The 121,896-nt window shown below is 39.1% G+C and overlaps 1 protein-coding gene across 1 annotated transcript; it reads right to left on the bottom strand.

The window, feature by feature from the left end:
- Positions 1-7,115: 7,115 nt before the first annotated feature.
- drp2 (dystrophin related protein 2) lies at positions 7,116-91,579 on the bottom strand. Its single transcript, XM_072395439.1, has 23 exons — positions 91,448-91,579; positions 66,540-66,696; positions 55,200-55,320; positions 54,547-54,658; positions 52,704-52,860; positions 49,552-49,698; positions 43,188-43,266; positions 40,710-40,770; positions 38,273-38,334; positions 37,685-37,759; positions 36,114-36,315; positions 32,749-32,834; positions 30,911-31,068; positions 28,154-28,320; positions 27,255-27,366; positions 26,343-26,479; positions 24,778-24,843; positions 16,980-17,045; positions 13,049-13,195; positions 10,489-10,741; positions 9,360-9,477; positions 9,137-9,223; positions 7,116-8,704 (listed from the first exon to the last, which is right to left on the bottom strand). The coding sequence occupies exons 1-23, from the start codon at positions 91,492-91,494 to the stop codon at positions 8,685-8,687; spliced, it is 2,637 nt and encodes an 878-aa protein (XP_072251540.1). The 5' UTR covers positions 91,495-91,579; the 3' UTR covers positions 7,116-8,684.
- Between the last annotated feature and the right edge of the window lie 30,317 nt (positions 91,580-121,896).

The raw sequence follows: 121,896 nt of genomic DNA, 5'->3' as shown, positions 1-121,896 counted from the left end.
TGTGTGGGAGGACATGGGGTTGACATTACTCAGGGTTTTACAGCTGGAGCAGCCCTGGGAATTGTACTGTCATACCCATGGCTACTCACACGATCCTTGAAGAGCCTCACACGCTGGCACAGCCTCTACTTCAGAGCCTCATGAATTATGCCCCTCACCCTGAGACAAAATCCACTGAGGCAGTCTTCTACACTCTATTCCTCAGCCTGGACTTTCGGTTTTACAGTATATTTGTCTGATTGTGTGTTTTTATGTGTACTCCCATCACTCTTTGTATGGTGATAAATCTGTTTAGACAATAACATTGAGGGGATTAAAAGGCAGTCCCTGTAGGAATTTGTCACACTTCAGAATCAATACTTGTTTTTAGGGTTCAGATTAAAGTAAGGCTCATGCAATTTATGATTGCAAAATGATTATAAGCCTCCAGAAGAATAAAAACATGTCAATGTAAGGTCATCTAAGGCAATGAAAACATGAATATCAGTGTAAAAAGAAATATGTTAATTGTTAATGAGCATGAAAAGGTTTCTGAGCTCTTCAGGTCCAATTTAAGCAGATGACAAAAGTTTGCAGCCCTCTTCTTAATGTGTAAAAGAATCTTCCTTCCTACGCAAGCGTTGTTACACCCTCTACTCCTTTTTCAGTGTCTTTAGAACCCCCTTCCTAGTCTTTTTCTAGCTATACCATTAATTTTGTTTGTTTTCCAACTTTTATCAGTATCTCATCTCCTCTTTACATGCATTCTTCTTGTTGTCCATCCTGTCTTCAGTGGCATGTTCAGTGGCTGCTGCTGTTTCATCCCTCCAACACAGCTGTTCTTTGAAAAGGCAGCTCGCTGCAGTGTCTCTTCTTTTGCCAGAGGCAAGAAAGAAATCTGTTTAACTGTTAACTGAATGGAAATATAGCACAGACAGAAATTAAATGCTGAGGAACAGAAAACCATTTGTGGGCATCGAGAATAAAGACAAAAAGAGGCACTGCAGTGTATGTGAGCAAAGTGTTTCCACATGTGTGCATGCCCACTCATTTTCCATTTTGGGAAGTTGAATTATTCACTGTTAGATGATAGATGAAGATAGCTATGACTTTCATGCCTGATAAATTTGAGGCAAAAGCTGCATATTATCTTAGTTTAACACTTGGTAACAAATTCTACCAACACGTCTAAAGCTACTAATGAGAACAATATGTTTAGTTTCTTTAGTTCACACAAAAAGTCCAAATGTAAAACAACAATACATTTTTCAACAGGGTTTTCTGGGGAGAACTGTTGTTTGACAGAGACAAAAACCTCTTTTTCTTTTAATAAACAATTGCTAATTAGGGAGCTATAAAAGTTAATTTCATTAACATTTAGCTGAGCTAGGGTAGTTTTTTCCCCCTTATGTTTCTCATTTTTATGTGAAGCTAAGATAAATTCAAATATAACAAGACATAAGTGATATAAATACTTGCGCATTAATGTATACTGCAAACTCTCTGCTTTACAAAGGTATGAATTTGCAGAATGTGTACAACACACTGCTGATGAGAAATACATGTCATTAAGGGTCAAACTGGGTCATTGCTATACATGGCTCAGCCCCAACACAGGTACTCTTCATCTTGATCATTTTCAAGCCTGTTCTTGTTAATAATGGTTAATTATCATCCATACCCTCTTGTCTTTTTGTGGTTTTCAAGCATTGCAGAGCAGAGGGTCAGTACCGATCAGACCTTGGTGTAATTCATGCTATCAATCAGTTTCTTAATATTCTATTTGTCCGATGACATCTAGTCTTTTGGCTTTTGTGAGTAGACATTTTTCCCAACCTTAATGACTTACCTCAGTTTCCACAGATAGAACAGATTTATTGTTAAGACATACATGTACAGAAACTAAGAACTAAAAATTAAGTAAGGATTTTTGTTGGTTTACTTGTGTGTCTGTTTCTCAGACTGTGTGAAAGGGTATTACAAGAGGGCCAAAGCTCACGCTGCTGTGTGGGATGAAAAGGAGGCCCGGAGAGACTTCAACATGGTGGCCCAGCTGGACATCACTCTGGCATCGCTTGTCCAACGAGAGCTGAAGGCCCTATCGGAGCGCATGAAGAAGAAGTACTGGGAGGAGAAGGAGCTGTACTGGAACAAGCTTGAAAAAATGGAGGAAAAAAATGAAGAGCAGGAGGAAGAAGCAGAGCATGAAGAGGAGGAGGAGGAGGAGGAGGAGGAGGAGGAGGAGAAAGTGAAAGGCAAACAAGAAGACCTTGAAAGTGCAAAGACTGATACTAGAGATGATGTGGGAGAAGAAAATGGCTCATCTCCACTTAAGTGTGCTGAAGTTCAAAAAGTGGAACTTGAAGAAAAGAGGGTTGCAACATCTGAGGGAATCACGGACGAGGCAAGCTGTGCTACAATCAATCTAAACACTTGTGATAAAACAGAGGGAAAGGACTGGCAACAGATGTTACGATTGGTGATGCTGCAGCAGAATGAAGGCAACTTCCTCATTAAAGAACACCAATTTCAGGAAGCTTCCATCAAGTTTGAGGAGGCTTTGGAATATGTGGACTTACTACAAAACAAGGTACGTTTAAGGGCTTGGAAAGTACCTCAGTAATCATGTAAATAAAGCTTCTTGTGATGCAGATGTCCAGATGAACACCAGGACAGATTCTTACACCAACAACATTTAGTCCATTTACTAAGGAATAGCCAAACATGCCGAAAAGTAATTTACAAAAGGACTATGGCTTGTGAATAATAATCGTGTTATTATCTCATTTGATTTTGCTGAAGAGAAGCTGTGGCATTGTAGGTATGCTAACAAAGAGAGAAGCAGAGAAAGGGGGCTAAAAATAATATCTATCCCCAGAGATATCACTGTCACAACCCTCACTTGTTCTTCTTTAACTCCCTCCTCTGCCACACCTCACTGTCTAACTCTCCAGTGCAGATGACTCTCCTCTTCTTGTCAACCAATCTCCGTTCATTATTTTCTCCTCTGCTCTACATCAGCTCTTCTGCATCATTCCCCCCAACCTTTTATAACGTTGTCTTACCCAATTTTATGTTTGTTTGATCTTTTCAACATTTCTTCTGTCATCTCAACCCTCCTTATTCACTCTGTTTTCTCATCAGGTGGATCAACAGGGAGAGGACTGGGAGTCACTGGAGAAAGTGCGTCTTCCGCTCACTCTTAACCTCAGCCAGTGCATGCTGGAGCTGAAACAATACCAGCAAGTGGTGGAGCTCAACACCAAGCTTCTGAAGAGCCATAAAGGTAGTATTTGTTGGTGTGAAAACAATGTTTGTGGCAGTTGGGAAGAAATACTAAACAAAAATCTAATTCTGAATCAGAAACTGGAACTAAAGGATTTTTTTTTCCTCCATATGCCATACACCAATTTGCCAGCTTAAAGAATATCCAAGTTGGATGCCTGGTCCTCAGCAAACACCTGCCTTCACTGTGACAATACTTTATTCCTCTGTTTACCAGGAAAATACGAAAGCAAACACTCACTACTCCTTTCTTTTTTCATTCCCCTGGCACCCACCCATGGACATCACCGTTAAAAATTAGATGTTTTCTTTTTCTCTCTTACCATGAATTATTCATAGTTGAGGCTTATTTGAAATAGCTGTTCTTCTTCTTTCCTTTTCCCATCATTTACTCCTCTCTAGCTTTTGCACTCGACTTTTACTCTCTCTTCCATCTTGCCTCTGCTATTCAATTTATCTACTTCGTCCTTGCTCTAGAAATAATTTCATAGCTTTCCAGTTTCATTCTTGCCGACCTACCAATCCTTCTTGACCTTCTGTTTCTTCCTATTGACTTTATGTGTCAATTTTTTGTATCCTCTTGTTTCTCATCCTCCACAGATAACTTTAAGGCAGTGTACCAGAGGGCACGAGCTCACTCTGCACTGTGCAATGAGGATGAAGCTCAGAGAGACTTTGCTTTGGTGGAGAAATTGGACCCAAAGTTCAAACTCTTTGTACGCCAGGAGCTGAAAAAGCTGAGTGAAAACATGCGTGCTATGCACACCCGCCAGAGCAAGACTTACTGGGATACAACGATGGAGAAGTGGGGACATGGTGGAAGCAAGACCAGGAGTGCAGCAAGAAAGAGGAATGTCAAATGTACAGCAGGAGAACAAACAGGAGTGTTTGAGAAAACTGAAGGCAGTAAGGTTCAAGAGAGGGAAGACTCAAAGGAACACCACCCTGCTGAGAAAGAAGGGGATGACGCAGTAACCGAGAAAAATCCTGAAGTGAAAGCAGAGCAGAGCATAAAAGGGCCAGAGTGTGGGCGGGCAAGTGGAGAGAAGTTAGAAAGTGAAAATACAGAGAGGGTCGTGGCTCCTGAAGCCGGGCCAGGTGGGCCAGATAACAGTCCAGCAGATAAAAATAGCGGTCCTGTGGCGACCAGCTCAGGCAAAGATAATGTAGTGAGCAAGAGATCAGCGCGCGATAAGGGCAAAAAGAAGGTCAAATGCCAATCAAGTGGTGCACCGAACCCAAGCAGAACAAGCAGGGGGAACAAGGCCTCTTGTGGTAAGACGGGCAAAAGTGGCTCCTTCAAAACAGACCAATGAGTTGACATTGTGTTGTGTCAAAAGTCACAATTAAAGAGTAGTCAACAAGATGAGGATAGTAATATAGCTGGAAGCAGAAAGAAGTAGCAGGTACAAATCCAAATGTAAGCAGAAAAAATAATACAAACAACAAGTATTTGGCCCCATTCTGAGTTAAATTCTATCTTTCAATTCTCAAAGGGATCACTACAGTTGCATCAAAAGCAAAGTCAGACAAAGAGTTTGGCAAATACAAAGTTTTATTTCTGTACACAAAGAGTAGAAAGCAGCCAGTAACCCACTTGTTTTTATTACAGTAAAAAGCCTTTCTTCAGAAAACTTATTATACAGATTAAAAACTTCAGAGAAAAGACAGTGAGAGAAGTTGGAGCTCCGGACAAAAACAGATAAATCAAAACTTTACAACAAACAAACATTTAAGTGATTAATGAGGTATATTAATGGTGAGTTTAAAAAAAGATAAACTTCAGTTAACCAGTAAGGTGTGAGAGTGACTATATATGTCTATATGTGTGTGATCAACATCTTGTTTAAGGTTAGGTGATTCATCGCCCTGTTATATATTGGGGGACATAAACTAGTCCTTCTTACACGATCAGATGCATTGTGATGAATACAGTGGACACAATGATAGGGGTTGTTAGTGTGTTGGCCAACTACATGCAGTAACAGCAGTCTGAATAATGAAAGCCATGTTCTTTAGAGTCACTCTTGCCCCTGCGGAGAGCCTTTATCTTCAATCACACAGCTTCAGTAATGCCACTGTGTTAGTGTGAGTGTGAAGGGGGGTAACATAGGGCGCCTACAGCAGAATAGAAGTTTGTTCATGGATCAGACGTCAGATGATCAAAGAGTTGAGACTCATTGTGTGTCTGAATCATCAGTGCAGGGATGCGGGGAATGGTAACGTAACTATCATATAGCCAGTTCTTGTATACATATTGATCAACCATCTTTATATGATCTTGTAATAAGCATGAAAGAAGTTGACATATTAGGAACATCTCCCCTTCTCTTTCACAAGCTGTCACTGCTACATAATTTTGCAGGAATATGGAGACACTGTGCGTAACGGGTAATCATCATTGTGTAATGGGAAGTGTAAATACCCATAGATAAATGACTATGAATAAACACTGCTTGTCATGGCTTTATATTTATTTTCTTTAGTCTCCCATGAGCTGAGCTGTTTGTTTTTGTTCTGACTTGTGAGTGCTCAGACAAAATAAATTCTCAAGCGATGCTGATGCACAGATAGAATCCATTATCAATAGTGACTACCTTCAGCAGCAAAATGGTGACAGGCGTCAGTGGAGGTGAAAGTGGAAAAACTGAAGCTTTTTTTTTGGGGAACAAGGCACCCTCTCTTGCTTCCCTTAAGGCTATTAGCATTTGTAATATGAACGGCACATCAACCATCTATCTCACAAACCGGTGCAACTGCGTCCTTGGAATTAGTTCCCTTAGCAACAGTGTTAACACTAACAGGCAGCAAGTGCTGAGGAGGATGGTGTCAAACGTGAGTGTTGTGTGCCTGGAGCAGGAGTCCATAATGAGTACAGCACATGGGTTTCAAACTCATATATATATATATGAGGTCAGACATCCTTTTTTTCCAGTTAAGGGTGAATTCTTTGAGCGTATCTCTCTGTTGTTTCTGTTAGAATTAGGTGGTTTGAGTACAGAGGAATAATCAAAGCCAGAGCTTCATTGTTTTGGGCAAATTCTAGCCCTGCTTCATGAAATTTCACTGTGGCAGGCACATCGAAGTGGATCTCTCCAGCCTTCAAGCAATAAACGCATTTTTTTTTTGTTTGATTATTTTTTATTTTTGTTTTCCTACACGTCTTTCAAATCTTTACTCCCCCCAAGCATGGCCAGCATCATGGGTCCGCTCAGCGTCCTATTTTACTCGTTTCAACTCATGGATGTTCCGGAACTTTCTACTCGTTCCGTCACCTCCGATCAACCACAGGCCTGTCAAGGTACTCACAAACACCGAGACAGAGACACAAACATCTGATGGTACCTCCTTCCCTGAATGTAAAAGTTGATGAAAAAAGAAAGTTCAGAAAAACGTACTTTTGTCCTATATGTATTCAGTTTGATTTTAAGGCATTGATGGACTGTGCTATGTTTCGAACAAAAGTCACTGTATGACCCTTATAAGGTGAGGCCAAACCCACAACACATCCGTTGCTAAGACTCAGGGGTGCAACTACCTACTTTCTGAGGGGTATGCAGACATGACTGGCGCCCCCCATTTATAACAATTCAATAATAAGTTCACAATATAAGATTACTGTAATAAGGTTACAGTAATCAGATTACAGTAATGAGGTTAGAGTAATCAAATTACTGTAATAATGTCACAGTAATCAGATTACAGTAAAAAAGTTACTGTAATTAGATTACAGTAATCAGATTACTGTAGTCAGATTACTGTAATCAAAGTACTCATATTACAGTAATCAGATTACTCAGATAACTGTAATCAGGTTACTGTAATCAGGTTACTGTAATCAGGTTACAATAATCAGATTACAGTAATAATGTTATAGTAATCAGATTACAGTAATAAGGTTACAATGACTTTCGATTATGTAGTCGTGTAGCGCGAGTGTTTTGTGTGATGAGGGGGTGTGAAGGGGGAGGGGGTGCCTCTGTTATTGATCATATCATTTACACATATAGAAAAGCTGTTAAAAAAACAAAATGGCTACTCAAAATTATTTTCCTTCTAGTGCAGTGCCCCTATGCGCCGCATATAGTACTTTTTGCGCCACTGCGAAGGCTGAAAGCAATTACGTAAGCATTAGCAAGGGAAATGACACATGCTGAGCCAATAGCTATCGTTCCTTTAAAATCATCATGGAATGAAGGTATTATTATGGATGATGACGGTAAGGGATTGTGTTATGTTTGTGAGCTTTATTCACCCCCTGGAGAGTCTGGAATTGGCCTAGCAGAGAGCAGGAGGGCTTCAGCCTGGAGCTCCTTCTGTCTATTGCTTTGCACACAGCAGGAGAACAATAAGATCCCAGGGTGGAGGCATGCATGCTGATATTTATCGGCATCCATTTCTTCAACAAAACACAATTCCAGTGACAATACAAACAGGCTTGAAAGTGGGAACTTGTCTCATTCCTTCTAGAGATCAACTGAATTTTCATTTTTACCAAAGTGTGAGGAGTGCGTGCCTCTGTGATGCAGCACAATCTGTTATTGATCAGACAAGGGGAGATTTGGGTATTTGTGCATAATTCACAAAGAATGGGCTGTAAATAGAAAGTATGTATAGCAGCATACGTGTGTGTTTGTGCATGTGAAGGGTTCACTCAGGAGAGGCGAGCATAAGTACGACAAGCAGTTTGAGAAGATTAACGGAACACGATGTGTGCATACAGAGATGCTGTGCTAGCGGGCACTTTGGCTGTCTTAAATAAATCATGGATTTAACTGATGATGCATCATTCTCACAAAATAAATAAACTCTTGTGGGTGCTGTCAACTCCAATTTGCACCAAGTAGCCACATGAAATCTGTCATCCAAGCCTTGATCCAAAGACTCAAAACTAAAAAATAACAACCATGATAAAACATTCAAGGAGAGGGAAAACACAAACACCGAAGACACCAGCATTTTGACACAACAAGGGAAAACCCTTCCTTTTTATGCTGCATTTTTGTAAAGTTCTTCTTATGGAAGGTCCAATTTGTGCTCTGGACTGATATAAAGCTTCACACCTCTGAAAGACTACACAGATACTGGTAAGCACAGTGTCTTGGCTGAGCTTTTTTTTCTCACTTTTGGCTCTCCCTGCTCTGCTGCTAACAATAGTTTCCTTTGGCTGGTTAACATGGTGTTACTGAAGTTATGAAGCACAGCCTGGCCAAAAGGACATCAACGCGAGCCTTCAGCAGTCTGCATGAAAAAGGCTTTTAGTGCACGGAGTTTGAGAGGAGGGTTAGCTCTGAGGATCATAGCTGCTGCAGTGGTCACAGGGCCCAGTGTGTGGTGGCCTGACCTCAGCCACCTGGAGTTCCTCCCCCTTTCAGGCATCCTTTCAGGCCTTCATTCTGCTCCTCTAGGCCCACTCAGGATTAGATGTGTGAGGTGGTGCCTGAAATTAGGAAATAGAAGAAATGGGGGAAAAAGGACAAGTGCTTTCAAATTTAGAAACACAAGCAAAAGACTAAGAACATTTGTTTGGCTACAACTAAGCAGACTATAATTATGATAATCCCTTTTTTTTGTTCAAGTTACAAGCTTTGGATTGCCAAGCAAATTACATTTTAAATGCAGTGGGACAGCTTATTGAGACTGTGACAATGATGCTCTCCGTCTTTCTGTGCTACAGTCCATGTGTCACTCTTATCTTCCTCCCTCTCTCTGCCATTTAATCTCCCTGTATCTCCCCCCAAATATTGATCTGTAGCAGTACATATTTGCTCTCCTCTCCATCTCTCACATTCCCGAGGGCCATCGAGGAGGAAAGTCTGTGAAGTGTGACGTGCTGGAGCAGCACCGAACCGTGCAGCCACAAAGAACTCACCCGGTTCTGAAGGGAAGACATTTCTCAGCTGCTCAATGACCTCCTGGAGTTGCAGCACCGTATCCTGCTCATGATCCAGATAATCTCCTGACACACACGCACAGAAGGTTTCACCCCATCATGAATGGTTAATACAAGGATGTGAAGAGGGGGTGTTTAGTTACACATTTAATATACATGCATGTGTCAAAACCACATCTACGCCTGGCTGCATGTCACTGACCTGCTGCTTCAGTGTCAGTAGTCTCCCTGCTGGCCGGCTCCCCGTGGTGACCCCCTCTAGACACAGGTGAGGACAGTGTTGACGGTTCTGATCCATTGGCCTCGGAATCATCTTTGGGCTGTTTTTAGAGAAGATTTATGATCATTCAGTTCCAATAACTGCCCGTATCCATCATGTTTCAGACGTTAGAGTCATTGAGCTTTTCGCGGGGTAATGAATATGATGTCTAATGGCAATCAGCCAGCACTCCTCAAATGGTACCTTTGAGCAGAACAATTAATAAAAGCAATTTTTTAATAAAGGCTGCAACAGATCTCTGTGATTTGTGTTTTAATATGCAGATGAAAAGAAAGGGAATCACACCGTGCACAGCAGCACTGCAGATAAACTCTGACAAAGATGGAAGAAGGCTTCAGATCACAATCAAAGATGCATAATGTAACATAGTATCTTCTATATTGTTTTTAGCAACACTGTAGAACTACTCTAGAGTCATTTCAGTGGCTGTAGTGAGTCAGAGGTGTCTGCAGAGACCGGTACAGATTCATACATTTCATAGAGATTCAAAAGATTTTATTTTCTGAGGAAAGGAAGCTGTGCTTTGTTCCAGCAAGGAAAGAACTCAAATAGCATTTTTTCTTTACACAAGAGTATAGTATGGACCACCACCCCCCCAACTCTCTGTTCTATTCAGTCTCAGTTTCCAAGTCACAGACTTAAAGACACAGCTGTCCTTCTTTCTCAGTCTCTTTGTCGTCTTCATCCCTTTGCTTTCTCCTCATTCGGTGACCTGAATGTGCAGTTTAGTTACTCCAGGTGTTAATAATTTACACCTTGTCATAAACATGGCTATATATGTCAGCTTTCACTCTCCTGGCCTTCTCTTTGTTTCACCTCTCTTTTATACTGCTGAACATCCTTTAAAGTGTGGTCCAGTGTGTTCCACTTAATCTTTCTATACAGTACTTCTTTGTGTTCCCGGGTGACTATACTTGTTGATAATAAAAGTATGCAAAAGTTCTCTCTGCAATCTAGTGGATTAGAAGCAGACACAAAAACAGAATCTGTAAAAAACATAGCGAAGTAAACCTCCTCATCACCTTGCCATTCTCAGTGTGCAGCACTCTACCTGTAGCAGAAGCTCTCTGAGCCTGCGCAGCTGGGACTCCAGCTGCTTGTTGTGGTCCTCCAGGATTTGCATGCGGGTCTCCAGGCGTGTCTTGTGTTGCCGGAGGACCCGGGCCTCGGCCAGGAGCTCTTCATCTTGCTGCCCTCCTGCTGTGGGTGACCCCAGGCAGCCCTCTCCAGCTTCAGTCAGCATGGGAACCGAAGTTGCTTCTTCATGTTTCCACTTGAGCCGTCTGTACTCGCCTTGAAGCACCCTGAAGACCCACAGTGGAGGATAGGTGGAAGGAATATTAAAGCCAACGTCGTAGGTGCAGAAAACAAAACACAGAAATGTAACTACACATCATTTATGTGGCCATGAATTATTCAATAAGAATAATTTAATTTCATCTGCAAATATCAACACATTACACAGTACACTGTACAGCAAGGTGCTAATGTGTTGTTGACAGATAACCTCATGAACAGTAATCACCTTCATATTTTAGAACAGCTATTATAATCAGCATCTCGCATCTCTTTTGTTAATTTGACATTATGCTGTGCTATGAGGAGATGCACTGGTTGATTTGGCTTCTGGAAAGTCACCACTCTGAGCATGCTTGTTCAAAGGTAGAAGTTGTTTTAAACTTCTGTCTACATCAAAGAAATGAATCGAAACCTCTTTGATGCTTTCTGGACGATGCATGATGACATTTTACAATTGCTTTATTTCACTGTGTTTGCTTCTTGCTAAAGTGTCTTTTACAGAAAACACCATCATTATTTTGTGTGTTTAATGTTTGAAAATAAACACACGAAAGCTTATATAGCATTGGACACCTATTCTTGAGAAAGTCTTTCTTATTTCATCAGGTAAATATCATACCACATTTTGCATGCATTCTAACCGGATTATTACAACCAGAGAGGCCCCAAACTGTTGGATATCTGAAATCCAATTTCATGCAATGACAAACCATTTTTTTCTTCAAAACTTCAACAATGTGTCTTCTGAGTATTCAAGCTGTTACAGAGTTGTTAAAAGAAGAGATGATGCAACACAGTGGTAAACATGGCCCTAACAGCTGAAACACTGAAAATGTGCATCATTTCTTTTTCTTCCAAAATGCAATATAACTATTCAGTTTCAACATTTGTCTTTATACTGGTTTCATTTGAATAAGATGATAAGCAATGGGTTGTATAGTTTAATTTACATGTGTCCCCACAGATATGGAGCTTTTTCTTCTTGTTGAACATGTTTTACAAATGGGGACTCTGGAAAAGAACTAACTCATCTGTCTCTGTAGAAGATTTGAAAACATCAGTTCAAAATTAAATCTGATTTTCACTGCACAATAATTGCATATCGTTACAATATCAATAGAAATTTAGAAAAAAAACAATATTGTGTTAGACTAATTGATCTTTGTTTCACGAGTTCTTTTTGCAATTGAATTATACTCAAAATTTGTATAAAAAGCAATAAGCATTCAATAATGTTGAGGTTTTTTGTTAGCAAGTATCAAATCATGATTTCATATGTGTATTATTGATATTGCATACTATTGATATTATGATATTGTCACAACAGCTGTATAAGAATATCTGTAGTTACAAAATGTCATAAAGCTTTGTTTTTAGATGCTTGCATTCATTTGTTGTTCAACAACAAGCCACAAGAACACCACAGAAAAAAAAGGACGCTAACAGCGGCCAAGATTGTCATTATTAGGGACAAAAGAGCAGATTATCAGGAGACATAGAAATAAAAAACTAGGTCAAGGTTTCAGACACCTTAAGGGCACAAATGTATGCGGCATGTAGCTGCATTTTGCCAAGGGTCCGGAAAGGTCACAGGCAAAGTGGAGATGAAAATTATTCATATGAATCATTCGCATTAAAAAAAGCCTGTGGTAACCAATTAAGTGGACAGGAGGCAACAAATTTCCTTCATTTATGGAAAATGTTTGAGCCTCGAGCAAATAACTTGAAATTCAAACATCTTATGTTTCAGACATACTTTGAACTTGTATTGAACCAACTATGATGAGTTCTTCATTTCTCCTCTGCAGGATATAGACTAACTGTCAAACATGAAACATGATTCACAAGCAGTTTCATGATATCACACTAGTTTACAGACTTAACTACCGGCTAAGCATTAAGAAAATGTTTCTTTTTTTCCCCCAGAAGACTGTTCAAACGGATTTAGAGGGTGAGCGTGTTTACTCTCAGCAGGAGGTTTTTCAAATGGCAGCAGGCATACTGAGAAGTGTGTAAAATCTCTAGATGAACACATACAAGATGCCATGCTTGTCTGCATCCCTCCCTAAATCAAACGTTGATGTACCTGCTGTGAGCTTTAGCTCGAATTTTGATCTACACCTCAATCAAATGTATAAGCAAACAAACTTCTGAATGCTTTTAGTTTTCGGATGTGATGGAGATAGTTTTTAATGTATGCAGTAGCAACATTGTTAACTGATGTTGCACAAAGATTTTTTTACATGAAAAAAAGTTACCAGATTCAATGGTTAATTTGTTACTTTTTCCCACTTTTTTTCCTGGCTACAGACCTGTTCTCGTTCTCCAGGCGGGCCAGGGTCCGTTGAAGCTGGTCCTTGTCCTGATGCTCCAGGTGAGCTAGCAGCATATGCTGCCCACAGGGTGAGTCATGGTCCAGGGCTGGGCTGGAGTGACGCAGGAGGTACTGATCTTCATCCCTGAGTCCCCCACACAGGAGACAGCACACTGAGCCACCAGCACACAGCCACCAGCAGCACAAAGCACAGCCACAGCATGGCAGAACAGAAAAGCCAACACAAGACGAGCAGGACGAGGACAGGTGTTACAGGATGAGACATATCGAAACAAGACAGGACACAGCAGGAATGGGATACGGTGACACTGCCAGGTTCACATTCCAAATACTAAATGCTGTGTAATAAACTTGGCTCACCAGACCATTAACCCACTTGTGATTATTGAATCTGGAGGGGGCATTTTCAGCTGTAACACAATACACTGCCAAAAATAATAAACACTTGTTTGACACTGGAATAAAAACGCTAATGTGGAGATGTATGATAGCAGACCGCAGGCTGTTTCAACATTAAATGGATTCTTGAATGTTTAGCAATTATTTTAATGGAAAGACACTTGTTTGTCCATTTCTCTGAGGCAATAATACCTTTGCCTACATAGAAAAAATATTTTATTGGTATAAAGTTAAAAGGATGTTATAGGCTTAGTATTTTAATGCCAAATTATATGTCACTGTGGTGATAATGAGCCTTGTTAAGATAAAATCCAACTTACATGAAGCATCCTTTCAGATACAATAAAATCAGTTATTAAAGAGGGCCCACTTCAGCAAGAATGCATTGACTAGTATTCTACAGTAAGTTTTTGAACATCTTATATTGTTGGCAAATAATTTTCTTCCTGTTCAAAAGATATTTGAGATCAATTTTAAACAGGGACTCAAACTATTTACTGCATATCTTATTCAAAGAGTCAGCGAGCTGCTTTTTCATTTTGAATATAATTAGAGAAACATGAAAAACTTTAGTCAATTTTCTTACAAGAGTGAAAGAAAAAAAATAATTAAAGAATTAAATTAAAGATGAAACAACCTTTTGCAAGATTTGTGTGTTTTTTTTACTTTGCATAATTTCAGAGTAAAATAAATTAAAGGAACACCATGAAAAAGCTTAGACACCCAATAGATTTGAGCTCTGACTACTTTCTACATTGTTAATTAAACATTTAGCTTGTTAAGGCTTTGGTTTATTCACATTCCCGAACACAGACTCTTGAAACCTTGTCCTTAAAATCAACTGCCATGGGCTCCATACACGTGCCTAGCACAATAATAAAATATTTGACATTCACAAAGCATGAAAAGGCTAAAGGAAGATAATGAAGCTTGTGTGGGTGTCTTCGGATTGTAATGTAATTAAGAAACAGCAGTTAACAAGCTGAGGTCTGAAAGAGCAAACAAAAACTCTTTTTTACTGTGAAGGAGTGTGAGTAATAACACAATATACAACCGCTTCCTTCAACAAGGAATCATCAGTAAAAAATCTTCCATGTGTTGTGGGCGTAAGATTCAGCATCATGAGTGTGCAAATAAAGATCCAAAAAAGTAATTTTGGGAACAATGGTGCTCTGCACTGCTAAAGCTAAAATACACATTTTAGGCCATATTGAGCAGAAACTAGACGGAAAAAGATGACAAATTACATTCTGTTAAGCTCAGTCAACAGATTGATATTTGCTCGTGCTGCCACCAGTGGAGCGAGGAATGTTTCACTTGCAGAAGAAAGATCACTTATCCTGCTAGATTGTCAGATCGCTAATGTCAGCACATTTTATAAGCATACATCACTACGTCAGTAAAAATGCAGAGTATAACAGAGCTTCAACGCACCTCAAAATCTACATTGGACGACCTCAGTGTGGCACTTGCTGAAGGTTTTGCTGTGGATCTTTAAGTTCTTCAAACTAAACTTCAAAAGTCTGTGGGTAGATCTCAAAAGAACCGTGCATGCAAGACAGCCCGAGAATCTCACGGAACAAGAAGTCTTTTGCAAGAGGAAGAATGAAAGTCCCCCAAACAAGAACTGAAAGACTGTTATCTGTCTGTAAAAAGTGTTTATAAGCTGTGATACTTGCTGAAGGGGAGTGTTTCTAAGATCTGAACATGCAGGGTTGCTGATCTTTTGCTTGAGGCCAGTTTCCTTTTCTGTTACTCTGTCAAGCTGTAAACTGGAAAAGGTGGGAATAAGAATGAACTTGCTTTAAAAACACAAAACAAAAATAGGTGTTTCATCTTTCAATTCTTGCCTTTTCAGCAAATGGGCCATCTAATTATGAAGGAATATCTGCAGTTTCCAACCAAATCAGCAGACAATATAGATAAAACCCCAAATCATAAAAAGATTAGGATGGTATGGAAAATGCATACATTTGAAAAAAGGAAGTGATTCTTGCATTTACTTCAACATTTACTCATTGTAGAATGTATCAACCTAAGCTGTTTAATCTCTTTTATCTCGTCCATTACGCTTCATTTGTTAATGGGTCAGCTTTAGCTCAGAAGGTTGAGTTGAACTGAACCCCCGGTTAATCGTGCAAATATTAGTTCTGAATGAACAGATACTGATACCACCAAAGAGATCTGCAGCTTAGTTTAAACTCACAACTCAATTTAAACTCAATTTTACTCAATCAATTTCAGCAAAAATTCCAAACATATTGTAAAGTCACAGCTGAAACAAAAACAGTTATGTTAATTCTTATATTATCATTATGTTATTTTTGACTGACAGCTCATTGACTTAAGGTTTAAATAATTTTCCTGTGGGCTACTTGACAATAAGTATAGTGAACTCTGAGCAACATATACAGGTGGAGGGTGAAGGCTGTGCACACAGACCGCATGGTTCAGAACAGAAAACAGTATGATGCCAAGCAAAACACCAGCTGGAGGCACAGATAGCACAGCAGCATGTACAGTGCCATGCAGCTCAAGAAAAGGTGGGCATTCACAGACAGCGAAAAGGTTTGCAGAATAGGAGCAACTGGACACAGGAGCACAAGAGGACAAGAGCGGTGTCCAACACTGCTACTCATACAGGGTAGAGGTGGAATGTCATGCATACAAACACACCCAGAAGCAGAAGTATACACAGATATACATGCAAATACCAAAATACAAAATGCTATATACTCTGTGTAAATATATGGGTAGATACAAATATTTGTGATAAAGATCCATCCAAGCATCACTCAAGCAGCATGCACATGGCAACAAAGATTTTGAGAGCAGGCTTGGTAAGCACAGATGTCAGTGTCAAAAACTGTTGTGCTGTCACAAAGTATTATAATTTTATCTCAGCCTGAAAACTAGCTCTTTATGTGGTGTCAATCACAGCCTTCTCTCAGAGCACAAACACATTAAAACTCATCTGAAAAGAAATAATGGGCACGCTTCACAATGCACACACGGAGAAACACACCTGGAGAGCTAACAACATTTTGTTGACCAAATAACTGGACCATTTTGTGCTGTGCTGCTGGTTGTGTAGCCTCGACTTTAAAGTGCAACAAAAAAGGAAAACCATCTCACAGGATGGAATGTTTGACAGCTTCTTTCACATCAAAACATCCTAATTCCTGTCATTGCTGTACCTCCTCAGCCAGCTTCCACAGAGATAAACACACTTTGTATACTATCTCCTAACAGCCATAGACCTTAATCGCAGCAGGCATGTGGATGATGAAGGGGGAGTATATGCACGCTGCTCTCTGTGGGTCATTCTCATTATGTGGCTGATTATTTATGTGATTACCCAATCGTTTTTTAACACTCAAACATGCATGTACAAGCCTGAGCGCACACATAAACACAGAAACAGTCAATGTCTCAGGGGGAAAGAATACACACATAAAGCACTAGTTGTAGTCAGGGGGGTTGTTGTGTGGGGGTGGTAGCATACTCACAGGCTTTCATCAGGAGACAGGCTATCCGTGAAGAATGAACAATTCTGGCTCTCCATTTCTGCCAATCTGTACATTTACACATACATGCAAAGGACACCATGTCAAACATACACACACATTCCAGCATATATACAAACAGAGGAGAAACACAGGAGAGTAGGTGAGTCAAAACAAATGTAATAGAAAACCAAAAGTCATCAATAGCATCGCACACCTGGGAAATATGTTACCACAAAGCTTATTATACAGCAAACAATCCCAACAGTTCAGCTTTTAGGTAGCATGGATAAGACCTCCCAACTTCCAGTAACTGTAGCTGTCCAGAAACAAGACTGAAATTCTGATAGGCAGAAATTCTTCTTGGCTTAGAGTACAATCTATAAAATGCCCACAAGGAGAGAGGATAAAACTGTACTGTACACGGTCTGTCAGCACACAGGAAATAAAAAGCCTTTTAGAAATGTGCTGCTGTCGGACAGCAGCTGTAGTGAGAGCCTGCGAGGAGGCAAGGCGGCTGACTGGTTTCTCAGGACCAAGGACAGCGCTTCCAGCTGTGCAGAGTTGACTGACAGTGGGCAGCTGAGATCTGCTGTTGTAAGTGTGCTTCATTAGAAAAGTCCAGGTTTCTTAACTTCTGATGACGTAGATAAGAAAACTCAGATAAAGTCAGATCAATGTGGAAAAGTGACAACATTTTAGAAAGTTAAATTCTTTTTTTAAAAAATGCTGAGGAAATTCAGACATTTGTCTCAAAACTCCATTAACATATAATTATTACAAATGTGGAAAAAGACAGCAAACAAGGTATTTCTAAATTGTAGAGTTATCATTTATCATCCACATAGCAAAATACCCTCCTGGTATACCGCTTATATCATGGTGACACTTATTTAGGAGATGCCAGAAGTTCCAGATTGGACCTCTAACTGAAATTTTCCAAGAATAATGAGATGAACAAACGAAGGGCCAATTTAGTTGTACTGCTGATGTTAAAAAATTATGTGTATCTTAAAGCACTTGCATTTCTGGAGTTACCACTGTAGACTCTCCTCTCTGTTTTGAACTATGTTTCAACTATTATTTTACGGCTTTTGTAAAATTTTAAACTAAAAAAAGGGCAATTGAGTTGAGGCTCAGTGCCATAATTCATTAATCACATCAGCAGAGTTAGGATCCATACCATCATTTTTTCTTAAGAATCTCTTAGTTAAAGATACTGAGCTCCCGTTGATTGTTATGGCCACAGAGCTTGCATGGTACTTTGTTGCTGTTTGTGTCTATTTATTAGATTTTGTATCTTTTTGGGGATGTAATTTTGTTGTTACATGGCTAATGTACTAATTTATCAATTACGGTAAGTAGAATCTGCTGTCGTTACTGCCTGCTTTTCTAGTAATTTCCAATGATTATTTAATTTTTGTGCATTTGTGTGTGTAGCCATATTACAGTCATTACTACCAAGATCACAGGTTTTGGCTAATTCAAAGCAATGCATAAAACAACATAATAAATAGTAGATGCAATAGCTCCAAATGTAACTTCAAAAATGCAAAGAAAAAATACTTTCTTCATCTGTATCTGGATCTGGATCCTCTGCAAACATGAATAAACTCCACTTGGATGCGTATGGTCAAATTCTAAGCAGATGTACTCTTTAAATGGTTGCATGAAAGGGAAAGGGTTAGTCAGAAATTTTAATTAAATCACAGCAGCACATGATCAGAGTGTAGGTTTCTCCCTCAAGCATGTTAATTAACCATCATAGAGAACCAACCCACTGATGCAGATGTAAACACACATGTGCGACATGAAAGCAGTCTCAAGCCTTTGCAGCAGTATCCCTTGTACACAGCAACACACTCCATGCTGCATCATCTTTTGCAGAGTGTTATCAGCCAAAGGAGTGAGTGATGTATAGGCTGTTTGGAACGTCCATGCTACATCCCATTTCTTTCCATTTTCCAATAAGACCATAACACTGAGAAACTTGGGATTCATCCACGTCCTGTAACAGCAGCCCGGGCCTGTGAACCTAACTGCTCGTAATTCAATCTGTGACACTATTCATCAGAAAGACTCAGCAGACCTCGAGACTCAGTCAGGGACAGCAGCAAATGAGTAAGGAAAGGCCAGAAGTAATAGAAAATAGTAATCTGTGTGGGAGTGGGTGTGCACAGATGTGTGTTCAGCTCCTTGAATGAATGAATGTAAATGGATGTGAAAGGAAATAAGAAACAGGAAAGACAGAGGAAGAGGGTTAGGGGGAAAAAATCCTACCTGAGCTCAGAGAGATTTTTTATTATCTTCTTCTTATCTATCCTCTACGAAATGTCAAAGCAGTTGTGATGATGAAAGGAATGAAGTCCTCCATCGATGTAGATTAAGGGGGCAAAAGATACAGATGGAAAGGGCAAAAGACGCAGAGGCTGTCTGTGTTTGACATGACAAGTAATTCGACTTTTCCAACAGCGAACATCAAATAACCCATCTCCTTTGAGATGACTGAAGACTACTTAAAATTCCAAAACAAGCTTTCAGAATATTGCAATTTGAATGGTCTTATAGGAAAGTAGACCTCTGTATCTTCAAATTTAATCAAATCTAACTGCTGACAAAGGACTCAACCCATTCTTCCAACGTAATGTAGAAATGAGACCATATTGATGTTAAATATCTCAGTACACCTCTCTATGTCCATCATCACATTCACATGTTGCACATCCTGATACGTCACTCATCATGATGACAATATCAGAGATATTTTTTCTATTTTTGCAGTTTAGTATAAAAAAACATTGGAAAATTAAATTAAACGCTGCAGAGCAATAAAAAAAAAAACAAGGATGGCCAACATCAAAGCCATAAAGACATTGTAAAGTCTTTTGAATAAATTAAATTGAAATCTAGTAACTGCTATTTTCCACGTTTGTCCTGTAGGCATAACCTGCTAACTTCCATGTCTTGTTTATGTGCTTGAGACAAGCGGCTGTGTTGAATCCTGCCAACAGTTGAGCTTTCTGCTAACCTTAGACAAATGCTGTGGATGTGGTTCATTCAGTTCCATATAGGGTATGGTGCAAATACATATAACCACACTTGTGTGGTGGGCGGGGCTCAGGGTAACAAGATGAGAGAAGATGCTTGTGTTTTCAAATTCTACTGCAGCTTAAATCCAACAGATTATCAAATTCACTCCTAATTTACAGAAGGGCACCTTGACACACATGTACAGACACACATTCTCTAGTATTAATATGTCCACCCATGGGAAGAATTTGAAACACACTGAGCCGTCAGTGATGATAACTAGTATTTTGATATCAGCTTGACTTTCCATTAGTGTTCAAAGTGAGTGGTGAGTGAGTTATGACCAAGACTGAGAATGAATTCAAATAAGAAATGTGATACCATCCGTCTTTTCATCTGTTAGCTGACAGGCAAGAAAGAAAGAAAGAAAGAAAGAAAGAAAGAAAGAAAGAAAGAAAGAAAGAAAGAAAGAAAGAAAGAAAGAAAGAAAGAAAGAAAGAAAGAAAGAAAGAAAGAAAGAAAGAAAGAAAGAAAGAAAGAAAGAAAGAAAGAAAGAAAGAAAGAAAGAAAGAAAGAAAGAAAGAAAGAAAGAAAGAAAGAAAGAAAGAAAGAAAGAAAGAAAGGTGCTCTTCACACAGTCATAGAGCAGGTGGAATACCATATCACAGACTGTCTTTTTCAATTATGACGGTGCTTAGATCCCGTTAGTAAATGAGTGTGCTCACACGGTTTGCCTATTTTTGGTATGATTAAATGTGCAGCTGTTCACATCAATTTAGAACCACTGTAATTATTTTATAAACCAGATGAATGGATCTCCAGTCTTTGAACTAAACAATGATAATATTAAGAACAGTCCCATACAAATTTCTTCCAGTCACGTAAACACACATGAACAGTGTGGTATAAAGCATTTATTACATCTATTTATAATACAATACAATACAAAAGACAAAAACAGTTAATCAATTAAGTCTAATAAAGTAGAAGTGTGTATGAAGTGTGACAGCTTTCTGGGCCTAAGTGACATCAATAAGATGCACTGGTTGACATGTGGGTAGATGGGTGATGTAGTTTATTCAGACATAACGTCATGTATATAATCCTGCTGGCAGAAATACCTTCTACAAACCAAATCCAAAACTATATTTTCAAAGTCTGTTTTTGATAAGTTAAGGTGTCATTGAGAAATAACCCTTTTGCAGATAAACTGACAAAGTCAGCTGTCCAAACAGTGGTGGCCACTGATTGAAATTAAGATGAGATGAAGCACGTCAAGTCTGAACTTCATGGCTCCATGGATCAGAATTAGTGGGATCTATCTTGATGTCTATTGACAGTTAGTTTTTAGGTTTTCAAAGGAGTGTTCTGAATCAGTTATACGCACCCTTACCACGTTCATGTAATAATGATTGACAGTAAGTGCGACAAATTACAGTGCTCCATCACTGTCAAGACGTTGTATGGTTCCTCAGTTATGCAGTCAAATGAGAGATGTTACAGTGATATATGATAGATTTTGACAATCACTTTGCTCTTAGCAACCACTGATAAGATGGATGGGATCCTTGCATTTTCCTGACCTCTGCGCTCTCTAAGCTGTGAAGGAAAAGTGTAGTTTCAGAATGTCAGTGCAGTCTGCTTTCAGTGAAAGTTCTCTTCTGAAATGTCAGTCTGTCAGGTCAGTTTCATAACTTTAAGTTTTAGTGTGACTGATGTGGACATATTCATAAGCTTTACATAAGCAAATGTGCTAAAACAGCTCTAGTATATGCAGGAACGGCTGGTATACTTGGGCTAACAGGGCTCAGCCCTCCCTACATTATTCAATAAAAATGAGAATATAATATATAAATAATTCAATAAAAACTTTAAACAAATTGTTTTTTAATTTTTGATCAGAGGCGGAGCAAAATCTGAACTGAAACCCATGAAATCGGTGAAAACGGGCTAATTATCTACAGCCCAAGCAACTCAGTTACACTTGACTTTTCTTCAACATTTGAGTGACAGGTTGCAAGTAACGCCCCCTCCATTTGTGGTTTATTTGGGCTAAATCTGTACAGCCCAAAGCCAGAAGATTTGGGCCAATCACAGACGCCTCTACTTGATGGGAGTTGTGCACGCACGCTTGTGTGTGTGTGTGTGTGTGTGTGTAGGGCGAAACTTTGACAATGGCAGGCATCGGCGTTAACGAAGTGGATTATTTACTTTACTTCTTTAAGTTACTTTATTTACTTTATTATTTCCTTAGGAGAAAAAGTTCAGGTGAAAAAAGTAACGGCACATCATCCAAAGGATATCCAAATTACTCAGAAAGAAAAGCGCCAAAATCGTAGCTTTTGTGTAACTTGTTTTGAGAGAAAGGACTGGCTAACGGCAAGCCTAACTAAAAAGTCACAAGTCTGTTTCCCGTGCTTACTTTTCGGAGGAGACACAGCTTGGACCGAGCAAGAAGTTGTAGATCTGAAACATCTGTCTGAGAAAATCAGGAAACATGAATGCAGCACGACTCACATCAGGAATGGCGTAAAGCTGTCAATACTGGGTAAAGTGAACATCGCCTGTCAACTTGATGAGGGCCACCGCATAGGCTATAGTTGAAACCAATTTTTTAGCACAAGTCTGAGTTGACCTTTTTTTAAAACCTTGTATGGTGTGAAAGTATGTGTATTTACAGAGAGATGGGTAGATGGTATATTTTCCATCAGTGCATTCTTCTAAATAGTGTTTTGGTGGTTTGTTGAAAAGGCCCATGCTGTTGTGATAGTTTAAACTTACATTCTAACAGGACACATTTTATGTTGAAATACAACTACTTGGATTTTATAATACATTAACCCACCCATTCAATGTCACCACAAGCCGTCAAACCCCGAGTATATGGTAAAGGGGGTAAAGAAAATGGAGAATGTGCTGAACTGAAAGTATTTGAGATAAACATACCCATAACATTTTAATATTATATCCATGTCATTACATTCTGAATGGTTGCATAAAAAAGAAGATTTTTACTGTAAAAACTGATAGAGGTGGCATAATCGGCTGTATCCACGGTTGCAACTCATGATTATTTTCAGTAATTAGCTGATTATGTTTTGAACGTTTGCCTTGTAAATAAACTTGAAATAGTTTAAGAGTTCAGTGTGACCCAATCACAAACACTTAGATTTCATTTGTCTGCAGATTGAACATGGACTTTTTTAGGCTACAGATCTTTTTCTTTTAGACATAGTCTCATCGGGACTCATGTGTTTAACTGACAAAAGTAATCAAAACACACGCTACAAAAAGTTACAGACGCTGAATGGTTCATAAAAACATAAAGAACTCATCAAAGTTATTCCCTCACATATCAGCTCTATAAACTATAGAACTATAACAATATAAGTGTTGTTTATTTGACCAATGTTTGTTTTTGTCAGTAGTTCCTTGTACTGTACTGATGGCCAATTCAACAACAATTGGGAGATCAGAATTTTTAACTTCTAACTGGTAAATGAATCTTTAAAACAACAGCTAAATCAGATTACCTTGTCGGGTCATAAAACATTAAACAAAGAAATGGAGTTTATTTCTTCTGTTAAGTGAACTATATAGTTAATTATATAAAGATTTGATGTTTCTAGAAAAGCAAAAAGCAAGAGCAAAAGAGGTTTTAACGTCACACATCCAAGGTACAGCGAATGCAACATCATCTGAAGGTGAGGTCAATATTTTACATTTTGGAACACAACTTGGAAATTACAGCAAAAGATGTTTCATAGTATGCAAGACTGTTCCTGAGTGGCCACTTTATTTTTCTTTATACTTGTGTTTCTTTCCTCTACTTAACTGCAGCTAGAATAAATGTATTAAGGTTGAGATTTTCAAACTAGCATGACTCATGAAGTGTTTTTTTTGGGAGGAAACTGTAGCATAATGACCAACTTTTAGTGAATGTATGAGGATGTAACTGAAAATATATTGCGATCTGAGAATAAAAGGCTAGAATAGAGAGCAAGAAGCAAAATAAACGTGTAGAAGGGAGACAATAGAAGAGTGGCATCAAAAATAAAGAGAAAAGAAGGCAAACAGAGAACAGGTGAAAGGGGGGAAAAGGGTAAACAGGAGGGGTAAAAAGGACAATTGTGCTTCCTCTCTCATTTGTGTGTGTTGCTTTTGTTTTGGCAGGGTGTAAAGTGTGTAAGAGCCTCAGGGAGGCTAATACACAATGCCACATTTACCAGCACACGAGCACACACTCATTCGTGTACTGCAGGCTCATTGGAAAGGGATGTATGCATCCAGCTCTGCACTGTGGGCAGGGACGCCAGGCCTGTGCCCTGTTTATAACCTGTCAGACAGACACTAATCCACAGCGACAGCTCCCAGGTGACCAATGGGCTCACTGCCCTAGCAAGTGACAAGCCGCTAGGCACGATGAACCTCGCTAACCTCGATACACTAACATGCACACATGACCACAACTGCTATCCTTGTGTGTGCAGAGTGTGTTTGTGTGGGGAGTAAGAGTGAAGCAAACTGCTGGGCAGTGAAGCTTCTAGCCTGGCCAGAATATAGTGCACAATGCAGCCAAATCAATACCACAATCAGCACTTTGCAAAGACTAAAGGGTGAGGGAGCAGCAAAAGTAGGAGGGAGAAGAGGTAGAAGTGGCATGGAGGGAATATAAAAAAGAAGAGAGATCATTTAGTGAGGGGAAAGTGAAAGGGGAAGACTGTTGTTCAGTAATTATTTGATGTATTGCTCAGCCCTTTAAGGCACATACCTGCTGGCAAAATGTTCAATCCTGCTGTGCGTGTCTGCATGGGGGAGCCTGGGTGACGAGCACGGTCTGGGAAGAAAAGGAGCCAAAGTAAATACTTGACAGACGCTACAAAAAAAAAGAACAAAAACACAGATTTAAAATTTAAACTTTACTAACATGCCTCCTGAAACAGTTTAAAACTTTTATAATACAGTCATGGAGTGTTGGGTGTTAGTGGGTTAAAGTTTACAACGAGTGAGGTTTCAACCATAAGTTCTGGACAACCTTGAGACAACAGCCATCCGTGTCTCAAATGAAAATAACGCAGGCTGTCTTGGCACAAGCTGAAAATTTTCACATTCATGTCTTGGGTTGTTATAAAAAAAGGTGAAAAGAGCTATAAGAGTTCAAGTGACATTGCACTGTGCTAATGTGTTCGGCACATCCTGACTTCTCCTTGACTTGAGCTTCAGTTAACACTTCTGTCTGCTGAGCACGTAGCTCAAACCACTGTAAATTTAAAATTAATCTAAAAGCTAAGTAGTGTCGTCATAATAGCATAAGTAGAATGAATGTAGCATTTGTTGTGCTCAATTTTTGTAGCAACTGAGCAGCACAAACAGGTTCAGTTTCATCTGTATCACTTATTCTTATTGTAATTTGCTGTTCAATGTACAGTTTTGATTTGGGAATATTTGTAACTGTCCATTTCAAATGTCATTCTTGGCTTAAGGTTAAAGATACTTGAAGTATTCTGTCTCGTCTCTTATAAATAGAGCATGAGACTTGTCATATTAGCCATACGGTTGTGGGGCATTTGCTGACTGAATCTGGTTAAAGCTTCAAAAATAGTGATTACCTTTTTCTTTTTAAAAAGATGCTCAATACTGCCCCACCATAACAAAAAGCTTTTAATATAACCATATATAATATAATGTACTCTGGACCTCACTCAAGGGCCTGCTTTAGTTCCCTTTATTTTTTTGGATATTGGTTTGACCCTAATGTTGATGGAATGGAAGTCTTTATTAATGTATTTGAGGTTATAAAAGGTACCTATAACAGTGACGTAACCAGGCATAACTGATAAACACACTCATGTTAAATAATCCTGACTACTGTGGTTGCCTGAGGCTCTAACTCATGACAATCCAATAAAGTGTTTCTGCATCCACTTGCACACAAGTCCTGTGTCCATCTGTACCAGTCTGCGAGGTTACACTTGGTCCCTCAATGGCAGACCATGCCCATGCACGGGAGGCTTTGGCACTGCTAAACCAAATGAATAGGACCGTGTGCACGGTGAGTATCTGCAGAGTCCTGATCGGCTCGTGAAAACCCCAAACAGGACACTGGCCTCACTGCTCTTGTTTTTCCCTACAAGACTCGTCTGTTCAATGTGCCTGAGTCAGACTGAGGTCACAAGACTAAGGTTATGTCAACACTGAACACAGAACCATCCCTTTAAGTCAGCATGAGTCAGCATTATGATTAGCATACAACAGCAGGGGTATTAACAGGAGTAACTAAGAGACAGATGACAGAAGAGCACACACAAAAAGAAGCCTATGTGTTGTGGGACTCACGTCTCTGAGCTCTCAGCTTCCAGCACAGATTGCACTGGCAGGTAACCTCTCTGTGGATGCTTTGTGAAGTACTGCTTTGACCTGAACTTGTTCTTCAGAGTCTTGGCAAAGTCCCTCATCTTCTCCCCTGAGGTTGTCTGCAGTTACCGGGGTTGGTGGGTGGAGGAGGGGTGATGAGGAGAGGTTGGAGCACAGGGCATGAATGGATGGAAGATAAATTGCACAGCTTTAGAAATCTTGGAAATGTTGCTTACCCCAAGAATTAGCTCATGAAAAATGCATAAACTACATTGTATTTACTAACTTTTCCCTCTGTCTGTACTTGTTTCTATTCCTGTTACCCTCTTTTTCTAAAGTTACCCTTTCTGTTGTTAAAATCTTTCCTCCTCTCTGTATTTCTGGCCCAATATTTCGTGCTCTCTCACTCGGTAGAAATCTAATTGTGCTTGCCTCCCTAGATGCTGGGAAAAAATATACTTTGCCACTAAATATATATATAAATTATAGTAAAATAGTGCACACTGTACAGAATAATTGATAACTGTAACTGATTAAAGATTCTGGCACTATCTCAGAACACCATAGCTCTCCATTAGAAGAAAGTTAACTTTGTGAACTAGTTTAAGATTAAGGTTTTGTTGATGTTTTGTGCTCCAAACATCACTTTAAATGTACAATGATTGGGCCAAAAACAATATTACTGCTGATTGGTACTCATATGCATACTATAGAGCTGAATGAGATGATAGAGAATTTATAGTGGATTAGACCCCCAATCCACGTTTGGCAGCAGGAATCAAGAGTTCCGAGTATGTATTCCACTTTTCACTGCAGCCAAGATTTGTCTTTCCCTAGAGGCTTAAATTTGTATTCAGGTAAAGCGCCACATACACCACATAATGCTTTTCTTACTGGGGTGTAGTACTCCATGATGGGGTAATGCAGCTTCTTTCCCTTGGTGGTGCGGCCGGTTAGAAAACATGTCTGGCAGATGTCCACATTGAACTGCTTCAAGCTGCGATACCTGTCAAGATCAATACAACAGAGAGGCTCAAGTGATGTTTGCAAGAGATCTGGATTGAGTAGAGTGTGTTTGTTCGAAGCACTTGTCTTACTCGTGTTGCAGGGAAATAAATTGGTTTAAACACTGAAGGGACTTAACTTCCTTTGTAATTCAAGGAAAATTTAAGATTTAGGTAAAATGGTCCAATTTAGGTAAGAATGTCCAATAAAGTGCTTGAAACACACTTTTTTCCAAAGTATGCATGAATTCAATTCTGAACATATTATTTCTTAGGTATACTGGATATGTGTGTAAACAATGTACATGAGATCAGAAAAATCACAGAATAACTTGAGGATAATACATTAATGTTACTGCATACACTGAGGTATGCACACCTGCTCCTCTTATTATTATATGCTGTAAAGTAGAGCCAGCACTTCTCCAACAAGCATTTGTCTAGTGAACAGTGAGTTTTATAGTATATATCTAATAAAACCAGAAAACAGCAGATGTATTTGTTTCTATTGCCCACTTTTGAAATAATGTTCAAGTAATTACAGCACAAGTATGGCATATTTCTGACCACTTTTATGGAGCCATGGACAGTTTCTCATTAATTTGATGAAAGGAGTAAAACTGCAGTTTGGGAAAACATTGGAAACATCTTTAAAACTGGACAAATTATTTCCTCATTGCCATCAAGCAAGAATCAGTACCTGCTTGTGACTAGATTTCTGCACTAAGATCACTAAAGACTAAGTTCACCCCTGCATGCATTTTCACGCAGCCACACAAGTTTGGCTACCTGAATCCCTTGATAGGACATTGTTTGCAGACAGAGCATTTGGCCTGGTGCTTGGTCGACTCTGCAGCAGCCACACGGTGGAGGACAGGCAGCCAAACCATTGACTGAGGCTCAAGGCTCATCCATTCAAGGAAGTGAGACACCTCAATGGCAGGTTTCCCTGGGGCCTGGAGAACAAAGTTGGAGGAAAGAAGAGGGGACATAGGTCTGTAAACAACCCATATATAGATCAATAGCAGGCCAGTTACCTAAAGGAAGGAGAGGAAGGAGTGGTTCCTTTTCAAAGGTTGTTCCAGCTACTTACGAGGAAGAAGGAATCAAAGGGAATAAAGAAGATGAGTGGATAGAAGGTAAGACAAGATGTACAAAACTAAAGGATACTGATTTTATGCAAGTGGTTAAGTAGTTATATATTTCTGTGTGTTTGCATGTTGTCTGTTCTTCTTGGAGACAGCTTGTTCAGAATTCCGGAGAGTGGAATAAAAAAGGAAGTCAACCTTATCCAGGAATAACTTTCCAAGCGCAAAGAATCTGTGATGTGCTAAATTCTCATTAAGTCTGCATCAGAGATGCATTAAGAGGTTGATTTCCCCAGGCTCCCCCCACCACTCAAGCAGAGGGACATAATAAATGTGTATGTGTCTGTGCACACTGATCACAGACAGTGAGGTGCACAGAGGTGGGCAGTCTCCAGTGGATGAAGGAGCTCCTCTGTTAGTCGAGTAGCCAGCTTCACTCCCTGTGGGAGGTCAAACGACAGCTCCTTGCAAACTGAACACCTGGAGCAGGAACTGCATACGCGGAGCACATCACTCAATCTCAAAGCAGCACACACAGCAGATGTGGTGTTTTAAACATCACCGGGAAAAATATGTCTAACATGCATCAACCCATGAAAAATTTGTTTTTCTATACTATATTAAATAACAACATGTCTTTAGGAATCAAGATTTACACTGAAGTACAACGCTTATGAAAGAATATAGAAATATTCAATTAGAGTTTTCTCGAATTTGTCCAATCAACATCTGCACACACTGTAACACCTTCAGCAAAATCAGATCATTCAGCCTATTCTGTCTGGGATTAATTCAATCTGCTCTTTTGTCAGCAGAGTCACAGTCTCCTCTCTGCATTACAGGGATATTTCATCTATAAATAAATGCTCTGACATGAAGCTAATGGAGAAACAAACTTCTGATACAGCAAGTATGGACCAGAATACAGTGTAAACATTTAAAATCTGCCTTAAAATGAGGGAATTACCCTGTCGCTTACTCTTCAGCTCCTGATTATTATCCAGTAACACAAACTGAGTTTTAAACATTAGAGGTTTTTGAAACCTCAAAAGTTCATGCTCAAACACATTTAGAATCTGTCATGATCCTTGATTTTACTTGAAAACATCTTTCCCTGTCTGTCAGGATTAATCGTATTTCCTGTCTTTGTCTTTCCTGCTATCCTGGAGCATTTAAAGTTGATTCGTTCTGCGTTCATTTCTTTATTCATGTATTTGGTTTTCTGTTCTTTGTTTTTGACTTTGCTTGTTGATAGAATGTCATGTTCAGTGTCTAAAGCAAACCTAAACCAATCAGAGCAATACAGAGCTTCACATTTAGTGAGTAAGAAAAGTCATTGTTTAGTGCCATTACTCTGAAAAGACATCAGTGAGGCAGAAGCCAGTCTATGATGCTGACTGGTCTGAACTTTTATCTATTAATGGATAGCTTGAAGCCTGGAAAGATGGATCCTGAGTGTCATCTTATGAATACTGCATGAATATGCTGCCTCACAAGGTAACTTTAGTGTGTTTTACCTAAGAGTTTTGTTTGCCTGGAAAATAAGTTTTCATAAGCTTCTTCTTAAAGCATGCCTTTTGCTGGCTGCCCCGCATGTCCTCAGTCTTTTCATGTAGGTCCTTTCCTGAACTCTTCCCAAAACAGGATGAGAAAAGGACAGCTCTGCTCATTAACTGCAGTTCTGTGTGCTTCTAGATTCTGATCCTACTTCATATTCTCATACTTACTTCACTTACATATTTCAAAGGATTATATTCAATAAGACAATCCCCATAAATAACATTACACATTATCTAATGATGACTATTCATGCACATAAAATGCAATGTAATATTAATATCATGTGATGCTTAAGGAAATATTTTGAATGTGTTCGCTGCAGTTATAGCTTCTTACAGTAGTGGAGGATGATGAGCACTTCAATTTCCTGTAATTTTGAATTTCTTTTTCCTCTGTAGGAAGTCAGACTGTGCCAATCTCTGTAAAATACAACTTCATAAAGCTGGCAGCTTCCTTTTCATCTAATCCAGTTTCTACCTTTAAATTCCGTTTTAAAATAGTTTTACTGTTTTTGCCAAGAAAAGTTCTGCTCTGTTTCCGTTCACATTAATATAGATTTGGATAGTTTTGAGATACTCGAATAATTAGTAATTTGAAGATGACCTTCACATTTCTCACTGAGGCGACAAAGCCATTACCGAAACTATCACAGCTCTTAATAAAGCTGGCAGCTTCCTTCCTCAATAAGATGCTGGACCATTGATATCTGCAGAGATTCAAAGCTGCAGAAGTTTAAACCTGTGACAGTACTGTTTGATCAAATGTGGTAAGTTAATATCAAAACATATGTACAACGCATGATTTTTATCTGCTCTTAAGAGTTCCTAGCATGTGCATGGAACAGCACATCTGTTAATCTGTTTAGGTGTGAAATGCATGAATACAACCGTGTACTCACCACGCGGAAGCAGCTACGAACACTTGGCTCCACGTTGCTGCCGCCAAAAGCGGCTACTTCACCCAGCTGGCGGGGGATCTGGATGGCTTCATGAAGCAGCAGACTGAGGTGACGCTGGTCTGTCAAACCTCCAGTACCAGACACCTGACGGAATAAATCTGCAAAACATACATGCCATTTCCATCAATTATGCAGTAACTAATCTGATAACACAACATTAAGTCAGGCAACATAAATTATGCCGTGTTGGTGTTTGTTTAAAAAAAAAATATATATACAATTGGATTATCGTCACAGCTTTCTGTTTTTTCCCCTACACATCTGTTGATTGAGGGCATTTGTATTTATTGCTGAATATAGGCTTTTTGAAATGTAAATTAGGAATTTAATCCCAAAGGCAATAATGATTTTAGTAAATATGAAAAATATCAGTTTTTCATCCCTGTTCTGAGTAATGGGACTCAAATTTGTGTCAGCAAGGGCTATCTAACCACGTTTATGGACTAAAACTCACTTTAGTGACATATAGGAAGAGAAGAAATAAGTAACAGTGACCTAGCTGGTCCATTTGAAGATGAAAGGGTCGCATAAGTAGCCTTTACTAAGACAGCCGAAAGTTTGCCTGTCACTAAGGAGATGAATGTTGACAGACATGAGATTTGGCTGCATAATGCCAGTATAAGCATCCCATGTCTTCGTGTACTTATTCATCCCCACAGGGAGAACGCTTGGTTTTGACACCTGCATTTTAAGCAGCCTCCTCATAACCAGAGCTGAGGCATGTTTGACGTTTCCAAAAAAAGACAGTTTTATGAAGATACTTTCACAGTATATCAGTCCATCGCGTCTTAAATATGCAGCTTGCAATGTCTCAAACTCTGGGGTGAGGTAATTGTATTCATGGACTTGGAGACATGAGCCACAAATTATAATTGAGATATTCAAGTCTGTCAGAGATGTGGAAGAATTGTCAAAGACTGTAAGAGAAAGCAATAGAAATTTGATTCCCCACCTGCAGATCATATTCAGTAACTAATTTTGTTAAATTAATTTAAGAGAACATAAAAAAATTGATGTGGAAACTACAAAAAGAGGTCAGTGACAAAACACTAAGTAGTGCCAATCATGTTACACAAGACAAGCACTGATAATGATTGTTATAGAAGAAATAATAACCATTTGTTTCAGAAAAACAGGATGAGTAGGAGAAATGAAAACCTCTCAGGGGCTTTATGAACCCAGAAAAGATTGTGACTCACATAAGGGATCATTCATTTAAAGGCAGATCTGTTATCTTTCAGTCTTAGATCTTATACAGATGGTATGCCAAGCATGAAAAATCCTGGCATGGGGTTTTTGAGTGTTGTCTCAGATCTTGTAATAACTACAAGCTGTTCTAGGTCCAACTATAATCACTTAGAATGCTCCTTTTTCATTCAGCTTAATGTACAACACGACTCGTAAACTGGGATAACAAGAGAACAATAAAAACATATCTCAGACCAGAACATGACACAAATAAAACATTACAACATAATTTATATGTTGAAAAGGATGAGGGGAGGGCCTTAGCTCTTTGCTGGTTGACTTGTTAAAAAAAAACAAATGAGAGCCATAGAAGGACAATGTGCATAAATGGTATCTTTGGAAAGCAATCCTTTTAGGGCCTCTGGTGCACTTTGTACAAGTAAAGAAAGCTTTCTCCATTATGGCAGTGGAGCCATTTCCTCCATTACACTAAGTGGATGCCTTTATGTGATACTGGCAATTGGGCTTCTTTTGTTTTGAATCATGATTGCAGCTGAGAAGATGCATTCACCTCCATGAATCAGACTTACATTTGTACTTCTCTTGGACGTCTGCATTGCACAAGCTCACCAATCCCATCTTGAAGCTGAGAACTCGCATTTTGCCATTTCGAGCACTACAGGAAAGCAAGTGAAGGAAAAAAGTTCTAAGGTTATGATTTTAAAAAAGGTGAATAATCTCAAATTATAGCGTACTGGGTCATAACAATACATTTATACATTGCTTGAGCCCTGCTGGGAGGAATTACATGGGTCAAAACATCACACTAAAGGTCAGTGAAGTAGTGTGAAATCATATTAGAGTGCATTCACAGCAAGTAAAGGCACCACAGGGATTTGATAAAGTGTTACATCTGTGGGTTTATGCCCAGAAGAGCAATAACAAGTTCATATGTCACTTTCAAACACATGCATAAATACAGTATAAACACACTCAAACACCTCCCATACCATGAGTATGAGGTTCAAAAGTGCTCTCCCTGAAAGAATAAAGTCTGATCATCAACTGGTAGCAAGGCCAGCCAGAAGGACATCTTTTTCAGCTTGCTATTCTAAAAAAAAGGATTATGGGAAAACAACTGAGGAAAGATGAATCTGAGAAACAAACGATTCATCACTGATGCGAACGCATCCAGGATGAAGTGCCAAGCTATGCTTCATAGGCAGAAACCAGACTTACCAAATTAACACTTCAATCGCTAAGTGAGAAATCAAGAACATCACATTCATCAGACAACTTCTGATCAATGAGGCATGAAACTGAATAAAAGAGTGAGCTCAGTATCCAGAGCCGGCATTCAATGTGTTTGGGACACATAACTGTAATTTCCATTTTTGGTCAAAACACAAAAAATTAAGCAGATTAGGAAAAAGTCACATGAAAAGACATGAAGGACATCAATGTCATTCCCATTCCCAAATTATATTCAGGCTGAAGTAAGTCCAGACAAACTGGAGAGCACATGGAGGCGACTGGCTGTCAGCACCTTTCACATTACACTTCTGCTGCGTGCCACAACTTCAAAATGCACCCCAGTCCAGCTCCATGGAGGACACATCACTCCTGCACACCCTGCTAGTGTGACAACCCAACCCTATGTATGCACACACACATAATGCAATACAATGTCAAGTACATTCTTTGGCACAAACACATGTATAAATGTACTCACAAACACAGACATGTCTCTTTCACATTTCTGCCAGCCATTTATAGGGAAACAAAAAGCAATTACTGAAATTTATTCAGAGGTAAAGACTCTGATTGTGTTTCATAAGTAGTGAGTGATTAAGGACTGCAGACCAGTTTTAGAGGACTTGTTATAACATTCCTATTCTTTTGTCTCTGGGTTTTCTCCTGGACATAGCACAAAAGAGTCACCTGGGATCAAAGATAGGTGAAGAGTGTTAGTGGCGAAGACCATTTGTTTCTGTTGTGTCTCAGAGGGGATGACGTTGCCTGGACATTGTTACTGCAGCTGTACCTGGAACTGTTCTATTAGGACAATAGCTTTTATAGTGATAACCTCTGACATCACTTAAAGTGAGCTTGTCTTCAATAATATAATATGCTAATTAACCTAATACGATGTGATGGAGTTGGAAGCCGAGCAAGAAATACCCCTACTCTGCAAGATTTTTAGATTTGACTTGCAATGGGATGCGTTATAGTCATAGTTATGGCTGCTTAAATAGCAGTATTCAAATGTATCCAGTAGAATTGTAATGCCTATTAAGTGTTTCATCAGACATTAAGAAAAAATAAGTAGGAATTTACCAGAGGGAAAAAGTCCATGAATTCCATTAAACTTAGCAGCCAATGTAAAATCTAAATTTCTCCATCACTGACAGATAGAAGGTCTTCTCAGAAACATTGTGCTTTGAGCACCCAGTGGAGGCTACATGCCTCATTGTCAGGAAACAAATAATGCAATGTTGCATATTTTCCTGCTCAAAATCATATTCATTTGAAGAACTTATTAGATTTCAGATTGTTTAAGTGGTTTTAAGCCTGTGCTACGAGGGGCAAGTAATTAATACACAATATTACATAACCTAACAAGTTTCTTCATGCTGTCTACGGGGCCATGAAGTTTATGCAGGACAAAGCTCTTTCGCATGTAACCAAGTACTGCACCACTCGTCCACATAGCACAGGCCTCAAAGAGGAGAAAGAACTAAGGGTATGTACACCTAATCCAGGAATAAATCTTGATCTGTTCATGAATTGGTCAAAAACAATCTTTTCAAATGCCAAAAATCTGTAGTAAAATGGTAAATGGACAGTATTTTAATACTACTTTTGTAGACTTATTAACAACTTAAGGTGCTTGTACACCACAAGCCACATTTACACAACACCTATCAGTCTGTAGAGTTTTATTTTCTCTATTATACACATGCACGGATGAGTGCGACAGCAGAAACGTGGGGTTCAGTATTTTCCCCCCAACACTTCTTCGTGTGTACTGGGGAAGCCAGGGATTGAACCACTGACCTTCTAAATGGCAGACAACTGTTCAGCCTCATGACTGACTGCAAGGACTGTATTTGTTCAATGATAAAATCAATTCAGAGGAATATTATTGACCAAATAATTGTGGAGGCAGTGTTAAATCAAATTCAATGAGCAACATATGAAAAAAAAAATGGTGTCATTTTTTTAAACTCTGTGATGGACCTGTCCAGGGTGTACCCTGCCTGTCGCCCAATGACCGCTGGGATAGGCTCCAGCCCCTCCGCGGCCCGACCAACGGAATAAGCGGGTATAGAAAATTGATGGATGGATGGATTTTTTGCACTTCTCTGTTTATCATTCTTTCTTTCCAAAAACTGTCACCTACATTACCCACAAGGCAACTCAATTAAATCTAGACTGACAGTTTGCTTTGAGTTTCACTTGGGGTTCAGACATCGATGCTTCAAGCCAATAACTGTAAGCAGACATGAGGGGCAGGTCTGGTGAGCACTCTTCTAACCCCAAACTCCATTGACTATTTTCTTGTATTTCCTCAAGCTGTTAAATATTTTCCTTTTTTAAACTTTAAGCAGAGCTCCCAAAGACAGTAAACTGTTGAAGATTAGCACAGCTCTCTTGTAATTGGTCATCTGGGTCAGAACCAAAGAGTCAAAAGTATGACCGCTTTGGATGATTTTGTTTTTCCACTTTCCACACGGTCAACACCCTCTACTCATTTGAAACACAATGCACTTTAAAAGAAAGTCAATTTCTCTGGAGGTGAGATACTTGGTTGGTGAAAAGTTGTATTGAACAAAACATGTTGGCTGGATGAGGAGACACTAACTTGGTCGGTTTAAAGAACATTACCTAATGCAGGCTTTGAACGAATTCTTCACTTTTACTGAGATGGAAACAGTTCACCCAGCTTACCCACCTGTCATAAACGTTGAGCAGCCAGTTGAGACACATGTCAACACAAAGTGGAATGTTGACCAGGATGGACCGCTCCTCCTCCAACCTTTCATAGAGAGCTGTTAGGCCATGAATCACCTCCACCACATCCATCACATGCTCCGCCTGCTGCAGCTCCTGCTCCCGAAACACTTCCACAAGGCCGCTCAGTGCAACCAAATCCACTAAACAGAGTGCAGACGTACTTTAAGGAACACAAATATCTGACAATTTAAGCTGTTTGAACATTTTTTTGAGTTTTTTAAAACCTGTATTTTTAATTCTAACACTTTCCTTGTGAACATAAGACGAACCTTTCTAAAAAAGAAAGTTGTTTCATGTACACAAGATAACAGATATGCTGAAGTCTCTGCTCCTGTGTTAACTTTGTTTACACACACTAGTGCACATTCACCCCGGAACATACAAAGATGCATGGTAGGAACATCCTCATCCACTCAGCAAATGAGAACAGGGGCGACAGTAGTGCTTATTCTCTTTTTTTGGCCACTTAAGCTCTACCATATGTTTCAAGAGCAGTGGCACAAATTTGATTTTGTTCTCCTAAACTAATTTGATGGCCCATCCCTCGGAGTGGAGCTAAAAGGGTGTCCGTTGATGCCAGGTATAATTGGATAGCACGATAATGAGGTAGAACAGAAAGAGCAGATAAGAGGAGTATTCTCAGGGTTGGAAGGGAATCACCTAAAAATGTATTTCTGATGGGCTCTAACACAGCACTGCTCAATCATTCACAACGTGTGCAGAGAGAAAGAGTGAGAATACTGCAGTTATCAAGGCAGAGTGGCAATTAAATTCCATAACGATATCAACTCATAGACCAGAACAGGGTAAGATAAGAAGGCTAGCAAGAGGAAGAAAGTGGGAGAGTGATTGAAAGAGGGTTTTTGCGCATTTCTGCTATTTTACTACAGAAACTTTGAATGTGGCTGAGAGAGAAGGTTAGAGGAAGGTTGCAAGAGAAGGTAAAATAAAGGGGCTGCACATTAAGAAGCAAATGCTCAAAACTGGACAATTTTGGGGGACAAATATCAGCTGAATTAAGTTCATAGCACAGGGAGTTTGAGCACTACAGATATTGAAAAAATGGACAAGACAAAAGGTAGGGCCCTGATGAGACACACAATCAAGCTTCAGCCATGCGGCAAAAACTAATCGCCTTCAGTTTTCTAAGTCAAATGGACCAATTAATAGTTAATTACTAGGCATGCTAGGCATCCAGGCCATGATGAAAATGAGGAAGGATTCTGGGTGGTGGGTAATTCTAGCGGCTCTAGACAATTAGCAGCACTTTTGATTGCAACAGCAGAGGAGAATGCAGTGAATTTTTCCAACTATTTTCATTTGGGCAGAAAAGATCAATGATTCTTTTGACCGCCAAATAAAGAAACATGCCACAGCTAGTCGTTATATGTCATTCCCACAGAAAGCACGTCATAGTAATTTACTGATGGTGCAGGATAACAATGAGTCACTTAGCCAGCCATTCAGGGGCCGCAGACAGAGAATACATCAGTGAAGTACTGTACATACATCTCAGAGCCTTCTGAACTCGTCGCAGCTTCATAGCAGTCCTGTATGCTGAGAACTTGATATTGTTCAGATCCGCTAATGGAGGGAAAAAACGATAGAAAGAGATTAGAGAGATGAGAGAAAACTAATCCATCCAACACCTCTCTGCATCCTACTATCGAGGAATTAGATGTCCCTATCAGTTCCCCTGTTTATCACACCACTGCAGCAGTCATTAGTAGTTTATTGCATTACTAATATTATCTGTGCACATGCATGTCTAGCTGATGAGCATGTGACAGCGTCCATATGGCCCCTGCAAGCTCCCTGTGTCAGATGAGATTAATTGTATAACACATAAAGTCGTTTAATCACAATTAATTAGAGGTTAAGCGGGAAGCAATCACAGCACTGGTAAATTGAGCCTCGTAGGTTAATGACAGTAGAATTGCCGTCCCTAAGGTGGTCGAAATACAAGTCCCTTAATGAGCAGCATGACAAGGCCTTCAAAGCAGAAGCCCAGCAGCGCCACGCTACTGGTGTTGCTGTAGCTCAATGGGGGTTCTGGTCGACTGAGCAAGAGTGTGCTTTAATTGTCTCACTACTCACCCAGTGCTTGGTACAATTCTGTCATCTTTGGATGGTCCCAGCACGTTGTCTGGGCCTGATGGCTGAAAATATTAAACAAAGCGGAATATTTCATGAAGCAGGGAAGAATGGAGGTGTGCACATTTTTTTTCAGGCAAGAAAGATCAAGGTAAAAATGGAACACAAATGAGCAGAGACGAGCAGGTGAGGCAGACAGCAAAATGAGTCATATGAAATGGGAGCAAGTAAGACAGAAAGAGAAAAATGAAAGGGCAGAATAGGTTGACCGCTGTTTACCAGTTAAGCCAAGAGATTTTAGGTGTGTAGAGTGCACACAAGTGTCAAACATAAAAGGATTCATGTTCAGGCATTAAAGTCACACCACACTACTGGCTCTGCTTCACTCATAAATACAACATGAAATCCAACTCATACCTACACTGAAAAAGAAAACTCCAATGTTACTGCAGTATTTGAGGGACCATATAGAAAATGTGTGATATATCAAACAGATCAAATAAAAGGACAAGGAAAGTAGAATAAATGAGAAACCCCAGAGCAGGAAATCTGCCAGAACCCAGAACTAAGGGGGTCTTTCAGGACTGCACTCAGCATTTTACCTGCACAAGCGCTCATTGATTACTACCCAATGGAGTGCCACTCAGACACTGTGCACCTTCCACCCCCACTGGAATAACAATACACTCCCTAAAAAAGCAGTAGACTAAACAAAAAACCCACAAGGTTGTGTTGTATTTAAGTCTATAGAAGGCTAACTGCATATATGCACAAATAGATACCGTATAGCATTCTGTACAAACACATTTAAACCAGTTGACTGATAAAACCACTAACACTCTGAAAATAATTAGCAGGAATTTAGTTTTCAAGCAGATCATGATAGCTCAATATTTCATTTTGAAATAATTTGCGTTTATCCACCAACTAACAAAGGTTTTGAGTAATTTAAAGGAAATTTGTGATTACCCTGAATATGACAAAGATTCACTGTATTCTACAGCACTGTATTCGCTTGTGTAAGTGACACATGACGTCCAAAACAAGCACAAATTCCCTCTCCCTGTGACTGTCAGGATGAAGACTTTTACCCTATCCTATAAGAACTCAGAAATGTCTTTGTGGTCAGTAAAAGTAACATTTTAAAAAGAAGTAACATAATGAAAGAAACAGCTGTGTTGGATTTTGCAGTCAATGCATGTGTTTTTTTTTTTATTGTATTTGCTTTTAAAAGTATGGAGCAGGTTTTCATGCTGCTGGCGCCTCTGATTTCTGCAGCAAATCAAAGAAGCCTTGAGCTGCCCTCTCTGATGTCCTTGGAAAATTAGGACATTTTATTTATGTGCATCAGAACAGTTGTAGATGACAAGGGCATAGCAAATCTTTTCTGTGATTAACAAGATGAGTATTTAGGGATTTACGTTTTCAACTTTCATGTATTTTTCATGCAGCTAAAATCGATGTAGCTGGAAGACACACATAAGTCTTTTCTGATTATCATTACAAAATAACTTCGAATCAAAAAGAGGAAACTTGTACAACTGTCCGATAACAATGAGATTTGTGTAAAATCTAAAGGATCTTCTATGTGGCTGGTGCCCTTCCATGTCCCACTGACTCATTGATATTGCATTATTTGAACAAGCTATACCCAATAAAGGCAGAACAGTGTCATCCATTTGCATTCTGTTTAGGTAGTTTGATATGGAGTAGTGAAAAGCTCATCATTTTGACCAACTTTGTTTTTCAATTCAAATTAAATTCTAGCCAAACTGACCGTGGTTTCATGTGCAACGTGACCCCATTCAATGAATCAGTGTTCAGGCTGTCATCTGATCTGATGGATTTACGGCATATCTTCATTTTTGCTCAGCTGTTTTGCATTTCATTTCAAGCAGTCGTGGACCGATCATAATCCCATTATAATCAACATAAAGTTTGTTTTAGAGTTGTTTCAGCTGTGTTTTGTGTTGTGGTGAATAATCTAAACGTGCATTCCTATGTCTTCTATGAACGTAAACTATGTCTTCCTCAGTTTTTGCTTTCTGTTCAAAACAGAATTGCACAAATGTATGCTTCATTGCTGAGGATGTAGCCATTGTGTCTATCTAAACTAACTGGAACAATTATTGGACAAGTCTAACCAGGAGTTCTTTATTGCTTTTCCATGACATGGCTGCCATGTCATGGCCTTACATCTAAGCAGTCATGAGCTCAGCAGAAAAGTTTTAACATACAGAAAGACCGAAGTATAGAGCAAGTTAACACATTGTAAAAAAGATGAGAAAAAAAAGCTATGTATACCCAGCTTTGATTAAACCAGTTTGTCACAAAAATAACAAATTACCCTGGCTTGAATTCAGCCACTTGACAGCCGCCTGCCATAAAAAATATATATTTACCTCAACAAACCAGACACTGACCCTGAAGCTGCACTTACTTGATGTAGTAGGGCACTTTGTTTGGGGAGATGGCGCGCTCCCATGGTATCTGCACTGAACCTGTGCAAACACAGTGAGAAAAAATCAATTTCAGAATGGACATGTCATGCATGAAATGCCATTGTGCACAGTGTGCCTGACAGCGTGTCCAGACACAGTGTCCATTCAGACCCTCTTAACAGAGCTGCTTCCCTGTACAACAGGCGCAGTGAAGCCAAAGAGATGAGTCCATTGTGTGGGATTTCCACAGAGTGTCGGTTTGTTTGGCACAGTCTAATAGATTACAGCAGGAGGAGGAGTTGAAGAGACAGGGTTACTGTAGCATCTTAACCGGCCACCAGACTGAACCACGGGGGGTTCAGCGGAGAATCAGAGAGGACCCACCGCACTCAGAGAAGCATGAGGCAGTAACTATGTTCAGACTCACCCATGTTTGACAGAGTCTTAAACATTCATTTACTGACTGCTACAAAATAAGTTGAGTTGTGTGTCGATTATTGAATAAAAGGCAATATTTTTTTTTTATAAAAAGCTCTGAGTTAGTGGTTGACATTGTTTGAACTGTATCAAATCACACAGTGGTAAGGCAAATCTACTACAAATGTAACACTCCTCTAAGGTATGAATATTGTCAACGACAACCTCTGGCAAAAATGATGTAATCACCACACTTGGAGGATAACTTAACTTTAACTTAACTGTTTTATTTTATAAATAGCTATAATAAAATAAACAAATTTAATATATGATACAAATTTATTTAATTTTACAGCTGAACATTAGGGATTAAAAAATGTAATCACCATGTTATTTCCATTTGTAAAACAAATACTTGCACAAATCTGATATGCACATAACTCTGCAGTTAAAAGAAAGTGCTTGCAGAGCCTAATAAACTGTTGCATATGGTTGATTGGCTGGAAACATGGGCCAAACAATAGAGCTGTCAGTGGAAAGGATTAAAAATCTCCTTTCAGAAGGTAATTCAACTTGGGGATTAGCAAAAGATCAAATATGAAGCAAGTACAAAATAGAAAGGTTGCAAAAAGGAAACTGGCTGCATTGTGGTGTGGTGGTTAGCACCATCGCCTCACAGCAAGAGGTCCAGGTTTGATTCCCAGCTGGGGCCTTCTGTGTGGAGTTTGCATGTTCTCCCTGTGTGTGTGTGGGTTCTCTCCGGGTACGCTGGCTTCCTCCCACCGTCCAAAAAAGAATGCATGTTAGGTTAATTGGTAACTCTCTAAATTGTCCCAAGGAATGAATGTGAATGTTTGTCTCTGTGTGGCCCTGTGATGGACTGGCAGGAGAAAAAACAAGGTTACAGTGGACAAAAGAGAAGCTGTGATGGACTGTGGAAGATTGGATGGAAGAATCACTAATATTCATTTGAGGAGATGGTCCTGAAACCTTTGTTTGGTGCAAGTCGAAACATGTAAAGATGACTGCCTGAAGAAAACAGGCAAATTTCCACGATCACTGATGATACGAGGTTAAAGTCAGGCAATGCATGTGATTTTCTTTTTTTTTTTTTTTTTTCAGAAAATAAAACAACTGAATGTACATCTTCCAGGATGCCATCGTTATTTTTACAGGGGTTGAATTCATGGAAGAAAGTCAGAAATTATAATCTTGGTTGATAAAAACTACATAAATATAAACTAAGTTGTGTCAGAGATCAGAACAGAAAATAACATTTCAATGACAATTTCTGGAGCTGCTGTAAGTCTGCCTGATGATCATCTTTTTATGCATTGTGCTACATATTTGCTGGGTAAATGACCATTGATTTTACATTACTTTTTCTGGGTACACAGGGTATATGAAATATAACTACATTTGGGCAGCAATTTAAAATAGCAATCTTATCATATAGTCTATTATAAAGTGAGTAGTGAGGGATTTCGGACACAGCCCCAGTTACAGGAGGGTTTAGTGGGGTGAGTTGGCTGTGGAGTCATGCTAAATAAACCCCAGTGTAGCAACTCAGCGCTACAGCAGTAAATTTGAATGGGTTTGGTGAGGAGACTTGCAGTCGGACTATCATTTCAGATGCATTTGCAGAAAGAGTCTTGTAACACAGAGCTTTTACACTTCATTGTCAGTTTAAATTAAATCACATTTCCAGTCTCCCTGCTACTTCTCTGTAGCCTCTGAAGAACAGCAGGTAGACAGAGAAACTGAATTTATAATCATAAATGTGTATTACTGCACAAATGAGGGCCACGTGTGCTGGAGCTGATGGAGACAGACAAAGAAAGCCTGCCAGCTCCACCTCTAACCCAAATTTGCACACAACCCCATGCACATATATAGCCTCATCATAGTTGTAATACACCAAACCTAACCCCCCTTCCCCTGATCCTCACAAACACACATATGTACACACATGCACACTTTTGGAGATGGTGCCTTGGCACAGCATGTCACAGACTGGTGCAACATGAGACAAACTTCAAATAGCAGAAGAGGACTCTTACTGGAGAGGAAGTGTTGCGATCCAGGGCCAAAGTCTCTGTGTGCATCCTGGAGCTGTTTCAGCCGCTCCTCTATGGAACCCTGAGGACACACACAAACACACGCACACGCACGCACACACACACACACACACACACACACACACACACACACACACACACACACACACACACACACCCACCCACACACACACAAAGTTAAATCAAAGGGAATCATGCTGTTTGTCCCTCTCTATCAAAAATCCCCACAATAGGAAAAGCACACACACAGACCACGTGCTTCTCCTCCATTAGTTAGCTGTAGAATATAAAGTCTTTGTTCCTCTGCTGCCCAAGCCCTTGAAGGACTCTGAAAGCCTTTGAAGAGCAGCAGGTAGAATATGAAGACCGAGATTACAAAATAATTTGTTTCATGAAAACAAGGACAGCCATTCGTGGTTGCAGTTCCAATGTGGAAAAGAGCTGGAGGAAAAAAAAAAGATTTAATGAGGGAGAAGGATAAGGTTGCAAAGCCTCAAATGTGCTGCATCAATAACCATGGAGACTAAGTTGACAGAATTAAGTTTGCTATTGCCTTTGAAAAAAACATTTCATATCAGGTATTTTTCCCACCAAATGGGATTTAAGCTCCCTAATCCTGGTTTATTTGAAAAGTATTGGACTTGGCACATAAATCCCCGCTCAGCTGGATGTTGAAATGTGTCCTCAAACAATTGGAAGTAAATCCACTCACTATGAGGTGAAGACACAGATAAAGACAGAGAGAGAGAAGAGAAAGATTGAAGAACCATTAGATTTCCAAGAGAAGATCACGCATAACGGGTTAAGTTGGTATTTCTCAATGCTCCCCAACCAGAAAATGAAAAAAATACAATCCGCAGCATGATTCTAAATTGGTTGAGACTAATATAGAGCATTGTCAATGTGCCGTGGAGATGTTACTGCCAACCGTGCTGTGTTGTACAATCTATTTGTTGTACAGGCAATTTGGGCTGTCATAAGGAAGATAAATGACTAAATTATCCATGATCGACATTTATTAGTAAATCAAATTTGAGAATAGATTTTTTCTAGCCTCACTGCAGCCAAAATGAACACAGCACAGGATGTTAGACAGATGTACTATTTATCATTTTAATTAAGATAAAACTGGGACGAAGAAAAAGCCGTCTCAATTGTGCTCACATTTGAAAGTACATTTGTGCATCCTGTTCAACTTGGGTAAAGCAGGGCAGCTCAAAAACAGCTGACATGATATTCTGTTAAACCATTTGCAACACCTGTCTTTTCATATGTCTCTAAGACTCAACTCTAACAGAAAAACTGAGAGCCATCCGAGATTTGAGAGATGAATATCTGCTATGGATATGGATACTAAAAGCCTTTTAACATATTGATCATCAGGGGATGTAGGAGGCTTTCATTTACTTCCTGAATCAAAGCCCAGAGGACACAGACTACCTACTGTAGCACAAAGATAGAATTGTCCTGTAAAAGAACAAGAAAGCAAGGAAAGATGAGCCCAGTTCAGTTCTTCCTTTGTAGATTTCCCTCAATCCTTTCAATTCACAGAGGAAGATATCTTTAAAAATTCAGACTTGATACAATTTGTATCTGGAACAGACCATTAAACTTCACTACGCATTGTAACCCCTTCTGTGTAAAAATAGAAGACTGACACTTCTTCCTATTTAGATGCAAGCGCATTCCATTCAGCACACTAGAAGAAACATTGATTATCACAGCTGCATATGCAGGATATGGAGTCCCTGGTTTTGAAGCAAAGAGCACTTGAACTTAATCAGTTTGGTCCTAGAGCATCTTAGAGAAGGGTTTAACACATCTAGAAACAAACAATAATCTCACAGAGGCAGCATGCCAATTAACAGGATCTTGTATCCCGCACCACTAATCTGTCACTAAAGTACGTTTTATATGCTAATTATCATAGTAAGTTAGTAAATGACACAATAAGTGGTGTCGGTCAACCTGAAACGATCTAACACATTAAGCATCAGATTTGATAGCTATATCATTAGTTTTCACTCTGTTTCAGTTTAACTATACTCTAATGTACAGTCGTGTAAAAAAGAAAGTACACCTTCTTCTAATTTTTATAAGGTTTTACATTGCAGAACACAATGAAAATAGTGATTATCACAATAATATTAAAAAAGAAAACGTGGTCTTTACAAAGTGTTAAAACTGGGTAAATATAGCTTCAGATGAACAACAACACATGACTTATTACACTGCATCATTATTTATTCAACAAAAACTAGCCACAGTGAAGAAGCAGTGTGTGGAAAAACTAAGTACACCCTTACTAATTCCATAGGAAGTAAGAGGGTAAAAAACAGCCAGATGATTCTAATCAAATGTAAATAATCAATTGATTATCATCAAGTGTGAGCACTTCTGGAAAAGCTTGTTTTGTTCACTATGTTATGCAGAGGGTGAGAACTGAGTATTATGTTGTGCAGCTTTTGCACTATTCATCTTTGCATAATCAGCTCCAGGGGCTTCGAAGCAGTCCCCAGCACAGGGCCAGCTTTCTGCATCAGTTTGTTCAGTTTCTTTGAGTCTCTGACTTTAATTTGGCAACCCTGGAAAATGGCTGCAAAGCAGATTGGACTCTTTATCACAGACTTGTACAGGACATGGTACGTCTTGGTGCAAACAATGAAGGACCACAGCTTCCCTGAGAAGTACAGTTTGTTCTGTCCCTTCTTGTAAACAGTCTCAGTGTTGCATTTCTAGTTCAGTTTGTTGTCCATGTGAACAGACAGGTATCTGTAGTCCTCCACCACCTCCACATCTTCTCCCAGGTTAGACATAGTATTAATATGTCCTCATGTGTAAAACCTTGGAATTGAAAGACAGTATACTTTCTTTTTAATGCCTGTATCTTTGCCAAGAGCTGCAGACTGCATTACATATTCAAAATATACTTATTTTATCATGTGCAATATCTGAACAGAGTACTTGTAATTTTTTCATGTTTCTTGTCTTAACCCAACATGTTTAAAATCATATACTGCATAGATTAAGAGCTTATGATAAACAATGCACTGCCAAGGAACTGTCTTTGAAAAATCTACATGTTTAAACCCAACAGCAAGTGAACTAAATGCTGCTTAGAATGCTCACAGTGCTAAAAAAAAGTATTTAGTTTTGCTGCTGTCTAGTCATAAATATAAGTACAGGAACCATAAAAGTGATAACAAATCTTTTCTGTAGCAGACATGAATGTGTGTGATATCCTCATATAACAGCCAGTCGTTCTGAAGATATTTCACTCAGAGGCACAAATGTCAACTTCATGGAATTTTGAAGGAAAGGTTAAAGGATCATAAGAGCCATTAACCAACAGTCTCTTGGGACACTGAATGTCTGTGTAAAATGTCATAGCAATCCATCCTATAGTTATGGAGATATTTTAGTCTGAACCAAAGGGATAGGCTGACCACCTGACAGACCAACGTTACCATACAGCACCCCTCTACATTACTTCATCTTCTACCACAATGATGAGAATGTATTCATAGAGCACTGGTGTGCAGCTCAGTCTGACTGTGAAAACACAAAATAGGTTTCACTTTGAGGAGAAAGGCTTGAACATGTGACTTTATTTACTTCAATCAGAGCAGGGAGCATGAAAGAACTTGCAAATCAACCATACAGCTACTGTGGCCTGATCTGCCCTGTTTTGTTTTGTTCTGTTCTGTCTATGAGCTATGTCACACCAAGCAATTTCAGAGCCACAGTGGCACTTTGAAAGCAAAGCAGCGTCAGTGTGCAGCAAGGGTGCAAGGTGGAGACTGGAAATTGATTTCTGAGAATCATTCAAGAAACCCCAAATCCTCATGTTTATGGAAGGGAGACAGAGAGGAGAAGAGGATGCAGTGGCTATTAAAGCAACATGTCAAGTGGAAAAGGTGTCATGAGGGTTATCTAATGGGAGCAGGATGTTCTGACATGAGGTGAAAGCTGAGTGGGTTTTGTTGTGTTTGTGGGAGCACAAGCAGTTGGCCGATGATGGATGCAACTGATGCTTGAAAAACACAGCAGTTACACTAATGCACTGAAGATAGTGCAGCCATACATTTAGCTAAGCGTTGAGGGGAGGGCAAGTTCAGTTCAATCTTTAAAAGGCTTTAAGAGAGAGTGCTTTAAATTCATGGAAGTGCTGCCCTCCTCGTGTAAGTGCATGGGTTCAAATTTGCCAGTCCAACATTTGTACTGCATATCTTGAATTGTACCACATTTGAAAGATGTCCTGTTAGATTCAAGAAACCTAGATTGTGCTGATAGTGAATTGTCAGATTCATGAACATTACTTTTGTTTTGTGATACAGTGCATTATCCTGCTGGCAGTAGTCTTTGGAAGATGGGTAAATAGCCTTTATACAGAGAGGTACGTGATAAGCAACAATACTCAGATAATCTGTGCAATCAAACAAGGACTGATTGCTATAAGAATGTTTCAAAGTGTGCCACAAAGAAAGAGTATTCCTAAAAATGTGTTAAAAAGTTATTCTTTCTTTAACTTCCACTTTATAATGTAGAAAAGTACAGTGGATTACAACTTCAATTAATCTCAGAATTTCATTGGGTTTTTATGAGAACTACTTAAAGTTCTGCATGTGTTTCCCAAAGCAAAACTTTGCCTGCTTTTAACAGCTTTTTACTGTCAGCTATGTGTGGCACTGTAGATAATGCTGAATGCACATAAATTAAAAATACATACAAAATGTTAGTGCTGTAAATGAGTCAAAACAAAGGCTTAATGTGAAAACTAAGAAGGTTGCTGCTTAAAGCAGAAGGTGTTTTTAAAGTCATATTAAGACAAAAAAAAGGCTTCTCTTGAGTTTCTTTGTCATCTGTTGTGAATGTCACTGTTATAATTTCAGCATCAGCATGTGGCAAATATGTACCATAAATAAAATATACAGGATATGGAGGATGAAATATAATATCAGGAAACTTTTGTAGCAATAAGAGGAAGAGAAGAATGATGACATTTAGTAGGTCAACTAAAGAAATGTGTTTTCTATGCATTAGCTTAGATTTATTTTCTTTTTTTTTTTAAATCAAATACTCATTTAACAGCAAACACAAGTAATTTTGGCATTATTGAGCAAAAATAATTGACAGGAAACTATAATTTAGTGTAACTTGAGTGTAAGATTTTGGCCAATCACAAGTTTCTTCAGAAAAAATTAGGTGGGTTGAATAAATAATAAAATCCATATAAAGGATAGGATGAAGTGAATGGAGAATTAAATTGCTGGATTTAACCAGAGGATTTGGGCTTGAGTCTTGTTTGTTCCCTTTTCAACATTTCTACTGACCCCAGCTTTAACAAACTACTGATGTGATAATAAAGAAGCACAATAAAAATATTTTTTCGAGAGATTCTCCAGTAGTCAGAGATTTTCTCCTCTAACAAGTGTGAAGGAAGCATTCATTAATATCTGTCATTTCTTCTTGTCATGTCCTCAGCCACAAAGCTTTCGGGAGACAACTCTCAAATACTAAAAGATTCATTAGGATGCTTGTGGAAACAAGGCCTTGGGCTGACTGTCAACACCAACAGTTAAAATCCAAACTAATGAGTGATGTTTAAAGGCCTTTCTCACGTCCTTAAACTGAGTTCCTTCAAAAAAAACAAAAGGAAACAGTGAGCTCATTAGATGAATGAAGTGCTGGTGAATAACTACAGCTGATGAAAAAAAGGCTGCGGCAATTTCATAAAGTTTAATTCATTCATTCATTAGGATGAACTGCACTCTTCATGCTACATGAGAGTAAACTAACTGATTATCATGCTGTGTGGGGGAAAAAAAATCCCTGGAGACCAATGGCTGCTTTAAGCTGTAAGGATACAACAGAAACTGCCCAGCATGAATTAAACTCATTAAAAGAATAGTTAAATATTTTTTGGAGTTTGCCTATTATTCTTTTCTTTCAGAGAGTTAGATAAGGAGATCGTTACCACTCTCATGTCTTATACAAGGCTGGAGCCAGGAGGCAATTAACTTAACTTACATAAAGACTAGAAGCTAGAGCAAGTAGTTTAACTAGCTCCCTTCAAAGTGTTAGTGGTATCTCATTTATAGCGGCCAACGACAGTGATATGCATTTCTCAAGGAATTCAATTCACGTTAATGAAAAGTGGACAGATTATGCCGACAGGTTGTGTGAGGGTACATTGGGGAGCTGTAGTACCAAGAGACCAAAGTATAGGGACTTCAAAACTCAAAAGATGAAAACTGGATTCTCTACTTTAGATCCTTAAATTATTGCAGGAAAAAGTGCTGCAGACAACATCAATAGGGGAAACAAAGCTCAAAGTGAACTCTACCTGAAGCACTTTCCATCTGTTGTTGAGATGCTCCAGGGCACGAGCATTCTCCATGGACAAGTGGACATCGGAGATAGCCAGCTGGTGAGCAAGATCATTGATGTGTTTCATGCCCTCCTTCACTTGGGTCAACTCTTCCTTGAATAACTGCAGGCATCGGAGTGAGAACAAAGAGAGGGGCAGAGAGCAGTGGATTGGATAGAAGTGGAAAAAAATAATAATTTGAAGGAAAATTATCAATTTTTAGATTAGTCAAACACAGATGACATGAGTGATTAGAAAAAAAACCCAGCCAGCCTAGACCAACTGTTTGGCAGTGACAGTGTACTGACATATTTTACTCAAAAGGGATAGAGTATATCAGTGTGCATTTAGCAGACGCTTTTATCCAAAGCAACTTACAGGTAGGCAGGTCTTGCCTAAGGACCCCTACTGAAGGTAGCAGTACCTTTCATGCAGGGGATTTGAACTCAGGTCATCCACATGAAAGGTGGCAATCTTACCACTACACTATCCAGTCCCTGGATATTTGCTTGCATGAGTGTAAATAATGGTAGGCACCTGGGAATTTCTAACATAAACAGAATATAGCATACAAATAATGGAGTGTGAGAGTGTAAGCAGTGTGTGTGCACAAGTCTGTCCAGTGTTTCAAAGAAAGATGATGCTTAATGATGCTATCATAAAAATGATAGACAAGGGGTCTGATTTCCTAAAGCATAAACCAATAACATCAAAACACCTTACATTTACAACAGACTTCAGTTATTACTTACTGCTTTAATAGCTCCAAACAGATCATAGGTTATATGAGGGAAATTGTACCGGAGCACTTGTATTATTGAGCACAAAAACACCATTAAATGCAACTTTAACATCACTTTTACAATTATAGATTAAATGATCTACAGCTACTATGACTAAATTCAACACTTTCTCACTCTTCTTTCCTCCCTGTTAATGGAACTGATAATACCCCACTCTTCCCGAGAGGAGGTAACTCAGATGTTATGCCCTCCAGGAAGGAACAGTATATATCCACCTTCTGAAAACCTTCACCTCAAGGCATGAATATAGATTTTGGCATAAATTGTTGTTATATACCTCTGTATATTGGATATTTCAGACAAATTATTCAAGATGTTTTTTTTTCAAGTTGATGTTTAACCTTTTCAGATTTTCTCTACAATAATTCACACTATTGCTATTCTGGTTCTCAAAAATATGTGGAAAATGCACACCATTTCATTGGCTTATCAGCCAGATGTCCTGCTAAGCTCAACAGCGAAAGTGGAAAATACAGCCACTTGCAACTTTATGACTAATGCAAACACAGCAGTGTAGACCTGACGCTTGACACCTACATGGTAGTGGCTGCCTCCAAACTCCTCCAGTACTAATATAATGACATCTGTAGTAATCAAGACCAGTCAGTAAAGACCCAACCACACGGCCCAAAGGACCTATTGCTCATGTCCAAAGCACTCCAAGACATCCTCAGGTTATCTTTGTTCGTGCCCTAATGGTAGGAGCTGTTTTGGTGGCAAAGGGAAGACCTACTCAATATTAGACAGGTGGTCATGTAGTTATGTCTGATTGGTGTAGATTATATCGTACAAAACTGTCCACTGTGGTGCCATGATTGTATTCATGGAACTTGAAGTGACCATATTTGGACAAGAAAATAGAGCTGACTGAACAAAAATATGCCTCTTTGAGGCCTAATATCTCTTTAACTGCAGACTTATTACAGAATTATTTTCAAAAGGTGTCACCAGCAGATTGTTCAAAGAATTTGGCTATTGACACCATAATGACCTGAGGGAAAATATGCTGACTTGTATTTCTAAAGAGAAGCTGACATTGAGGTGATTGAGGTTGTTTTGGAGCCACACATGTTTTTCAGCCATGACCTACTAGTCATCAGTGGTTCTATATACTATATATAGGCACTTTTGCATTGGCTTCAGTTTTGACAGTGGTGGGTCTACAGTTGATTCCGGTTGTTTCCTGCTGACAAATGTGTCCAATTCATTCAACAGTTATGCTTCCCCCTTCCCACTAATGGTCATTTGCAGTTAGCCAGCTTGTGCCAAGGCCTCTTAGATTTAAGGTTTAAGGTTTCTTAATCATGTCAATGGTGAAGACATTTTTATCTAATCTGTGTTACAAGGACATGGTTTATATAATATAACTGTAGCAACCTCAGCCTGGGGACAGCCTGAAAAATTACATGTCTTTTAGAGATTATCTAACAGAACGACGTGACGTGAACTTACGTGAAAGCATTCAACTCCAGGACATTAAAACAAGGTTCAAATATTGAACATATGTAACTGAAATCAAATTAAAGCTTCATATACCATGATATTTGATCTAGTAAGCCTGAGCTAACTCTGTTTCATACGTTTTGAATTTGAAATTTTATAAAAAGCTTCTTTTTAAGGAAAGGAGTGAAACCTGGATAACTGAATGCATGCTGCTGCTTTTGTGTATTTGTGAGTGTAAGTACATGACAGCAAGAAAGTGCAGATGAGGCTTACAGACAAGCCTCCCCTGAAGACTGAGTCAAACATGTGCTGGATGTGACAGGAGTCCAAACAGTGACATGATTATTGTGAAAGGGCCATACTTATAATGAATAGTGCCACACAATTACAGGCAGCGGCGACACTCTGCACTCCATAATGACTAAACCAATGACCTGCCATTTGTTTAACAACATCTATTCAACTGAGGATTGCAGCCTCTTCCATCTCACCACATAATTTTGAAGTGCCACGTCCTCGTCATCATCTGTCAGATCACAGTTGCTCTGACAGAAATGTGTACAGACAAGCAAAACAAACATTTTATAGCAGCACAGCCTGATTCAAGTCTCACTCATTCATGAGTAACATATCATTTCCATATTTTTGTGACAAAAACAAGTTGAATGCCACCGTATTTGATGTTTGCTTACAACGAGTCAAAGAGTCACAATGTGTGCTTATTCAGGGATAGCTTAAGGCGATTAAATTACTCCGCAGGTAGAACCAATTTATATCAGGTTTAATGATAATGTGTCTGCACGCACAGGTGTGTGTGTATTGCAGAGATAACAAGAAGGAAGTAGAGTGTGTTCTGCAGTGTGGTTAGCTCTGTGTGTCTACCTTGGTAGCGTCTATGTGGTCCTGCAGAGAGTCAATAAAGAGGTCACCAACAGGCTCCCAGGCATCTCTAACCCCCTCTGCCTGCTCCAGGGCCCCTGCCAACTCCTCCATGGCTGCCTGGATCTGCAGAAGACGCTCCAGTGTTCTCTCCATGTGTCTGGAAGTTTTGTTGAAATGCAAACCATTATGGTTTGTTACCCAACCTATTAAAGTTTGGAACCAATACCAGCATGCAGTAAAACACACCGTTAATCTGTTATAAACTGTCATCCCAGTATGACCATGTACATAATTATGTTTTGCAAAAATCTAAAATTTACAGAGCCTCTAAAACGCAGTAAGGGGATTTTTTTCAACGGAACTTTAGTAGTGACAATGTAATTCCCTGAAAACAAGTTTTAATACCCTGAATCTGATTTTCCTGATCCAAAATGTTTGATAAATGTGTTTTTCTAATTCCAATTCCTGTAACAGATTATAGTTGCCACATTGTATAATTAGATTGTGATAATGGTATTTTGTGTGTTTTATTGCTGCACACGCATACAGTCAAGAGAAGTGAATAACATTAGACTTTAGAGCACTAAAATTCACAGGCATTTTTGCACATAAATATGCATGCTTTTTCCATCATTTACAGTATCGTTGAGCAGCATTCCCCCATTTTTTCCATGTGCTCTAATTAGAATTTGAAGCCGTTTCAAACATGAACACTGAAGTCTTTAAGGTGAAAGTACAAATAGTTTGGTCTGGACTTTTGCAGCAATTGTTGTTCACACAACAAATCTCAATGGGAGACTTTCTGCAGAAGTTGTGCTATCCTGGTTGGAAGAAGGGTGTGTGTGTATGTGTGTGTGTGTGTGTGTGTTGGGAGGGGGGGGGTTCTAAAGAGAGCAGGAGGCTGCACATAAGGCAAAAATGGGGCTTTGGAAATTGCTGTCTTTTTAATACAACACACTGGGAATAGCAGAAGAGGGTCCTTATTGTGTTTATACAAGTACTGCACGTATCTGTATGAACCCACAATGTATGAATTTCCACAAGAAGCATGGAGCCACTGATGCAGATATTTGTGTTCCCTGGATCACCTCCAGAACATTGCAGACCACTCCAGGGGTGTGTAAAAAAAAACGGTTTCAGACTGAAAACAAAATGTGTTTCTACATTGAAACAAATCTCGACTAAGATATTTATCAGGTATTGATCTTGATTATAAATCTTTCATCACCATTATTCTCACAAACTCACTGTAACCTTCAGAATTCTGCCTTTGCTTTTACCTTTGCTTTTCCTACTGTGCCTGAATATTAGACAGAGTACAGCCACTCAGGGACAGAAGAAGTAGCCAAATCCCATACTTAAGTTCAAATACCAGTACATACCAAATACCTCGATATCTTTGTTAATATATAAACTAAATTGACTCATTATACAGAAAAATGGGCCATGCGAAATTAACTGTATTCTGTTACAATCAAGTTTTTAATACTGGTGATTTAACATGTAAGCAGCCTTTTACTGCCCCTTCAAAAAGGCACAAGATAAATGTATGGGTTTGTGAGATAATTATGGGAAATAGAAAGAAACAAGAAAGAGAGTGCTACGAGACTAATGTGTAGTCTTCTCATCTTTCTTTTGTCTCTTGGGCCCTAATAAATCATTTAAAAAAGTTTACAGTGGGACTGTATGTTTGGTGTCAAACAACTCAGAGAAATCTAAATAAGAAAAGAAAATGTTGGAGTAAATTTTTCTGGTGCAATATACTGTAGTGGATTGTAAAATAAAAAGTTTAATTGTTTGAATCTGAAACAGATCTACACAATGCTTGAAAAAAGAATCCAACCTATGCCGGTCCACACAGCGTGCTGTGAGTTTTTCCCACAGGTCGCTGGCCACATTCGCCTGCTTCCATACAGAGCGGCTCACATTCAAGATCCGCCGACGAGGAGACCCCTCTGCGGAAAGTGGGAGAGGTTAGATAGGGGGTAAAAAGCATAAAGGTCCAAATGACAAGACTGTAAAATAATGCAGATGGAAAAATAACAAGGTAGATAAAACAGCCAAGTTAAGAGGTTAGATAAGAGAACAGCAATAATTAGAAAAGAATGGTTTACCAACTAAGTGATAAAGAAAGGCAAAGGGAGAGTAAAGACAGTACACCAAAGTGTTTCAGTATTCCCACAGTGAGCACCCAGAGGAGAAAGCCAAACACTAAGAGGAAAACGTGACGGTGGAGAAACGGAGAAGAAAGCTGTATTATTGATCTGAGCAGATGGTACTTTGGAGCTGGGGAACTACATCTAATTGGTCCTGAACTGGATCCTTTCCCTAAACTCAGCGTGACTCCAGAGGACAGATCACTGCTAATAACTACTAATGGATAACTTCACCTGCATGGGCCCTAACAAATGAACTCAGGGGTTCAGCCAGGGGGGGAATACGAGTGTGACATTTTGGCTGGCGCAGCAGCTGGCACAAAGCATGGGGGGAGCAGACCTTTTCCGTCAGTCAGGGTCTCCTCAGGTTCCTGGAAGGGGTGCTGTGCCAGAAAGGCCTGGGCAGATTCCAAAATGGAGTAGATGAAGGGCCCGCGAGACTTTACATCCTCCACAAATGCCTGCAGGGAAACAGAGAAGACAGAATAAAAGATAAAAGCTATCTCCAAACTTGAACTTGTGCCGACTTTGAATGAGATGACCTCATCTCATATAAAAGTGATGCTCTAATGCAAAAATTTAATAACAAATTATCAAATGACAAAATCAAAAATAATGTTTGATTATGACATTCTATGCATGTGCTTATTCTACTCAATGTCCCTATTACTTAAAAGAGCTTTCATTCTTTCCACACACAACACACTGCACACTGAACAGACTTGTCCAGCTTGTACAACATCTGTTATATAGCTGTAGGAATAAACTGGACTGGACTTGTTCTACATTTCCCAGGTACTCCCAAAGTGTCCAGACCATGGACAAGAACAAACAGTAAAGCACAGACTTCAGTTATCATCAACCTGCAGTCGCATTTTAATTAATCTAGTAAAAGTGATTTATGACCATGAATCAACATCATGAACAGATCAAGGAGAAAAAATAGATTAACCAACATAATCTCCTGCTCATTGTTGAGGAAATTTAAGAATAAATGTCACTCTTCACAGGAGATGAATAACATGAGACAGGAAACTTTAATCCTTATTTGGGTGTTTATTCAGACAAACGCTTTAAGAGGAAGCATTTTTGACACCATCAAGCCCTGACGATGAATAACAAGTAAAGGAAAGATAGAGAAACAGTTATTCTAACAGGCCTGACACACTGCCCCAGTTCATGATCTGGTTACTATGGTTTCAGAAACCACAGATAGAAAAGATGATACCAGTTGGAAGATACCAACTGGAGCCAGAAAGCAAGTTGAGATAAGCAGTAAAGAGGTCACCCTGACCCCCCACTCATTCCCAGCCTCACACAAATGGATTCATGGAATAACTGTTCTGTAAATATAAAAAGGTTAGAAAATAAAGTTGAAATAAGATTGTATCATGTTTTGCTACAATCCCCATGAAAAAGAAGGATATGTTTACATTATTAAAACAAGTAACTTTCATGTTCTGACAATACATTTTCATGATGTGAAATACATCGTATTATTCAAAAAAGGCAGGCATGCCAAGGAATTAGATGGCTAAACAAGGAACCGCCTACACAACCTATCCTCTAGTCAGCCACTCAATCAGATGCCAAGCACTGGCAGAAAAGAGGGAAAATAGACACAGAATAAGACTTAATGCAGATTAATCTTTTGAAAATTAAATGATTGATTATCCATGGCCATGATTAACTCATAAAAACCTATTCTAAAACCTAAAGATTCTTCAAAAACGCACTATATCGCCAAAAGTATTCACTCACCAACCGAAATAATTAAATTCAGGTGTTCCAATCACTTCCATGGCCACAGGTGTATAAATTCAAGCACCTACGCATGCAGACTGAGTTGCTCTCAGGAGCTCAGTGAATTCCAGTGTGGTACCGTGATAGGATGCTACCTGTGCAACAAGTCCAGTTGTGAAATGTCCTCAACAACTCAGCCACGAAGTGGTAGGTCACATAAAATGACAGAGCGGGGTCAGAGGTGGCGCGTTGTGCACAAAGGTCGCCAACTTTCTGCAGAGTCTATCACTACAGACTTCCAAGCTTCAAGTGGCCTCCAGATTAGCTTCAGAACAGTGTGTAGAGCTTCATGGAATGGATCTAGCAATTTGATAAACAAGTCTGGGTATGGCGGTTGCCAGGAGAACGGTACTTGTCTGACTGCATTGTGCCACAAGTGTAAAGTTTGGGGGGGGGGGGGGGATTATGATGTGGAGTTGTTTTTCATAGCTGGGTTTGGTCACGGAACTCTGAATGCTTCAGCACAGAGGTTTTGGATAATTTCATGCTCCCAACTTTGTGGAAATGGTTTGGGGATGGCTCCTTCCTGTTCCAACATGACTGCGCACCAGTGCACAAAGCAAGGTCCATAAAGACATGGATGAGTGAGTTTGGTGTGGAAGAACTTGACTGACCTGCATAGAGTCCTGACCTCAACCCGATAGAACACCTTTGGGATGAATTAGAGTGGAGACTGCGAGCCAGGCCTTCTCATCTAACATCAGTCTATGACCTCACAAATGTACTTCTGGAAGAATGGCCAAAAATTCCCATAAACACATTCCTAAAATTTGTGGAATGCTTGTTCAGAAGAGTTGAAGCTGTTATAGCTGCAAATGGTGGGCCAACATTATATTAAACCCTATGGATTATGAATGGGATGTCACTTAAGTTCATATGTGTGTAAAGGCAGATGAGTGAATACTTTTGGCCCCAGTAACTTGGGGATTTCTAGGAAACTGGAAAAAAATGTCATTACCCACAAAGCCATTATTTCTCAGTCTCTGAACGTAGAAATGCAATATATAAACCCTTTTATTTTCTAAATGTCTGTCCTTTATTGTAAGTGTCTTAATTTGTGCCTTAATTTCACTTCAGGTTTGAAAGAGAAATACAGGGACATGTTGTATTCACTCTTGAACTGAAGAAAGCATAAATAGGCAGTGTTTGTTTTGTTTACTTAAATATGTGGAGTAGACATGACATCAGAAACCAACTTGCACATACTTTTGCTGATAAGTTACATAACTAGCAACTGAATTTCATATCAATGGGTGTCAACAGCTAGTAGCTTTTCTAAATCAGATAGATGATGGCATCTTCAACCCCATCACAGGGATGGTAAGCAAAATGTAGTCCTGAAAGGTTTTCACTTGCTTACTGCATTCTCAATATTCCCTCTGTGACCTCCAGTTTATTTACTTGCAATTTTACATTACCCATGGTGATCAAGGGAAGAGATGGTTTAGACTTCCTCAACCCATTCCTTTCTTTTGCACCTGCCCAACTGTGTTTCCTCTTCAATTTGGGGTCTTTTTCCTAGATGTGGAGTTTCTGAAAGTTCAATCATGTAACCTGGTTTGTAAAGAATTTTTCTGCTGGTATGGTAATTTATCATCACAGACATTAAAATGTGACAAAAATACAAGGAGAAAACAACCATTTAAGATGCACAACTCCGAAACTGGTGTTGAGGAATCTCTCAAAAAATGATTTTTTTGCAGGGAAAAAAAAAGCTCACTGGAATATCACAACAATACACACAATATGATCGGAGCTGCTGCAACTTGCTGTCAGTAAGATGAAGAAATATCCCAAATGAAAATTACTTTAATATATAATAATATTACAGTATATAATGCAGTGTTATTTGTATATACATACTACATAAATGTCAAAAGCTCTAGCAGCAATCATTCCAACAGCACAGCATCCAAACCAGAGTAGAAAAATGTTTCACAAATCAATGTTTTCACAGCAAAAAGCTCAGCAGACAATTTCTAGAAGATACATTGAAAAGCACAATGTGCAACTGGCTGCCCATTGTGAGGCACCATCCTAGCACAGTTGCATCACATGGCATCAACCCAGTCAGCATGGCTTTATTTTTTTGAAAACATAAACAATATCTTACATCTTTAAAAGAATTTATGTGAAAAAATGTCAAAGTTTATCTTTGTAAAACCAGTCAGAAATCAGTTAAGATGGTTACATTTTTATTTTTTAGCCCTACTTAAAGCGTATACCATGTCACATTGATTAAGACGCAAATGCATAAAAAAATCAAAACACCAACTGACGTGCAAAAAAAGCCTGCATAAATACATGTTTTAAATTAGTCACTGGATATACACACACAGGCACACACACACACAAAAGCAGTGATCTACAGGCAGGACCACAAGAGATTACAAGGCTGTCTCCTTGTGCCGAGAGCCCAGGGCACAATAGGAGACCCAATCTATTGGGAGAGCTGGTCATCTGGCCTCCATGCACAGATGTGCCAATTAGCTGTGAGCCCAGCTCTTCTCAACTGTACCCACTATGCAAATTACAGACCCATTGCATACAACAGTGCACATGTAATTACAGACCCATTGCATACAAAAATGCACATGTATGCACATGCCTGAAGTTTGTGCTTTACCACTGAGCATATACCCAGGAACTTTCGGGGGTCTTGAGGAAAGCTAGTGTGTCAACCTTCTTCATTCCTCTGCAGTAATCTTTGTAGTGTATAAAACACACTGCAGGTGCGAGACTTACTGCCACTGATATTCGCTCTCTTCAAAGTAATTTATTTAGGTGAAGCCAGCATTCTCAATCCTCTTACAGTATGAGGAGATTACAATTTCAGCTAAAACTCTACATTACAAGTTTGAATTAGCAGTATTGTGAACCACAGTAGTGACTGTGCTTTGGAGCCTATTAAGAACTCCAGGACCAGAGCCCAGCAGGCCTGATAACACCCGGCAAGTAGAGTTAAACAGAAAGACCAAAACAAAACACCAACAAACACAAGCTGGCACTGAGCTAACAAGCAAAAGTGTGCAACAATGGAAAGCTGGAGCATGAGATAAGATTCCCGGTGCAACGGTCATAAAGAAAAACCTGCCGTCTGTCTTTCTCCTCTTCCTCACTGACACACTGTCTCTAATCATAAATTTCCCCCTCAATTTCACATTCTTGCCTCTTTCCCCTTCTGTACCCTCGTTTTACTTTTCATCCTCTCCAGCTCGCTATTCTTTCTGTTTAGCAGCTTTGCTGCCCAAAGAGGAGCTGAGCCATGGATTCCCTGAGCCAGCTGTCATGTTAAAACTTTAATTCCAGCTAAATTTCACACTCAGAGGCTTCATCTTTGGTTGGAGGAACATTAAGAGCGGAGCCTTCAGATCAGATTAAGATACATTATGCATTGAGTGGAGAAAAGTCAGGGGGAGGAAATGGCTTCATTGACTTGGTTTAACCATGTTGATTGCTTTCCTTTTACTGCCTCTGGATGCTTCTCCCAAATGTGCTTTTGACAACACAGATGAGGATAAATTTTCCTTTTAATTTCCCTTTCACATGAAGCACAGAATATTCTGCAGCTGCACCAAATACAATTTTTTTTTCTCTACAGGGATGCTCAGTCCCAAGCCCGCACATCTATACCACTGTCGTGCTAAAAGACATATCCTTGTCCTCTATTAACACTCCAAATACGCTTCCAAACTAAGACTTGCACATGTGTGTGTGTGGGTGTGTGGGGGCGTGCATCTGCAATGAAGTGCAGCGCAAACTACACGCACATAACGACAACAGAATAAATCCACTTAATATCAATAATTCACATGTCTTAAAACGCTTTAATTCTCTATAGAAAACTGGAAGGCAATTTCCCTCTCTTCTTTGTTGGAAAAGTTTTACTGCAACCAGACGCTTGGGAAGCAGAGGCATCACAGATTATAAAGACGTGTGCTGAAAATGGAACAAATGAGAGAGGAAAGGAGGGAAGCGGATAGAAGAGGAGAGGAAATGTGCAAATACAAGGAAATTATGGAGGCTTGTGCTTCAGTTTTAAAGGGAAGGTTTGGAGAAAATGAACCAACAATTGTGGCTTTAAAGCATGACAGGCAGACAGAGTGCATGAGAAGACGCTGGAAAAGAGAGTAGGAGAAAAGCCAGGAGAGATTACCAGGAAAGGATGGAGGAAGAAGGGGAGTGGATAGTCCAGGATAATGTGAAGCACCAGCTCAGGTGTAAGTGAGGTGAAGCAGCCAGCAGAAGCCACAAACCTCTTCCTGTCAACACAAGTTGTCCTCAGAAAAAAAGAACAAAATGACAGCTCAGAAAATTGGAGAGAAGGTTGAATGGGAGAACAGTGCTGTGGTTACACTGTCAATTACAAGTATGTGTGCATTTAAGCTGCCGCGTACAGTTGTGTATGTGGGTGTATGTGTGTGCGTGTATGACTTCTCTAGTCTTAGTTTACAAGACAGATCAGTTGCAACTAAGCTGATTTACAGGAATGTGAAAGAATACTTCAAGGATTTCAGGTTGTGCTTCTCCAAAAACTTGTGTCAAACAAGAGCAATAATCCACACAATAGTTGCATCCTTCACACAAACCTTCAAGCACAATTTGCAATAACTGATTACGAGTACATTAATTCTAATTAATAATTCTAAAGTGCGATGAAGCTGCACATCTTCTTGTTGTCTGCAGATATTTTTGAACTAGCTGACAATCTGGATAATTGTTAGCATTAAGACAAACAGACACACACCCACATATATCTGCCTGCTGGGCATTGTTTGTTTATGCCAAGTTTATGAGTCTCTCTGAACATAGGCCAATAAAATATGTCAATTAAAAAGAGAGACTTACATCATTGGGTTTTGACATGAAAGCTTTTCTTTTGGACTCTTGAATAAAGAGTATTAAAACTTTTGGAGCAGGGATAGGCTTATGGCCCATAAAAAAAAGGAAATTAAATTAAATTAAATGTTTAAATTAGCATATCATAGCAAACAGTAATTGTCTTAACATTAACTGCAGCGTAGTTGAAAATAGTGTCACCTGCTTCACTGGAACATGCTACTGAGTCATTGCATCCAAGCACTGATCTTTGAAGTGCAGTTTTATAACAAAGTAACAAAACTCAACATAATAATACAAATTTACCAAATCCACTGAGTATACAGAACTACTTCATTGGATTGAATTCAAAATTAAACTAGGCACTGAAGCTAACCCGTACAACCACAATTGATTGGTGGCTTAAAAAGAATAAATAGGGTGATCAACAAGCTGGACACAGATAATGCATAGAGAACTGCTTACAGCATCAACATCACTATAATCCATACCACAAATCTGCTAAAAAGACAATGCCAGAAAGCATAAAGTCCAGAAATCAATTACCAGGGTCTGGGAGTAGAATGAGGCTAAACAATTAGATACAAAAGAAATGTATAAATTTGCTTGGTTGAATAAGACTTATCTGCTTCTGAAACACTCCCACTGTAGTATGAAGTCACATAAAAACGGAAGAAAACCCTGTTGTTCATCTCACATTGTAGAGCCTTGTCTGGTGGAGGTCAGAGCTCAATTCTAATGTGATCAGGTATCAAGGCTGTGCCCCACTGACATCCCCTTTGATCGCTGTGTTAGATTAACTTTCACTAAGTGCCATCACTGACAACAACCTAGAAATAGCTCTAACAAGGAAAAAAAAAGAAAGCAGATCATGTGGTTGAGCAGGGCCTGTAAAGAATTAGACAAAAGCATCCCATTGCAATCGTTCAAGTGTGACCACAACAGATTAGCAACTAGAAAATACAATGAGCTAATGGCTAATCAGCACTTAGGCCTAGAAGTTACCTACTGCACATGAATACAGCTGTTTGAAACCATTTCTAATGTGACTCAAGTAAGAATAGACACATTTGAGACAGGTCAGGTCTGCACAGAACTGACAGCAAAATGTTCTGGAAAGATCCTGAGTACCAGTGGCATGATGCAGACAGTACAATAACCTGGCTAAATTAAACTTTTATATGATAAAAAAATCAACATATCCCATAAAACAAAAATATTCATTACATTACATCATTACAAGTCATTTGGACAACTTTTTTGTATTATCCTCATTATGCCTTCTACAGGAATGAGTAAAGTTTTTTATCTTATCACTTTCTGGGTGGAAACTGTAAAACCTTGCCTATAGACTATTATCACTGTTCACTGGCAGCAGCTGCTCTTCGCCAGGCGGTGTGAAATATATTCTAAACAGGCTATTAAATTTTTAAGATATGCACCTATAAAATCTGCAACAAAAATCGTCTCAGCAGATGATGTTCACACCGACGTCTACCTGTAAAGAGAAACATGGCTTTAAGAAGCCTGCCTGTGATCCCTAAGAGGAAAACTAATTGACAATATTTCAAATTGTCACCCGAGCTTCTGACTGTGCAGAATCAATCGACAACCAGTGATTGAACTCAAACAATGATCCCTGTTTCTTTTCCTTGTTGTCAATATGAGGTTGAATATATCTTTTGAGCAGAAACACTTATTTGTGTCACTGATCGAAACAGTGTTGGCCTTTGAGTATGGGAGTGCCCTTGAAGAGATTTAAAGGCCAATTCAAATCACTCAGCAATGCAGGAATCATCTGACAGCAGATGTTGCTTCTGTCAGTAATTCTACCTGATGTTCCCTTTTACCCTAAACTTCATACTGACTACTATAGTGTTTATTCATAACCATCAAGTGTTACTTGTTGCTAACAACGAGATGAAAACTAATGCTTAAGTGGCTCATTGTTAATGAAAGCATTAAATTTACATAATAATCACTTAAGCCTTTTTAAAATTATGGCTGCATTGGCTAGATTGTGAGTTTGTGTACGTGTAGCTCATTGTCCGACTACTGCTAATTCCCTTGTTCACAGCTGTGAATAAGTATGTCAATATGCCTGGATAAATGAAGAGAAAATAAGTGGAATCTGGATATTCTGGATATTCATATGCTTGACTGCAAACATGCAACCTTTTAGTTCAGTTGAATGTAAGCAAAAAACAGACAATGTGTTTATTGTTGGAGGCTGCTATCCTTCTTTTCATGGTGTCAAATCATAAATCATTTGAGCAAAGACATGTTTGAACTGTTTCTCTCCTTCTGCAAAGTAATTCAAGTAAAACAATAAAATCAACTTTCAACTGCACCAACTCTGCACATCACTCCTGGGTGATCAACGAAAGTGCAACAACTTTTCTGCTGGGATTGTTTGCCATTTGGACATATTTGTTGTATTATTTAAGAAAAATCATCCAAGTCAGCCTCAGTTTTGAAATAATGCCAACATCAGATGGCGATCTGTTAGAAATTTAATCGTGCCACTATAACAGCTTTTATTTATTCTGACTGCAGCATCCAGTGTTTTGTAGCTTGTGTTTAAGTTTATTTTGGAAAAGAGTCTTTATGATAAGTAGTGATTGAATTACAAAGTCCACCATACACTTTTAGCTTAAATATACAAAATAAATCTTTGCCTAAATGTTTACATGCATGACATGCATTTAATAAGCCAGTGTTCCATTCTAATATGAGTAAACCTGCATTCTCATACTGTGTGAACTCAGATGGTTTTATGTGCTCAGATGTTATGCATTTTGCACCAAGGTCCATTGTTGGCATTCAACAGCTTGAGTGCTCAAAGATCATGTGATATGTATATATTCTATACTCTATAAATATATATATATATATTCTACACTGTCAGACTAACAGCTTAACTTCTGTTTGAGAGCTGGAATCATTAAAGGCAACTTTTTTTGTTGGACATTATATGAGAGAACATTAGTAAGTTTTTCTTTCTTCCTTTTCCTTCCCCGACAAAATAACATCTGGGAGTCACGGTTCGCAATGGCTGATCTGCCAGTTATCAGGAACGATGGTGTAAGGGAGGACCCAGATGCAGTATTTCTCAAAAAACTTAAAAGGTTTATTTCCAAAGACAAAAGGTCAGAACATAGGACGCGGCTGAGCCGGATATCAAAATTACTAAGCGTTAGTAAAACAAAAAAAGACTATGGATAAAGAACAAACACGACTATGAAAACTGTGGCTATGAATTAACAAATAAACTATGACACTGTGAGGCAAAACCTAACTTTTCTTGACTGTGACATGAAGGGTAAGTGAGGATTCTGCAAAGACTGTGACTGAGCCTGGAAACTAAATGCTGTGGAGAGGTGATTGGTGATGATGTGCAGCTGTGAAACGGAAAACAGGTGTCATGAGTGACCCTAACGTGGCAGGGGAAAAAACATGACCTGAAACCTGAAAACATAACAAATGACCTGAAAATAAGAATATTAAAACATAAACTGTGACACAAGTGAGTCTGAAATGCACATGTGGTGGCTTCATCTGAGTTTAGGGAAGCAGAAATGATATTGTTGAGGTTATGTATTTAACAGACACTTTTATCCAAAGCAACTTACAGGTAGGCAGATGGAGTAAGAAGATCTTGCCTAAGGACACCTACTGGAGGAAGGTCAAATCCCCTTTCATGCAGAGGATTTGAACCCAAGTCTCCCACATGAAAGGTGACAATCATACCACTACCCTATCCAGACCACTGTCCAGTCAGTTATCATTTACATTTTCTACCTCTGATAAATAACATAATATGAAAGAACAAACTGCTATTCTAATGTTGTCATTATCATGCCATTACATTATCTTCCGCTTATCCGATGTCAGGTCGGACAGGTAACAGATCCAAGAGGGAAACCCAGACATCCCTCTCCTCAGTGACACTCTCCAGCTCCTCCTGGAGGATCCCAAGGCATTCCCAGGCCAGAAGGGATGCAGTACAATTCCTCTAGCAAGTTTTGGGTCTGCCCCAAGGCCTCCTCCCAGCTGGACGTGCCCAAAAAAACTTGGAGGCATCCTAACGAGATGCCCAAACCATCTCAGTTGACATACAGGTACATGCTGGCCGGGTAATCTGAGCTGCTGTTCGATGCATATGCCCAAACAGTATTTGCCTGGCTGTAGCCTGGCTACCACATGGGGTGCCCATTACCCTTTTCTGGGTGAGGTGACTCTTTTACACTAGTGCAACTCCATCAAGGCTTTAAATCACTCTTACTCTGATCCCTTCCCTGAGATCAATTTGCCATGCAGACCCTACCAGGGGCTACCACCCCCGACAACCCCAAACAACACAGTTGTTGCAATGTTGTGTATTTCCCGTTACTCATGATACAGAGGAATGAAGTAAATGTCTGGAGTATATAAACTTATTTCATTTGTATTCTAGGAGGCAACCAGATCTTCAATCCCCTCTGATTTACACCCTGTGTAGAGCAGAGAGAGGAACAACCATGATCGTAATTCATGATTATAAATCCGCTTGTCGACAACTTGACCAGCAGAGCCAAGTAAAGCAAACACAACACAGAACAAGAGAGCTAATTAGTTATTGCTCTCTCTTTGCTGCATTTATCACGTTGCTGTTTTTCCCAAAACTTTGTCATAACAAAGTATTTTCTTTTTTACTTTTTTTTTTATGCCAAAAGTGTGTTTTTGTCGAGTTGGTGAGGTATGAGGTGGTACTGTAAAGTGCAAAGTACGGTGTGATACACTTTACATACACTTCCAGCTGTAAGCCTACACACATTTTACAGATGAACACACGTGACCCAGGGCACAAACGCAATCAATTTTTCATATAGCTGCAACATGGACGCAGGTGCAGGTCTTTAAAGTTAAAGGAGGGCAGGAGCACACAGCCTCCATGTCTACATGAATTAACATAGCATTTGTGCTTATGTTTGCTCTCTGGTTAGACTTATCTAAATTGTTATAGGATGTACTGAAAAGATATCCTCTATTATTTTACCTGATGGAACTCCCTTTGGTGCTGGACGGCCCCCACGTCTCCTCCTATGGGCAGCTGCTCCGACAGCTCCTCGTCCTTGGCTGTCAGCCATTCTATGATCTCCTGCAGAGAGAGCTGCAGCTTCCCGCTATTGTCAGAGAAGGCTTCTAGCCGTGCCCTGCCAACAAACACGCAGAGTTAATTTAGCAAACATTTCCGACACAAAACCCAAATCCTGCAGATGGCATGTGGTCTCTACATCCCATTGTCCAGAATGAAAAAATAGTATTTTTCTTTGATAAGATTCAAAACACAGATTTAAACTCTTCTTTGTAATCCAATAATGAGGCAAGGGTTTTGTTATCTTTAAGAATTACCTTGAAGCAGTTTACCACATACTCTGGATAAAATAGGCACGTAATGTAAAATCATATGAAAACACTTTCAATGCCCCTTCAGTAGTGATTGGGCCAAATGTGTCACGTTTGAGATGCCCTCATGTCAAACTGTCTAAATAAACATTTAGAGCAGACTTTCTTCACATTTAAAAAATAAGATTGTCAAGCATATGGTCAAAATGTTGTGCATAAAGTTGAAATTTGAGAATAAAAGAAACAAAAACATACTGGATATATTCTACATTGTTGTCGGACAGCCGACCCAGTCGGTCATAAATACACGTTTACAGTCCATAGTTGACCCATTTTATTACACTGCAGCTCTTTTACAGTTGTAGGTCATATTTTTCTCGGTAATGTTCAAATGGTCGGTCATCTTTTTAATGACCTGTGGTCTTCAACTTCCAAATAAGCTTTTAAAATTGGGTGGGAGTTCAACATCGTTTCATCAGGATGAGAAAGCCTCTATAAAAATGTACTATTCCTTTTGTCTGCCTCTAACACTGACTGGAAACATAAGTTGTGTTTTTAAACATTCAAATCAGAAATTTGAATGCAAAACAGAACAATGTGAACAAAAGTATTATTCTTGCTTCTGCCCTACAGTGATGAGATGAATGCATTATTATGAAAAAAGCATCAAAGCATGATTGACTGAAATATTAGGCTGATCTTTGTCACAGTCTGTCATGTCATAGTTTATGTTAATCATGTTTTCAGGTTTTGTTCTAGTCATGTTTTTCCCCTGTCACGTTCAGTTCACTCTAGTCACCTGGTTAATTGTTCACAGCTGCACCTCATGTCACTGATCACTTCCCTCACAGTATTTAGCTTCCTGGTTTACTTTCAGTCACTGCAGAATCCTCACTATACCTCCATGCTTGGTTGCACTAAAGATAAGTCCGGTTTCATGCCTCATAGCCATAGCCATAGCCATAGCCATAGCCATAGCCATAGCCATAGCCATAGCCATAGCCATAGCCATAGCCATAGCCATAGCCATAGCCATAGCCATAGCCATAGCCATAGCCGTAGTGTTTTTCATAGCCTTGTTTGTTTAGTGTTTTTTCATAGCTGTGTTTTGTTATAGCCTCGCTTTGTTTGTCATAGTTCTGTTTTCATGTCATAGTCCTTTTGAATCCGGCTCTGCCGCGCTTTATTTTTGCCTTTGCTCCCTGTCTTGTTTTTTGGAGAATAAACCTTGCTTTTGAACTTGAGAACTGCATCTGGGTCCTACCTTCCCGTCGATCCTGACAATCTTAGAGGGAAAACTGAACATTTACAGCTTTATTTACATCCTTTTACACAATGTAGATGTAGATTTTTTTTTTTCTTGTTGTTTTGCCAGGCAGGTGTAGTTTTAACTAATATCTTTCAGTATATTGTACATATTTAGCATTCAAAGACAAATTCCAGCTGCTTTTTAAGAATGTTTGTTTCAAAATAATCTCCAAACAATACAAGCGACTATCTAAAGCTAACAACACTTTTGTTTTAAATCAGTACGTCAGTTCTGACCTACAAGAAATTAGACATTGTAACATCTGGACCTTCTGAACCCTAAGTAACCTAGAACTTTGCTGGTAAGTCTGCCTGCTTTATAACTGTAAACTTCATATTTAACATGCAAGTGTATAGAGTTTGAAAAGCAGATCTAAAACCAAATCCTAAACGTATAAGCGATCGACATGAGGAGATGGACCAGATTCAAGCCAAGCATTTCTGCAATCCCAAACACCCACAAAGAGCCTTAGATAAAGTACGTTGAGCTTGCAGCAAGTGTACACCCCAATACTAACAGTGACAGATGTGGTGGCATATACAAGAATAGGAGAGAAAACTTCTCAGCTGATTGCTGCAGGTTTTCTGTAGGAAGCCAGACACAGAAAACAGAATTTATCTACTTGTCACCTGCCAGCTGTACAAGAGATGTTAGAGGCAAGCTCCACTGCTGTATCAGTGGCACAGCTGGCACTGGAGGGATGAGGGCATCGTGAAAGCTTCCCTGTGTTTCAATTACACACATCATGGGCCTGCACTCAAATATCATTATCCCTGCACATCACAATTTGCCAGCATGTCACATCACAGATGTTGAGTGGGGATGAGCTTTCTTTTTTTTGTCTGGATTCATACTCAGATGGCAGATTAAGTGAAATAAAGCGATATTTAAAGATTCAAAATGAAATTCTGCAAGACACTGGGTTACCTCTTCTGAGGCTCCAAACACTTATCTGTCCTCTCCAACCTCCATTATTAACATGCTACCATTAGCAATGCCATGTTAGTGACTGAAAAAGTACTGCAAGGCAATTTCCTCCTAATTGAATTTGGCACAGATGAGTTCTGACATGAGGAATTAGGTATCACTTCAGGGATGCCAGTTCCAGGAAGGCATGTTAGAAAAGCTTTGAGCTTTAAAGAGAAAAAAAAAAAACGGAAAGAGGAATCAAGTCTGTAAGAGTTCAGAATTGATAGGCCTCTTTTTCTGTGCCAGAAAGCCTGAGGAAGCAAACCATGATGTCCCTTTGCCTCTTGTTGCCCCCTTCAGCTCTGCTCAGTGAGGTAATTGAATCAGAGCAGAACTGTTTTTCTGTGGCCTCACCAGAGCAGCCTTTCAAACCATAACAGGTGTGAATGTGCACACATATATGCAACACACACATTCGACATGAATGTAGCGAGGTTTCTGTTTTTCAAGTCAGTGCAAAACATGGGCCTCAGATATGTCTGAGTAAGGTCATCCATCAAAGAATGATCCGGATACTTTTGTAGAGAGGCTTCAAAATGCTCAAAACAGACAACAGAGATTAATAGTGGAAAAGTGGGGGGAGGGAAAGAAGGAAAACACACATACACACACAGCTCACAGTACACTCGCCACACAGTGAGGGAGACAGTACTTGTGTTGTAATGGAATTTTAGCCACATGACAGGTGCTGCCAGGAAAAAGTCCTGCTCTGCCAGGCTACAGGTAGGCCAGACTAAAGGTCAGCTGGTATGGGAAGCTGAATGACAATATTTTAAAGTAGGAGATGCCAGGAATTTTTAGTGTCCGCAGAGTATTTGGACTTCTTTATCTTTTTTGTTCTGCATTTTTCTGTAGTGAAATGAGCAAGCTGTGAACACAACATTAGGAATTATGGCATAATTGATTTTGTGTGTTGGATTTATGTTTTATTGTAATTGTTGGCTATAATACCAATTTTCTCACAGTTATGCATTTCAAAATGACAGTCTGTTAATGGTAATGAATGTGCTTTATAGATAAAACTACCATGATACCACTGCCACCTGATGAATAAAAGTCTAATACTCTGTATTATCTTTGTATTTGTATCCACCATTTCCTAAGAATATTATAAACTTATTTGACTCCTATCTTATCTACTGTCTTGTCAACTTTGTCGAGAGGTTAAAAAAAAAATTGCTTTTGCAAAGAGCACCTGTCTAATTACAGTGAAACGAGCAATGATGGAATTGCTTGAATCAAACAAAATTGTATGATTGTTGTCTGGGAAGCCAAAATGATACGAGCTAAAATTCTTTGGGGTATAATTTGTGGGCATGCTGTTAAGGGCCCAGTGTTTAACCATTTGTTTATAGTGTACATTTTACTTCATTTTGTTGATTTGATGGAGTTGATGGAGACTATTGCCACTATAAAGAAAGTGTTGGCATTGGTCTTTTAACAGGATTAATTGCTGTTTGTCAGTGAGCGTTTCCCACAAGTCTATAAATGCATGCAAGTGTATTGTGAGTGTCAAAGTGACTCATCTTCCCACTACTTCAGTTTATTTGGAGGTGGGTTTACCTTCCCAAGTCCTCTTTGGTGTCAGCTTAGAATAGCATTGATAAGAAGGCCTGTGTCTGTGTGAGGACAACATAGTTGGAAAATGACCTGCATGAAAGGTTTGTTCAGGTTTGTGTGTGCGCTCCTGTATATGTCTGCTCAATAAGAGCCAAAGGGCTTAATGACAATGGCAGTACTAATCAATACAAATGGGCTAATGGGGCTAGAGTGCATGCAGTCCTTCCGGTGTCTGTCCATAACACAGAAAAGGTCTGGCATCACCAGAGAACTAGTCATATATTACAGTCCAGTACAGTCTGAACTGACACTTATCATAAAACAAGGCACTGTCAAACAAACCTTTCCTACTGTACATTCTTTCCCCAAGAACCAGGAGCCTAAATCATGCTCCTGGGAAAAAAATGTCTCTGCTCAAGGGGTGTAATTCTAAAAGGCACTGGATCTGGAGGGTTTCTAATTGTTTTTTTTAGAATACTCACAGTATTCTAGTTCAGCCACCATAATTATGAATTTGTTGTCCATTGAATGGTGGTAACAGTTTTATTTCAAATGTTTTTTTTCCTTAGTTGTTGTCCTAATTGCGTTGTCTTGGTGCATTCTGGATTCGTAATCACGATTGAAGCTGTCATAAAATCATTGATCCATGTCATGAGTTTAGTGGATTCTACATTTCAATGGAAAAAAAGGCTGAAAGAGCACTTCAAACTTTGTGTAGTTTCATGACTAAAGCTGTGAGCTTGCACAAAGGGAAAGATGTGCATACAAATTCTTTTCACCAGTTTACAAAACTGTTTACAAAACGTATTATTCTCTCATATAGCTCAATCACTATTAAACTGCATGCACACAATTTCCACTCCCATGATTGGCCTTGAATTGCTGTCAACCCTCCCGTACTTAGACAAACATAAACTCTCTTTGCACCTAAATCCAAAAAGAATTATAACAAAAGCAACAGGAAAGAAGAGGCACAATGTTACTATGAAGGTAAAACACTCATCAGTGACAGAGAGAAAGGAAATCTGTTTCATTGGAATCCTCAGTTTTGGAATCACAAACAGATTAAATGAAAAAAGTAACAGAAGCTGAAACTCAGATCTCTTCAAACTGTGCTGGAAATGCAAAACCAGCAGTTTAAAGGGAACCTTTTAGTTCTTTAAAAACAGTTTCACACACTAAAAGCTCCTTGATGCATTGGGTGGAGACCTTTTCATTTCTGGAATTTTGCTCCACGCAAATGATTCACAGGAGATAAAATATTCCACCCATGTTTAGGGAGACTGATCTTGGATATGAATGTGAATACAGAGATTTCTGCTGCAGCAGCTGAGGTAACAATCAACATCTGTGAAAATGGCACTGAATTGATATCAGCTCATCAGTTTTGTGGTTGTGGAGAAGAATCCTAATCACAATGTTGAGGGTGGAAATATAAAATTACATAGCTGTTAAACAAATCTTGAGCTTTGTATTCAGGTGGAAAAATACTGCATGCAAATTACAGTTATATCTCCACACGTTTGACAGTTATAATCCAAAGTAAATAATATGCTCACACAGAAATCCAACTCCCCACACAGTAAGAAAGGTTACAGAGAGGAATTTAGTGCTAGCTCTGATGATTAATTAATGCAGGGAGATTTGAGCAGTGTTTCTGCCGTTTTAGGAGCAGGGAGCTTGCTAGTTTGTTGCCTTGGGGCCCAGAGAAGCTTTGAGCACAGCCCTGTTTTTCTCTCTGTCTCTTTCTTTCTCAGCTGCAGAGATGTTGAAAAGCTGACAAAGAAAACTGACTTGTGTGACGGACTATATGGACACAGCACCTCTGAATTTAGTTGGAAGGATATGCATTAAAAGGATTTGTTTTTTCCCTCTTCCTCAGGATCTCAAGGGAAGCACAACTCAAAGAGCATTGAAGCCAAATTATCTAATTTATCATATGTAACCATTAGCAAGTTTGCTATGTTTAAGTTCATATTAGTGAAGAATGACTATTTCATTTGGGAACTGGACATGATGTAAATGGAACAGTGTTGGAACACTGTGGCATTACTTCTCATGTTGTGTTGAATTACACAGTGGTTACAGTGCATTGCATTTTATTGCATTGTGCTACCCCAGTCAGTAAGAGCATAAAAACTCTGACAACATTTTTAATTAGGTGTCACATTCTATTCAAAATCCGTTGGACTTGACATATAATAATGATGTATTATACTACAATTGCAGTAATGTTTGGCCACCGAGTCAAAACCACGTCTAATTCGAGGGTAATAAGCAAGTGCATCTATATCTCATACCTGAGTCACATTAAGTAATGTCTCTCAGTGGGTAAACAGCAAATATCCTCAGTGTTATCTGGTAGAGAAAAGAGAAGGATTCTGCACGGAATATAACAGTTTTGTTAGTTTTATTTTCTCAGTACAGTAACAGTGCCAGGTAAAGAATGCTGTCTTTTGATCCAGCCCCTTTTGCACAGTGCATCTTGCTGCATAAAGGTGACTTTAATGCAATCAGAACCTTTCTTGTAGTTGTGTATTCAAAGTTTTTCTCCAACTAACCAATTCATTGCTTTGGGTGTTTTCATGCTGGGGCTAACTGTATGAGTCAAACAAACAATTCCACAATACCCTCATATTTATTAGTTCTAATGGAGCCTAATGCTGAGTTCAGTGCATCCAATGCTTTTTTTTTTTCTGAGACAATCTAATATCGCAAGATTTCTTACTATTCAACAACCAACCACAGATTCAGGTATTTTTTAAAGCTCAATGAGGTAATCGAGAAACAGATGTTGTGATAAAACTACAAGGATGTGACTAAATGATACTGTGAATGATAATGTCTTCGCAAAGGATCCTGTTGTCTGTGGGTCACACCATCATATTATCTATCCTTTTTATCGTTTATGTTGTTTACTGAAGAGTTAGTTTTTACTCTTAGCTGTTTATATTCTGCCTTGTTTTCTAGTCTCATCTGCCACTCATAAGTTAGTCTGTTTACAACCAAATGTGACATTTATAAAGATAGATGTAGCCACAAAGTCTGAAAGCTACTGCAGAAGTATCGTACTTATTCAAAGATAAAAAAAAAACATGATCATCACTCATGAAAAGATGAGTCATCATAATGTTAAATTCACTTTAAATCTAAATTATATTAAGCAAAGCATAGAGCATCCATTTTTTTTTTTTTTTTTATATTTCTAAATTGTCTACATTTATCATTTCATTCATCATTCTATAAGTTTTCCTCATTCATTTTTTTTTTTACAGATGTTTTTTTTATTTTGTACCAAATCTGTTATTACATATTATAGTCCAGCACATAGACCAACAGTAGGAATTTAAAATATATTCTTTGTCATTCAGGGAGCCAGTGTAGTGATGTAAGGACAGCTGTAATGTGCTGCAGGCTGACTTTATAACTGTCTCAATATTGTTATCAAATTGGGGGTCCAGGATCATTACTGTAGCAGGATTTCTGCAATAATTTATAGATTTCAGGAACATTTTTATGTGATTGGCCACTTTTTCGATTGAAGGAGACTAGTCATGTGGTGACACAGTTTTGCAGAGTTGGAGCATTTACATGTCAAATAAAAGGGACCTGATAATGGTATTTTTTTTTTTGTTGCTCAGATTCATGGTAACCAATTGCTACAAAGAAACTTTCTTGTTCTGTAAGTATAACTTCAGTGTTTTTTTTCAAAGTGAAGTTAGATGAACTGTATCAAACGCAGAACTAAAATCCAGGAGAAATTACGTAAATGTTTATATTTCTTCAGTGTCCAATTGTAACGCAATTTACATGCATATTGAGTATCGAGTGAATGTGCAAGCATACACATTAGACAATGTAACCCTTTCCAAATATGACATAATAGCAGAGATATTCCAAAAGACTAAAGTGATTACTGAAGAAGAGTTATCTCCATCTTCCACTGGATGTCCATTAAAGTTGGTGTTCTTTTGTTTATCCTTAAGGTTTGTTTCCAGTTAGGACAACTACTTCTTCTACTGAATTACAGCCACTAGAAATGCAAACTATACAGCTACCCTCGAGCAACTGTCAACATTTCGTTCTTTGATCAAATTTCCTTTATATATGGCTTCTGTAATTGATAGAAACCTGACAAAAGCTATTAAAGCTTTTCCATCTCAATATCCCACTGACCTGCAATCAAAATAAACTTCAAGTGTTTTTTGGTACAGGCACTACCAACCAATTGTAAATAACTGTTTGAAGTGAGTCTACAGCTACAGCAAGCATGTCAGTGCTTTCATATTTGTCAAATTTCTTCTGCAGGAAATGCTTCAAGGGAACAACATAAATAGAAAAAGCAGCAGCAAAAAGTACTGTTAGACGAAGCAGTTGAATCAGCAAATGTGTGCCTGCTGCCTCTTTGTAAATAAACATTAAACTTAAGGCAAATAACAAAACATGTTGCTTTTTATTCCTAGGATGTATGAAGACATATGCTTTCATCCCATGCTCTGATCACACCAGCACACCATACATATCCCCAGGTAATGGAAAGCCAGCATAACCCCCCAGACACCTGACTGTTGTCATTTGGGACGGCTGCCATCCCTTATCCCTCATGAGCATGCAAGCACAAAATTACTGTTTCCTGCACTGAAAGGCTGTTACATCTGTTGGTGTTTTCAAATCACAGCAGGAGGTAACAGAAAATTCTGACCTTCAAAAATCAATAAGTTATGCAGTCTGATGGCAGGACACTCTGAATAGCATGCACTTGTTTGCCAGCAATTCTTGTGTGTTTCCCCTTCCTGATTTTTTTATGTCAATCACACACTCAGGAACTTCTATTGTGACAGAGGAGTTATAATGATGGCTTGCCTTAAGCACTTCTTCAAACAGCCACCTCACAGAGAGTTGTGAGAAACACACTTGATGATTAACGAGAGTTGACCAGCCACTGGGGCTGTTTCCAAAAACTGAAAATACAATACATGTTTAAACATTACGCATGCAGCATTAGACAGCAACAGGAAATCAACTCCTGTAATAAAATTTTCATGCATGCACACAGCAGTTTTGCATGCTTTCAGCTCCAAATTATCAGCAATACATTTTAGTCAACTGAAGAGTCATTCGGACAAATTTAAAAAGAAATCTCCCTCTATCCTAGCCCCCAGCATTAGTAAAGAGAAATTTTTCTCAATTAGTATTACAATAAGAATTTTTAAAATTGTGTTTTTATAACTTAAACCCTAACTTAAACCCTAATAAAAACACATTTTTCAACTCTGTATCGGAGTGATGCAGGGTTATAATTAACCCCCATGCACGAATTTCCACGTGAATCACGCACTCTTACATCACAGTTATACGATTTCTTGATATAGAATCTCAAGCACCTTGTACAGTCTACAGAATGTACACTAAAAGAGGGTGTGCTTCCTATGGCTAATGTGCTGTATTCAATGTACACACAGGCAGAGAAGTAGTAGATGTTGTGGGAAGCTGAGACACTAGAAAATGATAACAAGATGACAAATAAGAAACACATGAGAGTACCACAGTGCTCTTCGTGTGTTGTATGCGTGTAGGAATGCCGCAGAAATAAAACCGTGATGGAGAGCATTGTTGATGTGGGTGTGTGTCTGCACTGCCAATGTTTTCCATCAGAATAACTCTGTGAGATTGTTTATGTGGGAATATAGATCCGTACGCTTAGCATCATTTATGTGTATGAAGGTGTGTGGAATTATTGCACCAATGCAGAATTTTTCCTTGTGGTAGATCCATCAGATCTTGACAGAAAATACTGACTGAGAAGTGAGGGTGAACAAGGACTCCCTGTCTTCAGTGGTGCTTGCACATCCCCATGGGTGGATCCATCCTTTGGGGGTTCTGTTGCATTGCCAGAATAAATATCTATATCATCCAAAACTCATTCATTATAGATGTCTTGCTATGCTTATCAGAGCAAAGAGAAGAAGAAGCTGACAGAGGCAGAAAGTTGCCAACATAGTTTTGTGAAGTAGCAAATTGTGTCATTTTAATTATTTAGATATTTCATAGCCAGAGTCAAAATGAGTCACAAGAGACTGTGATCTGGGGGGGGGGGGGGGGGGTGATAAGGTGAGACAATGCTGATCAGTGATTGGTCATTGATTACACAGCTCAAGACAGCACAGATCAATGTACCGCTGGACAGTCATTGATCATAGGCTAGACTCTAACAAATTACCAATACAGCTTTTGTAAGCTGAAGAGCCCGATCAAACAAAGCTGAAATGGAAAGCAGTAGGTGGCTGTGGCCACTCCAACCAATATATCTTTCCTCTTTTTGTTTGAACCCAAATTATACTGATGTTTATTGCTGCTATAGTTGTTGTTTTCTTTGCTGCCAATTATGTTTGTCTTTCAGTTGTTACAAAAAAAAAAAAATCTCACAAAGCAAACAAGCACAATTCAACATCATTCTACCAGGATTTCCATGTAGAAAACATCTGTAGAGTTCACCAAATAAAAAAGCATTCAATAAGCAGAAGCTCTGTCACCTTCTTGGATGCCATTTTATATTTTATGTGCAGTTGCTCTCACAACCACTAGAAGTTGCATATTCTTTGAATTTGACGGAATGAACATCTGACAAATTATAGTTTGAGTAGGACAGCACTCCATGTCTCAAAGCTCAAATTGTACTCCTGCAACATCTGTGTGATGCTAATACGTCATTATGGACTTAAATCTCTGAGAGGGTTTTTCCAGCAACTCCTGATAAATATGCATTTGAAGTTAAAATGGCAAATAGTCTACACATATATAACATCTTTTCAACCTTATCTAAATTCTGCAAAGCTCTTCACACATGTTTCTAATCTACACTCTATTATAAAAGCACTCTATACACAGTATGCAATGCATTTAATCACAAAGCAGTCAACATATCAGGGGCAATGAGGGGGGATCAGCGTCGACATGTAGACACACTGGGAATCAATCTGCTCATCTTCTGTTTGTAGGACACACATATTAACTGAGCCACAGATGTTATATTTTCTCCAACTGTCACTTGCTTGTCTGAATTATGATCAGGTCTTGGAAATTTAAATGAAGTATGCTGACTGAAATGAGCATACTGTCACCCCTTAGTTGTAGTATAAAGTTTTCATAACAGAGGGTGTCAAAGCACCCTAGAAAAAAAAAGCTAAAACTTAGATTACATTAGGCAGAGTTTCGAAATGAAGACCGAAGAACTTAACAATTAACTGCTAGGGCAGCTCATGGTTGCCATTTATCATAGATCTTCTTTTAAAAAAACCCTGTTAGAGCTGTAATGGAAAAAAAAGAGCTTGACTAAAACCTAATCTATCTCAGTACTGTTGGCTGATAGCGATGTTGAGTGCTTGCTGACAGGAATCGGCCTATTGGAAACTAGGATAACATCAACCAAATGCTGTGGCCAATATTTATCTTGTGGGTCTTAGTTGTAATGCATTAACTTTGCCCTGTAACTGATAAGATTTATTTGTCTTTACTTTTGTTGGGAGCAAAGACAAATTTATAAATTAAATATTGGGCCATGTGAGCACTGAACAGCCATTGAGCTGTTAGTGATTTAACAGCCTAAAAATTATTTTGAAATTTTTTATCTTTATTCACAAATGTTTTTGTTTTTTTTATGTAAAGGTTTTTGATACATTCCTATAAAATAATTTGTGCTCAATCAAAGATAATGTGGTGAAGGGCATTGGAGGGAAAAAAAAATATGATTCAGCTGGTAGAGTGGTCATCATCCAACCGGAAGGTCGAAGGTCATTATGTAAATATAATAAGAAGTATTGTATGTGTGAATGAGAAACCTAGACAAGGTTAACAAGGTGTTACATAAGTGTAAACCATTCAAATTAGAAAAACAATTAATACCTATTACTGAGATCAGCCAAATCAGTATTTTTAAGATTCTGCCTGTATCAGCCCAGCAGATTCAAAGTGGTGCATCCCTAATAAAAGGGGAAGAACACTGCGTTATCATTACTGTGTACACTTCACTTGTGTCATGAATTATTTATCCTTTGCATTGATTTCTTCCACTGTAACTTTTATTGTGTGATTATGTATTCAAACACTTTAAGAATCAACCTTTATTTGATTAAATTCCCATGTATCATTGAATCCCTTTTGAACCATGCAGGACTTGCCATGCTGGCTGAATATAAACAAGGCTAATGTGAAAAATATGCCCTCTTTGCTCTTGAAGCTGCGACACGGGAGTGTTTTCTCTGCTTTAGCAATTTAATTTGCTCCATATAAAACACTGAGCTTGCTTGGGTTCAGTGTGAGCACGGGAACCTGATCACCCTGTAGCTGCCCAAACGGTCCACCATTGTTTCTAATCTGTGCAAACCCACTGATTTGTGCAGAACCAGGTGACCGGTTTGCAGGCACAGCTCAGTGGTCTCCTCAGGCTTGTTCATTTTTAAACACACACACACAGACCTACACACTAACAGGTAATTCATCAAATTATTCATGGGGCTCTAAATTCCAAAGAGGTGTGGTTTTATCATTAAAGTATAACAAAGTTTGTTCTCTCAGGCCGGGTGTCTTGAAACTGCCAGACAGTGGATGATGCCACCGTCACCCTTTTAAATTATTTATATAAGCATCTTGAGGGCACAAAAACTCATGCAAGACTTTTATTTTTGGATTTCTCCGCGGCTTTTAATACAATACAACCCCACATCTTGGCTAGTAAACTCTTGTCCATCTTCAGCTTTGATGCAGGATTGGTGAGATGGATTTTTGGACTTCTTACCATGTAGGCCCCAAGCAGTAAGACCAAATGGTGTCCTGCCTAACAAATGACTGTCATCAACAGGTTCTCCCCAGGGATGTGTCTTGTCCCCTCTTTTGTACATCCTATTCTCTAATGACTGCAGGAGACACCTCCTTAAGTTTGCAGACGATACAGTTTTAATTAGTCTGCTACAGGATGGACAGGTTCATCATGGGCCAGTGGTGGATTACTTTGTGGAGTGCTGTGACAACCACTCAAGTTAAACATCAGCAAAACCAAAGACATGCCTGTTGACTTCCAGAAAACCTCCAATCCAGTTGCCCCAACAATAATTAAGGGCTCACTTAAGGAGAGTGTGGACTGTTACAAGTACCTGGGAACACTTTTGAACCAGAATCTCAAATTCGACCTAAACACAACTGCAGTCTGCAAGAAGGGCCTGCAGAGATTGTACTTTTTGAGGAGACTGTCTGCTGGTATGGTAATATCCCAATGCAAAACAAAAATAGCCTGTTCTGTATTGTAAACACAGCCAGTAAGATCATTGGCATCCAACAAATATGGAGCAGACAGTTGGTGAGTAAGGCGAGGTCCATTTTAACATGCAATGACCATCCCCTATTGGAGGAATTTGTTCTTCTTCCATCTGGTTGGAGGTATAGGCTACCAAGGGCAAAGTGCAATAGATACAAGTTTTCTTTTGTCCCTAGTACAATCAACGCACTTAACCAATCACTAAATCATTCATGACACTTTAAGCTGCACTGGAATATATTTATTATATATTATATAATAAATAATGATATATATAAATATATATTATATATTTATCATTCCATTGTCACATTTTAATGGACTACACAGACAAATTCCTTAGCGCAAGTGTGGCTGAGGTTGGTTAGGTTGTCTGTAAACTCTCGTGTTTCATGTCTGTGTTCAGTCTTGTTTTGTAGTTTTTGTATCTTGTGTTGTCTTTTTAACCACTGATGCAAACAAATTCCCCCCTGTGGGACAATAAATGTTTGAACTTTGAAACTGATTATTTTCTTTATACATATTCATTCCGTGGTTTACCATCCTTTACCTAGTGCGATTTGTATAGAGTCATGGCAGCCTCAAAAGAAAAAAAGAAAAAAGCCCTGTGTGTGTGGCCAGGATTAATAACTATGAAATTTAGGTAGTTGATGAAGACAAAATTCCTACAAATGGAACAAATGGTAACGTCGAATCCCTGAAAAGTGGCTTAGATTTGCAGTGTTTGGTAGTGTAGCTGCAACGTCATCAATCTGTATTATAGAGTAACACAGAGCAAATAAATATGAAGTATCTTGAAAGAATGCTAAATTTTTCTTCCCCAGATATAAACCAAGATATAGTCTGAAAATGAGTCTCGAGGAGCAGTTACAGCAAAATGAAATCCTTAGAGCAGCTGGATGACCGATGGCTGAATTTCTAAAAAAGAGTAGTAGATATGGCTGTTATCGTATGACTTACCTCGATAGAGTAATTAAGTTTTCACCCCTGACCTTGCAAAATCTAATTATAATCAACATGTAATTGGAGCTTAATAAGTCCTGCAGGCACTGTACTGTTGCTTTCCTGAGGGTGTGAGAAAAGTGGAGCACAGAACCGCCAAAGGGCGTTGCAGTAAGATCAGACTGTCTTTAGCAGATGCCAACAAGCACAAGAGGATGGGGAGAAATATAGAGGTGGACGATGGAAATACTAAAAAAAAAAGAAAAACAGCAACAGCAGAAGAGTAGGGGGAGGGGAAAATGAATGGCAGCAAACGAGACCTTGAGTGAGAAGGGTGCCAACAGACAGACACAATTGTCAACAGGGAAAGGAACATTGAGGTAATGACAAAAACATACAGACAGATACAAACTCAGAGGTCTCTGTTTGCCCTCAGACAGACGCTGAGCGTGGGAGGTTGGCTCTCTCCAGCTATCTGAGAAATGCAGCAAATAAATTCATAGCATGCCTCTGAGCCCACACCAAGCCCTGTGGGCATCCCCTGCAGAGCAAAACAATGGCCACGTCACTATGTGGCACAGTGGGAACCTCAACAATGCCTGACATTGTTACCACAATGGTTGACACTCACTCAGGAGGCTACTTTGCACCTGCAACAGTCTGAGACGTATTCTAATGAACTACTACTATAGTAAGTGAGATTTGTGATTCAGCAACAATCTGTTTTTGTTTGACTGCCATAATATGCAAATGTATTACAGTCCATTACAGCTGGTCTCAGTGAAAATATACCTTAAACATGTTGCAGGAGATGAAAAGAGTAAGGCCTTGTAAAGTTATGGCAGTTGGTGGACACACAGCAAGCCATTTGGCCATCTCATGAGATGATGCAAGCCAAGGTAGCCACTCTGTTAGGCTGCTAAACGTCTGCACCACATTAATGTAAGAAGGAGAAGAAGTTACTTGCACATCATATAAATTAAAGTGTAGATTGATTTTATTTTTACATTACAGTTTATTCTCTAGTTCTATATGCTGTATCATAGTTTCATGTTCATACATTGGTGATCACAGTGAATTAATTTTGGGTATCTATAGAAGCAGCACTTAAACATGATAAACTGTGATATGGATTCTGTGCACATTTTGCATTTGTATTTTGTAAATGCAAACGCCGTTTGGGATTTTAGACATCAATGGTTTTTGATTTTACACTTTTTTTAAAAATACTTAAAGCATAGCCTGGAGCTTGTCAGTCCAGTGGGGGGTGCAAATATGGCGGCGTTGTCTAGTGTTCAAACTTTTGATCTGGCGAAGATCCAAGCTGAATTGAAACGTTGTCAGTAAATGTGGAAAGTGTGCTGATATTTCTTTGTTTTTCTGAACCAAATTTTATGCCATTACTAGTGATATATTTTGTGCCAAACTGAAAGATCACCTTATTCAGTATCTTCTGGGGACACAAATATCTGGATTAAAAGCATATCTTCACTAAGAAAGTGATTGTTATAGTAAAAAAGAAAAAAAAAAGACTGATGGGATGTGACAGCTGCACACAATTGTATTCCCAAGTTTAAAGTGATGCCTTATTCAGAAATATCACAGGCTAAAAAAGCTGCCATAAGCTTCTTTTCCCTTTTATTTCTAAACGTATCCGAGTGAATGGACACAGGGAAATGAAGAAGGAATCCCAGTTAATTCCCAGATTGCCTATTGAATGAATTACACAGCCATGAAGAAAATAAAATAACATCCTTTTATAAAGCAGTTTTGTACCAAGGAAAGTACCACAGATTCTCTGAAACCTCCCCCATATTGTATTGCCTTATACAACAGTTGCAGATGGCTGAATAGTCTAAGCTTGCAGTATTAAATGTCTCTTTCATATATGGTTCTAATCTGTCAGTTGTGACTATGAAAGAAACAGAGCCATGAATTTTTTAGGTTCACTTGTTTGGAGCTATTATCTCTGTTCTACATGAGACATTAAATCAGAGTGGCAAAGCACAACAATGACAACAGCATGTTTACATTTTTATCAATGGCATAAGTACTGCTTTCTTAGTGGATAACACATGCTACACAGCTGGAGAGTGATAACATAATGGCATTGTACATACAGAATAGAAAAAAAGTGAACGAACCACAAACCCACTGTTATTAGCATAAAGTCCAATTAGCTGAGCATCTCTGTGTTGTGCTGATAAATCCTCATGACTTCTCTGTGGATGTTTAGGAAATGCATTTTGTTGGGCTATTTACTCTCTATCAATCAGTTATAAAATGTTAAATTCTCCTCCAATGAAGGAGGAGGACACTTGGATACTTTTATATTACCTACTAATCTTAAAAGATGTAGTTCATGTCTTAAATCTTTCAGCTTATGGAATCATGAGGCTGGAGCTCAGTCTCCAACAGTAGAACACTAAATCAGATAAAAAGTACCGTTAGTTTTTGTGGTTTCTGGGTTTTCTTTCTATCTAATTTTCTTGTCTAATATTTAGTCATTTGCATCTATTAGGATTTTTTGTTTTTCTACATTTGTCTTTTGGTTCATAGATTACTATTTGGTTGCTCTCTTTTCTTGGTTGGCTTTTGTTTAAGCTTAATTTGTTTGTGCTCTTGAGTTATTGGTTACAGGATTTTTTTCCGTTTGTATTAATCTAGTCTTTAGTTGTCATTAGTTATTCTCATATTTTGACTTTACTACTATTATTTTCGATCACTTAGTCTGGTCTTGTCTTGGTTCTTTTTGTTTCTTGCTCCACCTTCTCTCTTATAGTTTCCCTCAGTTCCCTCCTGCCTGGTCATTATCTCCACTCACTCACATGTGTTCATTATCCTCAGCGGCAATCATTCACCAATCAGTTCCCCACAGTGTTAGTTTCTCTTAGTCTTCGTCAGATCCTCACCGTTACAACCTAATGTCCTTCATCACGGTTTGTTCTGTTTCTAGTAAATTTGTTAATTCCAGTTTGTTTGCACTTAGGGTTTTGTTTTGTCAAATAAATCAGTTCTAGTTTCCTTTTACCTCCAGTTTTCCTCTGAGTCTACATGTGGGTCCTTATCTCTTCACCACTACACAACCATAACCAAAGTACCAATACAATAGTGTGAAAACATTGTATTAGAACTAAAACTTTAAAAACGCTTCTTGAATAAAGGAAAAAAAGTATTATCAGTACAATTTAAAGTTTTTAAACGACAGTACTTCTTTGTTGCCACTGACTGATACTGTATGTTACTACTTATGATAACATTAGATTATTAGTGTAGGAAGCATGTTACTGTGGCGGCTTTTGGACGTGGAGCCAGTTTAAACTACTGCGTTTTATACACCATTATATAATAAGGGATAAGAGAAAAATCTGAGGGCCATTGGACAATAAATAAAGGAAGAAAAAGGGAAAAAAACTAAGTTCTGATATATGGGCCTGCTGTCTGTTTTCAGACTTATTCTTCTCTTTGATTTTTGGTCTGATGTCGGAAAATTCATTAAAATTAAATCATGCTCATGAACAGCTCAGCTATATTGTGGAGTTGGAGACCACAAGACACTCATTTTCTTTTTTTTTGGATGCCAGAAGCCAGAAGTCACAGCGAGGATTCTCTTCTTGGACTTCTCCAGTGCCTTTAATACCATTCAGCCCCCTATGCTTCAAGATAAATTGAACAGGATGGGAGTGGACCCCCACCTGGTGGCCTGGATCTCCAGCTACCTCACCGACAGGCCACAGTACATCAGACTGAAGGACACCACGTCTGACACTGTGGTCAGCAGCACTGGAGCCCCCCAGGGCACAGTGCTGGCCCCTCTTCACCCTGTACACCTCGGACTTCTGCTACTACTCAGAGCTGTGTCACATACAGAAGTACGCTGATGACACAGCCATCGTTGGATGCCTCAGGGACGATAGAGAGGAGGAGTATCAGAATCTGGTGGGGAACTTCGCTGTTTGGTGCCGTACAAACCACCTTGAGCTCAACACCTCTAAGACAAAGGAGCTGGTCATAGACTTTGGGAGGACCTGACCGAAGCCGAGACCAGTCCTACAAGAGGGAGCTATGGTGGAGAGTGTGGACTCCTACAAATACCAAATACAAATACCACAGCCCAAATACAAATTGGGCTGTGGGTGGACAATAAACTGGACTGGTCAACACACACCAGCCACCTGTATGGGAAGACACAGGGCAGGATGTACTTCCTAAGGAGACTGTGGTCTTTCAACTTCTGCAGCAAACTGCTGTGGCTTTTTTACCAGTCTGTGGTTGCCAGTGTCTTCTTCTACTCTGTGGTGTGCTGGGGAGGCAGCACATCAAAGAAGGACACATCCAGACTGGATAAACTGATCAGGCATGCCGGCTCTGTGATCAGCATGAAGCTGGACCCTCTGGTGACGGTAGCAGAGCCAAGGACTCTAAACAAACTGTTGGACATTATGGACAATGCCAGCCACCCTCTGCACACCGTCATCAACAACCAGAGGAGCCTGTTCAGTGGGAGACTGCTCCTTCCAAAGTGCAGGACCAACAGACTTAAGAACTCCTTTGTCCCTAGTCCATCAGACTGCATAACTCCTCACTTGGGGGGAGGAGGTAACACGGACAGAGGAAGAGGAATATTCAATTGCAACACTCATCTATTTATCAAAATGGTCAGCCTATGTGCAATAACTCATTTCATTCATGTCAATTAAAATAACCTAATTTAATTTAATTTATATTTAGTTCAGAGTTTATATTTAGCTATTTTCTGTATCTTGCATACTTTGTATAGTATATTTTGTATCCTAATGTGTGCTGATCCTTTATATTTTTATATAAGCTGCTGGAGACTTGAATTTCCCTGAAGGAGTCATCCCAAGGGATAAATGAAGTTGAGTCTAAGTCTAAAAAGTCGGAAACTTTGAATCTTATAAACTCCAGTCTCAAATTTTCACTGTCGAACGTTGCTTTACTTTGAACTGAAACTGTACATGCATAGGAGTAGAAAAGACAACATTTACCTCTAAATATAACTATTTTAAAAGAAAAAGGAGCAAAAAAATGGGAAGTTCCTTTAAACTGTGTAAAGTAGAGCACTTTAGTAAAAGTACTTAATTTCACATCATGGCTCCCATTGACAAGACATGCTCAGTTACTTTTTGCACATTGTTTCAACAAGCAGCACTGTAAATGGGTAAATCTAGAGCAAAACTATGATCTCTTTCCAAATCTTACCTGTTTAATGAGCTACTGTGGGTATTAAACTTGAGATGACTGAAAAGACTGAAATTTCTCCGCTGGAACTCTGTTTTCGCCATGTGGTTCCTGTTGTGCAAATGGCGGGGGCTGAGGAAAGGATGTATTATTCCTGCTGACTGCTAATATAACAAGGAGTGGCAATCCACGTGAGATTAATGCTGGAAAAAATGGTTCCTTTTTACTTTATAATGTGATAACAGCCAGGGAACTTTACAGGAAAAGTTCAGAAGGCAACAAACCATTAAGTGAAACAGTTTTTGACTGAGTCACACATCGCAGTGTGACTCACAATCTCTATTCCCCTGAGGACATTTTCCTTTTCCATGAAATCAAGTCTGATCAAGGGATCCTGTTTTAAGTCCAAATGTCTCCTGAGACAATTGAGAGAAAATCTTACATGACTGCTTCGTTCAAACGAGGACAGGAACACAGGGATGCAGAAGGGGAATATAAGAATGGAGAGAGGGACTGAAAAAGAAGTCTTTGGTTAACTTAATGACTATAAAAGATATTAAAAAATCTGAAGCCAATGCAAAAGTGCCTTAAAGTGTTAAACTAGGGATGGCTACAAGGCACTGGCTGTAAACAGACTCCCATTCATATAAGTGTAAAGTTTTCCCTGAAATCTTAAGTCAGTAATTTTTTACCACAAGTTTTCATGATGCCATTAGATAATTTCAATCTTGGTTAGTTGCCCTAAACGATCAGTGTTTAAGGGAGTCACTGACTTGACTGGCATACCTTGGAGCCAGTAGGAGTTACTGTAGCCCATTTGGTATTAGACAAGGACATTTATTTAAGTAGTTAACTTTAGTCACAGTCTAATTGTACTGATTTCTGAAAGTTGTTAAATTTGTCATTGGGCTGGGCCACACACTGTTAACCAAGGTAACAGAAGTGTTAACTCTTGTCCAAATACGGTCTCTTCTAGCTCCAAATAACCAAAAACGGCAAAAGTTAAATATAAAACTCAATGCTTATCAAAACGATAGTCACAAACCATTGTTGATGTTCTGGTGAAACCATGTAGTTTGAGTGCCAAAACCAAACTAAACAGCATGGGGGAGCAAAACTAGAAAAAAATAACAAGATCCTTAAAAGTTAAAATGAAAAAATATATTCATCCAAAAGAGAAATTATAAAAGGGACCACAACTTCTCATCTCTTAATGTGAACTGCGTCATTCACAGATAGGAGGCAATGTCTGTACTGGCGTCAAAAACTGCTCTCTTCGCTGTATGAGTACCAAAAGCCAAAGAACGTGTTGTCCGTATCTCTGAGGCCGTATTGACTTGAACAGTGTATTTGACACCTTGGGAAAGTGAATATGTGGTGAACTACATATCATTATTCATTAATAACATGTCGTGTTGACACTGTGAGCATGTTTTGACGCCCACAGCGGTGTGTGTGAGTTTAACTCACACACATCTTTAGATGCTGTTGGCATGTCTGTGTCGTCTTTAGATTTAGTTACTACAGCAAAACAGTGAAAATATAAATTAGCTACAGTCAAGCTTCACTATATTATAGCCTATGAGACGATGAAGGACAGTTTAAAGGATAGAAAGAAGCAGTGGTGGTTTTATCAGAACAACACCTAAACCACTTGTCAATCAATGACAGACAGACCATTAAAAACGTTGTCTGCACTTGTCCACCCTTTGGCATTAAATGCAATCAGATGTTTCTGATGGATAGCACTCACCTTCAAGGTTAGACAGCTCTTTGGTAAAGATAATTCATTCATTCATTCATTCATTCATTCATTCATTCATTCTTATATTCCTTTTTGTCTCCTGCCTTTCCCAATTCCCAAAATCTCTCCTATTTGATGGTTCAATACCAACTGTCAGTGCCCTCTCTCTCTCTGCCTATCGGTTTCCTCCTGTATTCCTCTCTTCTTCTCTCCGCCTGATGCAGGCAGGGTGCAGTTCGGATAAAAACAGCCACTGTAGGCCATGCATAGTGATCTCATTACACAGGACTGCAGGGGAAACTGTCTTACCCAATTTAACAACTCTCCTTCCTTAACCTCTCCCTCCCCACTTCCCAGCTACATCAGGGTCAAGCAAGCAATTAAGGGGCCAACTGTCTAAACAGTATGCCAGTTGAATTGATAAAAACAGAAATGATGCAGCAGGCCTGGAAATTAAGCATGAAAGAATAACACAAATGCCCTCTAATTGTTTTGTACTGGCAAACCTCTCGAGTGTAACTTGTGCAATAGCAGTATTAACCTGTATTATATTGATAATTAATATGCTGACTAGAAGGAGAAGTTAAATATGCATTATTGTGTGACAGCACATTATTAGACAAAACTTATTTTAATTGCCTGAGCAATGTAACTGACATCAATAAGGATAGTTAGGAGGAAAACTGGAGGCAAATAATGAATGAGACATAATACATAGATGTTAGGCATCATTAGCTTATGTTCCCTGGTGTGGCTGAACATTATCATACACATATAGGTATCTATAGTTTCTTGTATAACCATAAAAAAATTAATGATAATAAAAAATAAAAAAAAACTTCTACTACTCCTGCTATACATTCAAATAATCTTTCTATATAAAAAACAATCTTTATGAAATTACACTGTTTTGGCCAAAAGACAAGATGTTTATAAAGAGAGATTGTTTCAAACTTTGCTGATCATAATGCTTAAGAATGAAAATCATAAACTGTAATTAGTGGACGTGCTGTGCAACCTGAGCCACAGCCGCTTCAAATCTGCCTGATTCCGATCAGGAAGACACGGCTCAAATGACTCAGTAAATCTAATGCATCTCAGTACACCACAGCGTATTTATACTGTAATGACAAACAGCAAGCAACAAACAGAAAGGACGCGCTGATTGGAGACATCTTTTGAAAATCATCTGTGCCCTGTCAAAGTCAGGAGAGAAATGAGCATATTTGCATTTTTTTAGGGCTGCCAGCTTGTAGGTTCAGGAATGTAATCAGCAGTTTTGTTGCCTTAGAGCTGAAAAACTTTACTGAAAGCAACAGAAAGAGGATTGCATCACCCCCAAACTTCACAATTACTCCATTCCTCTAGATTCCTTCGTTCCCGTTCACACTTCCTCTCCACCTGCCTTATGGAATCTGAGTTGTGCTAATATAAAACTATTTTTAAATATCAGACAAAATAAAGAATGTGAAATAAACCTCAACGAGGTACACAGAAATAAAGCTAATATTAAGACCTTGGATTTGCCAAAGAAATTATTAGTGCAATCGTTTAAAATGAATAATGTTTTACTTGTATGGCAATCGTTTGTTATCAGTTCCTTTTGCTTCATTGTCACTGATCAGACCTTTGCTCCTGCTGTCATCTTTGCACTTACACTGACAACCTCTCCTTTGTGCTGTCTGATGTTTTGTTAGCAGTTGGCACAAAAGCTTCAGGTGGGAGGGTCTTCAAGGGAATTGTTCTCATTGCTTGGTTAGCTTTTGAGTGACAGCTTCATGCCCTGGATGTTGACCAGCCGAGCTGGCAGACTTTCATGGTTTGTCTGGGTGGACTCTGAGCACACTGAGCTCTACTAAATTCTGAAACAGTGAGTATTGATCACATATTTCGTTTGCTGTTTGATGCCTTGTGGTTTAAAATGTTTAAGCAAAGCCAAGATTTACAAAGTAAGTTAGCTTTTATCAGATTAAATTAAATAACTTGCCATGTATATCGACTAATAGTTTATCAACCGATAGCTAAGTAATCATAGTGGTTTAGGGTGAGAGTGAAGCAGATGGATGTAACAACAAAAGGTTATAGTGTCAAACAAAAGAACAAAAAATTACACAAATAAAGTTTTTGCAATTTTATTTACTTTCTAAACAAAATCCTATTTTCACTTAATTGAGCTTTAATTTCTCTCTAATTCTTTTTTTTTCTTATTGAAAAAATCATGGTGTTCTCACATCTTATTACCTCTTATTCAGCTCTGAACATCCTGTGTCTTACTTCACATCTTCTTGAGATTTTCTACCACGCTTTTTTCTGAGAAAACACAGATTTCTGATTGTCCGTGCTGGTTTGGAGTCTGTGCTGCTAGTAGGATTCCTGCTGGTGACCTGCAGTTTTGGAGCAGCTATCTTCCAAAGCCCTAGTACTGACTGGAAAAAAGACCCTACATCAAGATGAGTTGAAGAGGAGACGTCTAGATGCAGATTAAAAAAGTGAAAAAGGGTTAAACCATTTTTCCCCTTGATCATCATGGGAAGTGTGAGATCAGTGAAGGATAAATTGGACAAGCTTGGACCCCTGATGATAACACAACAGGAACATCAGGAAGGCAGGACCTGCTGCAGGAACAACTCTATCATCTCTCTCCTCAGCTTTAAATCTATACGGGCAGACAGAGAGGTAACAGAGAAGGAGGAGGATTACAGAGCTCGTTAACAACAGATTATGTAATCCTGAACATGTCACTGAGCGGAAGCGTCTCTGCACCCCAGATGTTGAACTGTTGACTGTTTCCTGTCCATGTAGTCTACAGAGAGAGTTCACCTGTGTTACCTGCAAAGGTTGCATGTGCACTCATCATCTAAGTTGTTGCCAAGCAACAAAAACACCCCAACCTATTGATGGCGACCTCTGAAGATTTCTACCACACCATCCTCTCTGCTCCACTTCAGCTCTATATGTTTGTCAGCTGCTTTATATCTTATTTTGTTGTCTGTAGCAATGTAATTTCCCTGATTAATAAAGTGTTACTGAATTGAACTAAATTCAATTAAATTTAATTGAAACAAAACCAGGTGAAAAGGAGTTTCATTGAAGAAATTTTAAGTAAGATCAACTAAATATGATGTGTAGCATAACTTTATCTCTGTCTATTTATTGTGTAGTACAGCTCTCCACTGTATTTTATGATCTCTGCTAGATACCGGTGTCCGAACAGTGTCCATGACAACTAACCTAATTTTCACATTTACAGCTTGAATGACATCTCACACTTGTTCCATACAGGATGAGCGCCAAAATGATTTCTGCTGCAGAACACCTCCTCTGCACTTACTCCTCTCTCCTCTAGATGTATCTTACAAACTAAGACATTCTTCATGATTTGCACTAAACCCAATTTCAAGGTAACAGGCAGGAGAAGAAAAGAGACAAGGCGGCACAAAGCAGAAAAATTAGCAGAGCCCACACAGCATCCTACTTTTGTAAACGTTCACCCATTTAGACTGTTTCTTGGTCTCCTCTTACCGGATGTTGTGGGACTTGCGTTTGATCTCGTTCCAGCAGAGGTTCATTTCTCCTGTTTGGTGCGGGCCTCCTCCTCTCAGACTTCGGCACTCGGTCCCCTCCTCCTGCCCCTCACCGTCCACTGTGGACTGGCACGGCACACAGCGGCATCTCGGCCACGAGGGCCGCCCCGCAGCTAAGAACACACACAAAGACGCACAGCAGATGAGTGTTACAGAACAACTCATTTGTATCCACCCAGCTTATTACTGAAATTCTATGCAATGAAAAAACAACTCCGGTTGACACTTTACAGCATGTAAACATTTTGTACATATCAAGAGGAACAGATACATATCATATACAATGAAGAGATATGAACACGCACTAAAACCTAATCCAAATGGTATAGTCATAGTCCAGTGGCTGAGTTGGGTTCTGAGTACTTCCAAAACCATTGTGACCCAAACTCAGTGCTGTACCTGAAAGCATCTTGTGACAAGGTGAAGGGTCACGTACAGAAAAACCCTTAATAATGTCAAAAGAACTTGTTTCAGTGTGGCCTACTGCTGGCCCGCCAAGGGCACCAACGCATACTGCTCTGGCAAAAGAAAATAATGAAAAAGGGTAAAGAAGGCGCTGCAGGAAAGCTGAATTTTGCAAAACAACAATACGCAGTAAGAAATTATGTATTATTTAAAAAGACAATGACATAAATGACTTTTTATTGATATGCACCTTTTTAAGACAAGACATATTAGTTATTGATAGGAAAATAAATAAAGAGTGTAAGACAAGAATATTTACTCTGCGAGAGAGGATCCTCCAAATCACATACCATTAAGCAGCAGAGTACAAATCAATCCAAACTGGCCCCCAAAAAATATCAGCTAACAGATCAATTTGGTATTAAGCTAATTTAAAAAAAAAAAAAAGAATGATATATGTAAACAATGATAAACCACGTACCAAAGTGTCAAGCACTACCGGTACAATTGTACTTACAAATCAGAACCAAACCTAATAACGTTGGCTTGTATGCAGGAAGGAAAACCTGAATCACGGGACACTGGCACTTTTATCCACTTATTCCATTCCATTAAACTCAGGAAAAAAAATACAGGCAAAAAGTGTCTTTTATCACAGACATTCAGAGTGCGGGGGCATGTGAGGCTCAGTTAGAAGAGGTGCAATCCCCTTGATAGAGCAAAGAAAAAAAATATCAAGAAGGATGCCCCGGCAAACAAACACACAAGCACGACTAAAACTCTGTACAATGTGGCACTCAGTGCAGTAGAAGCTTTTCCAGGTTCACAGGTCATGATAAATCTGGTGTGTGGTCACTGGGCTGTCTAAGGGTGTCTGTATTTTGTGTTCATTTCACAACCTTTACCTGAGCAGCACCTGGGCCTCAGATGATACCCTCAGCCTTTTAATGCACACATACCCACACACCATGACAAGCAGCTTTTCCTCTGTTTGGTCAGAAGGCTCTTATCAGAGTGATTTTAGACTGATTGATCTTATTCTCCCCTGCAGCGGAATTCAACCTTGAACCCTTATAGCAACAGTGTCCACCTACTGCTACACACAAAAACATACAATCACCACTCATTCAGACGTGCAGATATCAAGAAAATAAATGTTCATCACTTTACTCAACCTGAAAATACAGTTTCAACAACTTTTCTTTTTTGTCTTACAAAGTGTAAGAGAGAAAATCTTCACATTGATATAGACCACCACACACTTCAACTGGGTCATAAAATATGATTGAGAGGGATCACTTTGTTCTTAAATGTAAATACCAAACAGAATTATGAACCAAATGTCAAAAGTTGAGGTTCCACCCAGAACATTAATGACTTATATTGGTGCATCAAAGCCAAGCTCCACTATCACTGTTCGTTCCTAAAGCAAGCACAACTTCAAATAATTATTTGTTTCTTGAAGGCCCTTTTAGTTTCACTCACAGCTTCCTGTTGAGCACTTCTCTCTCAAGCTCAGGTAGTTTGTCGTAAACAAAGTAAGTGCAAAATGAATCAGGAGGAGAGAACTTTTGTTGCAGTGTCATCATTTGAGTGAACGACTCCACAGTGAGTGGGAAGGACTTACTTTCAGCACACTAATCCCCTTTCTTTATCTTTACCCTCCTCTGCCTCCCTGCTTATCCTCCTCTCCCTCAGCTGTACATTCACTCCTGTCTCTTCCATTCCAGTTTGTTCTGCAGACCACCTCATTTCAGATCAGCTGGAGGAGTTTTTTTTTCTGTTTTATATGAATCATCACCATCTTGCTCCCACTGCTGTCTCTTGTTATCTCTCCACTTCCTTCTCTCGCTTTTCCACTACAGACCACTCCTGTTAGCGTAGGTGAGTCTTGTGTGAATCAACAGAACCCGGCACATCTCCCCCACTCTCTCAATGCTCGCCTTCCCTTCGCTGGTAATCAGAGGTCACATGAGACTCTGCATACAGCTTGCACTTCAAGGACCTTACTTGAGCTCCAATTCCTTTAAAAGCTAAAAAAAATCAAGACCCTCTGTAAACAGATTTTTTTCACTTCACTACACATGGCACAAGCAAGTTTTAGAGTAGAATGGAGGCACATCTGCAAGTTAGGTGTAAAAAGCAGTTTTTCAAGGTGGTAAATGGAGTTGAACTGTGACAGGCATCAAACACACCAATGCCAGCATCAAGGGAATGCCCTGAAGGTGAAAGATAGCCCTTAGAAAGGTTTGTTTGTGAAGCGAGGAGGGAACAAAGTGATGAAAACCTCAGGCAGGGACTCTAAATCTATCCTCTTCCACTTCAGTTTTTCCACTTCCACTTCAGTACTAACCAGGATTCGCATGAAGACATAAACCTCAATACCATTATAACTAAAAGAATGCATTTCCAAGCATGTTTAACGATTTAAAAAAAAATGATCTTCCCATTTTGTTGCAAGCCACATTTAAAACATCTTCTTTAAAAAGCGGAAACAGATGTCTGTGAAATGCAAACATCAATTACAGTGCATCCCCGTATGACAGTATCATACATATTATTAGCTCACAGTACAAGTTATAGGGTGGTTCTGTCTCTTGTGTTAAACTTCAAAAGCATGAGTAAAGCTTTAAACATGCATTATTTAGAGTCATGATTGGATGTGGCATCGTTCAGTCAAGTGTAAGTACAGCGTGTTCTCCAAAGATGCTGAAAACCTGCAGAGATTTCACTGACATGCCACAAAGTGACACTGACAATATTCATCTTGCTGCTATGACTACGATTCTCACCTCTGTATTTTCGTGCCTGCTTCTTACACAACTCATAACTCAACACTTTGAAACTTACTCAATTACTCTATATAAACAGCACAGACAGCATATCTGCATCTTCTTGTCTTTTTTTCTTCTGACCACTCAAACCAAAAACCCTGGAAGAACATTATCCAGACAATATGGGAATTTCAAATCAAAGGAGCTGAGGGTGATAAAAGACAGCATGCCAAGCTTTGCTGGATTTCACAGCAAAAGAGAGCAGACAGTTAGTGTGCAGATAGAGCATCAGAGGATCAAAGCCACTGTTCTGCTACACCATGTGTACATGTTGATATTAATCTGAAGGAATCAAGGCTGCAGCTCAGATATCTCTGAAAAGCAATAAGATAGTCAGGATTTACTCTCATTACTGGATCTCCAAAGATAAATTAAATGAATTCATAATGCGCAGGCTTACCTTAAAAGTACACGCTTGCTGCACTGTTACGACTTGAGAGTTGCCATTGTTCACCAAGTGTGCTGGTTGGCTTGGCAGAGGGTGCAAATATATCTGAGACTTGCAGCAAGGGATAAAATAAAGAAACTGGCAGAGAAATGAGTGGTGGGAGAATGAGGAGGGGAGGGAGGAAACAGGCATGGGGGGAGATGGGTGACCTAAGGAGAGCCTTCTCTCTTGGTCAAAGCCCTCTCTGTCCTCATACATTCCTGATGACACCTACATACACACGACTCCCCACGATTAGCTGAAAGAAAAGGCCATCTGCCTGTTGTCCTTTACCTACACTCATTATGACCAATGCACTAGAAATGACACAGGCAGTTATTTGAACAGCATGGAGTCTGAGAGAAAATTAAATAAAATAAATCATAGTTCCACTGCAGAGGCTTCCAACAGTAGAGTCAATTAGTAATTAATTGGGAGAGCAGGGGGGTCAAAGCCTCGGTCCAACAAAGAAACGGTAAGCAGCATAAAACAGAGAACAGGGAGGAGAGATGAAGAGCAAGTGCAGGTAAATATTTCATCATTGTGCCTTTCATGTTGGTTTTATTTCATATCATCTTTAGTCATAGTGGTGGTGTGGATCCAGAACTGAACATCTGCTGTGTGAATTATCATGGCATTCACAGTCTCAACTGTGAAGGTTGTAATGTTTTCAGAGACTGTCCCAGCAGGTAATGTTAACCTGCTGAGAAAGCTTCAGGGCGTATCTATCAGTTTGATATGTACAAATGTTTGCAAAACGGTTCTCATTGTTTCTGTGTTAAATGATAATTGAGGTTTTATATGAAATCAGCCCGGTCTGAGAAAAAATTGTGAAAGGGGAATTTTTGTCCACACATCCAGTTTGTAGTGTTTTCACAATCCAATCCGATTCATGGGAGGTGCCATGTTGTGTGATGGGAACTGTAACCAGTGAGTATCAAACTGTGTAGTTTTTAAAAATGTAAAGTTGTCTTACCCCAACCATGTTTTCTTTAACGTTTAACCCAAAGCATGTACTTTTAACTCCTTAACTTTATCATTAACAGGGTTGACTGAAGTAGAAAATTAAGGAATCACGAAAGTAGAAAAGTAAGAGGACTGTGGAAAACAGATTGTGCAGGATGGGTTTTGAATCAGTAATCTCTTCCTCGAAGGGCTTAACACCCACCACTAACCCCTCCTTTATGTAGATACAGCAATGTTTCTTCTTTCCAGGAGTGGCCACATTCAACATCATTTTGTTGCAAGTGTCAACATCACATATTAAGACAACAAGATTAGAAACATCACCGGTAGAGTGATGGCATCTGTATTACAGTAGAGAAGTGAGGAGGGAAAACAACGATTGAACTATTTTTCAGCCCACACAGTGACATTGCTGCATGTTTTTCCATGAACCAATGTATGTTCCGTCATGAGACTGCACTGGAGATACAGTATATGGACAACTAGCACATGGGCCTCCATTAAATTTGGGATAAAAAAAATCTAAAAATCTAATCTAAGCTTTATCAACACACACAATACCCTCATTTTTCACACCGTAGCCATGCTTGCACGCTGAATTCTTGAAATTCTAAACAGGAATTTGTACTTGGTCATCATTTTCTAATAAAAAAATGACCTTGTCATCATTGGCGTGTTAGCACATAATTCAGTACCAACTCAGTCCAAAGACAGAAGGTGAAACATTATATTGGTCAACAGCACTAATTGTTGCTGCTTCACAATTAACGTTCAATATTTGTCCATTTTCTAAGTTTTTCTTACTCTGTTCCCTGAACACACGTAGTTTTGATTTGTCAGCACATCAACTTGCAACGTCTTGTTTTCCTCTGTCATGATGTCCACTTTCCATGTCTTGCTAGTTTTAACCACACATTCCTATAAAGGGAAGGAGGCAATGGTGAAGGTACCGATGCATAGACCCTCACGCAAAAGATCTCAAATTCAAGACAAGTTTTCTAAAGTTATTGTACTTTATCTACTGCTCACTCACTCATGAATGGTTAGGATCATAATTGATGTACTGCACACAGTTAAGTTCACATGTCACAAAATACAGCATTTGTTGAAAAAAATCTGCACGGTTAACTTTCCAGCTTGTGATTCCCATCATGTCACATGAATGTTACCCAACAAAAACCCATAGGGATACACTGCTGTCTGACAATTACAATTGTGGATTGTTACACTGCAACATTTTAGACTTGTGGACACAGACCATTGTGTCTCACATTTGGGAGACTGGAAGATGAGTGCACCTTCACAAAGTTGGTAACTTTCAGCATTTCTTAATAATTCATGTCTTATATTTATTTTATTTATCTCTCAGACCTTTGTTCACTCAGACCTGACTGAGGGGTCTATGTGGTGCAGTTAACATTGAACTTGAGTCATTTGTCTGTGTTAGCCATAATGGTTTTATTGATATCTGACAGACCCTGCAGAGAGGTAGCACAAAGGGCAATACGGCGGATTCCAACTGAGGGTGGCATATGTAAGAGTCAACTGGTTTCTGGTTGGGAGGCATGAACAGAGTAAGGCCGAGCAGAGTTGTGTCTGTCTTTTGAGGACAGCAGCGGGGGCTCCTTCAACCAGGCATCAATGATGTTGTTTAAGATGCAGTCACACTAGATTTTCCAGGCATTTGAATAAATTCATGTGGCATTGAATATTTTCAGTCTCATGCAGATTGAAATACTTTAAATCTTACAGAGTCAGTTGGCTTTTCATTGCTCCAACTGCTTTAAATGTCCTGACTGCAACATCCACTGTGCCGTCGGCTGACATAATGAGGGCTATTTAGGTGGCTATGGAGGCTGATGAGCACTGCCTTGCTCTTTGTACTGTGAGGAATTTTGTTTCCTTTTCTGATACATTCAAAGAATTTACAGAGGTCTAAAGTATCAAGTATCGAATTTTTGAGAGACAGAGCAAAAGCATAGAAGACGCTTTCACATCAGTCTGTATCCTCATCATACCCTCTTCGGTCTCGATTCCTTTTGTCCACAGACATGTGGCACACTGAGTTGTGATTGAAAGCAACAAAAAGAGGATCAGTAGAAAGGAAAGATTTTCAGTGCCTTCCCTCTGTCACTTCTTCCAGTCCATTCCAACTACACATCTTCATGCATGCAATGTTTTCCCAGGGATTAAAAGCAGAAGTAGCAGAAGAAATAAGTCGTGTTCCTTTCATATATTCAAGATACCCTCACATTTATCAAGATTCCAAAACTTTCTGGATTTTTTTTTTTATTTTGGGTCCTAAATTGGAAATTGCTGATCCTTATGATACTGTAGCTTTAAAAGGCAGAAAGGCAGTTCACTGGGGAGGACAGGAGTTTAACTAAAGATTTTAAAGCTATGTATCACACACTTTTCTTTAAAAGTCAAAAGGTTTGATATTTAGAAATTAAAGATTCACATTAGAATATACCTCCACTGTGACAGATGGAGTGATTGTACTGAAATGGAATTAATTTCATAGTGTAACTGTGAACTCATCCTTCTGTCAGCAGACTTAAGCCAACAACAATTTGTAATGCTTGTACACCCACATTTACAACACTTAACTGAAGTGATGGAGACCATTATGTGTTGGCAAAAAGAGCTGGCGAGCGCTGAAACAAACATGCAGAAAGCTGTGGCTGGACCTCCCTAAATGTGCTACATTGATTTGAAATAACCAAATAAACTTCATGCAAGGTGTACCTCAGCATCAGTGACCTAAAAACTTAATGCTGAATTGCATGTGAATATGGGCATTTCTGTGAGTTTGTGTGGATGCGTGTAGATGTGAGTGAGAGTCCTGGCTCATTTCAGTAGCAAGCTTTTGGCTTGATGCCTGATGGGCGTTAGCAGAGGTTGGACCACTGCCTTCCTGCTGTTGCATCCCACTAGCCCATATCCCCTCAAGAGCCACCAGTTGGGTGAGATGTGGGAAAACACACAATCACACAATCACACACACATGAACACACCCTCCAGCTCTCAGTCCTTCTCTGCTGTTGATGCAGGATAAGCAAGCTGAGCTTCTCCTCACAGCTGCAACCATCGCACACCACCGGAGAGACTGGAGGAGCTCCACAGACACAGGAACACAACTCTTGAATATTGACTGTTGAAAAGTAGGCAAGCACGGACACACACACACGTGGTAAGCAACGCACACACTTGAAACTTCCAACATGATCAACTATCCCCTCGACATCGCTGCTGAACACCGCAGCTGTCAAATTCTGCATTCCCCCCTGAAACCTCATCACACTCTTTCCAGACTTCTTTTGTCTTCAGACATGTGGCAAAGTGATTTGAGATGGGAAGAAACCAAAGAACACCAGTAGCAAGGAAAGTCTTTCACTTGCCCTCCTACTGGCATCCTCCCACTGCTCTCCCATCACAACCACACATTGTCATGCTTGCAGTGCTTTTGGTCTCTAACCACATATTTTACCCCTTGTGCTTTATTATCTCTTTAATGACAAACTAATTTACCACTCGAGCAAACATGCAATCTACACACTTAATTATATGTACTGGGTGCCGTCGCTTTTAAGATTTTTGAGTGAGGCAGCAAAATATGACTTCAGTTGATATCAACTTCATTATTGTATTTACAGGATCCTCGTCCAGCTAATTGCAGCATCAGGTGAGTGAAAGTTCACATTTAACATCAGCACTGAAGTATGTATGGACAACATTGACTATAATGTCTATCGTTGTTTTCGTACTGGGGTTCTGAAATGCTGACGTTCTGGAGCAGTGGCATGAGTGAACACAAATGTCTGCAACATTTGCTCCAGACTCCTTGTGGTGATTTTCCACTCTGCCCCTTTAGTAAAATTTCCTGAAGATCAGCAGATAAACAGAAGAACATAGCAGAAAAACAAAGCTGGAGTGCCGGCCTGTAAGCTGCTTTCCACTCGCTCCTCGCTATTGCGGATAAGATAATTGCAGTGCTGATATCAACGCAACAAGGGGCCTCATCTGCTATTCTGAACATGTTGTAGAGAAAACACGGCAATTTCCACAGCCTAATTTCTACATCACGCACTGCCTCCTGTGCACTCCAGCCAGACACTTGTATGCAATTCCAGCTGTGAGAGCGTAGTTCCATCAGAAAGTCTCCAGCTGTGAAGCAAACGTGTGACAAGCTACTGTAAAAAGAAAGTCCTGACCAACCTGCACGCACATTCTTCTGAAAGTATCTGGTGATCAACAGTAAAAACGACTTACGTGTCTTCAGAATCAGAGAGCAACAATAACATAATAATAGCCCTTTTTCTTGCTCATAGTCTGGCATTCTGCAACATATAGTTGAAAATGAAGCTCTTGCAGGGTTTTATAACAATGTGTTACCGTTTCTTGAGTGTCCCCATGATTATAAAAGAAAGAAAATGTTGACAAGGCACTTCTAACTTCAAATATGGTAGCTTTTCACTCCATTACTTTTTCCTGAATTTGATACTGTTTTATTCAAACATTTAAAGATGGATTTACATAAAAGTTTTACCAGAGGTGGGACATGGCCGAACTTTTGATAAACCATCTAAAAACTAATCTAGACTCTGGAATTTTTTTAAAATTCAGCCTGAGTGTAGGAATGAAGTCTCAGATTGCTCTTGTTCTCTGTGGATCTGACACTATGAGCTCTCATGTTAGAAACAGACATATTAAACAGAACATCTAAATTTTTATATGTCTGCAAGTTAGTGCTTTGACATTCAGTCAAAGATTGACACATACTGGAAAAATCCTCCAATTGCCAGTGACATTACACAAAAAGTTATTTTATCTTGTAGTTTGTGAGATTTTTTTGTGTGTTCTTTGCCACTAATTCAGCGAAGGTTCATATGTTTTGTGGACATGCTAAAATAATCATAAAACACTAACATTGAAAAAACAAGGTTTCAATAAACAAAACATATTTGCTCATACAGTCATTCTTTTCTGTGTGCCCAGAGCAGTCTGTACTCCAAAAAGCTCCCAATTAAGAATAGATCACTAATGCCTGTGATACAGACAGCATCCTAATAAGCTTATCGTGAAGGCCCTCCATTTTTAATTCATAGTTAGCTCGACCCTACTGCCTTTTCCCCCCTTAAGGAAAAAAACTTATCTACAGCTGTGTAATCTTTAATGAAAGCTGTAAAACCCTGTACAGTTCCACATATGGCTTATCTAATCATAATGTATATCTGTCTTTATGCGCGATGCATGAAAATATCCAGCTTGTTCAATTATTTTCAGACTGAAGGAACTGCTCCTTCTGAATCTATTCTAGGGATGGGGACAAGAGTTGAGACACTGCATCCAATTTCAAACACAAGAGCAAGTTACTTTGCAGGAAAAATAATGACTGAAGAGGACAGGAAATAAATATCAGAATCAGAGGACCACAGTGTCATGGTCTGTGTTTTTGTGTTTCTTAGTGTCTATTCTGTTTTTCATTTTGATAATTTTTCTTCAGTCTCATTTCCTGTTATACACCCCCCCCCCATCTGCCAGATTGATGTTAAAGCATATTACTTAAGCAAAAAGGGAAAGTGGTGAATGATTTTACAGATTTTACCCTTTTCCTGGGTGACTGACTTCCAGCACACCTTTGGGATACTAAAACAATAATTAAAGTTAAAAAAATGTAATTCACTGCATGAACAGAGGATCACCTTGGACACCGAGCAGTCGAATGCCATAATGTTTTAGAATCTATGCAATACTTTCAGGCCAATGCAATAAGGCAGAGTGGCAATGTTTTCAGTCCATCTCTTAAAGAAATTACAAGTTGATATCAAGGGTTTAATCAAGATGTGAAAGCATTCATCACAAACAAATTCATATCTTCTCCCAAGCAGCATTGTTTGAAGTCAATGAATGAAACAGTCCTTTGTGTTTGAGATCACTGTTTTCTGACAGGAACATCTGCCATGTTTAGATGAAATCAAAGGGAATTATCACAAAGAAATGCACTCAAATTACAATCACTGTGTAAGCAACATTGATTAAAAGCCAACCCTGTCATTGCTTCCAACTGTGCAATGATGTGTGGAGAGGAAACGCCTGCTTCAGAAAAGAGGTAATTTACCAAGCCTCAATTGGAATCCCTGCCAATTAAGATGAGCTTTTTTTCCGACTGTGAGATGATATATTCTGTTGGGACACCATGTGCAGAAACAAAGTCAGTTAGAGTTTAAAGCAGAAAGATGTTGAGTTTTTCCTTCATACTGAAATGCGATCACAGACTCATTGTCAAAAAGGTTTTGGTTAATTCACGTTTTTTTCCCACTGGCATAGTTTCAAATCGTCTTTAGTTTCAGGTGTAACAAAGAAACAAAAAAAAATTATCATGGAAAGAAAACCCAGAAGAAAGATGTCGACTTCCTGTGTCGACTACTGTGAAACTGGTAAGTTAACTCTGTAGAAACATAAAAGCACAGTCAACAACTGGATGAATACACCAGCTCTTTGTCACCTTACCAGGTCCTCGGTTAAACAGGTTTGGCAGTTTTCTGTTATTATACACATAATGTTAATAATCATAAGTAAATTCTTTCATCCTTCTCCATCATTTCCTCCCATATATTTTGGTTTTGTGATGACACAGCAAGCAATAATAAAGAAAATAATAATGAATGAAAGATTTTGTATAAAGTATATTGGACTTGTTTTGCTTGTTAAAAACAAATTCTATTCTAATGAAATAAAGCAGCTATTTTAAAAAAATGTGATGATAAAATACATGTTTTACCAGAATGCTGACCTTGTCCAACTTGACTGCACAACATTTACCAGACTTTCCTTCCAAGCAATACATTAGCACTGCTCATTTCACCAATAACAACTTTGTTTATTTGCACCGATAAAGTAGTTGGGCTCATACTCAAATATGTCAATTGACAAACAAGTATATCCTTGTATTTATCCTGACATATTTGTCATGACAGTGAGCAGATAAAGCTGGAGCCTTCGCTGCCAAGACACTTAGCTTGATCGTTACTATGTTCGCCGTTTTTACTAAAGTGCTCTCCATTTGTAAGGTGCTTCACAGGTCTCTATTTAGTTCTGCAAAAATGCCTTAAAATGCAGCAATAACTGAATAATAATAATAATAAATTACCCCAACAAGCCAAGCCAATGTGATAATGTCTGAAGGACGTTCTGCCCTTTTGCTCAATGTTACAGAAGAAGTCTACAACATGTGTTTGAAAACACAAAAATGTCCTTATTTACTCATTAACTTCTGATTGCAAAACAGACCCTAAATAGTTCCCCTAGCACTACTCTAATATTTCATTCACTTGCTTATTAAATCATTTTAAGCCGTCACTGTCAGCTGTTGAGTCACACATTTATCATTTTGGTGCCCTAAAATGTGGCACATAGTACAAATTGTTGGCAGTGAGTAGTTCACAAGTAGCTCAAATGGTGTTTTTTGTTCAGCAGAATTTCTCACAGCAGTTTGCAAAACTGTCAAAAAGCATTTCAATATTTCCATTCGGGTTTGTGGTCGTGCCTTTAGCTCTTTTATTTTCATGTACAGTACCGTTCAAACATTGTGATCCACTCCTCATTTCTTGATATTTTGCCCAGACTTTCTTGTAAACTTCTGAAATATTCTTGAGCAATAGTTCACCAGGCTGGCTGTCTTTCAATTTTTTTCTTTTCTTACCTTTCAGTCCTTGTTCAGTGGATTGTGTTTTTTCTTTTTCTTTATCTGTTAAGCCATTTAAGACTGACTTATGAATTATTTCACCACTTAACTCAAAGGTCAGGTCAGCCAAAAAAGAGCTTTGGAATATCCTTAAATAAGCCTGGAGAACTTTTACTGAAGAATACTGACGAGTTTGTTTTTTTGTAACAGGTGTTGTTACCTTTTCATAAGTAGTTAGTACCTTACCTGTTGTAGCCAGCGGTCAGAGCATTTTTTATTTGGAGAAGCAGAGAAATATTCATGGGGGAGCCAAGCTAACAGCTACTGAGAGCAGGGACAAAGGAAGAGCAAACTTTCGGCATCTAAAACAACTAAAACCTCTTTCACATTGATTCATCAAACACTAAATCATAAGCTTTTTTACAAGTCTTCCCTATTGCATCAGACCGTTGTTTACTTTGATGGTTGATAAAACAGTGACAATCGATCAGCTGTTTTGTCCTTAGTGCTCGGATAAATCTTTATCTTACAAGGTGTCAAAAAGTAGTTTAAATGCATAATTTGCACCTAGGTGCCCAAAATAAAGGATATACATAACCTCCCTTTTGTGTACTTATTAAATATGACTTGAGCTACAAGGGTGTGATTTCAGCCACATCCTCTGTTTGTAAGTGTAAATTGTACACCACACTATTAGTTGCCCATTACATAAGGTGTGATAAGTATGTAAAAAGGGGTGATTTCAGTCCCTGAATTTTCTTCACCTCACAGCTGGTTTCACTTGAGAAGTCTGTTAGTAATAACTGGCATTGTTACAGCCATCATTTGAAGGAGTTATCTGTGTATTAATCTAGATGGAAAGCATAGAGGACCCTGCATTGGACTATTGACCCATTCAGGGTAGCTGGGATAGACTCCAGCTGCCCTCATGACATTATATTGGATTAAGCAGGTACAGAAAATGGATGGATGAAGGGAGAGCACGTATACGTGCATATATACGTTTAACGACACTGGTTTTCCAACATGTAGAATTAAACAAGTCCAGTACATATCGGCTCAATTCCAGCATCATACTCTAAGACAACATGTATAACTGGGATACTTGGGTCCTTGTAAACACACTCACCAACAGGTACCTTCTATCCAGTCTACAAATGCCTCTTCTGAAGCATTTCCAGGAGTAATGTTACATTATATTCTTGTTTTTTTGCTGCTAACTGTGTTAGCTGTTAGATTACGCTGCAACATTTTAGACTAACGTTAATTAACAGTTAAGTGATCTTTAATGGGAACAGCACAATAAAGCAGTGGTTAGTGCGTCACATCAAATCTACATTCTCCTTATTAACTATTCTGGAACCTCATTTCGAGGATGAAATGTATATTTACAAGACATCTTGCTTAATTTGGAGATACCATATAATTACTTAAAATTCCATTCAGCCATGCACATTGTCATTTTTGCTAATGATGAACATCTGACATAATAAAAGCAGCAGACAGAACAAATCAAAAGTGAAGGAGGTTTAATGCATTCACTTCTCCACCGAGGCTTATTTTAAAACCTGAATCTCATTAAAGCAGAGAGAAAAGGCTTTTGACAGGCTGCGGTGTGACATTTGGCTCTCTGCTCAACTGTCCACACTCACTCCTCTGTCAGCCTTGTCACTTCCTATTTGCAGATAGAGCTTTGGAGATTCCAATAGTCAAGAAATCTGGTTGACAGCTTCTCTCAATTAAATAGGTGACGATAAATTTCACAGAATATCTGCTGCCTACAGTATGAGCTGCACCTACGGCATAACTTTGACTGAGAGAGCGGCACTGAGCAGCAGCGCACTTTGCAGAGCAGAGGAGGAGACACAAAGCACACAGGACACATTCCGATTTAACAAACATTACAACAGAAATAGAAAATGCAACAACAATGTTTTGCCTGTGTCACAGAACACTGGGATATAAACTCCGTGCAGACTATGTAATTGTGGCAGGCTCAAATCCAGTGTGAAAGCAGCTGTTTGCATAAACAGGGTCATGTCTGTTTTCCTCCCTCTGAACACAAATAAATGTATTTTTAAAAATATGTTGCCGGAAAAATTTACATGATCCAAAACAAGTCAGATTAAATTGAAAATATGGGATGAAATCGAGAATACAGAATGAGCCAAAGTGGAGGAGACAAGACTTTGACTTAAATTAGAAAAATAATTGAATAATTCCTTGAAACCTAGCTTCAACAGCAAGTCAGACGTGAGTGAAATCAATGTTAGGGCATTGTACAGTGTTGATTAAAGGTAAAATAGGTGGAAAGAAGGAGACATTAAAAGGAGAGAATAATATGTTTCCATTAAATTAATTTAGGATGGATTTCAAGGCTCTAATGAAGAGCTAATGATAGAGGAGGTTTGAAATATTCAGACAACGCTCATCTGCTTTGAAACTCTGAGACCTGCATTAACATACCTTCCTTCTTTTTACAGTTCTTGTTACCGTCAATTCAGGATCTACTCATACAGACTGCTTCTGATTATTTCAGAGACTCTACCCAAAGGGGAGAAAGTCCTGCTTAAGACCCACACAACATCTGCTGTTTATCATCACACGTGGGACAGGATAATAAATCTGGTTGGAAAAGGAAAAGCTGAAAATGCCATGTAAACACATTCCCAAACAAACTGTCCTTTCAGTGATGGACAGTAGGCAGAGAGCTGGATGGAAAGAACTGAGCTGACATTTAAGGCTTCTGAAAATACCGTCACATAGAAAGTGAACTCTGAATGAATCATTTCTCCTGAGTTTTGAACAAGCCTGGAAAATAACTGCACATTCCACTGAGCCTGCTGATAATGGCAATGGATGATAAAGCGGTGAATGCTGGTGAATGATAAACAACAGCAGACACCAACAATTTCTGCTGCAGCCAGGAGATAATAAATGCTCAAACAGGTGTCAGATGTCGGGCTGGTAGAGACTGGAAAAAAAGTCATCTGTACTGGAACAGTTACACAATCCTAAATGTGATGAGAGTACAGCATGTCATTACCTTGTTGCTAAATCAAGGTGCTTCTCTACTTTTTTCAGGTGGATGTTCGATCTTACTAATGGAGGACAAAGATTATATCTCAATCCTTTTTGTCCAATTAGTACTTATGAATAACAGACTTTCTGTTCAGTCTAAGCTGCTGATTCAAAATATGTTTGTCAAAATGATGATACTCTCAAACACATGAAAAATTAGGACCAATTATTTTCCCATTAGAATAGCTTTATGGCAATAAAAATACTACATTAAAAGTAAAATGAGTAAAAAGTGACTATTAAAGGCCCATTACATCTTCAGGCATTATAGTAACTTTATATTTTGCTTTTCCAGTATTCATAACTATGAAACTAAGCATTTTACTCAAGGGGGACTTCATTTTAATGCTTTTCTGTACTAAATGAGTGAATTAATATTCTACAGTTTTATAGTTGATTGTTTTTTTTCCCATAAATTCTTGATCTGTGTGGTAAATCTTCCATCATGTCAATGACAAAGAAAGGGTTTCACTTCAAGGTCAGTGCCACTTTTATTTTCTAAAAGTTGGAAATATTGCTTCTCATTTTAATACCAGTTTGTTCCCTCATGGAAATGTCTGTGAAAGTGAAGGGCTCCGCTTCACTGACTGCCGACACAAAACAATAATGATTTTGTCCCAGGTTGAGCAATGCTCATTGATTAAGCAAGATGACGAACCTTTTGACCCCTCATAAGAATGTCTGTCACAATGCTAGAGCTGTCGGAGCCACAGAGCCAATGAGCCAACAGTCTGTTTGAGGCTCAAAAAAGCAGAAATATCACTGAACAAACTTGTTATGATAGGAAATGCATAATATTGTGGGGACTGTTGCGAATCAACCTGGACAGGTGATTACGAGTCATACAAGGAAAGAGATGTCCGTTACACCTGTTAAACATTTTTTTTACCAAAACAAAAAGCTGCTGCCGTCACGGAAAGTCACAAACGGAGCCGTGCCCTTTCATTTCTGTCTTTTCTCAGCTTTGATAATGTTTCACACTAAAAGCATGGTGTTACACGCCTCTCTATCCTCACTGGCCTTTCAGTGGCTGTATAAGCGTCTTTAGGTGGTGCAGGAGCTTAACTGTTTTAAAGGTGACATATGATGAAAAATATGTTTTTTCTGTTTTTGAAAAAATATATGGGGGTGTCTGAAGTCACCAGCAAGTGTAAAACTACCCAAAAACACAACCCTGGAATTAGTTTTTGGTTCCCCTTTGTCTTAACATTCCTCGTTAAAAATGACATAACTCCTCTACTTCACAACTTTTGTTACAAAATATTGTTATGTTATGCAAAAGCATAATTTAAAGAACAGAACTAATAGTTCTGAGAAGAAAAATAATCTTTTTTGTCAACTTATTTTCTATGAACAAATTTATCGTAATAGTCAAACCGTTGCTACCTTTCCCCCTACTGCACTCTAATTTGCACTCTCCCGTCTTGCCCCATTTGTGCCATCTACAGTGTCTATTAACAGTCCTTTCATTATAGCACTTCACCTTCTAAATATATTTCACTAATAGCCAGTGTTTGAAACAACCTGGTCATAGAGAAATGCATGAAATAATCCTGACTTCTGCAGTAACAGGAGTGGATGCAAAACTGTATTGAAACTGCTAAATAAAGCCAATTTTCGTCACAGACAAGGTTCAGACATAAAAAAATACTAGGTTCGGGGTTCAAGAGAAGATCATGGTTTGGGGAGTTTTACTGAACAAGATGCATGTAAATCTACCACATAGCAGGTGGTGTCGTCATAACCCAACAATGGAGAAGCCTGTTGCTTTCTGCAGTGCTTTCACGTATGTCTGTGAGATCTCATGAAATACTCGTTTAAAGAACCGTTGCTTTGCTCAGTTCATGCTGGGATTTTTTAAGTATCAATTGAGATAGGTTTACATGGTTTAATGTTTATAAAACCCATTATTTTTCTTATTTGTACATTGCTGCATCATCTATTGTCACCTGCTGACGGATATATTTAGTTTTTCTCCCTGTCCCTAACTCTAGCCCTTTTCCTCAAAGGCCCCGTCCACTCTGACTACTCAAAGTTGTTGAGATGTATGACAGCTGCTCATTCTTTGAGGTGTACCAAAATAGGCACTAGGCAGGGATTATGCAAATGTTCTCAAGTCCAAGGGGAAAAGCTGGACTTCCAATGAGGCAGTTCAAGCAGACAGTTGAAAAGCAGTGTCTTTCGAGAGGGAGAATAAGACCCTGCTGTGTCAACTTCATGCTTTGTGGTCCACACTGATGGAAAGAGAAAGACAAAAAAAGCATATTAAGTCCTTTTTTAAAGTCGCGTGACAGCCCATCTTGCTATGTCACAAATTAACTTATTTTTTTTAAATCTCAGCAACAAAGTGGGAAATACATAATAGGATTTACTAAAGACATAAAAATGTAAGACCTGAGTGGTAATTAATCTGAAATGGCCTATTATAAGACTGTGGTCAATTTGATAGTTGTACCTTGGCACAGCTATGCTTTGAGCTAGGTTGTTACAGACTGTGTTGCAGGACCCAAATACTGACTTCCCTCAGGATGCAGGCAGATAGAAGAAATAAGAAACCAATTAAAAGAGTTGCACGATTAAATCCAAACACAATGAATAAAATAGTGAATAAGACTTTCACAAATCAAGGCAACAACAATGAAGATCTGGCACAGAACAAAGGAAAACTTGGTGTATGAAAACTGATATAGAAAATAACAAACAAGATGAAGATGAAATCCTGGTGTGAAACAAGAACAGGAAGTAAACTCAACATAATGCACAAGAGGGCTGATTCTATAAAACTGGTAACTGAGATGCAAGATGTACATTGATGACAAAAAGCACACTAGAATACAGAAAAAGCAGAAAATCTCATCATAACGGAAAAAAAACAAAAGGACCAATCACAGACCATGGCACTGGTGCTAATGTCCGTACAATAATTTCTTCATGTCATATCTAGATGAAAGAAAAAGTTCAAATAACAATGCTAAGTTGTTGTTGTTTAGTTGGGAGCCTATAAGGTTATCCAGGTTTACATATGCTTCTCACTACTAAACACAAAATATAATGGTCATAAACTAGAGCGATGGACAAACTAATCAAATGACATAATGCCACCATTAGAGGGCACATCGGGGAGCTAGGGTTGGTGATGTCATGGCAAATTATCCAATAGTTGTTGAGATATTTCTCACAAAGCCACACATCCTAACTTGAGTGAACGTAAAAGTCCAACCTTTTTTTATTTGGAGGAGCCAAGCATTTCCACTTGAAAGAAATATTCAGGACAATCCATTATTATCTACAATTAACTGCCTATTTTAGTCCGAGCATACAATCATGTCAAAAAGACCTTCAGTTCTAAAATTTTACATAACACAACAACAAAAGATCATCTGGTCTCCACAAGGTCTTAAAATGAGGTCAATACTATCTAAGATGAACAGCTAGAAATGGTGTATCATACCATGCCACTATTAACTTAACAAAAAGTAAGCGAAAGTGCAGGAGCAGTGTGTGAAAAACTAAGTACATCCTTACTGCTTCCATAAGAGTTAAGAGTAAGGTAAGTAGCACCTGGTGCTGCTAATCACATGCACTCGATTAATTGAACCATCAGCATGTCTGAGCAGCTCAATAAAGGCAGAAGATGTGGCTGTTTGCTGGTCTGGAGCATTCAGGGGTGTGTCAGAGAAGAAATTGTTGCCACCATGTTTATAAGTTGAAAAAGGCAAAGGGTTATAACAGTTATATGAACAAAGGTCTGCAAACTTCAGTGAACTGAGCGGCTTTCACAATGATGCGAGATATCGATAACTTCCCTCAGAAAACATTTACTTCTATTATTGCTGCTAAAGGTTGTTCTACAAGCCACTGAATCATGGGGTGTACTTACTTTTCCAGACACTGCGTCTGCATTTTTGCTTAATTGTTGTTCAATGAAGAGTGACACAGTGTAAAATATAATGTGTTGTTAGTCATCCAAGGTTGTATTAATCTAATTTTATGAGCTGGTAAGGTCGTTATTTTTTATTATTATTATTATTATTATTATGTCCCAATAACCAATATCTAAAAGCTGTTTTAAGTATATGCATTGATTTGGATAGTGTAATTGCACATCAAACACTTCAGTAGATGTTAATGACTCATCCCATAAACCCTGACTAATAAGGTTAAGTGAGAAAAAAAAGAACATGTTTATGTTGAATTTAAAAAATTATTAAACTTTTTGTTTCTGCCTAAAGAAGATAAAAAAAATAAGTGTGAAAGATTTGCATGATTTCCACTGGACTGCAAACATTTCTTTCAAATTTGAATATGAAGAGGGTAAATAATTAACATTATTTTGCAAGTCTTTTAAAGTACAATACATTGTATTTTTCAAGAATTCCCTTGGTTGTGATAAACAGTTCATCTGGATAAACTGGAGAAAAGTTAACTTTAGTAAGACTAGATACTACTTCACCTGATGATGAATATTTATGAAAACACTGTACAGCATCAGTGCTGCTGATGAATACAGAGTCAGAGAGTCAGTGGTGAGATCACTGCATCCGGCCCAGATGGTCCAATCCACACCAGAATGCCAGCTCACATCTAAACCTCCCACCAGTCTGTAGCACACAGGTGACACGGACACATCTGATCTACAACCTGACGGTGAGGAACTAATCACTTGTCAAAATGTCTGTATACATTTGCTGCTCTCACCTGAGCAGCACAGTTTGCCCTTTTAGTACCAACTTTTCCCCGACGTCAAAACACACCGAATGCATTGAGGTTGATGCTGACAAAAACTCATTAAATAATTACAGCCCAATCTCCAGCCAAAACTAGGCAGAAAACTTGAGTGGGACATGGCATTCACCCAAGTAGTTTCTTATTTATTCACTCAGAAAAAATATGTAATATGCAGCACTGTAAACAGACTGTTTGCAGCACACTTTGATCAAAGTTTTCCACGTGAACATGCACGCTCTGTTTGGTTTCTGGTGCCAGGGTGCCAATCCTCCAATTACAGTTCCTTGTGTTACTGCTATCAAAGCAGAGAGATGTTGTTGAAAGAGGAGTGAGAGGTCGATGGCTTTGATTAGTGGCTATTACAGGGTGGGGGGCGGAGTTGGGGGAATGTAGGATGACAAGTGGTACCCTCTATGATGACAGTTCATTTAAACACTTAACTGCCCCTGATTGCATCACTGTGTTTCTGACTGCTTCTCCATCATCATCTAAAGGACGCGACCTATGATGAATGGAGAAAAGATGACAGATATCGTTGTGAAACCTGAATTTGTCATACCTTTTCAGCCGCAGCTGAGTCTTTACATAGTTGAGATGCCACCCATACCGCACCCATAGATGATGGAAGCGAGACTAAGAGCTCACTGTGTATTTTTTATGCTCTGGTAGCTCCAGTCTTTAATCAAGTGTCCAGAAAGACCCATAAACCATCCTGAAAGACCTCCCTTAGCTACCTTCCTGAGTAAATAATACCGTAATTCTGCCATGATCTTGAATTAAGATATTACCACATGCATGTTATTAACATTTGTATCCAGACCAAGAACAATACATCATCTTGATTAAATAAATATTGAGTGACACCTCTGTGAGAAATGCTGTGTAATTTTCCTTCTGCAGAGACATTTGAATTGAATGGAAGGGATTTCTTGAAAGCAGGAAAAACAGGACATGGAGGGTATTTGTGGAGCACAGAAATAGCAAAGTCCCATCAAAGCAAGTCTCCTCTCTGAAGAGTCGAAGCAGTGGCCTTGCTGCAGGTGTGAATTCTGTCCTCGGTTACAACTCAAGCTTTTATGAGTTATCAGTAAAATAGAGGTAAGGGGAGACCTACTACATGGCAATATCCCTTTTTTTTTGGTCGCTTGTGAGAGACAGGTATAGGCCAAAGAGAAGCAAGAGAGATGTATGCGAGTGATTCGTAAACTTTCACGATTCACGCATTAACTCTGAAATCTTTGTCTTAGTTTTTTTCAGCTAAAATAACTATTTAAATACAAGGATATGAGATATCAATAGAATAAGACGGCAGCACACAGGATGTGGGGAACTTGTAAGCATCAGATTATAGGAAGAAAACTTTGAAGCTACAACAGTTTCGTGCCTGCAGCCAGACGATACACACCCTCTTGAAAATGTGGAACCAGGGGAGCCATGGAGTGAGAAGAGACGGATGCTTTGAAGATCACAGGCTGTCATCAAGGCTAGTGTTTGGTATCCCATCAACACCCCCGAAAAAGACGCTCCTTCGCTCCAGTAATCTGCACAAACTCCTTTTTTCTGCTCCTTCATTACCTCCTGCACTTTTACGCAATTCTGGGGAACATGGGAGATGTTTGGGGGAGATCGTGTTGTTTCAGTGTATCTTTTTATTCCCATCAGCCTTGAGTTGTCACAAACAGTGTCAATGCTTCATGGGGAGAAAAAAAAAAAGGAGAAGTAAGACAGTGAGAGATGAGAAAAAGCGTGGTGATGAGGGACATGGGGGGGAGATCACTGTTAAAACAGAGGAAAACAAAAAGAAAAAGCTTGATGTTAGACAGGCGTTTGAAAAGGAAAGAGCTTAGCAGTAATCAACGAGGGCATGCCCCATGGAGGATGCACATTCACTGAAGAAACAGAAAATTTCCAGGAAAACAAGTTACTTAGAAAAAAGACTTGTTGTTAGATCGAGAAAAGAGAGCGAGTCAAGAGAGAGGTGGAAATAATTAAGACACATGCCAAAGTTTTTTGGCACTGTCACTGCTGCGAAGCTGAGTGCTTTGAGAGAACTATTTCAAAACTTCTTGAATGTTGCACTGGTGACAAGAAGGTTGCCTGTATCATCAGCAGCTCCAACCCCTGACACCCCTCTGAGAATCTGCTTCAGAGTCAGCCGCCTGTACGTGTTAAACTTCACACTCTTGCTCCGAGAGCCATCATTCACAAATAAAGCATCATGTCGTCATTGTAACTCTCCTAGCTTTGCTCGGTTCCTTAGCCTGCACAGGCAGCGGCTCTGGCTCTCTGATATAGCCCGTGTGTTTGATTGATTTTTTAGACCAAGTTATATTACACCTGAGCAGTTGTTATCATCTGTGAGTTTTCCTCGAGTGTCAATCACATGACTTCTGTTGTGATTGGTTACCTGATTCCCTTCTGAATACACACGTGAATCTTTACTTAAGTAAAATTTAGCATTAATACTGATACAGCAAGACACAAAACTGCTAAATAATATAAAAGATGATGCAGTATAAATTAAAGTCCCACTGGAACTAGAGTCTCCACTGACACATTTTCTTTTCGCTTCTACCTTTGATCACAGCATACATTGTAGTGCACTTTCATTGTCATGCAATGTCTTTCATTTCCTACTTTCATTTCCTTCCAGAGTTGCATTAATTTCTTGCCAATTTTAATTTCCTGATGACGGAAGTGTCAGAGCACAGTGGAAAGTCCTTCCCAGCTCAACCCAAAGATGATTACTAGCATTGTAAACCTGGAATATGTGCCATCAGGGTTAAAAAAAAAACTAATGATTCAGTATTTTAAGGCAGTCAGCCGGCCTCATCTTCTGGGCACAAAACGCTGCTGAACCTAGACCTGACCCACCGAAGCAACCTCAGATCATAACACTGCCTCTACAGGCTTGCAGATGCAATAAAGCATGATGAGTGTAGCACTTAACCTGCCGCTCGTCTTGCGCCGCTGCACCCACCTCTCTTGAACGGAGTAAATGTGAACATGACCTTCTTCATTACTCCAGGCTCCAATCTTTACACTCTTCGTAAATTGATGCCTTTTTATTTCCGATTAGCCATATTAATACATTTTTGCATCTGTTGCATAGCTGTTTAGTCCAAATATCTTGAGTTTTCATCACATTTTCCATGTTGAAACTCTCTTACGTTCACGATTAAACATTGCCATAAGTTCTGTTGTTGATCTCTTTTCATTTGTTTTCATCAAATTGTTCACTGATGTCTTTAATTCATACTCTATATCTCTGTATTTTCACCACAAAGCTTTGTGAAGCACTTTGGCTTCTGTGTTTTCCAAAGCAGAGCAAAGTTAAAGCTCCAAAACAACCAAGAGTAGCTCAGAGCTCAGACAGTTTCACATTTTTCTAACAGTTTCCTCAACAGCCAGCAAAACACCCAAAGGTTTAGAGGTCTGTTTGAAAAGCCCCAGTTCAGATAGCCCAGAAGTATGTTTGGACCGTAAGTTGTTGTGTTGGCTTGATGCAGACCACCCTTCTGAAACATTACATCTTCCACCATGAGATATTAGGCTGTAGAAAGCAGTCAGAGGCCTTTCAGTCTGGGGAGTCAGATGGTTTCCTGGCATGGGAGCCGAGCCCAAATGGGAGAAGAAAATTTCTCGCAAACTAAAACAACTCAAGCCCAAACATCAAAGAAATGCCGTTTTATGGATTTTTACACTATTTCACTCCTTCTACACAGACAAACACGGCCCATATTGCACTGCTGCTGGATTGTGCTGTAACACTGACATTCGAGAAAATGCAGTAACAGAGTAAAATACTGTTTCATACAGAAGTGGCATAGTACAAAATCACAAGGAAATATTTTAGGTTTGAATTATTCTAGAGCTTGGCTCTCACACCAGGATCTGATTCTCCAAACTGAGGGCACTCTGACCGCTGTCTACCCAAGGTAAGACACTAACTACTCATAAGTACAACTCATACAACTCCAACATTTGAATAAAGCTGTTTTGTGTCTACATTTGAACTCAACCTCACAATAAAGCATACCAACTTAAAAGCGTCATATGTTAAAGGAAAGCAAAACAGTTCATTTTTAAGAACAGCACTTGAACACCTTCCAATAACACACTGCAAGTGTTTAGACTGAGTATTGTCTCCTAATGTTTTAATTTTGCATTAATCTTTGTTTTTTTTCTGTTGCTGTACCTCAACATCATGTAAATGAGGGAAACCTTAATGATTTTTGAGGCTTGAATAAAGGTTTGAAATGAAAATAAGTTAAATACTACTCTTCCATCCTATGATAGGTGTCTATGTACAATTGTGTCGGCTTTCAGGTTAGTTATCATGTTTGCCATCACTGGGGCTTCTGGTCACGGTATTCTGCCTGGCATTATTACACCACACATCACTCAGACACACTGTGTATATTATTCATGCCTCTAGAGGAGCCTGTCAGAGGCTGTGACTGCAGGTGCAGTGACAGATCTCTCAATCACAGCCACCCATGCCGTTTGCTCATCCAACCCCGTCATGACACAGCAACCCCTGGTTTAACCAAGTTCAGCTGTGGACTCAACCTCCAGTTTATACATGGATCCAAATCTGAAGTAATTGGGACATTACCTTCATTAGAGGTGCAGTGTTTTCAATAAAAACCTTAAAAAGACCTGAGCATGTGTCATTCCTGTCAACTTCAGCACACTCCTCAGTAAGTTTGTTCAATTTCACAAAGCCACAAATCTCCTGCCGCCACCACATGCACCAGCAGCGGTATATCTAGTGGCAATTTTTTATGTGGTCTGCAAGACTATTCATCTAATATAACTTTACCCAGAGATTTCTAATTGATATATACATGAGACTTTCACAGCCACCCCACTGCTAAGATCCACTGTCACATCAGGCATTAGAAGAAGTCAAGCTGAGCTGTCATCTACCAAACGCGGTGTTATTTATGACTCTGCCTCTCTGATATTGTGGGTAAGATCTGCCATATCAGAGCCATTTCTCCACAGCGGGATACCAGTCAAAGTCTTGACTCTACTTCGCATGGTGGTGGACCCTAAGCTGCTTACAGAGCTCTACAGAATAAGCAATACCTTCTGAAATTATTATTGTTATTGTTATGGTTATTATTATTGTTCAGAGCACCCTACGCTAACCAGTTCACACTGCCAAGCTGTTATATTGCAGTATGCAGGGTAGTCTCTCAGCGTATGAAATGATGATTGTAGCCACGTGCTTCAGAAAAGAGAGAAGAAGTGTGCATTTGAACATGTGGTTCAAAACTGCAAAATTTGAGAGGAATGCCCCCCTCCTGGGTCCTCCACCATCCCTCAAATCTCCAAACAAAGACTTTTCCCGCTGCCGGCAGCATGTTTACCTTTAACCTGCTTGTTAAAAACGTTGTGTAAAGTAGCAAGCCAAGGTAAACTCCATTTCAGCTAGTGTTGAAAGCCTGGGAAAAAAAGATGCATTTTCAGTCTGGATTTGAACTGACCTAAAGACTGAGAGGGCCTGACAGACAAAGGGAGGCTGTTCCACAGTCTGGGTGCTGCCACATAGAAGGATCCACCACCTCTGGTCTTTAGCCTGGCTTTGGGAATAGCCAACATGAGCTGGTAGGCTGACCTCAGGGCTCTGGGTGGAGTGTAGAGCTGAAACAGCTCACTTAAATAAGATGGGTTGATAGAGTTTAAACAATTAAAAACAGTCAATAAAACCTTAAATAAATAAAACCTTCTGGTCAGCAGGCATTATACATCATTACAAAGAGTTTTGAAATAAAGTTGATATAAAGTCATTTTTTCACATGAAGCTTTTTGGTTGGGTGATAGCACTGTGTACTTTTGCGAATTCAAACAACTTGAGAATTAGAATCCATCCCTTTAGATTAACTTTATTAATTTGCTTGTTATCAATTAGGGTAATTCCTCTAAGTTTGTTCTTTTTCTCAGCATATTGTGATTATTGATGATTAAAAGAAAACAGTGTGCAGCTGTCCTCTTTCAGCAACATGGAAAGAAGGAAAGAATGTGATCTGAGTTTATTTTGATTGGCCATCATTTTCTTATCAAGTGTTCAATAAATCACCTAGAAATGTATCCCAGTGATATTATTTGGGACTTGTTTCTTTTTCATATAGCTGTGATGTAGACTCCACTGGATTGGGACAGTGTTTACAGCCATCCTTTTATAGTTATTGTTCTTGGTGGGAATGGCCCTAAGAGTGTGCAGTAAAAGAGTCTGGGTGCTACCAAAAAATCACTACTACCACATCTTCCACATATGGAACTGATGAATATGAATGAGAATTTGATTAACCAACCAAAGGGTCTGCCAAACTCAACATCTTTAAAAATCCCTCTGGGTTCAACATATCAGATGATGTTCAAGCTGATTTTTTATATGTGTGCATCACAGCTTTTGTGGCTTTGTGTGACATTTGCATGTCTGCCTCATCTAAACTTAACATTTTCTCAGACTTATGGCTAAGGGGTTAGAGAATCTAAACCACCCACAGGCATGGCATGAATGTGGTGTGTGGATGTCCATGTGTCCCACTTAGGCCTAAATTGAAATGGCATGCTGCCTTCAGTGATTCCCTGTGTTTTGCTTAGGGTATGTTGGAACAGACTTCACATCTCATGGAAATGAATAAACGGAGAAATAAAATACGTCAGATCTACAAACCAAAAAGAGATGCTTTAAGGAGGGAAAACTTTACATTAATGTCAGTTTTCCTTGTTGTTTAGCTCCAGCTAAAAACAGTTGACTCATGCTCACTGCCACATACGGATGGCCTCCTGCAACAGAGAGGCTGCAGAGTCATGAATGTGTTGACTTCTGCTGAGCGGTTTTAGTATCTTTTTCCACTACCATAAGCAGGGATTAACTTCCTCCTAATGAAGGCCAATTCAGTGCTGGCATTAGGGCTTGTGGATAGCAATGGAAAGACCTTGTGTCCCTCACCCTGACAAATACAGTGCTCCAGGATCAACACTAAAGCTATGAAAATGTCAACAGAATGCTAAATGAAGGCTGATTCACAGCACAGTGTGCACACGGACGTATGCAACCGTGCAAACAGCCACAATCATGCACCTGACATATGCTGAAGTTTAAACTGTACGTGCCTTTTATAGGTGCACAAATGCTTACAAAAACAATCAATGAGTTCTCCCGCTGAGCACCTGTTTCATAGCTCCACTAACAGCTCACAGCACATCAGAGTGACAGCATCACAAACACACACACCATGCAGCTACATCTCAGTCTCCTCCACTCTGTTTCACACAGCACTCGTGATTATGATCGCTGCTGCGTGAGAGCCAGGGCACAGTGTCTGATGCTTTCACATCTGCTACATGGGTAAATTATGGGATGGAATAATTCATTCATGTCAGTGTGACAATGATAGGTCTTATAAAATCTAATTTACCACATCTAACTAGGTCATGAAAAACCTGTCTCTTGCGTAAAAGTACCAACTCAACACAGTTAAAACATGTTTTCACCAATTTATAGTTACTTAGTTTAAGCCAGTAATTGCTAACCTGACGTCCAAACCCAATAAAAGGGTTACAAGTTTGGTTCATTAGGTAGGTCTAACAAGTCCTAAAAAAACTACTGGGATCAGACAGGTCTGCACTCGTCAGGTAAGAGCACAAACCTGCAAACATCAGCATACCTTGGAGAAAAATAGTGAAGCTCCATTTCTATCTCATTCATGGCCAAATTCATTCTTCCTGTATTCTGTCAGCAACTACCTTGCTTTTGGCTCAAGCCATGTGTAATGAAGCCTACACTGCTGCCCACTGAAGAGTTTATTCACTCTAAACCAGGTGAAGGATTTACGTTTGCCAAGAGGCATCATTCTAAAAGTTCCCTTGAAATTTGCTTTGCCCCTAGATGGGAAATCAGCTAATAAGAAAAAGTGACATGTGTTTGGACTTGATCCGGTATTGAGCAGCTATAACTGAATCAGCCAGTTGTTCAAAAAAGCTAAAGTGCTTGTTTTTAGAAACAGTTTGAGATAGCTTCTAAAATTGTATGACATCTCATTCTTAAAATTTGTGGTGGGTAAGGCCAAGAATATACTTGCTTTGTCACCTCATGCCAAAGAAAGCTGTCATCTTCACTGTCAGGATTTCCAGCAGGGGCTACACTAGCAAACTCAGCCCATACAGAACCTCAGGTTTTGAAGGATATAAATCAATATACAATACAATAAAGGAGGTTTGTATTTGTTTTATGTAAAGATGACAGCAGAAAAGGTGAGAGGTGTGGCATTGTAGATGATATTTGAGGTCACAGAACCAATGGAGTTGGTAAAATGCTAAAAACTTCCCCATGTCACCTGTAGCGTTAATCTCAGAAGATGTGCACAACAGACACACCAAACACATGCAGGATACATGAGGTAGCCATCATAAACGTGTGTTCACGCAAATTAAAAACAAGAATATTCCCAGCCTAAGTTGTCATAGGAGAACACAAGTGGAAGCAGTGAGAACTGTCTCGGGTCATAAACTGTTTGGATAAGATGCCACGCTTCATAACACTTACTGCACCTGGCTGACCACGGCGTTTGCAGTGAGCATGTTTGACCTGCTGCCAGTCAAACAAGGAAGGAAACCCAGCAAAAAATGCATTTTCTTGAAAGTCATGCTGCTCCAGGAACAGAAGTACCTGCAGCAGACTGAGTGGAAACAATTTTATTGTTTTTTTTATTTTTATGGGGATCAGAACAGATAAAAACATGGCAGAATAGCAGCAAAGTAGGAACTTTGATGCAGACAGTTGCCTCTTTGATTACACTACAGCTGCTTCTTTGCCAGTTATAGATTTTTCAATCAATTCGGATCAAAACAAATTAGTATCTATTGATCAAGATGGGGAAACAAGATTTAGTAACAGTCTTTTTGGTTTATTTGTTCACCCTGACCTCATCTCCACATAGATTTTTTTTATATCCTTATTATCATGTTTGGCAAAGGATTTTGTCTCATGGACATAAACATATCTTGTTTTATTGCAGCAGCTAAAACAACTAATGGTATTGTTTAACTGTTTAATTGGCAGTAGTCTCTGATCCTTGAATAACTGTTTAGAGTTTAGAGACCATCTGATGCTCTCAATAACAACTGGTGTAGGTGCTAAAAACTCATCAAACTGAAGAAAATAAAAGCTTTGTGTGAGGAGCTTATTTGTTTCTGTGTTAATCTGCAAAGTAATTGCAAGTCTAAGTATAGCTGTAACTTTAAAAAATCATTTTTGATCTAAAATGAAGAAGAAAACAAGTGAAAAGAAACAACATCAAAATCCTGAAGTTCAAGCAGCTCAAACTTGATTAGATTGAGCAAACTACTGCACCTAAAATATTCTATTTCCACCACAGTTGTAAGTTACACATTTACGTAACGTACAAACACACACGCTGAGGTAGTTTGAAAGAGGGAATTAAACAACTCTGCCTGCTTCAGCTACAGTAAAATAGTGATGTTATACCTTTTTGCAGTGCACCGTTCCCACACAATAATGGTACTTATGCATTAATTATAATCACATTTCCTCACTGTGGCCCTTGGTGACATCCATGTTACATCCTGCTTATGTATAAGTAATGTCCACATCTATTTAAGTGTTACTTACTAACCTACATTGTGGCCTTCTGTTCTTAACTTTAATATAAATCTTTGCTTTTTTGACTCTCTGCATTATTATACTGACGGTTCAAACTGATATTTATTCAAAACTTTTATATAATTATTTGTTAAGTCAGGTATAATATGCAATAATATTATACTAAATAATATTATGTTGTTCATTTAAAAAAAAAAAACATCTATTCAAATCAAATAATAGGAGTAAGTGTCACTGACACAGCAGCTCGTGATTTTCAGACTTTCATCATAAATGAGACCTACAGAAAGACAAATCAACTCCATTTTACTGTTTTTAAAGAAACTAGCTTCTGTACCAGCTACATGATCAGCATGTGTGGTTATCTAGCTGCTGACGTGAAAGCATACTTTGAGCTAATTGGCCTGAATATGGCATAAAACAAGTCTTCAATGTAACTTAATTACGCCACCTTGTCATAACAATATCAGAAATATAATTAATAGTGAGACTAAGTCTTGCTGTGGACAGGCAGGGAAAGTGAGAGGGAATATCTTAATTTTGAGATGAAGCGTAATTTGAATTTAGGACACAGGAGAGGGAAAAGTTCCAAGGGAACTGGAGTAAGCATCTGTCTCCA

This window comes from Leuresthes tenuis, unplaced genomic scaffold (genome assembly GCF_036924035.1).
Source record: "Leuresthes tenuis unplaced genomic scaffold, fLeuTen1.0.hap1 SCAF_11, whole genome shotgun sequence".
NCBI classification, from domain to species: domain Eukaryota; kingdom Metazoa; phylum Chordata; class Actinopteri; order Atheriniformes; family Atherinopsidae; genus Leuresthes; species Leuresthes tenuis.
The sequence above is the reverse complement of the archived record's forward strand: the minus strand, read 5'-3'. Positions and strand labels throughout refer to the sequence as shown.

Excerpts from the sequence above, each read along its gene's own strand:
- drp2 (XM_072395439.1), bottom strand. The coding sequence starts at position 91,494 with ATGAACCTCTGCTGGAACGAGATCAAACGCAAGTCCCACAACATCCG. Across the intron at positions 26,480-27,254 it reads TCATGGAGTACTACACCCCA|ACAACCTCAGGGGAGAAGAT; the intron begins GTAAGAAAAGCA and ends CGGTAACTGCAG. Across the intron at positions 13,196-16,979 it reads CTGTCTCCTGATGAAAGCCT|GGATGAAGATCAGTACCTCC; the intron begins GTGAGTATGCTA and ends TGGGGGACTCAG.